This window comes from Ptychodera flava, unplaced genomic scaffold, assembly GCF_041260155.1.
Source record: "Ptychodera flava strain L36383 unplaced genomic scaffold, AS_Pfla_20210202 Scaffold_67__1_contigs__length_642179_pilon, whole genome shotgun sequence".
Lineage (NCBI taxonomy): Eukaryota > Metazoa > Hemichordata > Enteropneusta > Ptychoderidae > Ptychodera > Ptychodera flava.
This window is the reverse complement of record NW_027248389.1, coordinates 511301-642355: the sequence shown is the minus strand read 5'-3', so window position 1 is coordinate 642355 and position 131055 is coordinate 511301. Positions and strand designations below refer to the sequence as shown.

Sequence of the window (131055 nt, the reverse complement as noted above, 5' to 3'; positions counted from 1 at the left end):
GGGTATATACATATTATCACTCATAATAACAGTAATTAACAGTATTAACAGCTATGAACAGTAGATACAGTGAGTAACAGTAATTCACGGGTATATACATATTATCACTCATAATAACAGTAATTAACAGTATTAACAGCTATGAACAGTAGATACAGTAGTAACAGTATTCACGGGTATATACATATTATCACTCATAATAACAGTAATTAACAGTATTAACAGCTATGAACAGTAGATACAGTGAGTAACAGTAATTCACGGGTATATACATATTATCACTCATAATAACAGTAATTAACAGTATTAACAGCTATGAACAGTAGATACAGAGTAACAGTAATTCACGGGTATATACATATTATCACTCATAATAACAGTAATTAAGTATTAACAGCTATGAACAGTAGATACAGTGAGTAACAGTAATTCACGGGTATATACATATTATCACTCATAATAACAGTAATTAACAGTATTAACAGCTATGAACAGTAGATACAGTAGGTAACAGTAATTCACGGGTATATACATATTATCACTCATAATAACAGTATTAACAGTATTAACAGCTATGAACAGTAGATACAGTGAGTAACAGTAATTCACGGGTATATACATATTATCACTCATAATAACAGTAATTAACAGTATTAACAGCTATGAACAGTAGATACAGTGAGTAACAGTAATTCACGGGTATATACATATTATCACTCATAATAACAGTAATTAACAGTATTAACAGCTATGAACAGTAGATACAGTGAGTAACAGTAATTCACGGGTATATACATATTATCACTCATAATAACAGTAATTAACAGTATTAACAGCTATGAACAGTAGATACAGTGAGTAACAGTAATTCACGGGTATATACATATTATCACTCATAATAACAGTAATTAACAGTATTAACAGCTATGAACAGTAGATACAGTGAGTAACAGTAATTCACGGGTATATACATATTATCACTCATAATAACAGTAATTAACAGTATTAACAGCTATGAACAGTAGATACAGTGAGTAACAGTAATTCACGGTATATACATATTATCACTCATAATAACAGTAATTAACAGTATTAACAGCTATGAACAGTAGATACAGTGAGTAACAGTAATTCACGGGTATATACATATTATCACTCATAATAACAGTAATTAACAGTATTAACAGCTATGAACAGTAGATACAGTGAGTAACAGTAATTCACGGGTATATACATATTATCACTCATAATAAAAGTAATTAACAGTATTAACAGCTATGAACAGTAATACAGTGAGTAACAGTAATTCACGGGTATATACATATTATCACTCATAATAACAGTAATTAACAGTATTAACAGCTATGAACAGTAGATACAGTGAGTAACAGTAATTCACGGGTATATACATATTATCACTCATAATAACAGTAATTAACAGTATTAACAGCTATGAACAGTAGATACAGTGAGTAACAGTAATTCACGGGTATATACATATTATCACTCATAATAACAGTAATTAACAGTATTAACAGCTATGAACAGTAGATACAGTGGTAACAGTAATTCACGGGTATATACATATTATCACTCATAATAACAGTAATTAACAGTATTAACAGCTATGAACAGTAGATACAGTGAGTAACAGTAATTCACGGGTATATACATATTATCACTCATAATAACAGTAATTAACAGTATTAACAGCTATGAACAGTAGATACAGTGAGTAACAGTAATTCACGGGTATATACATATTATCACTCATAATAACAGTAATTAACAGTATTAACAGCTATGAACAGTAGATACAGTGAGTAACAGTAATTCACGGGTATATACATATTATCACTCATAATAACAGTAATTAACAGTATTAACAGCTATGAACAGTAGATACAGTGAGTAACAGTAATTCACGGGTATATACATATTATCACTCATAATAACAGTAATTAACAGTATTAACAGCTATGAACAGTAGATACAGTGAGTAACAGTAATTCACGGGTATATACATATTATCACTCATAATAACAGTAATTAACAGTATTAACAGCTATGAACAGTAGATACAGTGGTAACAGTAATTCACGGGTATATACATATTATCACTCATAATAACAGTAATTAACAGTATTAACAGCTATGAACAGTAGATACAGTGAGTAACAGTAATTCACGGGTATATACATATTATCACTCATAATAACAGTAATTAACAGTATTAACAGCTATGAACAGTAGATACAGTGAGTAACAGTAATTCACGGGTATATACATATTATCACTCATAATACAGTAATTAACAGTATTAACAGCTATGAACAGTAGATACAGTGAGTAACAGTAATTCACGGGTATATACATATTATCACTCATAATAACAGTAATTAACAGTATTAACAGCTATGAACAGTAGATACAGTGAGTAACAGTAATTCACGGGTATATACATATTATCACTCATAATAACAGTAATTAACAGTATTAACAGCTATGAACAGTAGATACAGTGAGTACAGTAATTCACGGGTATATACATATTATCACTCATAATAACAGTAATTAACAGTATTAACAGCTATGAACAGTAGATACAGTGAGTAACAGTAATTCACGGGTATATACATATTATCACTCATAATAACAGTAATTAACAGTATTAACAGCTATGAACAGTAGATACAGTGAGTAACAGTAATTCACGGGTATATACATATTATCACTCATAATAACAGTAATTAACAGTATTAACAGCTATGAACAGTAGATACAGTGAGTAACAGTAATTCACGGGTATATACATATTATCACTCATAATAACAGTAATTAACAGTATTAACAGCTATGAACAGTAGATACAGTGAGTAACAGTAATTCACGGGTATATACATATTATCACTCATAATAACAGTTATTAACAGTATGAACAGTAGATACAGTGAGTAACAGTAATTCACGGGTATATACATATTATCACTCATAATAACAGTAATTAACAGTATTAACAGCTATGAACAGTAGATACAGTAGTAACAGTAATTCACGGGTATATACATATTATCACTCATAATAACAGTAATTAACAGTATTAACAGCTATGAACAGTAGATACAGTGAGTAACAGTAATTCACGGGTATATACATATTATCACTCATAATAACAGTAATTAACAGTATTAACAGCTATGAACAGTAGATACAGTGAGTAACAGTAATTCACGGGTATATACATATTATCACTCATATAACAGTAATTAACAGTATTAACAGCTATGAACAGTAGATACAGTGAGTAACAGTAATTCACGGGTATATACATATTATCACTCATAATACAGTAATTAACAGTATAACAGCTATGAACAGTAGATACAGTGGTAACAGTAATTCACGGGTATATACATATTATCACTCATAATAACAGTAATTAACAGTATTAACAGCTATGAACAGTAGATACAGTAGGTAACAGTAATTCACGGGTATATACATATTATCACTCATAATAACAGTAATTAACAGTATTAACAGCTATGAACAGTAGATACAGTGAGTAACATAATTCACGGGTATATACATATTATCACTCATAATAACAGTAATTAACAGTATTAACAGCTATGAACAGTAGATACAGTGAGTAACAGTAATTCACGGGTATATACATATTATCACTCATAATAACAGTAATTAACAGTATTAACAGCTATGAACAGTAGATACAGTGAGTAACAGTAATTCACGGGTATATACATATTATCACTCATATAACAGTAATTAACAGTATTAACAGCTATGAACAGTAGATACAGTGAGTAACAGTAATTCACGGGTATATACATATTATCACTCATAATAACAGTAATTAACAGTATTAACAGCTATGAACAGTAAGATACAGTGAGTAACAGTAATTCACGGTATATACATATTATCACTCATAATAACAGTAATTAACAGTATTAACAGCTATGAACAGTAAATACAGTGAGTAACAGTAATTCACGGGTATATACATATTATCACTCATAATAACAGTAATTAACAGTATTAACAGCTATGAACAGTAGATACAGTGAGTAACAGTAATTCACGGGTATATACATATTATCACTCATAATAACAGTAATTAACAGTATTAACAGCTATGAACAGTAGATACAGTAGGTAACAGTAATTCACGGGTATATACATATTATCACTCATAATAACAGTAATTAACAGTATTAACAGCTATGAACAGTAGATACAGTGAGTAACAGTAATTCACGGGTATATACATATTATCACTCATAATAACAGTAATTAACAGTATTAACAGCTATGAACAGTAGATACAGTGAGTAACAGTAATTCACGGGTATATACATATTATCACTCATAATAACAGTAATTAACAGTATTAACAGCTATGAACAGTAGATACAGTGAGTAACAGTAATTCACGGGTATATACATATTATCACTCATAATAACAGTAATTAACAGTATTAACAGCTATGAACAGTAGATACAGTGAGTAACAGTAATTCACGGGTATATACATATTATCACTCATAATAACAGTAATTAACAGTATTAACAGCTATGAACAGTAGATACAGTGAGTAACAGTAATTCACGGGTATATACATATTATCACTCATAATAACAGTAATTAACAGTATTAACAGCTATGAACAGTAGATACAGTGAGTAACAGTAATTCACGGGTATATACATATTATCACTCATAATAACAGTAATAACAGTATTAACAGCTATGAACAGTAGATACAGTAGGTAACAGTAATTCACGGGTATATACATATTATCACTCATAATAACAGTAATTAACAGTATTAACAGCTATGAACAGTAGATACAGTGAGTAACAGTAATTCACGGGTATATACATATTATCACTCATAATAACAGTAATTAACAGTATTAACAGCTATGAACAGTAGATACAGTGAGTAACAGTAATTCACGGGTATATACATATTATCACTCATAATAACAGTAATTAACAGTATTAACAGCTATGAACAGTAGATACAGTAGGTAACAGTAATTCACGGGTATATACATATTATCACTCATAATAACAGTAATTAACAGTATTAACAGCTATGAACAGTAGATACAGTGAGTAACAGTAATTCACGGGTATATACATATTATCACTCATAATAACAGTAATTAACAGTATTAACAGCTATGAACAGTAGATACAGTGAGTAACAGTAATTCACGGGTATATACATATTATCACTCATAATAACAGTAATTAACAGTATTAACAGCTATGAACAGTAGATACAGTGAGTAACAGTAATTCACGGGTATATACATATTATCACTCATAATAACAGTAATTAACAGTATTAACAGCTATGAACAGTAGATACAGTAGGTAACAGTAATTCACGGGTATATACATATTATCACTCATAATAACAGTAATTAACAGTATTAACAGCTATGAACAGTAGATACAGTGAGTAACAGTAATTCACGGGTATATACATATTATCACTCATAATAACAGTAATTAACAGTATTAACAGCTATGAACAGTAGATACAGTGAGTAACAGTAATTCACGGGTATATACATATTATCACTCATAATAACAGTAATTAACAGTATTAACAGCTATGAACAGTAGATACAGTGAGTAACAGTAATTCACGGGTATATACATATTATCACTCATAATAACAGTAATTAACAGTATTAACAGCTATGAACAGTAGATACAGTAGGTAACAGTAATTCACGGGTATATACATATTATCACTCATAATAACAGTAATTAACAGTATTAACAGCTATGAACAGTAGATACAGTGAGTAACAGTAATTCACGGGTATATACATATTATCACTCATAATAACAGTAATTAACAGTATTAACAGCTATGAACAGTAATACAGTGAGTAACAGTAATTCACGGGTATATACATATTATCACTCATAATAACAGTAATTAACAGTATTAACAGCTATGAACAGTAGATACAGTGAGTAACAGTAATTCACGGTATATACATATTATCACTCATAATAACAGTAATTAACAGTATTAACAGCTATGAACAGTAGATACAGTGAGTAACAGTAATTCACGGGTATATACATATTATCACTCATAATAACAGTAATTAACAGTATTAACAGCTATGAACAGTAGATACAGTGAGTAACAGTAATTCACGGGTATATACATATTATCACTCATAATAACAGTAATTAACAGTATTAACAGCTATGAACAGTAGATACAGTGAGTAACAGTAATTCACGGGTATATACATATTATCATCATAATAACAGTAATTAACAGTATTAACAGCTATGAACAGTAGATACAGTGAGTAACAGTAATTCACGGGTATATACATATTATCACTCATAATAACAGTAATTAACAGTATTAACAGCTATGAACAGTAGATACAGTGAGTAACAGTAATTCACGGGTATATACATATTATCACTCATAATAACAGTAATTAACAGTATTAACAGCTATGAACAGTAGATACAGTGAGTAACAGTAATTCACGGGTATATACATATTATCACTCATAATAACAGTAATTAACAGTATTAACAGCTATGAACAGTAGATACAGTGAGTAACAGTAATTCACGGGTATATACATATTATCACTCATAATAACAGTAATTAACAGTATTAACAGCTATGAACAGTAGATACAGTGAGTAACAGTAATTCACGGGTATATACATATTATCACTCATAATAACAGTAATTAACAGTATTAACAGCTATGAACAGTAGATACAGTGAGTAACAGTAATTCACGGGTATATACATATTATCACTCATAATAACAGTAATTAACAGTATTAACAGCTATGAACAGTAGATACAGTGAGTAACAGTAATTCACGGGTATATACATATATCACTCATAATAACAGTAATTAACAGTATTAACAGCTATGAACAGTAGATACAGTGAGTAACAGTAATTCACGGTATATACATATTATCACTCATATAACAGTAATTAACAGTATTAACAGCTATGAACAGTAGATACAGTAGGTAACAGTAATTCACGGGTATATACATATTATCACTCATAATAACAGTAATTAACAGTATTAACAGCTATGAACAGTAGATACAGTGAGTAACAGTAATTCACGGGTATATACATATTATCACTCATAATAACAGTAATTAACAGTATTAACAGCTATGAACAGTAGATACAGTGAGTAACAGTAATTCACGGGTATATACATATTATCACTCATAATAACAGTATTAACAGCTATGAACAGTAGATACAGTGAGTAACAGTAATTCACGGGTATATACATATTATCACTCATAATAACAGTAATTAACAGTATTAACAGCTATGAACAGTAGATACAGTGAGTAACAGTAATTCACGGGTATATACATATTATCACTCATAATAACAGTAATTAACAGTATTAACAGCTATGAACAGTAGATACAGTGAGTAACAGTAATTCACGGGTATATACATATTATCACTCATAATAACAGTAATTAACAGTATTAACAGCTATGAACAGTAGATACAGTGAGTAACAGTAATTCACGGGTATATACATATTATCACTCATAATAACAGTAATTAACAGTATTAACAGCTATGAACAGTAGATACAGTGAGTAACAGTAATTCACGGGTATATACATATTATCACTCATAATAACAGTAATTAACAGTATTAACAGCTATGAACAGTAGATACAGTGGTAACAGTAATTCACGGGTATATACATATTATCACTCATAATAACGTAATTAACAGTATTAACAGCTATGAACAGTAGATACAGTGAGTAACAGTAATTCACGGGTATATACATATTATCACTCATAATAACAGTAATTAACAGTATTAACAGCTATGAACAGTAGATACAGTGAGTAACAGTAATTCACGGGTATATACATATTATCACTCATAATAACAGTAATTAACAGTATTAACAGCTATGAACAGTAGATACAGTAGTAACAGTAATTCACGGGTATATACATATTATCACTCATAATAACAGTAATTAACAGTATTAACAGCTATGAACAGTAGATACAGTGAGTAACAGTAATTCACGGGTATATACATATTATCACTCATAATAACAGTAATTAACAGTATTAACAGCTATGAACAGTAGATACAGTGAGTAACAGTAATTCACGGGTATATACATATTATCACTCATAATAACAGTAATTAACAGTATTAACAGCTATGAACAGTAGAATACAGTGAGTAACAGTAATTCACGGGTATATACATATTATCACTCATAATAACAGTAATTAACAGTATTAACAGCTATGAACAGTAGATACAGTGAGTAACAGTAATTCACGGGTATATACATATTATCACTCATAATAACAGTAATTAACAGTATTAACAGCTATGAACAGTAGATACAGTGAGTAACAGTAATTCACGGGTATATACATATTATCACTCATAATAACAGTAATTAACAGTATTAACAGCTATGAACAGTAGATACAGTGAGTAACAGTAATTCACGGGTATATACATATTATCACTCATAATAACAGTAATTAACAGTATTAACAGCTATGAACAGTAGATACAGTGAGTAACAGTAATTCACGGGTATATACATATTATCACTCATAATAACAGTAATTAACAGTATTAACAGCTATGAACAGTAGATACAGTGAGTAACAGTAATTCACGGGTATATACATATTATCACTCATAATAACAGTATTAACAGTATTAACAGCTATGAACAGTAGATACAGTGAGTAACAGTAATTCACGGGTATATACATATTATCACTCATAATAACAGTAATTAACAGTATTAACAGCTATGAACAGTAGATACAGTGAGTAACAGTAATTCACGGGTATATACATATTATCACTCATAATAACAGTTATTAACAGTATTAACAGCTATGAACAGTAGATACAGTGAGTAACAGTAATTCACGGGTATATACATATTATCACTCATAATAACAGTTATTAACAGTATTAACAGCTATGAACAGTAGATACAGTGAGTAACAGTAATTCACGGGTATATACATATTATCACTCATAATAACAGTAATTAACAGTATTAACAGCTATGAACAGTAGATACAGTGAGTAACAGTAATTCACGGGTATATACATATTATCACTCATAATAACAGTAATTAACAGTATTAACAGCTATGAACAGTAGATACAGTGAGTAACAGTAATTCACGGGTATATACATATTATCACTCATAATAACAGTAATTAACAGTATTAACAGCTATGAACAGTAGATACAGTGAGTAACAGTAATTCACGGGTATATACATATTATCACTCATAATAACAGTAATTAACAGTATTAACAGCTATGAACAGTAGATACAGTGAGTAACAGTAATTCACGGGTATATACATATTATCACTCATAATAACAGTAACAGTATTAACAGCTATGAACAGTAGATACAGTGAGTAACAGTAATTCACGGGTATATACATATTATCACTCATAATAACAGTAATTAACAGTATTAACAGCTATGACAGTAGATACAGTGAGTAACAGTAATTCACGGGTATATACATATTATCACTCATAATAACAGTAATTAACAGTATTAACAGCTATGAACAGTAGATACAGAGTAACAGTAATTCACGGGTATATACATATTATCACTCATAATAACAGTAATTAACAGTATTAACAGCTATGAACAGTAGATACAGTGAGTAACAGTAATTCACGGGTATATACATATTATCACTCATAATAACAGTAATTAACAGTATTAACAGCTATGAACAGTAGATACAGTAGGTAACAGTAATTCACGGGTATATACATATTATCACTCATAATAACAGTAATTAACAGTATTAACAGCTATGAACAGTAGATACAGTGAGTAACAGTAATTCACGGGTATATACATATTATCACTCATAATAACAGTAATTAACAGTATTAACAGCTATGAACAGTAGATACAGTGAGTAACAGTAATTCACGGGTATATACATATTATCACTCATAATAACAGTAATTAACAGTATTAACAGCTATGAACAGTAGATACAGTAGAGTAACAGTAATTCACGGGTATATACATATTATCACTCATAATAACAGTAATTAACAGTATTAACAGCTATGAACAGTAGATACAGTGAGTAACAGTAATTCACGGGTATATACATATTATCACTCATAATAACAGTAATTAACAGTATTAACAGCTATGAACAGTAGATACAGTGAGTAACAGTAATTCACGGGTATATACATATTATCACTCATAATAACAGTAATTAACAGTATTAACAGCTATGAACAGTAGATACAGTGAGGTAACAGTAATTCACGGTATATACATATTATCACTCATAATAACAGTAATTAACAGTATTAACAGCTATGAACAGTAGATACAGTGAGTAACAGTAATTCACGGGTATATACATATTATCACTCATAATAACAGTAATTAACAGTATTAACAGCTATGAACAGTAGATACAGTGAGTAACAGTAATTCACGGGTATATACATATTATCACTCATAATAACAGTAATTAACCAGTAATAACAGTATAACAGTATATAACACTAGAAAACAGTAATACATGAGTAACATAATTCCGGGTATATACATATTATCACTCATAATAACAGTAATTAACAGTATTAACAGCTATGAACAGTAGATACAGTGAGTAACAGTAATTCACGGGTATATACATATTATCACTCATAATAACAGTAATTAACAGTATTAACAGCTATGAACAGTAGATACAGTGAGTAACAGTAATTCACGGGTATATACATATTATCACTCATAATAACAGTAATTAACAGTATTAACAGCTATGAACAGTAGATACAGTAGGTAACAGTAATTCACGGTATATACATATTATCACTCATAATAACAGTAATTAACAGTATTAACAGCTATGAACAGTAGATACAGTGAGTAACAGTAATTCACGGGTATATACATATTATCACTCATAATAACAGTAATTAACAGTATTAACAGCTATGAACAGTAGATACAGTGAGTAACAGTAATTCACGGGTATATACATATTATCACTCATAATAACAGTAATTAACAGTATTAACAGCTATGAACAGTAGATACAGTGGTAACAGTAATTCACGGTATATACATATTATCACTCATAATAACAGTAATTAACAGTATTAACAGCTATGAACAGTAGATACAGTGAGTAACAGTAATTCACGGGTATATACATATTATCACTCATAATAACAGTAATTAACAGTATTAACAGCTATGAACAGTAGATACAGTGAGTAACAGTAATTCACGGGTATATACATATTATCACTCATAATAACAGTAATTAACAGTATTAACAGCTATGAACAGTAGATACAGTGAGTAACAGTAATTCACGGGTATATACATATTATCACTCATAATAACAGTAATTAACAGTATTAACAGCTATGAACAGTAGATACAGTGAGTAACAGTAATTCACGGGTATATACATATTATCACTCATAATAACAGTAATTAACAGTATTAACAGCTATGAACAGTAGATACAGTGAGTAACAGTAATTCACGGGTATATACATATTATCACTCATAATAACAGTAATTAACAGTATTAACAGCTATGAACAGTAGATACAGTAGGTAACAGTAATTCACGGTATATACATATTATCACTCATAATAACAGTAATTAACAGTATTAACAGCTATGAACAGTAGATACAGTGAGTAACAGTAATTCACGGGTATATACATATTATCACTCATAATACAGTATTAACAGTATTAACAGCTATGAACAGTAGATACAGTGGTAACAGTAATTCACGGGTATATACATATTATCACTCATAATAACAGTAATTAACAGTATTAACAGCTATGAACAGTAGATACAGTGAGTAACAGTAATTCACGGGTATATACATATTATCACTCATAATAACAGTAATTAACAGTATTAACAGCTATGACAGTAGATACAGTGAGTAACAGTAATTCACGGGTATATACATATTATCACTCATAATAACAGTAATTAACAGTATTAACAGCTATGAACAGTAGATACAGTGAGTAACAGTAATTCACGGGTATATACATATTATCACTCATAATAACAGTAATTAACAGTATTAACAGCTATGAACAGTAGATACAGTGAGTAACAGTAATTCACGGGTATATACATATTATCACTCATAATAACAGTAATTAACAGTATTAACAGCTATGAACAGTAGATACAGTGGGTAACAGTAATTCACGGGTATATACATATTATCACTCATAATAACAGTAATTAACAGTATTAACAGCTATGAACAGTAGATACAGTGAGTAACAGTAATTCACGGGTATATACATATTATCACTCATAATAACAGTAATTTACAGTATTAACAGCTATGAACAGTAGATACAGTGAGTAACAGTAATTCACGGGTATATACATATTATCACTCATAATAACAGTAATTAACAGTATTAACAGCTATGAACAGTAGATACAGTGAGTAACAGTAATTCACGGGTATATACATATTATCACTCATAATAACAGTAATTAACAGTATTAACAGCTATGAACAGTAGATACAGTAGGTAACAGTAATTCACGGTATATACATATTATCACTCATAATAACAGTAATTAACAGTATTAACAGCTATGAACAGTAGATACAGTAGGTAACAGTAATTCACGGGTATATACATATTATCACTGATAATAACAGTAATTAACAGTATTAACAGCTATGAACAGTAGATACAGTGAGTAACAGTAATTCACGGGTATATACATATTATCACTCATAATAACAGTATTAACAGTATTAACAGCTATGAACAGTAGATACAGTGGTAACAGTAATTCACGGGTATATACATATTATCACTCATAATAACAGTAATTAACAGTATTAACAGCTATGAACAGTAGATACAGTGAGTAACAGTAATTCACGGGTATATACATATTATCACTCATAATAACAGTAATTAACAGTATTAACAGCTATGAACAGTAGATACAGTGAGTAACAGTAATTCACGGGTATATACATATTATCACTCATAATAACAGTAATTAACAGTATTAACAGCTATGAACAGTAGATACAGTGAGTAACAGTAATTCACGGGTATATACATATTATCACTCATAATAACAGTAATTAACAGTATTAACAGCTATGAACAGTAGATACAGTGAGTAACAGTAATTCACGGGTATATACATATTATCACTCATAATAACAGTAATTAACAGTATTAACAGCTATGAACAGTAGATACAGTGAGTAACAGTAATTCACGGGTATATACAATTTATCACTCATAATAACAGTAATTAACAGTATTAACAGCTATGAACAGTAGATACAGTGAGTAACAGTAATTCACGGGTATATACATATTATCACTCATAATAACAGTAATTAAAGTATTAACAGCTATGAACAGTAGATACAGTGAGTAACAGTAATTCACGGGTATATACATATTATCACTCATAATAACAGTAATTAACAGTATTAACAGCTATGAACAGTAGATACAGTGAGTAACAGTAATTCACGGGTATATACATATTATCACTCATAATAACAGTAATTAACAGTATTAACAGCTATGAACAGTAGATACAGTGAGTAACAGTAATTCACGGGTATATACATATTATCACTCATAATAACAGTAATTAACAGTATTAACAGCTATGAACAGTAGATACAGTGAGTAACAGTAATTCACGGGTATATACATATTATCACTCATAATAACAGTAATTAACAGTATTAACAGCTATGAACAGTAGATACAGTGAGTAACAGTAATTCACGGGTATATACATATTATCACTCATAATAACAGTAATTAACAGTATTAACAGCTATGAACAGTAGATACAGTGAGTAACAGTAATTCACGGGTATATACATATTATCACTCATAATAACAGTAATTAACAGTATTAACAGCTATGAACAGTAGATACAGTGAGTAACAGTAATTCACGGGTATATACATATTATCACTCATAATAACAGTAATTAACAGTATTAACAGCTATGAACAGTAGATACAGTAGGTAACAGTAATTCACGGGTATATACATATTATCACTCATAATAACAGTAATTAACAGTATTAACAGCTATGAACAGTAGATACAGTGAGTAACAGTAATTCACGGGTATATACATATTATCACTCATAATAACAGTAATTAACAGTATTAACAGCTATGAACAGTAGATACAGTGAGTAACAGTAATTCACGGGTATATACATATTATCACTCATAATAACAGTAATTAACAGTATTAACAGCTATGAACAGTAGATACAGTGAGTAACAGTAATTCACGGGTATATACATATTATCACTCATAATAACAGTAATTAACAGTATTAACAGCTATGAACAGTAGATACAGTGAGTAACAGTAATTCACGGGTATATACATATTATCACTCATAATAACAGTAATTAACAGTATTAACAGCTATGAACAGTAGATACAGTGAGTAACAGTAATTCACGGGTATATACATATTATCACTCATAATAACAGTAATTAACAGTATTAACAGCTATGAACAGTAGATACAGTAGGTAACAGTAATTCACGGGTATATACATATTATCACTGATAATAACAGTAATTAACAGTATTAACAGCTATGAACAGTAGATACAGTGAGTAACAGTAATTCACGGGTATATACATATTATCACTCATAATAACAGTAATTAACAGTATTAACAGCTATGAACAGTAGATACAGTAGGTAACAGTAATTCACGGGTATATACATATTATCACTCATAATAACAGTAATTAACAGTATTAACAGCTATGAACAGTAGATACAGTGAGTAACAGTAATTCACGGGTATATACATATTATCACTCATAATAACAGTAATTAACAGTATTAACAGCTATGAACAGTAGATACAGTAGGTAACAGTAATTCACGGGTATATACATATTATCACTCATAATAACAGTAATTAACAGTATTAACAGCTATGAACAGTAGATACAGTGAGTAACAGTAATTCACGGGTATATACATATTATCACTCATAATAACAGTAATTAACAGTATTAACAGCTATGAACAGTAGATACAGTGAGTAACAGTAATTCACGGGTATATACATATTATCACTCATAATAACAGTAATTAACAGTATTAACAGCTATGAACAGTAGATACAGTGAGTAACAGTAATTCACGGGTATATACATATTATCACTCATAATAACAGTAATTAACAGTATTAACAGCTATGAACAGTAGATACAGTGAGTAACAGTAATTCACGGGTATATACATATTATCACTCATAATAACAGTAATTAACAGTATTAACAGCTATGAACAGTAGATACAGTGAGTAACAGTAATTCACGGGTATATACATATTATCACTCATAATAACAGTAATTAACAGTATTAACAGCTATGAACAGTAGATACAGTGAGTAACAGTAATTCACGGGTATATACATATTATCACTCATAATAACAGTAATTAACAGTATTAACAGCTATGAACAGTAGATACAGTGAGTAACAGTAATTCACGGGTATATACATATTTATCACTCATAATAACAGTAATTAACAGTATTAACAGCTATGAACAGTAGATACAGTGAGTAACAGTAATTCACGGGTATATACATATTATCACTCATAATAACAGTAATTAACAGTATTAACAGCTATGAACAGTAGATACAGTGAGTAACAGTAATTCACGGGTATATACATATTATCACTCATAATAACAGTAATTAACAGTATTAACAGCTATGAACAGTAGATACAGTGAGTAACAGTAATTCACGGGTATATACATATTATCACTCATAATAACAGTAATTAACAGTATTAACAGCTATGAACAGTAGATACAGTGAGTAACAGTAATTCACGGGTATATACATATTATCACTCATAATAACAGTAATTAACAGTATTAACAGCTATGAACAGTAGATACAGTGAGTAACAGTAATTCACGGGTATATACATATTATCACTCATAATAACAGTAATTAACAGTATTAACAGCTATGAACAGTAGATACAGTGAGTAACAGTAATTCACGGTATATACATATTATCACTCATAATAACAGTAATTAACAGTATTAACAGCTATGAACAGTAAGATACAGTGAGTAACAGTAATTCACGGTATATACATATTATCACTCATATAACAGTAATTAACAGTATTAACAGCTATGAACAGTAGATACAGTAGGTAACAGTAATTCACGGGTATATACATATTATCACTCATAATAACAGTAATAACAGTATTAACAGCTATGAACAGTAGATACAGTGAGTAACAGTAATTCACGGGTATATACATATTATCACTCATAATAACAGTAATTAACAGTATTAACAGCTATGAACAGTAGATACAGTGAGTAACAGTAATTCACGGGTATATACATATTATCACTCATAATAACAGTAATTAACAGTATTAACAGCTATGAACAGTAGATACAGTAGTAACAGTAATTCACGGGTATATACATATTATCACTCATAATAACAGTAATTAACAGTATTAACAGCTATGAACAGTAGATACAGTGAGTAACAGTAATTCACGGGTATATACATATTATCACTCATAATAACAGTAATTAACAGTATTAACAGCTATGAACAGTAGATACAGTGAGTAACAGTAATTCACGGGTATATACATATTATCACTCATAATAACAGTAATTAACAGTATTAACAGCTATGAACAGTAGATACAGTAGGTAACAGTAATTCACGGGTATATACATATTATCACTCATAATAACAGTAATTAACAGTATTAACAGCTATGAACAGTAGATACAGTAGTAACAGTAATTCACGGGTATATACATATTATCACTCATAATAACAGTAATTAACAGTATTAACAGCTATGAACAGTAGATACAGTGAGTAACAGTAATTCACGGGTATATACATATTATCACTCATAATAACAGTAATTAACAGTATTAACAGCTATGAACAGTAGATACAGTAGGTAACAGTAATTCACGGGTATATACATATTATCACTCATAATAACAGTAATTAACAGTATTAACAGCTATGAACAGTAGATACAGTGAGTAACAGTAATTCACGGGTATATACATATTATCACTCATAATAACAGTAATTAACAGTATTAACAGCTATGAACAGTAGATACAGTGAGTAACAGTAATTCACGGGTATATACATATTATCACTCATAATAACAGTAATTAACAGTATTAACAGCTATGAACAGTAGATACAGTGAGTAACAGTAATTCACGGGTATATACATATTATCACTCATAATAACAGTAATTAACAGTATTAACAGCTATGAACAGTAGATACAGTGAGTAACAGTAATTCACGGGTATATACATATTATCACTCATAATAACAGTAATTAACAGTATTAACAGCTATGAACAGTAGATACAGTGAGTAACAGTAATTCACGGGTATATACATATTATCACTGATAATAACAGTAATTAACAGTATTAACAGCTATGAACAGTAGATACAGTGAGTAACAGTAATTCACGGGTATATACATATTATCACTCATAAAAACAGTAATTAACAGTATTAACAGCTATGAACAGTAGATACAGTGAGTAACAGTAATTCACGGTATATACATATTATCACTCATAATAACAGTAATTAACAGTATTAACAGCTATGAACAGTAGATACAGTGAGTAACAGTAATTCACGGGTATATACATATTATCACTCATAATAACAGTAATTAACAGTATTAACAGCTATGAACAGTAGATACAGTGAGTAACAGTAATTCACGGGTATATACATATTATCACTCATAATAACAGTAATTAACAGTATTAACAGCTATGAACAGTAGATACAGTGAGTAACAGTAATTCACGGGTATATACATATTATCACTCATAATAACAGTAATTAACAGTAATAAACAGTAAACAGATTAACAGCTATGAACAGTAGATACAGTGAGGTAACAGTAATTCACGGGTATATACATATTATCACTCATAATAACAGTAATTAACAGTATTAACAGCTATGAACAGTAGATACAGTGAGTAACAGTAATTCACGGGTATATACATATTATCACTCATAATAACAGTAATTAACAGTATTAACAGCTATGAACAGTAGATACAGGAGTAACAGTAATTCACGGGTATATACATATTATCACTCATAATAACAGTAATTAACAGTATTAACAGCTATGAACAGTAGATACAGTGAGTAACAGTATTTCACGGGTATATACATATTATCACTCATAATAACAGTATTAACAGTATTAACAGCTATGAACAGTAGATAAGTGAGTAACAGTAATTCACGGGTATATACATATTATCACTCATAATAACAGTAATTAACAGTATTAACAGCTATGAACAGTAGATACAGTGAGTAACAGTAATTCACGGGTATATACATATTATCACTCATAATAACAGTTATTAACAGTATTAACAGCTATGAACAGTAGATACAGTGAGTAACAGTAATTCACGGGTATATACATATTATCACTCATAATAACAGTAATTAACAGTATTAACAGCTATGAACAGTAGATACAGTAGGTAACAGTAATTCACGGTATATACATATTATCACTGATAATAACAGTAATAACAGTATTAACAGCTATGAACAGTAGATACAGTAGGTAACAGTAATTCACGGGTATATACATATATCACTCATAATAACAGTAATTAACAGTATTAACAGCTATGAACAGTAGATACAGTGAGTAACAGTAATTCACGGGTATATCATATTATCACTCATAATAACAGTAATTACAGTATTAACAGCTATGAACAGTAAATACAGTGGTAACAGTAATTCACGGGTATATACATATTATCACTCATAATAACAGTAATTAACAGTATTAACAGCTATGAACAGTAGATACAGTGAGTAACAGTAATTCACGGGTATATACATATTATCACTCATAATAACAGTAATTAACAGTATTAACAGCTATGAACAGTAGATACAGTGAGTAACAGTAATTCACGGGTATATACATATTATCACTCATAATAACAGTAATTAACAGTATTAACAGCTATGAACAGTAGATACAGTAGGTAACAGTAATTCACGGGTATATACATATTATCACTCATAATAACAGTAATTAACAGTATTAACAGCTATGAACAGTAGATACAGTGAGTAACAGTAATTCACGGGTATATACATATTATCACTCATAATAACAGTAATTAACAGTATTAACAGCTATGAACAGTAGATACAGTGAGTAACAGTAATTCACGGGTATATAATATTATCACTCATAATAACAGTAATTAACAGTATTAACAGCTATGAACAGTAGATACAGTGAGTAACAGTAATTCACGGGTATATACATATTATCACTCATAATAACAGTAATTAACAGTATTAACAGCTATGAACAGTAAATACAGTGAGTAACAGTAATTCACGGGTATATACATATTATCACTCATAATAACAGTAATTAACAGTATTAACAGCTATGAACAGTAGATACAGTAGGTAACAGTAATTCACAGGTATATACATATTATCACTCATAATAACAGTAATTAACAGTATTAACAGCTATGAACAGTAGATACAGTGAGTAACAGTAATTCACGGGTATATACATATTATCACTCATAATAACAGTAATTAACAGTATTAACAGCTATGAACAGTAGATACAGTAGTAACAGTAATTCACGGGTATATACATATTATCACTCATAATAACAGTAATTAACAGTATTAACAGCTATGAACAGTAGATACAGTGAGTAACAGTAATTCACGGGTATATACATATTATCACTCATAATAACAGTAATTAACAGTATTAACAGCTATGAACAGTAGATACAGTGAGTAACAGTAATTCACGGGTATATACATATTATCACTCATAATAACAGTAATTAACAGTATTAACAGCTATGAACAGTAGATACAGTGAGTAACAGTAATTCACGGGTATATACATATTATCACTCATAATAACAGTAATTAACAGTATTAACAGCTATGAACAGTAGATACAGTAGGTAACAGTAATTCACGGGTATATACATATTATCACTCATAATAACAGTAATTAACAGTATTAACAGCTATGAACAGTAGATACAGTGAGTAACAGTAATTCACGGGTATATACATATTATCACTCATAATAACAGTTATTAACAGTATTAACAGCTATGAACAGTAGATACAGTGAGTAACAGTAATTCACGGGTATATACATATTATCACTCATAATAACAGTAATTAACAGTATTAACAGCTAGAACAGTAATACGTGAGTAACAGTAATTCACGGGTATATACATATTATCACTCATAATAACAGTAATTTACAGTATTAACAGCTATGAACAGTAGATACAGTGAGTACAGTAATTCACGGGTATATACATATTATCACTCATAATAACAGTTATTAACAGTATTAACAGCTATGAACAGTAGATACAGTGAGTAACAGTAATTCACGGGTATATACATATTATCACTCATAATAACAGTAATTAACAGTATTAACAGCTATGAACAGTAGATACAGTAGGTAACAGTAATTCCAGGTATATACATATTATCACTCATAATAACAGTAATTAACAGTATTAACAGCTATGAACAGTAGATACAGTAGGTAACAGTAATTCACGGGTATATACATATTATCACTCATAATAACAGTAATTAACAGTATTAACAGCTATGAACAGTAGATACAGTGAGTAACAGTAATTCACGGGTATATACATATTATCACTCATAATAACAGTAATTAACAGTATTAACAGCTATGAACAGTAGATACAGTAGGTAACAGTAATTCACGGGTATATACATATTATCACTCATAATAACAGTAATTAACAGTATTAACAGCTATGAACAGTAGATACAGTAGTAACAGTAATTCACGGGTATATACATATTATCACTCATAATAACAGTTATTAACAGTATTAACAGCTATGAACAGTAGATACAGTGAGTAACAGTAATTCACGGGTATATACATATTATCACTCATAATAACAGTAATTAACAGTATTAACAGCTATGAACAGTAGATACAGTGAGTAACAGTAATTCACGGGTATATACATATTATCACTCATAATAACAGTAATTAACAGTATTAACAGCTATGAACAGTAGATACAGTGAGTAACAGTAATTCACGGGTATATACATATTATCACTCATAATAACAGTTATTAACAGTATTAACAGCTATGAACAGTAGATACAGTGAGTAACAGTAATTCACGGGTATATACATATTATCACTCATAATAACAGTAATTAACAGTATTAACAGCTATGAACAGTAGATACAGTGAGTAACAGTAATTCACGGTATATACATATTATCACTCATAATAACAGTAATTAACAGTATTAACAGCTATGAACAGTAGATACAGTGAGTAACAGTAATTCACGGGTATATACATATTATCACTCATAATAACAGTAATTAACAGTATTAACAGCTATGAACAGTAGATACAGTGAGTAACAGTAATTCACGGGTATATACATATTATCACTCATAATAACAGTAATTAACAGTATTAACAGCTATGAACAGTAGATACAGTGAGTAACAGTAATTCACGGGTATATACATATTATCACTCATAATAACAGTAATTAACAGTATTAACAGCTATGAACAGTAGATACAGTGAGTAACAGTAATTCACGGGTATATACATATTATCACTCATAATAACAGTAATTAACAGTATTAACAGCTATGAACAGTAGATACAGTGAGTAACAGTAATTCACGGGTATATACATATTATCACTCATAATAACAGTAATTAACAGTATTAACAGCTATGAACAGTAGATAACAGTATTAACAGCTATGAACAGTAGATACAGTGAGTAACAGTAATTCACGGGTATATACATATTATCACTCATAATAACAGTAATTAACAGTATTAACAGCTATGAACAGTAGATACAGTAGTAACAGTAATTCACGGGTATATACATATTATCACTCATAATAACAGTAATTAACAGTATTAACAGCTATGAACAGTAGATACAGTGAGTAACAGTAATTCACGGGTATATACATATTATCACTCATAATAACAGTAATTAACAGTATTAACAGCTATGAACAGTAGATACAGTGAGTAACAGTAATTCACGGGTATATACATATTATCACTCATAATAACAGTAATTAACAGTATTAACAGCTATGAACAGTAAATACAGTAGGTAACAGTAATTCACGGGTATATACATATTATCACTCATAATAACAGTAATTAACAGTATTAACAGCTATGAACAGTAGATACAGTGAGTAACAGTAATTCACGGGTATATACATATTATCACTCATAATAACAGTAATTAACAGTATTAACAGCTATGAACAGTAGATACAGTGAGTAACAGTAATTCACGGGTATATACATATTATCACTCATAATAACAGTAATTAACAGTATTACAGCTATGAACAGTAGATACAGTAGTAACAGTAATTCACGGGTATATACATATTATCACTCATAATAACAGTAATTAACAGTATTAACAGCTATGAACAGTAGATACAGTGAGTAACAGTAATTCACGGGTATATACATATTATCACTCATAATAACAGTAATTAACAGTATTAACAGCTATGAACAGTAGATACAGTGAGTAACAGTAATTCACGGGTATATACATATTATCACTCATAATACAGTAATTAACAGTATTAACAGCTATGAACAGTAAATACAGTGAGTAACAGTAATTCACGGGTATATACATATTATCACTCATAATAACAGTAATTAACAGTATTAACAGCTATGAACAGTAGATACAGTAGGTAACAGTAATTCACGGTATATACATATTATCACTCATAATAACTAATTAACAGTATTAACAGCTATGAACAGTAGATACAGTGAGTAACAGTAATTCACGGGTATATACATATTATCACTCATAATAACAGTTATTAACAGTATTAACAGCTATGAACAGTAGATACAGTAGGTAACAGTAATTCACGGTATATACATATTATCACTCATAATAACAGTAATTAACAGTATTAACAGCTATGAACAGTAATACAGTGAGTAACAGTAATTCACGGGTATATACATATTATCACTCATAATAACAGTAATTAACAGTATTAACAGCTATGAACAGTAGATACAGTGAGTAACAGTAATTCACGGGTATATACATATTATCACTCATAATAACAGTAATTAACAGTATTAACAGCTATGAACAGTAGATACAGTGAGTAACAGTAATTCACGGGTATATACATATTATCACTCATAATAACAGTAATTAACAGTATTAACAGCTATGAACAGTAGATACAGTGAGTAACAGTAATTCACGGGTATATACATATTATCACTCATAATAACAGTAATTAACAGTATTAACAGCTATGAACAGTAGATACAGTGAGTAACAGTAATTCACGGGTATATACATATTATCACTCATAATAACAGTAATTAACAGTATTAACAGCTAGATACAGTGAGTAACAGTAATTCACGGGTATATACATATTATCACTCATAATAACAGTAATTAACAGTATTAACAGCTATGAACAGTAGATACAGTAGGTAACAGTAATTCACGGGTATATACATATTATCACTCATAATAACAGTAATTAACAGTATTAACAGCTATGAACAGTAGATACAGTGAGTAACAGTAATTCACGGGTATATACATATTATCACTCATAATAACAGTAATTAACAGTATTAACAGCTATGAACAGTAGATACAGTAGGTAACAGTAATTCACGGGTATATACATATTATCACTCATAATAACAGTAATTAACAGTATTAACAGCTATGAACAGTAGATACAGTAAGTAACAGTAATTCACGGGTATATACATATTATCACTCATAATAACAGTAATTAACAGTATTAACAGCTATGAACAGTAGATACAGTGAGTAACAGTAATTCACGGGTATATACATATTATCACTGATAATAACAGTAATTAACAGTATTAACACTATGAACAGTAAATACAGTAGGTAACAGTAATTCACGGGTATATACATATTATCACTCATAATAACAGTAATTAACAGTATTAACAGCTATGAACAGTAGATACAGGAGGTAACAGTAATTCACGGGTATATACATATTATCACTCATAATAACAGTAATTAACAGTATTAACAGCTATGAACAGTAGATACAGTGAGTAACAGTAATTCACGGGTATATACATATTATCACTCATAATAACAGTAATTAACAGTATTAACAGCTATGAACAGTAGATACAGTAGGTTACAGTAATTCACGGGTATATACATATTATCACTCATAATAACAGTAATTAACAGTATTAACAGCTATGAACAGTAGATACAGTGAGTAACAGTAATTCACGGGTATATACATATTATCACTCATAATAACAGTAATTAACAGTATTAACAGCTATGAACAGTAGATACAGTGAGTAACAGTAATTCACGGGTATATACATATTATCACTCATAATAACAGTAATTAACAGTATTAACAGCATGAACAGTAAATACAGTGAGTAACAGTAATTCACGGGTATATACATATTATCACTGATAATAACAGTAATTACAGTATTAACAGCTATGAACAGTAAATACAGTGAGTAACAGTAATTCACGGGTATATACATATTATCACTCATAATAACAGTAATTAACAGTATTAACAGCTATGAACAGTAGATACAGTAGTAACAGTAATTCACGGGTATATACATATTATCACTCATAATAACATAAATAACAGTATTAACAGCTATGAACAGTAGATACAGTGAGTAACAGTAATTCACGGGTATATACATATTATCACTCATAATAACAGTAATTAACAGTATTAACAGCTATGAACAGTAGATACAGTAGGTAACAGTAATTCACGGGTATATACATATTATCACTCATATAACAGTAATTAACAGTATTAACAGCTATGAACAGTAGATACAGTGAGTAACAGTATTCACGGGTATATACATATTATCACTCATAATAACAGTAATTAACAGTATTAACAGCTATGAACAGTAGATACAGTGAGTAACAGTAATTCACGGGTATATACATATTATCACTCATAATAACAGTAATTAACAGTATTAACAGCTATGAACAGTAGATACAGTGAGTAACAGTAATTCACGGGTATATACATATTATCACTCATAATAACAGTAATTAACAGTATTAACAGCTATGAACAGTAGATACAGTAGGTAACAGTAATTCACGGGTATATACATATTATCACTCATAATAACAGTAATTAACAGTATTAACAGCTATGAACAGTAGATACAGTGAGTACAGTATTCACGGGTATATACATATTATCACTCATAATAACAGTTATTAACAGTATTAACAGCTATGAACAGTAGATACAGTGAGTAACAGTATTCACGGGTATATACATATTATCACTCATAATAACAGTAATTAACAGTATTAACAGTTAACATATAGTGAGTAACAGTAATTCACGGGTATATACATATTATCACTCATAATAACAGTAATTTACAGTATTAACAGCTATGAACAGTAGATACAGTAGGTAACAGTAATTCACGGGTATATACATATTATCACTCATAATAACAGTAATTAACAGTATTAACAGCTATGAACAGTAGATACAGTGAGTAACAGTAATTCACGGGTATATACATATTATCACTCATAATAACAGTAATTAACAGTATTAACAGCTATGAACAGTAGATACAGTAGGTAACAGTAATTCACGGGTATATACATATTATCACTCATAATAACAGTAAATAACAGTATTAACAGCTATGAACAGTAGATACAGTAGGTAACAGTAATTCACGGGTATATACATATTATCACTCATAATAACAGTAATTAACAGTATTAACAGCTATGAACAGTAGATACAGTGAGTAACAGTAATTCACGGGTATATACATATTATCACTCATAATAACAGTAATTAACAGTATTAACAGCTATGAACAGTAGATACAGTAGTAACAGTAATTCACGGGTATATACATATTATCACTCATAATAACAGTAATTAACAGTATTAACAGCTATGAACAGTAGATACAGTGAGTAACAGTAATTCACGGGTATATACATATTATCACTCATAATAACAGTAATTAACAGTATTAACAGCTATGAACAGTAGATACAGTGAGTAACAGTAATTCACGGGTATATACATATTATCACTCATAATAACAGTAATTAACAGTATTAACAGCTATGAACAGTAGATACAGTAGGTAACAGTAATTCACGGTTATATACATATTATCACTCATAATAACAGTAATTAACAGTATTAACAGCTATGAACAGTAGATACAGTGAGTAACAGTAATTCACGGGTATATACATATTATCACTCATAATAACAGTAATTAACAGTATTAACAGCTATGAACAGTAAATACAGTGAGTAACAGTAATTCACGGGTATATACATATTATCACTCATAATAACAGTAATTAACAGTATTAACAGCTATGAACAGTAAATACAATGAGTAACAGTAATTCACGGGTATATACATATTATCACTCATAATAACAGTAATTAACAGTATTAACAGCTATGAACAGTAGATACAGTGGTAACAGTAATTCACGGTATATACATATTATCACTGATAATAACAGTAATAACAGTATTAACAGCTATGAACAGTAGATACAGTGAGTAACAGTAATTCACGGTATATACATATTATCACTCATAATAACAGTAATTAACAGTATTAACAGCTATGAACAGTAGATACAGTAGGTAACAGTAATTCACGGGTATATACATATTATCACTCATAATAACAGTAATTAACAGTATTAACAGCTATGAACAGTAGATACAGTGAGTAACAGTAATTCACGGGTATATACATATTATCACTCATAATAACAGTAATTAACAGTATTAACAGCTATGAACAGTAGATACAGTAGGTAACAGTAATTCACGGGTATATACATATTATCACTCATAATAACAGTAATTAACAGTATTAACAGCTATGAACAGTAGATACAGTGAGTAACAGTATTCACGGGTATATACATATTATCACTCATAATAACAGTAATTAACAGTATTAACAGCTATGAACAGTAGATACAGTGAGTAACAGTAATTCACGGGTATATACATATTATCACTCATAATAACAGTAATATAACAGTATTAACAGTAAATACAGTGAGTAACAGTAATTCACGGGTATATACATATTATCACTCATAATAACAGTAATTACAGTATTAACAGCTATGAACAGTAGATACAGTAGGTAACAGTAATTCACGGGTATATACATATTATCACTCATAATAACAGTTATTAACAGTATTAACAGCTATGAACAGTAGATACAGTGAGTAACAGTAATTCACGGGTATATACATATTATCACTCATAATAACAGTAATTAACAGTATTAACAGCTATGAACAGTAGATACAGTAGGTAACAGTAATTCACGGTATATACATATTATCACTCATAATAACAGTAAATAACAGTATTAACAGCTATGAACAGTAGATACAGTAGGTAACAGTAATTCACGGGTATATACATATTATCACTCATAATAACAGTAATTAACAGTATTAACAGCTATGAACAGTAGATACAGTGAGTAACAGTAATTCACGGGTATATACATATTATCACTCATAATAACAGTAATTAACAGTATTAACAGCTATGAACAGTAAATACAGTAGGTAACAGTAATTCACGGGTATATACATATTATCACTCATAATAACAGTAATTAACAGTATTAACAGCTATGAACAGTAGATACAGTGAGTAACAGTAATTCACGGGTATATACATATTATCACTCATAATAACAGTAATTAACAGTATTAACAGCTATGAACAGTAGATACAGTGAGTAACAGTAATTCACGGGTATATACATATTATCACTCATAATAACAGTAATTAACAGTATTAACAGCTATGAACAGTAGATACAGTAGGTAACAGTAATTCACGGGTATATACATATTATCACTCATAATAACAGTAATTAACAGTATTAACAGCTATGAACAGTAGATACAGTGAGTAACAGTAATTCACGGGTATATACATATTATCACTCATAATAACAGTAATTAACAGTATTAACAGCTATGAACAGTAAATACAGTGAGTAACAGTAATTCACGGGTATATACATATTATCACTGATAATAACAGTAATTAACAGTATTAACAGCTATGAACAGTAGATACAGTGAGTAACAGTAATTCACGGGTATATACATATTATCACTCATAATAACAGTAATTAACAGTATTAACAGCTATGAACAGTAGATACAGTGAGTAACAGTAATTCACGGGTATATACATATTATCACTCATAATAACAGTAATTAACAGTATTAACAGCTATGAACAGTAAATACAGTGAGTAACAGTAATTCACGGGTATATTACGCATAATAAGAATGCAATAGCGATAGTACATCATTATGTACTGTACAATCATTAATATTAATGAGCATTAATGAGCTTATGAATATTAATGATGATCATTAATATTAATGAAGACGCCATCTTGTTACATGTTACATGGAGCCACTACCCGTAACGGAGGCTGCGCTGAACTTTGATGGATGGTGCGCGGATTGTACGTGCACAAGATGGTAGTCATGAGCATGCGCGTAAAATCCGAAATGTCGGCTTGTGCATAGGGCAGTTTAGTTGTCTGTCATAACTCGGTGTTATACCCTTGCTGGTGGGTTCGTGGTTGACTTTGTCAAAGTTAATCCGGCGATAATCTGGTGACAGCGTCCTTCAGATTAATTACTTACACCATAGACCCTCGAGAGAAACCGATTTTCTCGAGAGTCTATGCTCACTTCCTTGCTTGCTTTGGCGCATTAGGCAATCAAACGCAGGAGATAACTGAGCACAGGGAACTGACTGAATAACAGTAAACAAGACGTAAATGAAAAATTGGAAAAAAATAGAAAAGACGGTCAAAAAAGAAAAACAAGTGAGTAAAAACAAACAAGTAAACAAGGAAACAAACGATGAGGACATGCCAATAGCAAGGTGAATCTAGTCTGTTCCGTGGAAGTCTCACAGTTGATCCGTCAGTCGTTTGTGTATTGGCTTGTTTACTTATTTGTTTTTGTTTACTTATTTGTTTTTGTTTATTCTGCCTATTTTTTCTTGACCTTTTTAGTCTCACAATTGATCCGTCAGATTTGTAGTTTGCTTGTTTGTTTGGTTTTGTTTACTTTATTGTTTTTTTTTCTCTTTTTCTTTTTCATTTTATTTGTTTATACTGTTATTCAGTCAGAGTTTCCTGTGATAATAGACGCAACACAGTGATAAAACTTCGCATAAGTTTGTCAACAGACAATACACGACACACAGTGAGCTAAGGAGAAATGAATCTTTGCAAAACTAGTGCCAAATAACATAAGACCGAGACACCAAAAGATTGGTAGTGTACATCTTTATTGGCAAGAAATTACAAAGTCGATAGCAACAAAAACCCTTTGCAGAGATCAAGACACTCCTATCCCAATCCTCAACCATGGGGACAGGTAAACTGCCCCTATGGCTGATGTCCAATTATGTCAACTGAGGAACGTTATTAATACTGCAAACTGCTCACCTATTACAGAATATTTATATCATTGTTCTAAAAACAAATTATTTTCAGCCATTCGAAATTATTTTGAATTTCAAATATTTACCAAGTGTAAATATGTAAATATATATCTATAGTCCTTTAATTTATGGACTTATTTTTATTTAGCTTCACTCAAACAATTGTTTAGATTTCCTAACTCAAGTTTTCGTCCGCGTTTCAAATTCTTTGACCCCGTCTATGAGGATCTAAAAGTCCATTTATTCAGGACGGAACTCGTACGGCCCTTGCATGTGAAAATACGACCGACTATGACAGTGTCCCACACTGTCCTCATTGATATCTGTATGATTAATGAACTAAGGGACCGTTCAGTTTTTACGGCCTGGGGGCGGCAATCAGAGGGGTCACTTAAATTTCTGAATCGAAAGGGGGGGGGGACCTTAAGCTTATTTTTAGAAACATTTAGTGGGAGGGGTCACTGCATTTTTTAAAAAGTAAACAGTTGACCAAAAATGGTTATGTGATTCATGGCAAGCTCACGTTTCAGTATCAGACACGTGGCCACACTACTAACCAAGAATTATTTGCGCTGAATGTGTAAAGGCAATCTGAATCTTTAAATGTAGTGACAGACAGGTTTGCTTTAATGTGCATGTATTTCAAAGTCATGTTATGACTCGTCAAATAATAAATCAGACAGACAGTGTGTAAAAGGTAAACCTGTCCTATCAACCATTTCAATATATTCAGATTGTTTTTTTATTTGACATCACAACTACGTAAATTATTTCCTTTCGATGCAAGTTTATTTTATTGCACATACGAAAGAAGTGCGCATAGTAATGACTTCTACACAGCATTTAAAATACCAAAAAATAAATAAATAAATAGGGCCTTGCCCGTGATACATGTTTTAACAATAACAAGGTTTCTCTGTCATCCTTTTAAATAACTAGAATATTAAGTATAACTATAGAATTCTATGTAAATAAAACTCTGTGTAAAATGTTGATAATTGTAACAATACAATTAAATATTTACCTGAAAATGAAACATGCCTTTTGGTGATTTTTCTTGAGTTGTACTCATATGGGACAGATCAAACGGTGGCATACAGGTAAATGAGGCTACAAAGGTTTTCCATCGTCGTAAACCACGTGCCTCTTTACGGCAACAGCGATAGCGCTAAGCTGTTGCCGTAAAGAGGCTGTGTACTTTTAACCCGTTTTGTTGTGATAAAAAATGAAAGGAAAAATGTACACACTGAAACAAAACTAGAAAGTATAAACACTAGGGTATCAGACAAGTTTTCAAAAATAACCTTTAAGTATCTTTGCTTCTTTGTATCTAATACAGTTTCTTGACCAATCTGATTAGAATCAGATGTAGGGAACGGCAACGTGTATTCTGAGGTGTTGTCAGAATAGACGTCACCATTCCCTACATCAGATTGTTTCTTGACCTACCTATTTTGTTCATCAATACAGCCTATAGAAAGGCAATGACCATAGGTTACCAGATATGAACTGAAAATGAAAATGCTCACGAGTTTCGTTATATATTGCAGTTGTTTTGAACCTTTGCCACATGTTTGCAACTTGATTGAAAGTGTTATGATAAACATAATGAACAATATTCACCAAATATTAATTCTAAAGGTCATTAAGTATTCAAATAATTATCAGCTGAAATAAAATAATTTCTTTTACTGCTGTCATTGTATCACCACTTTATATAGCAAGTGTTATTCCCTTTGGTCAAGTCCTTCAAGCTATATATACCAAACTGTAAAAGCTCATTAGATATGCAAATTATAAATTAGCTGGCAGGAAAATGCGAAATGAGTTTAAATATTGTTACAACCTGGTATAATCATCAATGTACATAGCATGTTTTGCCAACTTCGATCAAGTAAATCCAAGTATATGTATCCCTAATTAGGAAAGTTCATGAAATATGCAAATTAGGAATTGGTTGGAGTAAAAATGTTAAATGACTTTCACTAATGTTGTATTATTATATCTTTAATGCACATAGCAAGTTTTGTCAACTTTGGTTTTGTCGATTCAGATAAATATCCCCAATTAGAAAAGTTCATTAAATGTGCAAACAAGGAATTGGCTGAAGTAAAAATGCTTAATGACTTTCAATAATGTTAAATCATAGTATCCTCAATATACGTACAAGTTTAGTCAATTTTGATCGAGTCAATTAAGATATATATATCCCTGATTAGAAAAATTCATTAAATATGCAAATTAGCAATTATCTTTCATGATACCCCTTAATATCTTTCCAAGGCGGATATATCTTGGTGTGATCAACATTTGTAGCAAATCTCATCCAATTGTGTGCAGTCGTCCTCAATGTATATCCGTTTTTTTCAAATCATTAATTATGCAAATGAGCAAAACGTAAGCACGCCACACCCACAATAAACTAACCAATTCTTGCCATTTACAAAGTGAATCTGTGTACCAGATTTGACTTTGATCTGATGAGCCGTTTTTGAGACATCGAGCAGACAGACAGACACACAGACATCGCTGCGACATTAGCCCATGTGTGTGAACACGTGAGCTAATAATGGATTTCTAGACTTAAAACTAAATTTTCAAGCATAAGGTAACAACAACAATGCTGAGTGTACCCATATAGGTTGTATTGATAGGTAAATAATCCCTCCATCTTATTCCTTGAAAACAGGAAATACACACACACACACACACACACACACACACACACACACACACACACACACACACATATATATATATATATATATATATATATATATATATATATATATATATATATATATATATATATATATATATATACGAAAATGGTATGCTTGTCAATGCAGGCAAAGTATAGTGCTCAATGCATTTCTGCAGGGCGGTAATACTGAGAATCTAGGAACTTGTAGTTGTCACTCTACAGGCTGTTTCATGCGCTAAGCAATCATCAGGAGTGAAGGTTTGGCGGCAATAGAACTGTTTATTAACAGTTCTATTGCCGCCAAACCTTCACTCCTGATGATTGCTTAGCGCATGAAACAGCCTGTAGAGTGACAACTACAAGTTCCTAGATTCTCAGTATTACCGCCCTGCAGAAATGCATTGAGCACTATACTTTGCCTGCATTGACAAGCAAACCATTTTCGTAAACTGCTCCCATTAGTGTCGAGCACTATAGTCAAGACTGGCATCCAACATGGAACGAGTAAACTTCGGATATTCAATGAAAAACATCCCTATACCATCTATGAAGGAATACAAGAAGTGGTTGATCGAGAAAACAGAGAGCGTCCTGAAGCGCATGAGATGGAACTACTACACTTTCTCAAAAAACAGAAGACACCGAAGACAGGAGGGAAACATTCGGTTTCAAAACCAGTAAGTACCCACCCCAAATCGACGAGATGAAGGCCTTTGAAGACGATGTCCAGAAAATGGTAGAAACTGTAGAATTCCGTGACGTCAAGTGTGATTTCCAAAAGCGACTCAAACAAGACCTGAAAATGATAAGAAATGTTGATAAACTTATCATCCCGGCCGACAAAACCACTAACTTCTACAAAACATCCAAGGAACATTACGATAAACTCCTACACGACAACATCACTAAATCATACAAAAAGTGAACGATGATAGCGCATCTACGAAATCAACAAGGAGGCCAAATCCATCACCGAAAAGCTACACATCGAAGACAGGGTTGAAACAATAGCAAAGAAAGAAGCCTTCATCACCCTAAAAGACCACAAGGACAATTTCATAAACAAGCCAACCTGCAGACTCATCAATCCATCCAAAACAGAAATCGGCAGCCATAAGCAAGACTATTCTTGACCGCATTAACCAGGATGTACTCTCCAAAACCAATCTAAATCAATGGAAAAACACGTCAAATGTCATAAACTGGTTCAAAAGAATTCAACGGAAAGCAAGCAAAAGTTTCATCGCCTTTGACATTATAGAATTCTACCCGTCAATCACAAAGAAATTGCCGACAGAAGCTATCCATCACGCACGGAAATACACCGACATCTCCGACGAAGAAGAAGAAATCCTAATGCACTCAAGAAAATCCGTACTGTTCAACACGATTCCGTATGGACCAAGAGAAACTCAGAAGCCATGTTTGAATAACCATGGGAAGTTTTGACGGAGCTGAGATATGTGAGCTCGTCGGATTGTACATCCTCTCCCACCTCAGCAAGAAACTCGGCAAAGAAAACACCGGTCTTTACCGAAACGACGGGCTCGCCATCACAAGCAGTAAATCAGCAAGGCAATGTGAAAAACTGAAAAAGGAACTCACTTCCATTTTCCACGCATTTGATCTCCGCATAACTATCCAAGCAATATCAAGACCACTAACTTCCTTGACGTAACATTCAATCTGGAAAATGCTGCTTACCAACCATACAGCAAACCAAACAACCAGCTTGTCTACGTCGATAGACAATCCAACCACCCCCCGCCAATCCTGGAACAAATACCTACCTCAGTCAACAGCAGAATATCAAACATCTCAGATTGTGAAACAACATTCAAGAAAGCAGCCCCCGACTTCGAAAAGGCGCTGAAACAAAGTGGATACACATACAAAATGAAGTACGAGCCCCCGTCACCAAGCAACGAAAACAAAAGAAAACGCAGCAGACGAATCATTTGGTACAATCCCCCCGTTCAACAAGGCAGTGAAAACCAACATCGGCAGAACATTCCTGAACTTGATTAAGACCCACTTTCCAGAAGGCCACCGTCTACACAAGCTCTTCAATAAAAACAACGTAAAAGTAAGCTACAGTTGCTCCAGAAACATGGGAAGTATAATCAAAGCCCACAACAACCAAATACTACATAAAGACAGGGAGCAATTGCAAGAGAAGTGGTGCAACTGCCGCAAAAAAGACGATTGTCCACTTTCAGGAAACTGCCTCACCTCTTCAGTAATATACAAAGCCACTGTCACCACAAGCAACGATCAGAAACACTACATTGGACTCACGGACTCAACCTTCAAACAAAGATACACGTATCACAAGTACACTTTCAAAACTCCCAAGCACAGAAATAGCACAGAGCTCTCAAATTCATATGGAAGCTCAAAGGCAACAACATAAACTACGACATCAAATGGTCAATCATCGACAGAGCTCCCCCCTATTCAAATAAAACCAAACGCTGCAACCTTTGCATAACAGAAAAACTCCATATAATTTATTCAGATAGCAAATCAACCCTCAACAAACGTGCTGAATTCCTCTCAAAATGCAGACACCGCAGCAAATTCCTCCTCTGTAATAACTGACTTGCCATTGGCCACAACCGCTTATTTGAATATGCATGCCCACCTATAAACAGTTCAATTGCCGCCAAACCTTCACTCCTGATGATTGCTTAGCGCATGAAACAGCCTGTAGAGTGACAACTACAAGTTCCTAGATTCTCAGTAATATATAATATATATATATATATATATATATATATATATATATATAATATATATATATATATATATATATATATATATAATATGATTGATTTATTGTCATACAAAATTGAATATGAGAAAACTTATTTTTAGCTTTGATGCTGAAATCATCAAGAAATCGTTTGGAAATACTACTTCGAATATGACCAAACAATTTCAATCACAGCAGAGAGGGAGTTACTAGGTCTGGAATACCCTGCTTTGCCTGTCACCAGCTGTGCATTGAGTCCTGCTTTACATGTAAGATTTAAGGTGATAGAACGCGTCTTTTATCTTTGTATTTGTTCTTATGCCCATACATGTTTACTAAACATATTGTACTTCGCAAGTTTCAAATTCTAGCTACAAGTGTACATTTGTTTGCAGCAAAAAATGGGAACAAGAAAACAAAAAATTCCATGAACAGCATCATCAAATTAAATAAGTAAAAGTCTCGTTCGTGTGACGAGGAGTCATAAGCGCCTTCTATCAGATACTATGGCTGTAACTGTTGTTTTATGAAAAGTTCGGCTCTGAGGCTCTCGGGCTGCCGCAGCGTCCGAGACGGCAAAGTCCCTTCAGTGTTAAAAATATAGTTGCTACACTCGGACATTAGTCGGCTGTTTTCCGAAATCATGCATTGTATGAGCGTTGGACACTTTGTATTTTATCTTTATTTATATGTAACTTTTTTCGAGTATTACATCGATAATTGCATATCCCTTCAAAGTAGGTAACTTTTGAAGGTCAGAGTAGCATTGCTGACATTCCGTGAAGTTATTCTCGAAAGAAGAAAATACAATTATGATGAGTATTTGTACCTTGTTAATAACAATTTACATGAATGTGCAACTTAAATACGATATTTGTCTTTTTTACGGGCTGTGAAATACTTGGAAATTTAAAACCTAAATTGCGCTTTCTATAGTCATAACACGAGCTTACTAATTTTAGACTCATCGGCGATCTTCAATTATTGAGGCTAGCGCTGTAAGCTTTCTTTCACACCCGTCATTGTTTTTAAATATACTTGCGTTTCGAGAAGGGTGTAGTTTTGAAAGCTAACAATTACTTTATATCGAAATATATGAAAGGGGCTCCTCACCATCCAAAAGTTTGTGTTGCATTGGTGTTTGTTTCGTTTCGGACGTGTGTGACATAGGATCCCAACATTATTATCCAATTGTTTGTGTCACAATAGTGTTTGTTTCGTTTCGGATTTGTGTCGGGACGATTATTATAACCAGTGTTAAAAATGCGGGTTTCTTGTTTAAGAGTTTATTACTTTTCATGTTGAGTTTTCAGACATTGTCCGCATACAATCTAATGTACCTTTGTTGTCATATCTTAACATTTACGTGTTACGAATAGTTTCAAATCATCACTTTCACCTTTCAAAGCCTTCTTTTTAACACGATCACCATTTTAAATCGAATACATTTCAATCGAATTTCATCTTCCGTCTACTCATGTCATACGACTACAGTTTTATCAGGGTTTAACTGACACGACTATCTTCTAAAATTTTTCTCCTGTCGATTTTTCCCATTCCTTTCGCATTCGCTGAAAATAAACGGAAGAGAACAAAGGTAGTCGGTAGCTTGTGCAGTGGAAAATAATAACGTAGGTAGAATTACAGAAATGCAGTCCAATGTTGATTCATATTTGAGTAAAGCGAACAAATACTTCAGAAAAAGTTTTGCTGAATTAAATTTACTCATCCTGAAATCGTTTATGAACGTATGCGTATCTAGGGATGCAAGTTGCAGGACGTACCCTCAAAAGCATAAATAATTTATTTAATAACAAAAAATATGTCATGAAAGGACAGGATACCACGAAACCTGTATATTCGAAATGTGCGTTGGTGAGCAAATGCAAAAAGCTTGAATGAGTGATCATCCTTTGCAGCTTTGCGAACACTCCAAGTTTGACTGCTCGGCACTATCATGCCAACGGCCTCAACTCTAAAGTAGCAGTCTTGTATGTTTGGATAAAGTTTGCTTTCGTTTTCACGCTTTTTTCCTCGACATCTTTCCGTGGTGTCAAAACTCATTCACTAACGGTGCAAGGTTTGAGGAGACTCTACAGCATGAAGATGGCATTAGACGAGGCGCAAATTAGGAGGCTGAAAATAAGCGGATATGCGCATAATATATGTTAGACGGCCGTGAAAAATGGGTTTCCTTTCCTATAAACTGGATTGACGATGGATACTTATTTGCTTATTTTCGTGATTGATGATCAGAGTAATGCGTAGATTTTAAATTGGAAGTTAATTATCTGTGCATAGAAATTTACGGCGACTCTGGTTTGTTCCATCATTGTGCACCAGAAACACTATATTCAACATACTCTTCACCTACAGGTACAAATGCACTCTTGGGTCATGCAAATTCGATCAACCATGAACACCGTAAAATGGATATCGTCGATCTAAATACTTCTAGAATACTTCTTTTTAATGGACACAATATGTTTTACAATATTAGTTTGGCTAATTTTTCAATTCAAGTACTTCATTGTACATCTCTGTGTACAGAACTTTGCCCTTAGATTCATCAAGTATTCACCAAAATCTTCTCACAATGTCGAGAGAAAATTTACAACAATTTGAAATTTAAATGAGTTTAATATGTAGACAATAATATTTAAACGCTCGAAAATGAACCGTCCAAGCGTCTTGGCGGTATAACGTCTCCCTTAAGTTATTGGAACATGTAAACATTGCAGTGAAGTAGATGAGTTCGATCAGCGACAATGGTCTATGTTTTTCTTTAATGCCTTTCTTTTTTCATTCAAAAAGCTATGACTATATGTATAACAACTATGCCAATTTATCATTATTGCTGTATCGTATCTCCTATGTCTCATTTGTTGTAAGCGGCCATAATTGTAGTCCTGAGGCCGCGAGCTGGCTTCTTTCCAGGCAGCGGGCTCAAATGTGGATCTTCGAGAAAGTCTAAGACCCCAAAAAGGGTATATTCTTCGAATCAGAATTCGGATTAATCGAACTCATGAGCAAATTTATAGTTTTAAAGCTAAACATTAGGCGAAATGAATGCTTGTAAATGCGTTCAAAAGCTTTGAATATCTAGAAATCAAATTGAACACAAAGTGACAGACACATCTTAAACACCTCTACGCGCCTTTATAACAGACGTGGATCAAACTTGTCAGTCAAATTAGAAAGCAGGTACTTGGTTGTGTATTTGCAAAATTACGATATCAAAGCTATGTGTGATAGTCAGTCATTATGACAGTCAATCACAAATGCAAGCAGAATTTCTCCTTGTCTGAATAAGTAATCATAATATTGTCGGATCATTACGTTAATTACAAACCCTATTCGACCGAAAGTTTTTAATGTAAAATTTGACTTATTAGCTCAGTAACGTGCTGATTTGAGAAACTATGAATAGAACAACAGACATCACATTTCAAATAGTGATTAGCGCGGAGATCACTTTCGAACAGTACACTTTTTTCCTTCCGCATTCTATTATTATGCTCCGCAATATACATATAACTACTGTTGCGGTAGTAATCAATTAATGATGATAAAGTGAGCCAAATCGTCTCGGCGCCGCCCCGGGGAACCGTTATGATAATAATATAGTACTGTTATACTTTATTGCTCAATAGCACACTGAGGGAGTGCAGTGACGTAATGAAAATTACGAAGCTCAAAGGTCTGTAGAAGTTGTATGTGCTGCTGTTAGACGGAGAAAGTAAAGTTAGAGTAAAGATGTGAATGAACTTCTCTATTTCAATCAAATCACCAAAACTAGAGTCACACGAACTTACGGAAGAAAGAAGAATTTCATGATGGGTGCTGTATGTTGGAATTCATCTTCATCTGAGAATTACAATACTTCAAACGTAAATCATTTGCAGGTTTTTCGGAATTGATGACCTTCTACCTAATTTTATTTTTAAGATGTGATTAGAAATTTAAGTTGTGTCAGCCATTTTAAATGAGTCAAAAAAGAGTTAAGAGTTTTGGTATCTAACAAATAATTTTCATATTCAAAATCAGTGTCAAATAGTCCATATGCTCTGAGCTTATGCCTCTGTATTTCACAAGACTGTTTATACACTGTTTATATTTCTTACATAGATTATCGCGAACAGAAGTAGCACTGCATTAGCTCAATATGCTATTTATTTAACCAGACCAATAAGAATTCAACCTTGTGATTACCTTAGTAAATTGTTATCAGTCAAACAGATCTTTGCCAATGCTGTAGCATGGGTTTTATAATGGGACATACTTAGAAACTCCAAGAATAATATATAAAAGGATATACTAACATCATTAAGAGGGTAACATTTGTTCATATTGTCTCTCCATATTTCACATCTATATGTGAAATTAAGCTATCAGCAGGGACTAAGCCCCCCCAAAAAAGCTGTTCAACGGGCGGGATGACTTCAAAGTTGGGTAGGTAGGTCGGATTTTTTTTTTTTTTTTGATTTTTTTTTTGGTTTTTCTTAACAGAACATATAATAAACACTTTTTGTGTGTTTCATGCTTTTCTTAGTCACATAACGTATACTTGATATGTTGTTCAGTACGTTCGTGATTTTTCAATTTTTGTTGACATGGGTTGGTTGTCTCACAACACCTTCTTTGCCTTCACTTCTACAGTCAACCTACAAGTGCCGCCAACTTGTAAATTTCATGAATTTCTCAAAATCATCACAAAACCTATTTTGAAGGCTGATATACCGATTTTTTTTATTTTTGACCTTGACCTAAAACTTGGAGGGGAAAGTGAGAGCTGTTCGTAACTGCCCTCCCACTGGTATACACTGAAATTGTGCATTCCCACTGAATTTTGATGCCCACTGTCCTCAGGTATCTACAATCTGCCCGCTCCACACTCCCCACAACATTCAAGCTCGCCGCTTTCCCCTCCCTCTACGTATTGTCATAGAGAAAGATAGATAGAGTGGCAACGGGTATTGTTTAAGGCGTGAAGCGGTTACGTAACCCCATCCATGTTCGCCTCGCCTCAGGTTGCTCTCGCCTCTCTTTTCCGAAGAGTGCCGACCATGAATCCTTCGGTAATTTTCGGATTTTCGCCAATTGTTAAGCGAAAGTATGTTCGGCAAAGTTTGTGTTGTTGTTGTCGTGTGGTGCTGAGCAGAATTGACGTGCTGGCGAAAACGGGAGTGTTTTGAGCTTCAGGAAAATGAGTTTTACCATTTTAAAAATTCCTCTCATATTTTTATGAATATATAATGAGTGCATTTGAACCTAATTTGAAAGTCTTTTATCGATACTGTCTGGTTTTACTCAATGTTTACGGTCAGTCATACCGTCTTTTACACGTGCGTCAAGGAAGGACATGTTTATGAAACTGCTGGCGTGTTATGTTTGATTGGCGTGAAGCAGTGTTTTCTGGCCTGAGAGCTCACAAAGTTACTATGGTTGCTACGCGACTGGCAGTACGATGCCATCTCGTCGTATTTTTCGCATAATCTCGTGCAATTATCAACCACAAACAAAGCCTCCAAAAGTTTAACACCTTTGAAGCTCATTTTAATATGAAAAGCAATAGTCTACCGAGACGACCATGGAACAAAAGGTATGCAAGTGTTGCCACTCTGTCTATATGTTTCTCTGTGGTATTGTCCGGTGCCCACTGTCAAAAATTTTCTCCCCGTCCGCTGAAAGTAATGAAATTTCTTCCCCCCCCCCCTAGTAAATATCGATATTTTCTCCCCGCCCGCTGATTAGTTTTGAAATCTGCCGCCCGTTGAAAAACTTCGCACGAACACCTTTTTGCACGAACAGATTCGTTGGTGGCACCTGAATCTAACGGTGCTAAATTTCATATGAGCACGGTGCATTCCAACCAAAACTCGCGACTCAGAAACTGACGGGTCAGCCCTGAGGATGTCCGGGGTGACGTCGTCGAGCGATGGAGCGAAATTAGACCATTCGTCCTGTGCCCAAGTCAAACAAATGTCACAAGGTTGACTCCTTGTGCATTCTCGACAATGGAAACACAAATAATGTCCGTCCTGCAGTGAGAACTGCTGTTTACAATCACACGTTCGATAGGAGAAAAGCCATGACGAAAATCGGAACGAGTGATGACTCAAAGAACAATAAAGAATTTTCAAGGAACACTGAAAATAGGAACCCTAGAAATATAGACTGTACAACCACTCAGACGTGAAATAAACGCCGGTGAAACAATACAGTACAGAGTGTCTAAGCTATACGGAACACGTTGCGTAATAGTTTATTTTCCACGGTGTATTAACCCTGCCCTTCACCTTGACCAAATGTTTGTGATGCGCTTCCACCTTTACTCTTCAAATCATAGCCTGTGTCAATCTCACTCAAGTCAATGTCATCGAAAATGTGAAGGTCATTCATCTTACAGACAGATATTCACTGAATAACATCTCCGCGTTTCTTCAGATTCGTAAGATTTTGGGGGAAAAAAAGAAAAATGTGGAGTCGTCCAAATATGGGTCGGTCGGGCCCGTTGAACAGATAATTTTTTTTTCTCGCCTAATGCTACTAAGGAGCTTTCATTGCCTTTAAGGTCACGAAAATTGCTTTGATTTTATCATTTGGAGTGATGAAAAACCCCAGGTAACTGTACTCTCTCACCAAATCAAATCAAGAACCACTCCATTTTAGGTACTAGTTGAGCATAACTCCTTCCATAAGATGGTTACTTTTATTAAACACAATAACTTTAGTTTTCTTTGTGTTAACAGATAATTTTCAATCAGAATAAAACCCACGCAGTTTATCAAGACAGCTTTGCTAGCCAGCTTTTGATTCAGAAATCAATCGAAGATTATCAGCATACATTGGGCAATTTATTTTTACTTGAACCAAAAATACATGGTGTGATCATTTTATTAACTCTTACTGACAGTGCTTCATGAAACCTTTAAAGTTTTGTTATTAGAATTTTAGCTTTGCTGTAAGTGCAGCAGATCTTAACATGTAGGTTGACTGGCATGTTGTGTCCTCTGTCAACTTCTCATTTCATTCTTAAAAGTGCAGCCCAGAAACTTTCAGATTTTACTGGAAGTCACTCTGAAAGGCATAACTTGGATTTGTTCAAAAAATAAGGAAATTACACATTATGCAAATTTTTGAAACTAGTCTTCTCAATTTTGTGAAACATCTGATTTGATAGTGCTGGTCTCACAGCTTTCAAAATTTACATGCAGCTACTTGGGTTTAATTTAATTAGAATAACATTTGCATAAGAAAATTTGATTAAAGTTCTTACCCATATTTTGCTCTTTGACTCATTCAGTAAATTCAAATGATAATGCAATTTGCATTGAAAAGTTTGGAACTACAATGCTCAATTGTGTCAAAACACAGTTTCCCCTAATTGGTCTTACATCTTGGTAAATGCGATATGTTAACTTATAAGGGATGACTTTATGAAGATAAGATAAGATAATTCACACAATATTTGCACAAGCAGAGTTTTTGAGAACTTATTTGGTTCATTTCCTTCAAAAATCTTCTCTCAAACTGTAAGTCTGATAGCAATCATATTTGGTTTGCACTGCCTTCGAGGAATAATCTCATTCAGTTTTGCTCACATGATGACTATTTTAAACAATGCATAATTTCTCAATTTTGGTCAGAAAATTCTTTTGTATGATGACTTTTGCATTTGATGTTACTACCCAGGGATACCCTTGATATTAAATGCAACAAATCAAAATCAGTAATTTTTTTGCTTATTTCTTCATTACTTACATTTCCCTTTAATCAACAATTATTAGTATTTTGGGCCACTTTTTGTCTATTGAGTCCTCACGATACCTTCAATTTGTTTGACTTCTATTATGAATGTTTGTCATGACATGATTCTTTTGAGGTGCTTTGCAGCAATCTATTTATTGCTATTTTCAGTGAAAGTTATGTGGGGGAGGGTATGACAGCTATTTATATCACTTGTTTAGAATAATTTCTTGCAATTGTTGATCTTATGAGCTTGTGCAGTGGGCCGCTAAGGGGCTCAATGATGACCCATTGCATCACTGCTGTATGGTAAGAATTAAATTCTTGACAGTAAAGTCACCACCATTGCAATCCACAATGCTTCTCACAGTCACAGCGTTAATAATTTTTACTTCCATCAAGGTTTGCAGTCGATAAATTTACTAAGTTACTAAGACAACTTTAAAATTTGAAATAGAAACCCATCAATATATTTCCGTTTAGGATGCAACCATCATGACTTGTGTGTCAAGTGTCACCAGGTTTGATAGTGTGAAGTATGCTGGTTTCCAGGCTCAGCAAGCTGCTGTATGAGCCTAAGCATGAGCCTAAACTATGAGTAAACTTGTTCCTTGCCCAATAATGGGGCGCTTCGCTTTGCTGTACAGTTGTCCCTACTGTACACTTAGCAAGCTTGGCCATCAATGCCTCCTGTGATGAAGAAGAGTATCCTAAAACAATTCTTTTTTATCAAATAAAAATACTATGAATGCATTGCCAATCTTACTCTGTGGGATCGAGCTATAGACTCAGCCCTTATGTGATATTATGGTAACCTATTTGTGTTCAGTGATAGAATGCTGAACTTAATAAACAATATGAGTTTTATGTCAATCACTTTGAATGTATATGGTAGCAGAGACAATATTTCATAAATCTGAGATAAACACGCATGGCATTCTTACCACCATCTTACAAGATTAAGGTCAAGGGATGGACACTCAGACAAAATAAGAGACACAAACAGATAAATTGATTGCCAGACAATTGTAATTGAACATACGTAACTAAAATCTTACATGTTGAAAACAGGAAGTATAGACTCATACACTAGGTTACATATACTGATAATCTTAAAGTTTCAATGGTAAAATTTCATGAAACCATTCACTTAAAGTTACGAAGATGACTTCACTTTGATTAAATCAAAGTACGCCAGGTAGCTTTTGGTTGTAATTTGTTCCATAAGATGGATACACACTCAAATGAAAGCAAAGCTGAAGAATTTATGTCAAAGTTTGTTTAGCTTAGTTAAAACTGCTCTCATTTACATAAAACTGGTTAAAAAAACTCTATTTAAATCATGTTTCTAGTTACATTGCAGAGAAAATGTTAGTTTCGTTATCACAAGGAAAAGAAATCATATCACAATATTGTAAACAACCACAAATAAGTGTATGTATGACCTAGTTGAAATATCTTACAATTTCACTCATTTACAGCTATATTGACACATGACTTCTCCTCTAATACACTTATGATTTTTCAGTCTGCTGTTGATTGTATACTTTCAGACCATTTGCCTGTATCATGTTTCGCCTCAAAAAGAGTTTCTTGCTCTACTGTTCTAATCATGTTAAGATGCTCACTGTGAAACTCTCAGTACAGCATATATGTATACAAGGTCTCACATTATCATTGACAAATGTTTATTGTACAACAATTCACTTGTCAACAATAACATTGTAGATTGTCATACACGACACATCAAATTTGCAAAGCTAATACTTTGTATTTTAATACAATTCACCAGAAAAATATATTTTCTAGGACAAAAAAATGAAAATATTACCAAAAGTTCCATTTATTGTTCCAATGCACGCTAATTAGGGCAATCTTAAATCATAACAATTGGTTGTTTTGTGCATGCATATAGCGTAACTTAAGTATTATTTACATAATCATATTTAAAGTGTTTTACATCGGTAAAAGACCCAATCTAATCTGACCCTGAAGGAACTTTTGAATTAGACTTCTAACAGCAAAATTTTTTATACACAACTGAAAGTTTCAAATAAAAGACAGATATACAGATCTGACAATTACATTGCTCCTTACAGAGATTCATGAAGTACCTGGGTGCCAAAAAATAAAAGATATTTATAAATACTGTAAATCCTTCACCAAAAGCAAAAAAAATTTGTCTAAATTCCTCTACTTCTGAAAACATACTTTTCAAACTTCATAAAAGTCACATTATCTACTTTTCTGAACTAAAAAAAGAAAATACAATTTTATTGTAGAAGCAAGATCCCCCCAAAATGACATTCCAAAGATGTATTATCATGAAATTTATGTGTTCATTTAACAATGGTAATAGAGCAATTATACAATTTCAAAAGCAAGGTAATATTCCAGCAAGCTCTCACCCTGATTTTGCCTTTGGTGTATTTGGTGGCCCTTTCTGTCAATAAAGACTCTAAGAACACATTTCTATGGCCAATACAGTGCTGCATTACAGTGTTAGCACAGACCTGTGCTTTACCTCACATCAGTCATAGCATTGCATTTATAGCAGAAATAAGTCACATTTCTACACTAAGATTGCTTGTTTTTGACTTGATTTCCCACATTTGACCGCAAGGCAAGAAATGTATTGGATAAAAAGGTACTTGTCAGTGTCAATTGGGTTAATACCTCAGTCATTTACATACAATGGCCAACACGTTGGCTGAAGTCAATTCTATACATGTAGGGACAGATGAGTGCATGGTTCCCAAATTTCTAAAGGAAAGTACATGCTCCATCTATATAGCATGGGTGCATATATACACAGATAAATGTGATAAGAAATGTATAAACAAATTTCAATCTTAGTTACTATAAAACCATTGTCACAAGGGAGAGCTTTTTGTTTCCACTTTACAGTGGATGTAAAGAGGAGTTACTATTTTTCCTGTAGAGGTGCTAGTGATTTTGTAACAAGATCTATGGCATTACTTTTCCTCAGTGACCTTTGATACTTTTACTAGTATTTGTAATTTAATGAAAACTCATGGCCACCAAGCATCATAATTTGAAATGATATAACTTGATAACATGCACATCAAAAGAATGAATGCATTTATTAAGTGTCACATCACAGTGCTGTGGTAATTCTTTCTTTTTCTGGCCCTCATGTCAGTTGATGTGAAACTAATTACAAATACCTTTACGTTTAGTGCTGGAAACACTGAGATATTGTGAAGAAAGCACAGCATTGCAACCATGGTGATGACTGTACAAAACAAATTGATACATGTATGTTCAATGGGTACAATTGTGTGTTGTCCTTGAACAAACACTGATTGAAAGAACTCTGAATATAGGAGCTCAAGCAAACAATGTTTGATCACATCTGACCTTACTACATGCCTCATATTGATCGCTGCGCACCTCAAAGGATTCAATGCTAACTTGTTGATGATGTAGCATGCTGCTTAGTCATTATCTGATTGAAAGTGACCAATAACCATGTTCAATTTGACAACTTTGGGATTTCAAAATGATTAAATAATACGTTTTACATTGGACAGCCAGATCTTTGAAAATCATGCACCAAAAATAGATAGATTGCATAACAGCTATTTCAATGTATTCATCCAATTCAATGAAGAAAATCATTCTACTTTTTAGTGATTTTCGTTTATCCTGGGAATAAAGTATATGATTGCCATTTGCATGTAAACACAAACATTTTGAGTGAAAATTACATAGGAGAGGCATGTAATAAAAACATTATAGCCCAAACAAGGGACTATATGTACCCTTGAGGTAGGAGACCATTTGCCCTTCTCACGTTGGACAAATGGTCACCGGCTCTCAGGGTTTTAGTCTCTTGTTTGGACTACCATACAAGTAATGATTCAAGATATGAAAATATTTCCTGACGAAACTGTTATGTTAAATTGTTTTGAAAAGAAACAGTCATGCTCACATAAGTAATTTTGTATCTGAGTACTCGAATCTAAAGAACTGATTGAGGGTCTAGTCTGAATGGCTCCGGAAAATATTCATTGGCAATCTTGCAGTCAAATGATCATGTTTAAACACAAATCTCCAGATGATTGTATAGTTTCAAATTTATTCATGTGCTCTTACTTAATTTGTCTCAAGGAGACATTTAAAGTCTGCATCGAAAATTATTGGATTCCTAAAAAGAGTATTTTCTAGTATTAAAGTATAGCTAAATAACTCTCGACAATTCAGTAATTCAATTTGTTCACAAACATTTAATCACAAACAACATAGGCCATTTGTTCTTACAAGCATAGGATGTTAAATTGTATAGTCAAACATACCACAGTAGGCAAGTTGGCTGTAAGTCATTATGAAAGTTATTTTATACTTCAAATCACACTTTTTGCCTCCATCCAAAGAAGACTGGGTATAAAACGGGATAAAGGCAACTGATTGACTTTAAATGTCTCTATCATTTCACACCTTTAGCAGCAAGCTCTTCTTTGACTCTTTTGAGATAATCAGGGTCAGGATAACCAAACCTGTAATCAAAAATTTATAAAAAATCAAAAAAACCAATTTAATTGGTAGAAACAAAGTTCTATTTGTGCCCAATAATTCTGTCTCTCCAGTAAATGGGGCCCAAAAGCAGTTGAACTGGTGGCTTGAACAAGAGGCTTGTAATGCAAAAAGTTGACAGACAACCACCAATGTGATAAGCTTCCCTTCACTGACAGCAAAGCTAAACATTGAGGAACAAATCTGAGTTTCCTACTAACTAATCTCATCTACAGAAGTGCATTTAGTCTAAAATTAGATTTTCAAAAAGTTAAAATGGCTCCCAATCATGGAAGAAGGCCTGAGATTAAAGGGTACAAAAGGAATGCCATATCCTGCTAAATGGTAAGTCGACTCTAGATCTTTTTCTGGATGCAGCGTAATAAGCAATGATGGGTAAAGGTCATCCTAAACTTCTGTGACATATATTGTTCTGTCACTTACCAACATACATTAGCTAAGAAAAATTGAACTTTGAATACGGTTTGGCTGCATACAAGTAGATATGAAAATACCAATAATTACTATGAAGAAGGCCCTGACTTGAGGTGCCTTAAAAAGAGAGAAATAAAGAATGGAGAAACAGCTAAAGTGCACGTATTTTGTAACATAAAGAGTATCCTCTGACCTTAGAAAAATATTAATTGCCCACAAGTAGCACTCTAGCAATGAAATTTGTCCAAAAATCTATATACCGTAGATATACACAAAATAATGCAATGCAATGCATGAATGTGTTGAGTTACATTATGTCTGAAACATATTGATAAGAGGCCTCATGCAGCATTGTTTACCTTGTCTGCACTTTATTGAAGTTAAAAGTTAATTGTTGCAGCTTAAACTAACCTGAAATGCTGGGGACAATTCTGATCAAACCAGATGGACACGAGTCTAATGACAATGACACATATTCAAGATGCTTACATGCATTTAATTTGACTTTAGTTTTCAATGCCAAGTTTGGGAGTCGATTAACTGTGTGATGCAGGTCTGACAATCGGTTGACCTTACCCTGTAGGTCCACCATACATGTTTGTCTTGTGATGGATATCATTCCAAGTCACCATATCTGTTAAACCACTTGTAACTGATCTACCGATTGTGAAAGTGAGTCGGCGGTCAAAGGCAATCTTCAACAGTTTCAAGACTTCCTGACCTTCAGCATTGTTAGGTAGATATGCAGTTCGAGTTGTACCAGTGTACCACTTTCCAGGGTTTGGATGCTCTTCCTGAAATAGTGTGTGAAAATGTTTGATTTGTAGTAACCTGCTGTTTTGTTTCTCATTCGATAATTTTCTGAATTTTTTGCATAGAGGAGTGATTCATTTTTTATAACACCAGACAATTTACTCGACATCAATATCGAAAATTGGGGAATATATTGCTACCATCATCATGTTTAGTTTAAAGCAATAGTCCTACCCCACACATACAAACAAACAAAAACCTACATGGGCTGTATGATTGTGCTGTGCCATATTGTGCCATATACAAAGAGATATATATATATATATATATATATATATATATATATATATATATATATATATATATATATATATATATATATATATATATATATATATATATATATATATATTATATATATATATATATATATATGATCGCTACAGAGAGCACATGTAGCGTGAAACTCTGAGTAACGCCAAGTCCTCCCTTACAAAAAAGTCCTATTGGACTCCAATAGGAATCAGTCTGATAGGATTGTCCAATAGTATTTTGAGACAATGTCCTATGAGACAGTCCCATAGTAGTCCAATAGGAATGCGACACCTGTCCTATGAGACAGTCCCATAGTAGTCCAATAGGAATGCGACACCTGTCCTATGAGACAGTCCCATAGTAGTCCAATAGGAATGCGACACCTGTCCTATGAGACTGTCCCATAGTAGTCCAATAGGAACATTAGACATGTCCTATTAGACAGTCCTATGGTAGTCTAATAATAATATGTCCTATTAGACAGTCCTATGGTAAACCAATTGGAACATTATAACGTTCCATTGAACTCAGCTTGTACATGTGTAGACATTGTTATTGTTGAGAAATGAATTCTGGTCTGGACTAGAATTAAAATGTAAACAATAACAATTTGCATTTTACACATACAGACGCTAAGAAGACAAGCTATATAGCGGGTATTTCAACGTTCATTAGGGAGCAAAGAAGAACTTGCAATGGATATACTTTTGAACAAAGAAACTTTATTTCTATAATCAGAAAGAATGACAGGAAATTGAAGAGAAGTATAAAATATTATACAAAGCTGTATGTAACAATTATCTAATTGGACTATTATAGCTGAGACTACAGAAGCATATTACATATTTCTGCCTTCATGAAATTTTTGAGTTGCAGTTTTATATGGCTCTTGTTTTAGGTGATAAGTTCATTTGATGCTGCTATGTAATGTATCCAAAAGTTATGACACAAAACATTCAATTTTCAGTATCATAATTTTAATAATTCAATAGCCAAATGAGCTCTATCAGCATAGAAAGAATTCAGGTTTCATGATGGCAATACATGAGCAGCAATCATTGAGATATCAACTTCCTGTTTGTTATGTAACAGGGGGTCCAACCCCATTGTTCCATTGCTCCTTTGTCTCACATAAATATCAATGCATTTTGGACCATATGTATCCAATCATTAACTACATTACTACCTTGGCTTTAAACTTCACTCCTGTTTATATTCTTTGTGTGGACTGAAATGCCATAGTCAACAAGCTAGAAGTCACACAATGGGCATACACTGATCATGAGCAGGCAAGTAGACAAAGGACTATTGTAAACCTGGCTATTTCCGTAACTATTCAGTCTTCAAAAGGAAAACACTGACATATAATAATCTGTCCTACCTAACTTTGCTGTACTACAGTGATATAAAAGCTGTACAACACCCGGTTATGCTGCCACACAGTCATTTTTCAGAGCTACAACTGCCTTTTGTCTGTTCTGCAGCGGCCATCTTGTTTTGATGATGCTAGCCCATAATGCACTGCAGCCGCCCAAATGCATTCTGGGCTTAGGTTTTCCAATAGGACAGTCTAATAGGACTTTAGAAAGGTGTACAAAATATGTGTTGATCAGACATAGATAAGATAATGAGGTGATATTGATTCTCATTTATGAATTTGAAGTGCTGGTAGTTGTAATAGTCCTCAGTCTGTGGAAACTCAATGATATTGTAACTGTGTGTTACTTATATGTATGCATGAGCCAGCATGTAAACTTAATTGCTGGGCCTATTTATTGATTTATTTTATTGATTTAAGTGTTTATTTATTTATGTATTTTGCTTGCTTGTATATTTTTTTTCATTTAATTTTAGAAATAGCAAAATGTGACATTTTTACAAACCATGTTTCCTTTAGTACCAGTCCAAAGATTAATTGCAAATTAATTTGCAAAATATTTTGCTCTCAGAGAACGGTAAGAATAATTTTGTCAGAACAACGGCAAAAGCTAATGATTCTGAAAGAATTGAATAAATCCTATTTGAATGTCATTTACAAAAGGATTGTCCTGTAGGACATTCAGAAATTGTACCCATAGGACAAGCATCGTCCCACAAAGTTCCTATTGGAATTTCATTTACAATGGGATTGTCCAATAGGACTTACAATCATCATTCCTATAGGACAAGCCTGGTCCTACACCATTCCTGTGGTACGCCTATTGGACCACTGTCAATCCCATTTGGGTCCTATAGGACTTTTTCGTAAGGAGCTGTGTTCTACTTGTTATCATTTTTTACCGTATAATATATATATATATATATATATATATATATATATATATATATATATTGGCATTAACGCAAAGAAACGACACGGAGGCAAGTGTTTGGCCGAAATCCGGGGTTATGTATGTACCGTCACGGCGGGGGCGTCAAGGCGTCATGGCGGCCTGGACGGCGGTACCAGACTCCTGGCACCGTGCGTCAGGCAACATGCTACCGCGCGCCCACTACAGGCCCATGACAGTACCCCCCTGGAACTTTATTGTGAAAAAGCCATCAAATTAGTGGAATACAATATTCTTTTATTGTGAGCTGCTACCCTGCAGCGAGGCACTTTTTTTTTTTTTTTTTTTTTTTTTGCGGAGGGTGGGTGGGAATTTTGCGATGTGAACTTGAGCGTGGCAGAGATTGAAATGAACGAAATATAGCTTTGAACACACTGATGTGCGCATGGATAATGACGTGGAAAGGGTGATGTAATTTGTTGAGATAACGGTAATCGGGGCGGTTGGTAGATTAGGTTACGTCTCAAATGCATCTAGAAGTGTAAGGTAGGTGACGCATGGTGACCCATACAATAGTCTAAACCCTTCCCCCCGTGTCCCTCCAGACATTAACAATGATTATAGCTATTAAGCCATAATCACCCATTAACGCAAAGAAACGACACGGAGGCAAGTGTTTGGCCGAAATCCGGGGTTATGTATGTACCGTCACGGCGGGGCGTCAAGGCGTCATGGCGGCCTGGACGGCGGTACCAGACTCCTGGCACTGTGCGTCAGGCAACGTGCTACCGGGCGCCCACTACAGGCCCATGACAGTACCCCCCAAATTACGGCAAAGTTGCAGACATGCATGGCCGCAGTGCGGCCGCAATGCAGTCCCCCCCCCCCCCCCCGTGGTGACCATGTGCCACTGGGAAACGTCTCCTTATACATGTTCATTGTTCCTACATTTCGTGTCTCTACAGTTTGTATAGTGATATTACAACGTTGGCATTGTCCACCGCGAACTGAGTCCTATATCGAATTGCTGGCGTGTCGCGAGTGCCTTCGGCACTACGTCGCGTACATTTTAGCATCGGAAATCCCTGCCTGGGTAAGCAGTTCCCGCAGGCATAGGTTCAGTCTTTGTCGCGTAAGCCATGTGCCGTCCGCGAATTGGAACGCCGGTTCTTCAGGGCACATGTATCCGCGGTTCCCGGTATATTTCCAATAGGAGCGGACCGCACACACAGAGGTCCCGGTCGGAGCAATACGGATGGTGTGCCCACGCGCGTACGGGTCAGTCTTTGATGACTTTATCCTGATTTCGATCACGTCCGTTAACACAATGTCCCGGGCGAGTAATGTGGCGTTTACGTCGAATTCCGTAGGTGATCGAGCGGTGAACTCGCTTACCCTCAGAAAGCCGTAGAATGCCAGCGTGAAGCTTGCCCATACCATGAGCTTGTCGTTGCTGCACATGTCGGCATGCTGACGCAGGCATTCCTTGAGGCGACGGAGCAGGTCAATGGTGATTGGTAGTCGTGGCCGGCGCACTTCTCCATGCTTCTCCTGATCCCTTGCAGTGTTCGTTGCAGGAGAGCGTGCGTTGTTACGTTGTCGGCATACCCGCGCTCAACGTGGTGATGCATCACCCCGGCTAGGTACACCTTAATGGTTCGATATGCTAGTCCTCGATTTGCCAGGTTCGTAACGAAGAGTATGGCTGTCCTGATCGTGACAGGTAAGGTTGCTAGTCCGTGTGACGAGCAGAAATCCATGTAACACTTTTGTCCTACCTGGTATGTGCGTCGCGTGTTCCCGGCCACACTGTTATGGATGTAGGCAGTTGCTAGTTCCGTCAGTTGTTGTGTAGCAAGCGGGATGGACATAGTCGCGTTGGTACAGGTGTGTGGCCGGCATCCGCTTCGGGCACCAATGCTCGGAACCTCTCCATCTGTAAACGAGAAAGTGCCCCCCTGGAACTTTATTGTGAAAAAGCCATCAAATTAGTGGAATACAATAGTCTTTTATTGTGAGCTGCTACCCTGCAGCGAGGCACTTTTTTTTTTTTTTTTTTTTTTTTTTTTTTGGCGGAGGGTGGGTGGGAATTTTGCGATGTGAACTTGAGCGTGGCAGAGATTGAAATGGACGAAATATAGCTTTGAACACACTGATGTGCGCATGGATAATGACGTGGAAAGGGTGATGTAATTTGTTGAGATAACGGTAATCGGGGCGGTTGGTAGATTAGGTTACGTCTCAAATGCATCTAGAAGTGTAAGGTAGGTGACGCATGGTGACCCATACAATAGTCTAAACCCTTCCCCCCGTGTCCCTCCAGACATTAACAATGATTATAGCTATTAAGCCATAATCACCCATTAACGCAAAGAAAACGACACGGAGGCAAGTGTTTGGCCGAAATCCGGGGTTATGTATGTACCGTCACGGCGGGGGCGTCAAGGCGTCATGGCGGCCTGGACGGCGGTACCAGACTCCTGGCACTGTGCGTCAGGCAACGTGCTACCGGGCGCCCACTACAGGCCCATGACAGTACCCCCCAAATTACGGCAAAGTTGCAGACATGCATGGCCGCAGTGCGGCCGCAATGCAGTCCCCCCCCCCCCCCCCGTGGTGACCATGTGCCACTGGGAAACGTCTCCTTATACATGTTCATTGTTCCTACATTTCGTGTCTCTACAGTTTGTATAGTGATATTACAACGTTGGCATTGTCCACCGCGAACTGAGTCCTATATCGAATTGCTGGCGTGTCGCGAGTGCCTTCGGCACTACGTCGCGTACATTTTAGCATCGGAAATCCCTGCCTGGGTAAGCAGTTCCCGCAGGCATAGGTTCAGTCTTTGTCGCGTAAGCAATGTGCCGTCCGCGAATTGGAACGCCGGTTCTTCAGGGCACATGTATCCGCGGTTCCCGGTATATTTCCAATAGGAGCGGACCGCACACACAGAGGTCCCGGTCGGAGCAATACGGATGGTGTGCCCACGCGCGTACGGGTCAGTCTTTGATGACTTTATCCTGATTTCGATCACGTCCGTTAACACAATGTCCCGGGCGAGTAATGTGGCGTTTACGTCGAATTCCGTAGGTGATCGAGCGGTGAACTCGCTTACCCTCAGAAAGCCGTAGAATGCCAGCGTGAAGCTTGCCCATACCATGAGCTTGTCGTTGCTGCACATGTCGGCACGCTGACGCAGGCATTCCTTGAGGCGACGGAGCAGGTCAATGGTGATTGGTAGTCGTGGCCGGCGCACTTCTCCAATGCTTCTCCTGATCCCTTGCAGTGTTCGTTGCAGGAGAGCGTGCGTTGTTACGTTGTCGGCATACCCGCGCTCAACGTGGTGATGCATCACCCCGGCTAGGTACACCTTAATGGTTCGATATGCTAGTCCTCTATTTGCCAGGTCGTAACGAAGAGTATGGCTGTCCTGATCGTGACAGGTAAGGTTGCTAGTCCGTGTGACGAGCAGAAATCCATGTAACACTTTTGTCCTACCTGGTATGTGCGTCGCGTGTTCCCGGCCACACTGTTATGGATGTAGGCAGTTGCTAGTTCCGTCAGTTGTTGTGTAGCAAGCGGGATGGACATAGTCGCGTTGGTACAGGTGTGTGGCCGGCATCCGCTTCGGGCACCAATGCTCGGAACCTCTCCATCTGTAAACGAGAAAGTGCCCCCCTGGAACTTTATTGTGAAAAAGCCATCAAATTAGTGGAATACAATAGTCTTTTATTGTGAGCTGCTCCCCTGCAGCGAGGCACTTTTTTTTTTTTTTTTTTTTTTTTTTTTGCGGAGGGTGGGTGGGAATTTTGCGATGTGAACTTGAGCGTGGCAGAGGTTGAAATGGACGAAATATAGCTTTGAACACACTGATGTGCGCATGGATAATGACGTGGAAAGGGTGATGTAATTTGTTGAGATAACGGTAATCGGGGCGGTTGGTAGATTAGGTTACGTCTCAAATGCATCTAGAAGTGTAAGGTAGGTGACGCATGGTGACCCATACAATAGTCTAAACCCTTCCCCCCGTGTCCCTCCAGACATTAACAATGATTATAGCTATTAAGCCATAATCACCCATTAACGCAAAGAAACGACACGGAGGCAAGTGTTTGGCCGAAATCCGGGGTTATGTATGTACCGTCACGGCGGGGGCGTCAAGGCGTCATGGCGGCCTGGACGGCGGTACCAGACTCCTGGCACTGTGCGTCAGGCAACGTGCTACCGGGCGCCCACTACAGGCCCATGACAGTACCCCCCAAATTACGGCAAAGTTGCAGACATGCATGGCCGCAGTGCGGCCGCAATGCAGTCCCCCCCCCCCCCCCCCCCCCGTGGTGACCATGTGCCACTGGGAAACGTCTCCTTATACATGTTCATTGTTCCTACATTTCGTGTCTCTACAGTTTGTATAGTGATATTACAACGTTGGCATTGTCCACCGCGAACTGAGTCCTATATCGAATTGCTGGCGTGTCGCGAGTGCCTTCGGCACTACGTCAAGGTCTCCCGTGGCGTCTTGATGTAGATCTGGTAGGCGTCACTCCGCCATCTGCCCAGTGTCTTTATGAGCCAGTCAGGCAAGCCGGCTTCGGCAGCAGTTGTGGCACTGCACCACTGCGGAAACTATGTGTCGCGTACATTTTAGCATCGGAAATCCCTGCCTGGGTAAGCAGTTCCCGCAGGCATAGGTTCAGTCTTTGTCGCGTAAGCCATGTGCCGTCCGCGAATTGGAACGCCGGTTCTTCAGGGCACATGTATCCGCGGTTCCCGGTATATTTCCAATAGGAGCGGACCGCACACACAGAGGTCCCGGTCGGAGCAATACGGATGGTGTGCCCACGCGCGTACGGGTCAGTCTTTGATGACTTTATCCTGATTTCGATCACGTCCGTTAACACAATGTCCCGGGCGAGTAATGTGGCGTTTACGTCGAATTCCGTAGGTGATCGAGCGGTGAACTCGCTTACCCTCAGAAAGCCGTAGAATGCCAGCGTGAAGCTTGCCCATACCATGAGCTTGTCGTTGCTGCACATGTCGGCACGCTGACGCAGGCATTCCTTGAGGCGACGGAGCAGGTCAATGGTGATTGGTAGTCGTGGCCGGCGCACTTCTCCAATGCTTCTCCTGATCCCTTGCAGTGTTCGTTGCAGGAGAGCGTGCGTTGTTACGTTGTCGGCATACCCGCGCTCAACGTGGTGATGCATCACCCCGGCTAGGTACACCTTAATGGTTCGATATGCTAGTCCTCGATTTGCCAGGTTCGTAACGAAGAGTATGGCTGTCCTGATCGTGACAGGTAAGGTTGCTAGTCCGTGTGACGAGCAGAAATCCATGTAACACTTTTGTCCTACCTGGTATGTGCGTCGCGTGTTCCCGGCCACACTGTTATGGATGTAGGCAGTTGCTAGTTCCGTCAGTTGTTGTGTAGCAAGCGGGATGGACATAGTCGCGTTGGTACAGGTGTGTGGCCGGCATCCGCTTCGGGCACCAATGCTCGGAACCTCTCCATCTGTAAACGAGAAAGTGCCCCCCTGGAACTTTATTGTGAAAAAAGCCATCAAATTAGTGGAATACAATATTCTTTTATTGTGAGCTGCTACCCTGCAGCGAGGCACTTTTTTTTTTTTTTTTTTTTCTTTTTTGCGGAGGGTGGGCGGGAATTTTGCGATGTGAACTTGAGCGTGGCAGAGGTTGAAATGGACGAAATATAGCTTTGAACACACTGATGTGCGCATGGATAATGACGTGGAAAGGGTGATGTAATTTGTTGAGATAACGGTAATCGGGGCGGTTGGTAGATTAGGTTACGTCTCAAATGCATCTAGAAGTGTAAGGTAGGTGACGCATGGTGACCCATACAATAGTCTAAACCCTTCCCCCCGTGTCCCTCCAGACATTAACAATGATTATAGCTATTAGCCATAATCACCCATTAACGCAAAGAAACGACACGGAGGCAAGTGTTTGGCCGAAATCCGGGGTTATGTATGTACCGTCACGGCGGGGGCGTCAAGGCGTCATGGCGGCCTGGACGGCGGTACCAGACTCCTGGCACTGTGCGTCAGGCAACGTGCTACCGGGCGCCCACTACAGGCCCATGACAGTACCCCCCAAATTACGGCAAAGTTGCAGACATGCATGGCCGCAGTGCGGCCGCAATGCAGTCCCCCCCCCCCCCCCCCCCCCCCCCGTGGTGACCATGTGCCACTGGGAAACGTCTCCTTATACATGTTCATTGTTCCTACATTTCGTGTCTCTACAGTTTGTATAGTGATATTACAACGTTGGCATTGTCCACCGCGAACTGAGTCCTATATCGAATTGCTGGCGTGTCGCGAGTGCCTTCGGCACTACGTCAAGGGTCTCCCGTGGCGTCTTGATGTAGATCTGGTAGGCGTCACTCCGCCATCTGCCCAGTGTCTTTATGAGCCAGTCAGGCAAGCCGGCTTCGGCAGCAGTTGTGGCACTGCACCACTGCGGAAACTATGTGTCGCGTACATTTTAGCATCGAAATCCCTGCCTGGGTAAGCAGTTCCCGCAGGCATAGGTTCAGTCTTTGTCGCGTAAGCAATGTGCCGTCCGCGAATTGGAACGCCGGTTCTTCAGGGCACATGTATCCGCGGTTCCCGGTATATTTCCAATAGGAGCGGACCGCACACACAGAGGTCCCGGTCGGAGCAATACGGATGGTGTGCCCACGCGCGTACGGGTCAGTCTTTGATGACTTTATCCTGATTTCGATCACGTCCGTTAACACAATGTCCCGGGCGAGTAATGTGGCGTTTACGTCGAATTCCGTAGGTGATCGAGCGGTGAACTCGCTTACCCTCAGAAAGCCGTAGAATGCCAGCGTGAAGCTTGCCCATACCATGAGCTTGTCGTTGCTGCACATGTCGGCATGCTGACGCAGGCATTCCTTGAGGCGACGGAGCAGGTCAATGGTGATTGGTAGTCGTGGCCGGCGCACTTCTCCAATGCTTCTCCTGATCCCTTGCAGTGTTCGTTGCAGGGAGAGCGTGCGTTGTTACGTTGTCGGCATACCCGCGCTCAACGTGGTGATGCATCACCCCGGCTAGGTACACCTTAATGGTTCGATATGCTAGTCCTCGATTTGCCAGGTTCGTAACGAAGAGTATGGCTGTCCTGATCGTGACAGGTAAGGTTGCTAGTCCGTGTGACGAGCAGAAATCCATGTAACACTTTTGTCCTACCTGGTATGTGCGTCGCGTGTTCCCGGCCACACTGTTATGGATGTAGGCAGTTGCTAGTTCCGTCAGTTGTTGTGTAGCAAGCGGGATGGACATAGTCGCGTTGGTACAGGTGTGTGGCCGGCATCCGCTTCGGGCACCAATGCTCGGAACCTCTCCATCTGTAAACGAGAAAGTGCATCAGCAATTGAGTTATCAATTCCACTGACGTGGGCGATCATGACATGGAAATTTCCTTTGGCTGCCTCATAAAGATGCTCCTTACTAGTTGCATGATGTCAGGGCATCTTGTAGTGCCTTTTTTCCAGATGTGCACGACGGTTTGATTGACGCAATGAAACAGCACTCGGCGGCCATGCCAACGATGCCCCCAAATTGAACAAACGACTAGTATTGGGTACATCTCCTTCCATTCGATTGAGGCTTGGAGAGAGTCAGGCCATGCAACGGTGAACCAATGCCCAGCGTGGTAGCCACCGGAGCCTACAGTGCCCGAGGCGTCGGTGTAGAGGTCAAGGTCGCGAGAGAGGGTCCACTTTGTATCGAGGAATGAGGCCGTGCCGTTCCATGTCGGTAGGAAGTCGCACCACCATTTCGCGTCAAGGCGGAAAGCGTCAGATAGTGTGATCGTGTCGCGCAACTTGCGTACGGTTGTGCTTAAGTCAATCATGCGGCGGAGGAAGATGCGACCGGCGGGAATGCACTTGCATGCAAAACTGAGGTGCCGATGAGGGATAGCAACTCCCGTTTAGTGCATGAGTGTCGGTGGAGCCAAGTGGGAAGTGTTTGAAGCAGGTCCTGTAGCTTGTCGTCGGGTAAGCATAGTGTCATTGTAAGTGTGTCCAACGTGATGCCAAGGAACGTCATGGTGGGTGATGGGCCTTTGACTTTTTCTGGGGCGATGGGTATCGCGAGGTCGCGGCATGTGTTGAGCATGGTGTCGAGGAGGTACTGGCATCGCGGAGAGTTGGGGGGCCAGCGCCAAAGTAGTAGTCCAGGTAGTGCAGTAAGTCCTGAGTGTTTGCTCTGTTTTTGACGATCCAGAGGAGTGTTTCGGCAAGGCGGTTGAATAAGAACGGTGCAGAGCGAAGGCCAAAGGGGAGCACAAGATCGAAGAAGAACAGTCCTTGTCATTTAAAGCCGAGGAGGTGCCAGTCCGCTTTCCGTACCGGGCACAGTCGGAACGCGTGCTTAATGTCCACTTTTGTGATGAGTTCACATTGGCCAAGTCTCTGTAATATGCGACGGCATTGTCAACGCGGGAGTAGGTGAGGGTGTAGTCTTCCTTGTTGATGTAGTGGTTGACACTATCATTTCGTGGTTGGGATATGTCCATTATTATGCGGTGGCCGCCTGATTTTTTAGGCCGAGGTCCAAGCGAGTTTACAACGAAGTTTGGCAGAGGTGGCACGGCAAATGGGCCAACTGTGTGGCTGAGATGCAGTTCTTTTGTTATGGCAGAGATGACGGCATCAGGATCGATCATTGCTGACTGGGCGTTGCGAGTGTAGCGTGGTGCGCGGCTTCCACTGAAGCCGATGTCGGCAACATAAGTGAGGTCGTGGATGAGACTGGTTGTGAATTGTTTGTGCGGTTGGTCGTACAGGGCAGCTGAGAGCTTAGTGAGGTTGATTGGCGTTGTCGGCTGTACGGGAGCGTTGCGATTGTCGCTGTGTGGACGGTCGCTCCCTCGAAAGGGCTGGGGGTCTCTGATTTGATGCGTTGGTGGTGTTGCTGAGCACCGTGGTCAGTCGCGTTACACACGGAGCACTTGTGTAGTCTGCCATAGTTACAGGGTGTCTTGCATGTGCCTCGGTTGAAAGAACGACAAACCGGAGGTTGGTCAGACTGTTTCTTGTTCGCTGGGCTCTCCCAGTAGAACGGGTTGGTGGTGCTGCTGCGTCGGTTTGGGCAATCAGTCTTCACATGACCATGTTGGCCACAGCCGAAGCAGGAAGGACGCAGGAGGTGTGGCTGGTTTTGGAAGTACTGGAAGTTGAGGTCTTGGTTTGGCTGGCTCCAGTTGGCCCTATCTGGGTAGCGGGAAGCGTTGAGGCGGAAGTGTTTGTCATAGGCTAGCCAGGCCTCCGGCTTGTAGGCAGCAGCTTTGGAGGCGAGGAAACGAAGGTAGTTGGCCATGGGATCGCCAAATGTGAGTAGTAGAATGTACGATAGGAGGAAAGACGAGGAAGCACTGTAACCAGGTGTCAAAGTTGTCGATGGCTTTCCGCTTCACCTCGGTTGTGAACGTGGCGACGCCACAGTTGTCTGGGTCAAAAGCTACTTGTGTCTTGGTAGCCTGGGATGAGTTGGGGGCTAGGGCATCAGGGTGCAAGTCACCAAATTCGATGAACTTACCGAGGTTAGCCAAGGCGTTGAGTGTTGACTGGTCGACGTACGGCAGGAGCAGGTCGGCTGGGGGTATTGCTGCTGAAGTATTGCCCGTTGGTCCGGCTCTAGGCGGTGGGCGCCATGGCGTTGCGTTGTGACCAGCTGGCTGGGCGAGTTGACTGTAGGGCGCGGCCATATTGCTCGTGTTGTTGTTATGAGGTGCGCCGCTAGCGGGGGAGTTATCCCGGATGTGTGCAGCGCCACCGCTGGTGGTCAAGGCGGGTGGGGTAGCTGTGATGGTGGGTGGGTATTCATTAACGTGATTAGCGGAATGATTACTTGGGTTGCCTTGGGTAGGTAGCGAGCTGGACGGAGCGGTGAGCGTCGCCGGCCCAGCGACGACGACTGAGGCAGGTGATAGTGCACCAACGGCTGTATCAGTTGGCTGGACTTGCAAGTTGGACGTCGGGATGGGCGCCGTTGCTGTGTCGTTGCTGGTATCTGGCTGCCGTAGTTCACGTCGGATTGAGTCAATGGCGCTTGCAATGCCGGTTTCTATCAGTTTGGCGATGTGGTCTGATATACTTGGGTCGGCTGTCGCTGCGGCTGTTGTCGGCATGTCGACGGCAGGGTTGGTTGGTGTGGTTTCCGTCGGTACTGGCTGGAGTAGGAATTTGTCGAGGTGTGCTGGGCGTCGCGCTTTGTCCTCGTCGATGTACGGGTGGCCGCCCGGCGCAGGCGCGGCCCTTGGTTTTCTTCGATTTTGGCATGGCGAATTTTGCGATGTGAACTTGAGCGTGGCAGAGATTGAAATGGACGAAATATAGCTTTGAACACACTGATGTGCGCATGGATAATGACGTGGAAAGGGTGATGTAATTTGTTGAGATAACGGTAATCGGGGCGGTTGGTAGATTAGGTTACGTCTCAAATGCATCTAGAAGTGTAAGGTAGGTGACGCATGGTGACCCATACAATAGTCTAAACCCTTCCCCCGTGTCCTCCAGACGTTAACAATGATTATAGCAAGCCATAATCACCCACTAACAAGTCATGTGGATCCGATTGTCAGTGACAACATGACAACATTTTTCTCTATGTTACCAATATCAGTCATTGCAAGTTACCAATTCATTAGAAAACACTGTTGTTGTGATATCAGTATATACTGTGGAAATGTCTCAACAAAAGTCCAAACTTACCTTTTGATATCCTGATGGAAAGTAGTATGTGATTATGATGCTGCCACATTTTGAAAACCCTGGAAGACTTAGAATTTTTTCCACTCTATGAGTCATTTTTCCTTCAGGCATGTCTCCTATTAGCACACCGAATATCTGTTTGCAGACTGGACAGGTTTGACCTCTGATCTTCTCCGATTGATCAATGCAAGCTTTACAGAATGTATGCTTGCATGCTAATTCCTTTGGGTCTTCAATATCATCAACGCAGATAGAACATATGTTTTCTGTTAGATCCTTACTTCTGTCAGTTTTATCATCAGTGCCAGATGTCCTTGGACTTGACTTGGGGATGGCCCCATGACTGTTACAGCTGCCTTTGGAAGATGAATCAAACAGTCCACCGGTAGCTTCAGAGTTAAGTTTTTCTGTATGCATAGCCTGTCCTTTACTAAACTGTTTTATGTCAGGTTTATTCAAACCTGCACCTTTTTCCTTTTTCCGTCCCCCATGACAAGCTTGGGAAATGTTTACACAAGGTGATTGCAGAATGTCTCTGTGGCAAACTTCACCTCACTTGCCTCACCTAATATTTTGACTTGCTCATTGCTATCAATTATATGAATTTTGTCATTGGTGGCTTGGGTTGCTTTGATAGCTTGACTGATTCTTGTAGGAAATAGGTCTTTTCCCTTTAAGTCTATCTCCTTGGATATCATCTTGGTATGAAGGCTTTGCACAAATGAAACAAACACTTCATATGCATCTTCTACGTTTTGCTCAGTGCATTGGCCATTACCCTTTGTTGGTTTTATGACAACATCATGACCCTCCTTCCATTCAAATTTTACATGATTTTTCTTTTCAATACTTCTCAGACTTTCTCTATGGACATGGAAAATAAAAGTTAACATATCTTCCCCTACTGTAGCTTTTTTGGTTGCTTTATCAATTTCACATTTTGGACTATTAGATACATCATTATGTTTCTCATAGTCCAAATTTTTGTCCCGATCCCATAATTCAGGGGCATTATTCTGATGAAATTGAACCATAGCTTCATTTGAATTTACAGGTTTCATATTTTTGGATGAAACATCAATATTTCTATTATTACCACTCACATTGCTGCTGCTGTCCTTCATGATTTTAAGTTTAGCTTCACCTGAGCCAAAGACCTCCTTTTTCTGAAACCTCTTATCAGTGGTTTCCAAAGTGTGCATGCCATCTCTTTCACTCTCATTTTGAGAAAGATTTACAACTGTAGCAACATTTTCCTGACACTCTTTTGCAGGCTCTGTGGAGTGTAAATGACATAGTGACTCTCTACTGCCAACATTTTTAGACACATTCTGAGATCTACCTTGGTGTAAATCTGACAGATTACTTTCGCTATCTGCAAGGCTGCTCTGAGTAGCCTTACCTTGGTATTCAATTTTTTTGTTACCACTGTGATCACTTAAATTCGCTGCAATAGCACTACCTACCGGTACTTGATATCTACCTAACATAGCAACCAAATTATCATTGACTTGAATAAGTTGGTTTAAATATCCTTTCACCATCAACAGCATTTTGTCCTTGTGCTTTTTCATTCCCCATTTGCAACTGCTGCTATTAAGGCTGGTTATCACAGCACTCATTGGTAGTGGCAGATGATCAAGTCTTATGTTGCCTATCAATTCCATGAATTCCTGTAAAATGAAGAATAAATTGTTACACATCAATAACACTTCAGCAATAAACCCAACTTTAGGCAGGTGTAATAGAGATTGGGTATAATCCATAATGTACTGGTATAGCTGATTGGTAAGTGCTATGTGGAGTGAACTTGACTATTAATCTTAGGTGCAGCGAACTTGTAAATTTCGTTATTTTACAAAACCATCACACTACATTTTTCGAAGGCTGGTATACCGATTTTTCATGTATTTGACCTTGACCTAAAATTTGTAGGGGAAAGAAGAGCTGTTCGTAATTGCCCTCCCACAGGCATACACGGAAAGTGTGCCATCCCACTGAATTTTGATGCCCACTACCGGCTCTAGTATATATGATCAGTGGCGCCTATCGACATGATCATCGTGTGAATAGAAATAAAAAATGCTTACTGACACGATGATCGTGTGAATAGACAAAAAAAATGCAGATACGCAGTTTTTCTTACGTATTTGCACAATGATTGTGTCTATAAGGAGCATTTTCCGCTTATTTGCATGATCATCGTGCAAATAAGTGACAAAATCTTATAATCGACACAATCTTGAGGCTTTGTTTTTTTATGATCATCAAACACAGCAAATATACCGTAATGTTAATGCCTCATCGGGCCAGCAAATGTATTTTGTGATGTGTATCGGCGCAATTGTTGTCCTTACAGCCTAAGGCACGGTGATTTGTAATTTTAAAGTTGTGAATCTCCATCAAAGGCCATCATTGGTTTACTAGCTTACTAATTTAGGTATGAAGATTGAGTATATGAAATGTCATGGGTTTGCGTCATTAAAATGAAATAAATATGTTGCCCTGTTAATGTATTCCTTATGGCTGTTGATATATGATTGAAGTTGCAACTAAGTAAGTCTTTGCAATTGCCTAACAAGTTATTTAAGTTTCATTTTATTTACACACTATCTAAGAAGGGTAATTTGATTAATAAACTAACTTTCATCAGAGTCCTAAAAGTATGCATCATCAATAGCAAATCGTCTGAGCAAAATGTCCAGAACTTACCAGAAGAAGGCAAAAAACACCGTTGACCTAGGTATAGACGTGATGTCCCAAAATGTATTCAAAGCGAAGACAATTCCTAACCGTTCAAATTGTTTCGTGAGTTTTGTTTAAATAAAATTGCAGGGCACATTTCAAGGGGGAGGCAGCCGCGCCCAAACATCAGCTTACAAATCAGTAAGTACTGCAGTTCTCAAGATATTTGAGTGGACGGATGCCTCACAAACGGACATACATACATACATACATACATACATACATACATACATACATACATACATACTGACAGTGTACGCCGGACAGATACCCATCCCAATAGCTTCTATAGACTATATTAGTCTATAGTAGCTAATAAACGAGAGTTAATTACATTCTAATTAAAGTAAACAAGACTTGCTTAAATCAAGATTTTCATCATAAAAAACAGCATATCTGTCAGGTTATAAAAAATCTTAAGCTGGTTATCTTTTTATCAGTATTTTCATCCTATTAACCAAGCACATTTTAACTTTCAAATTAACATTGTAAGTAAGTTCTGTTGAATAAGTTGAGACTGTACATACTCAGAGAAAGCACACTGAAGAGACAAATGTTTGAAACTTAAGAAGTTCAAGGTTATCAAAAGCATCATGTAACACTTTCATTGCACTGTTTACACAGATTGCATAATTGCTATAAATAGCACATGAGGAATCTTACAGCCCAGCTTTACCATAAAAACCCTATCACTTTGACCACTCTTTTAATTGACCACTCTATTTTTTTCCTCAAAAGGTAATTTTATTTTATCCTTACCAAGTCAACCACAATGGAAGTTAGAACTTTCTCTGTCTCTATTTATTTGACCACCCTATCATGACAAACTATTTTGAGCAATTTCTTTTAGATAACATACAGGGCACAATAAATGATGGTTCAGAATATGTCAAAGTTGGGATTCAGAAAGTTGCTTTTACATGTTTTAATCCTCCAAGATGGTAAGCATTTCACTATGAACTGTCAAAAAAAGTTGAACTTTCTGATAATTCTACACTAAAATTATTTTGGCTTTGATGATTTCCTAATTAATTCAATTATTTAAAATCATATTAATTATTTTTTTCTGGGTGAATTGATAGGGTTTATACAGTACAAGAATTACATACAATGTAAGTCAAATTTTGATCAAAATGACAAAAAAAATTCCTTGAAAATACAGATTTTCATATTTCATCACAATTTGAACAAATCTAAGTTGGGTTGTCCTTAGGGACCTGTATACCAAAAAACAAGTTGTCTGACCAGCGTTATGAAGAAGAAGATTTTTTACAAAGGATGCCTTTCTTGGCATTAATTTGCCTATTTTCAACAATATCAAAAAGAATTTAAAAAATAGTTTCTCAAATCATATTTTCATCTACACAACAAATATCAAATAAGTAAGTACTGCGGTTCTCAAAATATTTGAGTGGACGGACGCCTCACAAACGGACATACATACATACATACATACATACATACATACAGACTGACGCCGGACGGATACCCATCCCAATAGCTTCTATAGACTATAGTCTATAGTAAATAAAAATAGACAAAGAAGGCTCGATAAAAAGAAAACTGAGGTGGGTGTAAAAAATGTACAAGGGATCTGGTAAAAATGTAATGCTAACTCAACAATCTTCTAGACCCTACCCCTCCTGAATATCAATGTTCCACCCCTTGGTATTACATAACACCAGATGACAGGAAATATATTTACAACCTTGGGGAGTTTTTAATTACAATGGATGAGCCTTATCATTCTAATGTAAACAGCACTTAAGTTAGTTACAGATAGTGAAATTCCTTCTGCTGTGGGTGGTGATTACAACATCTGGAATTATCCCGGATCCAAATTTCTCATCAGTTCTTGTATGTCTTACATAGAAAAGTTGCAAAAATTGGTCCGCAATGAAAAAATTTACCTCAGCTTTGTTTTCTCAATCAAATTTTCCTACAAATTGATACCAAATATGACAAAATTATGTTCACAGCCTTCAAAACTGTCTCATAATATATCCTGGGTTGGTGTAGGTCATTTAAGGTCACAAACTGAGAAAATTACCTAAACTACAGTGTATAAAAATATGGGGGTTCCCATCACTTTGAGCAGAAAATTTATCTAATAACATCCCTCGGGACTTTATACCAAATTACAAAGCTATCAAACAAGTTATTTTGAGAACAAGTTTTCTTGACCAAAAATGACAATATTGTCTTAAAAAATTTGTATATTTCAGGACAATTTCCACATATCTAACTAAATTGTCATATACATCTGTGTACCAAATATAAAAGCTACCTGTCCAGGGTTTTTAAAAAGAAAATACTGTTAAAGATTTTTTGACCAAAAATGACAAAATTGCTCCAAAATAGTAATTTTCCAAATTTTTGTCATAATTTCAACAAATTAGAAGAGTAACACCTGCGCAAAGATCGAACCCAAATTTGAAAGCGATTGGGCTGGCAGTTTCAGAGAAGAATTTGTACTGAAAATGAGAAAAATCACCAAAAAATTCAGCAAAAATACAAAATTAAAGATATCTTCACAATATTCATAAAACTGTATAAGGTTCACCTAAGGTACTTGCACACAAATTTTCAAAGCAATCAAAACAGCGGTTCTAGAGTTATTAATTCTTGACCATTTTCACATTTTGTAAGCTCATTTGCATAATTTTGGCAATGCCAACTTCATTTGAACAAAATCCCATCTATAGCCCAGGATGCATCCACACACCAAATACCAAGCTGAAACGTGCAGCGGTTTGCGTGTTTTTGATGTTGACGGACATACTGTACGTACGTACATACATACATACACACATACATACTGTCTCGGGACCTCCAGTGTCCTATTGTTTTGTAATATATAACAAGTGTGCCATGAGCTTCGTTGAATACACTGATATCAAACAGCCAGGTAGCTGTAAACTGGCGCAAAATGGTTTGATCCATGCAGAAGCTTGCATAGGGAGATCGAATGGAGATAGCACAGCAGGCACAGTGTATGGTTTTCTGACCAAAGTACCTCGGAGTTTTCCAAGGGATATTGGAAGATTGGAGGAAAGTGATAGGGGCTTATCAAAGTTGTGCTGCGGTTCATTTGTGTGCTGTTGTAAGAGTCCTTTGTTCTCTCACTGAACGGATTGATCACACCATACAAGTTTTTTATCCAAATGCACACACGAAACAAAGTCCCGAAGCAGCGAATTCCAGCCATTTTCAAACCACACTGTTGTCAGTGGGGTAAACAATATTCACAAAAATCACATTTCCAGGCTAATAGACTATGTTTTACAAAATCACACGTCCTTATCACAAAAAAATAGCGTCAAGGACACTGAAGCTCCTCAAGTGTGAGGCCAGTTGAAGTAGTTGGTTTTGGTAAGCAGTAATTGACTTGGAGGCATGGGTTGGGATACGGGATACACAAGATTTGTGTTAGATACATTTAATTGTATATACGGCATGATTTGGCGCATTAATATAAAAAGTTGCATACATTAACACCAATCTAACCTGATGGAGTATGTGGCGGTTTATCATTAGGCCACTAGTAAAGTGAGTAAGCGCCATTTACTGCATTGGAATGCAGGAGAGCCACCGTAATTTCTCTGTCAGCATTCTAGTGAAAATTACTTCTTGGTGTTTTTCAACATTTAAATTTGTAGTATACAAGTGAATTGCATTTTCACATTGATCAGCTTGACTAGAAAATTCATCAGCCTTTTGCTGAAGTAGGTTTATATCCTCTTGTGTATGTATATTGGCCAACTCTGAGATGATTATAATTCTGCAAAATGTTTACCATCTTTCTGTCTGCACAGGCGCAATAGAGAAATAAATATGCAAAAAAGATGAAAGGCTTCAGTATATTTGTGAAATCGAGCTCAAAGGTCATTGAAGTCATGTGACTTTTGTCAAAAAAATTGTATCCCATAGTTATCCCTATATACCAACCAGATATGAACTGTAAATGCTCACGTGTTTCATTGTATATTGCAGTTATGTGTAAATTTGATCCTTTGACACATGTTTGCAACTTCATTGAAAGTATTATGATCAACATAATGAACAATATTCACCACAGATTAAACTCTATAGGTCATTAAGTATTCAAATACGCAATTAGCTGAAATAGAAATAATTAATTTCTTTGACTGCTGTCATTGTATCACCACTTTATATAGCAAGTGTAATTGCCTTTGGTCAAGTCCTTCAAACTATATATTCCAAACTTTGAAAGCTCATTACATATGCAAACTATTAATTAGCTGACATGAAAACTTAAGTGCGAAATGACTTTCAATATTGGTATAACCTGGTATAATCATCAATATACATAGCATGTTATGCCAACTTTGATCAAATAAATCCAAGTATATATCCCTAATTAGGAAAGTTCATTAAATACACAAATTAGGAATTGGCTGAAGCAAAAATGCTTAATGCCTTTCAATAATGTTAGCCTACATAATAGTATCTTTAATGTATATAGAAAGTTCCATCAATTTTGGTCATGTAAATTCAAATATATATCCCTAATTTCAAAAATTCATTAAATATTCAAATTAGGAGCTGGATGAAGTAAAATGCTTATGACTTTCAGTAACGTCGTATCATAGTATCTTTAATGTACATAGCAAGTTTCGTCAACTTTGGTCTAGTCAATACAGATAAATATCTCTGACTATGAAAGCTCATTAAATATGCAAATAAGGAATTGGCTAAAGTTCAAATGCTTAATGACTTTCAATAATGTTCTATCATAGTATCTTTAATGTACATAGCCAGTTTTCGTCAACTTTGGTCTCGTCAATTCAGATAAATACTCCTAATTAGGAAAGTTCATAAAATATGCAAATTAGGCATTGGCTGAAGTAAACATAGGGCCAAAGTCCCTGAAGCTACTATAGACATGGATACAAATTAAGTATTTCCTGACTGTATGAAATTATCTCACTAAGGTCATCCTAGGGACATGTAAACCAAATATTAAAGCTGTCTGCCCAGCGGTTTTGAAAAAACAAGTGACTCAACAGTTGACAGAGCTCTGCTGTGTTTATGTAGAGAATAACCTTTTGTGACACATGTATTGATGAAGAAGGTGGATATCTTTGATAGCTCATGTCAGGATGGCCTGACCAAAAATGGAGAAAAATTCTGTAAAAATACAGATTTGCATATTTCATCAGACTATATTAGTCTATAATAGCAAATAACGAGAGTTAATTACATTCTAATTAAAGTAAACAAGACTTGCTTAAATCAAGATTTTCATCATAAAAAAACAGCATATCTGTCAGGTTATAAAGAATCTTAAGCTGGTTATCTTTTTATCAGTATTTTCATCCTATTAACCAAGCACATTTTAACTTTCAAGTTAACATTATAAGTAAGTTCTGTTGAATAAGTTGAGACTGTACATACTCAGAGAAAGCACACTGAAGAGACAAATGTTTGAAACTTAAGAAGTTCAAGGTCATCAAAAGCATTATAAGGAATCATGTTACACTTTCATTGCACTGTTTACACAGATTGCATAATTGCTATAAATAGCACATGAGGAATCTTACAGCCCAGCTTTACCATAAAAACCCTATCACTTTGACCACTCTTTTACTGACCACTCTATTTTTTTCCTCAAAAAGTAATCTTATTTTATCCTTACCAAGTCAACCATAAATGGAAATTAGAACTTTCTCTATCTCTATTTATTTGACCACCCTATCATGACAAACCTTTATGAGCAATTTCTTTTATATAACATAAATGGTGGTTCAGAGTATGTCAAAGTTGGGATTCAGGAAAGTTGCCTTTACATGTTTTAATCCTTCAAGATGGTAAGCATTTCACTATGAATTGTCAAAAAAGTTGAACTTTTTGATAATTCTACACTAAAATTATTTTGGCTTTGATGATTTCCTAATTAATTCAATTATTTAAAATCATATTAATTATTTTTTTCTGGGTGAATTGATAGGGTTTATACAGTACAAGAATTACATACAATGTAAGTCAAATTTTGACCAAAAATGACAAAAGAATTCCTTAAAAATACACATTTGCATATTTCATCACAATTTGAACAAATCTAGTTGGGTTATCCCTAGGGACCTGTATACCAAATAACAAAGCTGTCTGATCAGCGGTTATGAAGAAGAAGATTTTTTACCAAAACACCTTTTTTGGCATTAATTTGCCCAATTTCAACAATATCAAAAAATTAAAAAAAATGGTTTCTCAAAATCATATTTTTCATCTACACAACAAATATCAAGTAAGTAAGTACTGCGGTTCTCAAGATATTTGAGTGGACGGACGCCTCACAAACGGACATACATACATACATACATACATACATACATATTACATACATAAATACATACAGACTGACGCCGGACGCCGGACGGATACCCATCCCAATAGCTTCTATAGACTATAGTCTATAGTAGCTAAAAATGCTTAATGACATTTAATAATGTTATAGTATCTTTAATGTACATAACAAGTTTCATCAATTTTGGTCTTGTAAATTCAAATATATATCCTTACTTTCAAAAGGTCATTAAATATGCAAATTAGGATTTGGATGAAGTAAAAATTCTTAATGACTTTCAATAATGTTTAATCATAGTATCCTCAATATGCATACCAAGTTTCGTCAATTTTGATCAAGTAAATTCAGATATATACGCCTAATTAGGAAATTTCATTAAATATGCAAATTAGTAATTATCTTTCACATCAGCCCTTTAATAACTTTCATAGCTGATATATCTTGATGTGATCAACATTTGTAGCAAATCTCATCAAATTGCGTGCAATCGTTCTCAATGTATATCCGTTTTTTCTAAAATCATTAATTATGCAAATGAGCAAAAAGTAAGCAAGCCACACCCACCAAAAACTAATCAGTTCTTACCATTTGCAAACTGAATCTATGTACCAGATTTGATTCTGATCTGATGAGCCGTTTTTGAGATATTGAGCCCACAGACAGACAGACCCACAGACAGACAGACAGACAGACACACACACACACAGACAGACATCGCTGCGACATATGCTCACGTGTCTCAACAAGTGAGCAAACAAACCCAAGCTGCTGAGTTTTGACAGTTTGAAACGGAAAAACTACCTTGGATGTGTGAGAATGTACCCACATGTGTGGGTGTAACAGTATAGTGAGCATGCTCGTGGACTCAGAGGTTATTATAAATGACACCACTGACAATGGGGGCTTTGAAGTTGAGAATACATTGAAAGTATTAAACTATGTGAATTTACATGTCACATATACAGACCTGAATGACTTATGTTATTCAATGTTTACATTAGTGAATCACTTCTCTTACACATGGCTGAAACATTTATATACAAAGGTCAGACTAAATGAGAATTCTTGTGGTGATCAAGACCTACAGATTCAAACCAAACCTGACAAACATGTTGTACGTTATGAAAGGGATTCCATTTTTGTGAGTCTTATATATTAATATGGTACAGCTGACCACACTTATTGTTACAAACCAGAGTGTATGTAATGTGCCTGCACTGATAGAGCATGTTCAGAATTCTTGCCACAATGTAATGTAGTTGAATTTGGTATTGTTTTGAAAAACTAATCTAACTACAGTATTGTAACGACATCCTGAATTCGCCTTATTGAAGAATATGTATGCAACTGACTACCAGTAGTAAAGAAATTCTGGTAACATTGCATGTTTTGAAATACATCGACAGATTAAGTTTTAAGGTGATTTTAAAAAGACAATGGATGACGGGGGTAACAATTAACCTTCATGCATCTGGTTAATACAACAAAGCAGAGTACAGCAACTTCAAGACTTTGACCCATCTATAATTTAGGACATGAACTACTGGTAACCCTACGAATTATTGTCAATGATTATATGGTAGGGAGTTATTCCTTAAGTACCTTGGTTGTATGTACTCCGTGTCAATTTTGTATCTGTCAATCTTAGACTTCTTTGGAAAACTACACTGAGTACAGTGTGCTTCAACCTGAATGCTGGTTCTTCTGACTGAGCCAATTTGAGTTTTTTGAACTGTCTTCATATGATTATAACAAGCACTATACATAGACACTGCTGTTATTAAATGAGAATCTGTCTCACCTGAAGTTCAAAAATTAAAATGAGTAATTAGATTACTGGAATGCCCAGGACATGCAGGAGTGATAACTGTACCGGGACAGTGCACTCATTTCGATATGCTCCTTAAATTCCATTGGCTTGTACAAGGCTATTTATACCGGTAGGTTGTACCAAGCATGTCAACTTCCATAAATTTTCAAAGGTCATCAAATGTCAACTATAGAGGGAGCTACATATGCAGGACAAACATAGTTCAAGATTCATGTTAATCATTACCAGAAATCTAGTGATATATATTTCAGTGGATCAGGAAGAGTTGTAGACTCTCTCACAGCCCCTCGCCGGCTACGCCTTCGACCATACTGGCGCCCTCAGCAGTTGAGCCGGGCAAAGCTCGTCTCAGCGAGCCGGCGCTACGCTACAGCACGGCTGGCTCGGTTAGTGTCACTTGTTAGAAAGACCGTTGAGGGCGCATAACTGCGTAGCGAACGAAGGGGCTGTGAGAGAGTTCCGCTACACTACAGCACGGCTGGCTCGGTTAGCATCGCTTGTTAGAAAGACCGTTGAGGGTGCATAACTGCGTAGCGAGCGAAGGGGCTGTGAGAGAGTCTAGAAGAGTTGCTGAAGCCATATCATGTATATAATCTGATAATGCTTATCTTTGTTGTCAGATACAGGTGTAGCAGGTAAATTAAGCCAGTGGTCAGGTCAACTTGTGAGTCCTGATCAGGCCCACAAAAGTAAGTTGCATATTACCAAGAATACAGGTATTAATATTATTATGTATTATAATCTAGAGTAATGAAAGTATTACCAAAGTTAGCAAACATATTATCTTTACATTGTACTCCGTGTCCTATTGTCAAAGGTGAAAAATAATTTTCATCCATAAAGTATTCTCTTGTCAAGTTTGAAGACTTTTAAAAATCAAATCATACTGTGACTTTCCAGTATACATGTATATGTTTCTCATCAGTGTTTTTATATGGATTTAGATGCCACATAAATAACTGAATAAATAATATCATATTATTAGTAGTACATGATCTCTTCTCCTGAGTTAAGGCCGAGTTACACGAGGCAACTCGTTGAGCAACGCGACGAGCAACACGACAGGCAACGCGTCAGGCGACGCGACTGGAACAGTTACACGGGGCAACTCGTTCGGCAACTCGTCGCCAGTTGCCTCACGCAAACAGCTACAGCGCATGCGCGAAGAGTAGAATATGTTTTCGGTCAAAGGTCATCCAACTTTCTGATCGGCCCCAACGTAAGTACACAATCTAAATTATTTTGCTGTTTTTTAAAATTTTTTGCGGTATATTGTATTTTCTCTAACTGTTTTACTTTTCGTAAGCGGTTACTCCGGTAAACATACATTACAAATGGCGTTACGATCGATTTTGACCGGGTGTTATTGGTTTAATGCTACGCCCACTACGAACAAAAGACGTGCGGACAGCGATATGGGGGTGGGTGGGTGTCATTTGATCAGCGCCACTGTTGACATGACAGTTGTGCTATCAGCAGTGCAGACACCCCTTGTACAATTTGACATTTTTACTCTTCCTTTCATAAAAAACTGTATCTGCAGTGTTTCAATCTCAGCGATGAACAATTGAGGCCCCATAGTCCTCTTTACAATTAATGTAATAACAGAGGGGCAGTTAAAGATGGCATTGGAGCTTATATTAAAATTTTTACATTGTCAAAACTCTTACTATTCAGTGTTTCATAATTACTCAGAAACATGGATGAAGTTGATGAAGCACTCGCTGTGATGATGACAACAGCAGTAGCTTACTATGTTACAGAAAAAAGAAGGAAAAAGAACAGGAAGAGGTAATGATTAGTGTTTTCTCTATCTGAAAGTTGTTTTTTTAACTCAAGCAAGCTAGTAACAATCACTGTTCTAGCTGAAAACCTTTATCAAAACATTTCTTTCTTCATCAGAAATATTTGGAATTAGTCAATTGATTCTTACAACTAATATTAAATGTTTACAGAAGACTGTGGTGTAAGCCTTGGTTGCTGAGACGGCAACAACAAGGTTGGTACCAAAATCTCATTCAAGAATTAAGAGATGAAGACCCAAAGTGCTACAGAAATTTCTTAAGGGTCAATCACAGTGGTTTTATGGATTTGCTATCTCTGATTGAGGGCAAAATAGCGAAGATGGACACCACGATGAGACCTGCTGTGTCACCGGGAGAACGTTTGGCAGTGACTCTGAGATACTTAGCCACAGGTATAAACATTTCAGTTAAATAATAACTGTGTATGTAAAAAGTCAAACTATATATTCCCCACTTTCCCTTCATAAAGTAATTGCATAGTTCTTGTTTTTGCCCAGTAAAATTCATATAAACAGACAAAATTAGTAACGTTGAAGACAACTTCAGAGATTTTAAAATGTTATTCTTTAAATGATTTATAATTAAATTAAATATTTTTTTCTTTTTTTTCTTGTTTTGTTCTAGAGATAGATAGTTTCAATGTTCATGAAAACTGAATCTTATAAAGGTATATGAGTGTATGTGACTGTCTGCCTTCTCTATGGAGTAAAGTGCTCAATTCATAATTGTTAGAAATGATAAACAGATATAAGAACAATGAATTCACATGATATCCATTATTTCATTTTTTCACTATTTTTGATTTGAAAGTCAACCACGACTCCTTGTGTTACTCCTCAAAGCATGTTGATATACACACTGTTCAGCTTGTCAATTTAGCTCTTACGTGTGTAAACTGCATTGTTATTGATCACTGAAAAATGACTTCTTGTCCGGACTAGTATTCAAAAGTTAAACAAGAACAATGCATTTTACACATAAATATGCTAAGTTGACAAGTTAAATACTCGGTATTACAACATACCCGGGGAAGCAGAATAAGAAGTTTCAATTGATGTAGAAAATAAATTTAATGAAAAATCATCAAAAGTTTGCTTTGCTGGTCTTTATCTCTTCCTTTTCTTCTTCTTCTAAAATCATGCTGAAACATTTAAATCGAGAAAAAACCTGTACATGTGACACAGATCACAATAACTGTACACACACACACACATGTGAATATATATATATATATATATATATATATATATATATATATATATATATATATATATATATATATATATATATATATATATATATATATGTGTGTGTGTGTGTGTGTGTGTAATATAGGAACTTGTATTTGATACTATACAGGCTGTTTCATGTGCTAGGCAATCATCAGGCGTGATGATTGCTTACAGCATAAAACACCCTTTGGAGTGAAAAATTCATGTTCTTAGATTTCCAGTATCACCGTCCTGCAGAAATGCATTGAGCACTATACTTTGTCTGTATTGACAAATAAAACTTTTTGTTTTACATATATATATATATATATATATATATATATATATATATATATATATATATATATATATATATATATATATATATATATATATTTACATACATAAAGCAATTTGCTTGTTAATGCAGACAAAGTATTGAGCCCTATGCATTTCTCAGTGAAGGGTTGTAATACTGGAAACCTGAGAACTTTCAAGTTGTTTTGTCACTTAACAGATTGTTTCATAAACTAAGCAATCATCATGCATTATGATTGTCTGGTGCATGAAACAGCCTTTACAGTGGCAAATACAAGTTCCAAGATTTCATATATATATATATATATATATATATATATATATATATATATATATGAAATCTTTCTCTCTTTCAAGAGAGAGAGAGAGAGAGATTCTCAGAACTAGTAGTTACTTTACAGCATGGAGCAGCCTGTATAGTAACTACAAATTCATAGATTCTCTCCCTCTCTCTATATATATAATGATAATAAAAATACTTCAAATACTAAGTAATGAAATCTGTTACTTAAGTTTCATGTATCCTGCAATACAGATGATTGCAGGATGCATGAAACTTAAATAAGAGATTTCATTCCTTTTGACTTGAAGTATTTGTGTTAATATTTATAACACTTTGCTCAGCATCGAGTATTGTGATTTCCCACGAGGACATCTGTATATTTGGATAAATATGCATAGACACTCTTTCTTTGTGTTGTTTCTTTACATAGGCCAATCATACCAATGCCTTCAGTATGGTTTCAGAATATCAGTTTCAACCATAAGGCAAATAATTCCTGAAACATGCGAAGCAATTTACCAGGCTTTGAAAGAGGATTACCTCACGGTGAGTTTTTTTATTTGCTTGAAATAACAACATCACAAATATTCAGCAAAAGATATTATTGGGAAAATGACATGGGTGATATGTCATTATCTACAATGAAATGTAAATTATCAGAAAACTCATCAATGAAACACACTTTTTAGTTCACTTCAAAAATAGCGAATGTTTAATATGTGACAATGTGACATAAAAATTATTTGACAATAAGGGTCAATTTACTTTATGAGTGAATGTTTTAGTATTACAATATAACAACTCCCAACAGTAATAATTTTCAAAAGCTAATTGAGGGGAATGAATGTCTGTGATTTGAGTGAAATAGTACTGTATGTTAATTTTAATAGTTTTCATAATCTGATTGCTGACATTCATGCAACACCTGTGAGATTGGTGTTTGTGGATAAATATAACTGTTTAATTGTGGTCCAGGGGTTAATGGATGTGAATATATACCACTCTGATCAGTTTGAGGATATCCAGACTGTCCTGGTGGACAGCCATATGGTGGACTCAGACCCCCACAACTCATTTGCATAAGTGTCTCAGTTATTTTCATTCTTGCAACTGCTTTCGCTCTGGTGTCATTACATAAACTCAGTTCTTGGGCAACATATTGTCCAAATGACTGGTCAGCCAATGAAGTTTGAGATGTTCTGTCAGCGATCTTCTGACATGCTGTCACCATGTCTTTCAGCACCATCACACCTTCATCTTTCTTAGTACTTCTTCTTCTTTTACTGGGAACTGGTGTTACATCAGCAGTATCGCTAGTATTCTCTGGCAGCATCTCCTCATTTTCTGCTTCTGATTCTGCATCGGAATCATGTACCTGTAAAAATGAAACATATATTAGATCCAAATCAACTGGTAAAATCATTTTTACTAGCTAGATTCAGTCTCTTTTAATAAACAGATGTTAAAAACCACATCTTTCATCCATGGGACTTCAAAATTATAATGTTATTTAAAATATGGGAAATAGCCATATGATATTGTGAGAACTTTTAAAGAAAACACGCAAGAACAAAAAAGTGGCAGGTAAAAATCGCATTTTATGGCTGTGTGCACCTAAAGGAAATAAATTTGACACAATTAGCTTTAGTATATTTTACAATTAAAGCGACAAAGTCGGCAATTTTTCATGAATTTTGTTTGATGTGAGATACTTGTTTGACATGTTGAGAGATACTAAATGAATGGGTGACCATGCATATATTAAACCCTAGTTGTAGACACGATCATTGAAACATCACAAAAATGAATTAATAATTCATTTCTGTGATGTTTCAATGAGCGTGTCTAAAATTAGGGTCAAATATATGCATGGTCACCCATTCATTCAGTATCTTTCAACATGTCAAACAAGTATCTCACATCAGACAAAATTCATGAAAAATTGCCGACTTTGTCGCTTTAAGGAATCAGTTTCATGTGTGCATATGGCTAATAAAACTTTACGTTTTACAGACTTCAAATACTACTGAAGATTGGTTGAATGTTGCCAGAGAATTCGAACAACGATGGAACTTTCCTCACTGCATTGGTGCCCTGGATGGAAAGCATGTTGTTATCAGACAACCATCAAACAGCGGCAGTACTTACTATAATTATAAGCACACCTTCAGCATTGTTTTAATGGCTCTTGTTGATGCAAATTATAAATTTAGTTATGTAGATGTAGGATGCCAGGGTCGCATCAGTGATGGTGGCGTGTACAGGGCATGCTCACTATCATCTGCTTTGGAATCAAATGATTTAAATTTACCAGAGCCAACATATCTTTCAGGTACAAGTGTGAAGTTGCCGTACATGATTGTGGCTGATGATGCCTTTCCAATAAAAGAGTATCTCATGAAACCATATCCTCATAGAAATCTTCCCTTAGAAAGACGTGTGTTTAACTACAGGCTATCTAGGGCAAGGAGAGTTGTAGAGAATGCTTTTGGTATCCTTGCAAGCAGATTTAGAGTTTTCCTTGCTCCAATAAACCTACCCCCAGAAACTGTGGAGGTGGTAGTGTTAGCGTGTTGTGCTTTGCACAACTATCTAATGTCCCATTCAACTGCTAACTCTGTGTACACACCACCAGGGTCAACAGATATAGTTGATCCTGTCACTCATGACATACTTGATGGAAGTTGGCGCAATGAAAGTGGCCGTATGATGAGTCTACAAAGGCATCCACCATCAAGGGGAACAGAGGGGGCAAATCATGTAAGAAATACTCTGTGTGAATATTTCAATAATGAAGGTGCTGTAGGGTGGCAATAGTAAACCTCAGAAGTAAATGAATGGCATCGTATTGCAGTATTTCATGTTACGGGTGAAAAAATAAAACCCATATTTTTACATGTTGATATGCAAATCAGCAAAACAGAAAAGCAATATTGAAATAATTAGGGTTTGATAGGAACTATGTTGTTTCTTAATAATAATAATAATAATATTAATAATAATATTCTATTGCTTGCTTGTAAATATAGGATTTAGATCACATTTGTGGCAATAAAGGTGTGATACAATAGTGAGTTCAAATTTTTCTTCAATACAGATAAAGTATTACAATATAATAATAGTATTTTATAATAAATATAACTAGGTATTTCTTTGTTTATATGAAGTTAAACTGTAGTCTGCAAGTTGTTCATTAAAAGATAACTCTTGTTTTGTAAGTAGTGAAATAAGCTGATTTACAGTTGTATCGTTTGGGAAATTGAATTTACTGGAAACGTTCTTTCTCAGGACTTTGTATTTCTGACAGACTAATAAAAAGTGTATTTTGTCTTCAATACTGTTGGTGTTACACTGATTGCAGTATCTTTCAGTAATTGGGCTTTTTGGAACAAGGTGTCTCCCTTTCTCAATTGCTAAATCATGTATGCTAATGCGAAGTTTGGTGAGTAATTTTCTGTTAATGTATTTCTGAATATAAAACACTCATGACGTTATTTTGTTTATTCTGACGATTTTGACTGAAATTGCTGTTTTCAATATTTTTACAGTTCTAGTTATGTACTAAAATCAATTTGGAACTATGTTGTGTTCTAGTTTTGTTGGAAATTAATCTATTGTACTTTAACAATAGATTTTCTTGTGAAATAAAAGTCCAAATTTGTAATGTGAATACTCTACTTGTGTGTTTCAGAACATGCACAACCGCATGCAGATGGTGATCTCTAAAGAAAATTTACATAAGAATATCGGTATGCTATCTCAGCCATTCATAGACCTCATATATATGTCATGGATGCGGATCACTGGAATTTTATTATTCCATATTCATGGACTTTGCGACACTTTTTGCTAAATTCAAGGAACACAGTGACATGTAATAATTACAGAGTGCCATGGCCTCATACAGCATTTTGAGGGACAATGGATTTATTTTTAACAAATAATATGGCATATTCTACTGTACGTTCCACTTGCTTTAAGCTTAGCTTGTAAAAAATGTTGCTACAAGATATGCCGCATCACTCATTAAAATAAATCTAGTATTCCTGAAAATGCTGTGTGAGGCCATTGGGTTCTATCATAGTAGGTGGTCATATTAAAATAAAATTCTTACCTGAAGTGCATCAAATGTTGACCTTGTACTTTTAGGGATGATGAATTTATCGCAGAAACTCAGTTTGTCGAGGATCCATTGACGTTTCTCCAACTGCATAGCACTGCTCCCGCTTTTCGGACCTCGGCGATGTCTAGCATACACCGTCCTCAGGTTTTTTATTTTCTTAAATACGCTGGTTACTTTAATGAAAAACAGACACAAAAATATTTAGATACACATTCTTGAAATCTGTTCTCTATTGTAATCAACCAAACTTAATACAGCTAAAGTAGCATGGGATGTGACAAAATCCATAAATCTGATATCTTTCGAAAGAGCAAGCTCTCATTTGAAAATTTTTTTGAAATGACACAAATGAAATAAAATCAATTTGGTTTCGAAGTTCTCTCTTGACTAGCTGTGATTGGTTTCAATGAGAGGAAACATTCTACCCCATGCCAAACACCCTCATATTTTCCAATTAAACTTACTGTCTGCATGATTTGAAATTTCATGATGACTTTTCACCAAATATTAGCATATCAGCACTATTTACCATGCTTTTCAACAGACTGTGGAACAGTGGACATTACATACCTGGCTTATCAAGGCTGACGGCGATTTCTTGCATCAAAGTCTCCCTCAACACCTTGTCCTTGTATTGTTTCATTGAAACATCCCATAGCGCCTGTCGTTCTCTGTACTCTAAAACTAACTTGTCTACTTCATCATCTGACCAGGTATCCATTTTGGCAACTGTTTTGTAAGTTAAAATAAAATACGAGTACTTTAAACACGGTCCCTCCGATAACGCTATGTAGCAGTTGAATAGCTGCCTTTTTCCTATCATTCCAAAAGCTCCCATAATTGATTTCTTTACAAACCTACAAAGTTCTATTTCAATTTCCTTAAAAAAACATGTTACCATAATTTTAATCAACATGTCAACTATAAATAACAGTAGCTCCTACAAAATGGAAGAGCCCCCGACTCGATTGATCTTGTCGTCTGCCCGAACATTCTTGGTGAAAACTTAAATTATTTTGTGATTTTACGATTGTTACGTTACGTAGTATCAAAATGTTTACTCATGAGTGGGGAAAATTAACATGAAGATAAATATAATTACGAGTGGGCGCGGGATTGAACTTACCTTCGCTTGTGAAAGTGCTCTGTCAAATACTACAATGTTTTGAAATTAAGGCTATTTATAACTTCGGGTTGGATTATACCAAGTGTGGATTGATTAAGTTTTACCCTAAAAGAAAACAATTCTTGCAACAATTTATCCAATTTCTTCAGTTCGAGCGGCGATTGACAGAATGAGTTATATGAGGTCAAAGGCTACATAAAATTAGCATAATCTTGAAACGCATAATGTAAACATACCTACCGCGGGCTGCTGGTGCTGTCGCAAAACAAAAGTTCCATCGCGAAATCATCACATGTGGCCACGGATGACAACAACATGGTGCCGATGACAGAATCACTGTTCTGCGCATGAGTAGAGGTCAAAGGTTTCTTCAGGCGACGCGACGCAGTGTGTACACGGGGCAACTCGTCCAAGCGACGGGCGACGCGTCGCCTGAAAAACCGACATGTCGGTTTTCCGGGCGACGTCGCCTGACCCCCTCGGGCGACGCGACGATATCATACAAACGGAGCAACACGGCGGGCAACTCGCGTTGCCTGTCGTGTTGCTCGTCGCGTTGCTCAACGAGTTGCCTCGTGTAACTCGGCCTTTAAATAGCATAAGAATAGATCAAAGTCCTTGTCTACATGTATAAATACCATGTGCATAAGAGAAGTTTGTGACTCATGTTTCAAGTCAGTGTAATTAGGGGTTGACCATTTTATGTCTGGGGGAGGGGATGTTGAAAAATTGACTCTGGAACATAATTTTTTTTTTCTCTGCTTCACCTGGAATTATTTCCTTAAACTGTATGAATTCTGACATCTTTTTTTACTTCCCTTCTCTGAGGAATCTTGTTTTCCAGGTGCCAACATGCTGCAATGCCAATGTTCGCTTTCCTTTTAGTTAAGATGCGTAAATCTTCATATGACATGACAACAACTCATAAAGGAAAGAACTGCAGAGCAACACTTAAGTTTACATAGAACTATAGGCAAACAGTATCTGCTTCTGGAAGCTTGAAAGTTTGAAAGATAAATTGAGGCATCTTTTACTGTAAATTACTGGTGGAGATAAATAATATGGCATTGAGGTCTCAGTGTAAGAAAACCGCCACCACTGTGATTAAATTTGTTCCAGGCAGGAGGCTAAAAGGATGTGGCACAAACTGACAAAGGTTTTGAAAGACTGCAAGTACATGGGGGTAGTGGTATACTGAAATGACACAATTAATCCAATTCCTTGAGGGTAGTATTAAAGCAGGGTTCGTACCCTTCTGATTCATGAAATTTTAAATTTTAGATAATTAAAATGGGGTCATTTGGTGGCCATTTTGAGCGATTTAAACAGAGTTTTCATTAAGACTCAAACTATATAAAACACAAAAAGAATTTATTGCCTTGTCAACAGATGCAAGTGAATATCCTAACAGGAAAATTGTCTTTTTTTCACCACTTGATGAAAAGAAATGCAAAGAAATCAAAATGCAGCTTATATGCTACAGAAGTGCTTTGGATTTGTAATGTTTTGAAAGATTATATGACATATTGTTCAGATGCAGGGTATGGCTGTTCATTTTGGAATGCAGCCATTATTTGGATATTAACAGGTGTATACTGTAACATGCTTTGAAATGAAAATAAATCATACATTTAGCATATCATTAAAACATTTTATAAGATCTGTTTTGTGGCAAATTCTTGCATCCTTGTGCAACCCTGGTCACATTGTATTGCAAATGTTGTGCTGAAAATTGTTGGAAATTAAACAAGAGATGGTTCTAGAAACATTCAATATCGGAGTCAGTGTGGGAACCACTTTATATACAACAAATACTTTTTGCTGATGTCAGTCATGATAAACCAGCACATCACCGTAATCATATCAAACATGTAAAATTCTGACTCACAGTAATGGAGATTTCACAAAGTTTACACTTTTGCTGCTCAGTAGCATACTTTTGGTAAATGATAACTTCATTGAAACAAATTCCCATTTACATTTAGCATAATCTACACACAAAATACAAAGTTGAAATGTGTAGTGGTTTTTGAGTTTTGCAATTGGACCAGAGAATTCAAGAATGAGATATTTAGCATTTTTTTTACTAAAATAGCAATAATTGTCCAAAAATAATATATTGCAGGTTTCATTACAATTTGAATAAGGTGATAAATTCATCCCTATGAACCTATGGCAATTTCAGAGAAGATTTTCTTGATAAAAAAAAGGGAAAAAGTGACCAAAACTACAAATTTGCAGAGTTCACCACAGTTTGAACAAACTCAAATAATTTTGCCCCTAGAGACATGCAGACAAAGTTTCATATGCTAGATCATGTATACCCAGTTTCAAAGCAATCCGACAAGCAGTTCAAGAAATGATTTTTTGACCAAAAAGGTAAAAATTGCTCCAAAAATACTAATACAACATTTCACCACAATTTGAAAATTTCATTTAAGAACACCCCTAGGAAGAAGTAGTTACAGAGAAAAATATTTTTTGACCAAAAATGGGAAAAATTGACTCAAAATACAAATATGAAAATTTCACAAAAATTTAATCAAATCTAACATAAGTAACCTTAAGAAACCTGCATACTAAGAATAAATCAATTCTGGCCTGTGTTTACAGAACTTTAGCTATTTTGGAGGGTTTGAAGCTCATTTGTATATTTTTGACACTAACACATTCACTTGAACAAATTCTTATCTCCACCCCTGGGTGCATCTGTATACCAAATATAAGATGGTAGATGCTGCGGTTTTTGAGTTTTTGATGTAGACGGACATACAGGCCTATATACATACAAATGAAATGCAAATAGAACTGACGTATACCATATAAGCTCTCTCTTGGTATATATACATACACCTAGCTGCAATAATTGTAGCCCTTGGTTGGTGGGATTGGGCTTCTGTCGTGCGGCTCGCGCCTTGCCCCAACCAGGGCTACAATTTCTCCCAATACCTGCTCGTGTAAAAGCTGCAGTGCGGATCTACACTGCATGGTCCAGGCACACACGGGGCCGCATTATCAGAGAATCTCCCCTTACCGTGTGCAAATTTCACCATAATCCTGCTCCCAGATAATGTTAGAGCCCTTGTAACTCCTATCGATGGTCAACTTTACTCCTTGCGGCTGAAAAATGACAGTTTAATGACTCAGGCGCGAAGTCAATTCGAACCTGACCGCCGTCGTTGAACTCTGTACCCAGCCGACTTGTACCATTACATTTTAGGGGTGGCCGACAGGTGTGAGGGACTAATGAAAACGGTGGCACTAGCAGTAGCGCGCTAGTGGCAGTAGTTGTTATTTTAACGTTATCTTTTCGAAGGATTGTAAAAAGGTCATAGGACCGTTTGCTCCTTTTCATTACTGCAAGAATACAACTATCGCTGAAAGCAAAGAGAGACCAGTGACCATTGAAGAACTTGCCATCTTTATTTCTGAAGATGTGAAAGAATATTCACGCCATGCAAAGTCTGTCGTCTGGTCTTTGTCATTTTATACAGATGCTCTGACAACAAGAGGACACCGCAATATAATTATAAGATATCCAATCGATATTTACGGCTACTATACTATACGATATAGATCTCTAGGCTATAAAATCTTCGATATATATCGGATATTTACCCGCCTAATTAACAAACTCTAGTATCATCTAGTAGCGAAGTTCGAACCAGACTAGCGCTTGGCCAGAGCTGTAAAGTGGTGAAATGTCTGACATATATTCGCGACTCTTTTTAATCTTGAAGCTTATAGTTGTACAATTTCCGACTGTTTCAAATGTGCTGAAATAGTTCCGATTCATAAGGGAGGCTCTAAGAGTGATGTCAACAACTATAGGCCTATCTCCCTCCTACCAGTTCTTCTACCTAAAATACTAGAAAAACATGTTTATATTAGTTTTTACAGTTTTATGCATTTAATCTTTTTGTCACAACTCACAATCATCAGACAACGTTAACATCACTCTTGTCACATTGCTTTAGTCAAGTTAACTGACCAGGGTCTATACTTTTACAGAATATGGATGAAGATTTACGTGAAGATTTTTTTCATCGTTGATCATAACATTTTGCTGAGCGAACTTTCTGTGTACAGGTTTTCTGATTTGTCACTGAAGTGGTTTCGATCATACCTTACAGGAAGAAGTCAATGTTAGTTTTAGGTGTACACGCTCATGTTTTGTCGATTGGTGTGGTGTATCTCAGGAGTCCATTTTTGGTCCACTTCTGTTTTTTGATCATGTTATGTATGTCATTTTACCCCACACTCATCATGACATGACTGTAATAAGTCTGGAACATTCTCAACTTTGTGTAAAAATGGGAAGCTTAGATACTACTACTACTGTGACTACTACTACTACTACTACTACTACTACTACTACTACTACTACTAATAATAATAATAATAATAATAATAATAAGGGACAAGTCTTCGTTGCGGTGCTTCAAATCTTATTAGATTTATTCAAAAACTGTTGAGCTCAATATCAAAGCAGGTATGTAAAACATGCTGATTACAAGGAATTTGTTACAAAGAGAAAGATGTATCCATGAAAAAGCACAGACGTGAAAATGATGTAAAGAAATCCTCATACAACCCGGCCTACTACGTCATAAAGATGTATGTTGACAGACAAGAAAATGCCGAAATTTTAAACTGATAAACACTGCATTATTGAAGTAGTCATGAACAAACGGATGGAGGAATTCCATCTGATTAAAATCAAAGGTAGAGTACGGCAACGTCTTCTTATGCGTACGCGGTACTCTCTCGCTGTCGCCTCTCACTACGCGACAGCGAGAGAATACCGCGTACGCATAAGAAGACGTCGCTGTACTCTACATCTGATTTTAATCAGATTGGAGGAAGTCGTTCCTATATTGACCCTATTTCCATACTGAATTCATCATGCACACTGTAAAGTTCACTATGGTTCGAAGCGAGACTACATAAATGTCCTGTGAGAAAATTAACCTGGAATGTAATCCGCGTTTGTGTAATGAGTTTATTAAGATAAAAAATGTTACGACCGTACAAAAACAGTAAAATACCTACGTGTAGTATACAAATAGCAAAGTATTTGGCAAAGTATAAGTATAGTTAAACTATAAATAAATATCGGCAATTTCACAGACCCGGCCCTCACAGACCGCGTGCCGTGGCACAAGGCTAGTCATTGTAGTATCATCTAGAGTCCGGAAATCGCCGATAAATATTCGGTAAGTATAGGCGATTTCACAGACGCAGCGTGCTGAGGCACAAGGCAAGTCATTCTCGTCCAGTGTCGATCGGCGATTTCACAGTAATCCCGAAATCGTCGATATGTCAAACTTTGATACTAGATGGTAAGTAGTAAGTTTTATTGGGGTTTGGGATAAACAAGAATTTTTACACCCATTTTATTCATTTATCTACATGGAGCGAAGGAAAAATTAACCATCCATGTAACTAAAGTATAACCCTGACCTATATACGAACTCACTCACGCGCAGCAGCTTGCGCAGTAGTGCATTGACCTGTACTCAGCAGGGAAATTCCCTGCTGAGTCATTCACATTCCAAATGAGACTTGCGCAATACAGTAGCTATGACTCACTATCAGTACATCTGTCGGATCATTTGTTAGATAGATTCCGACTGTGCTGCAGCTCTGTACAGCTCCTTAAGGGTTCCAGTGCTGATTTTTGTCTTCTGGATGTAAGTATATACTCGTTTTCTAGTTGTGTGAATTTACTATGTTTTTCCTACACCTATCGGAACGAGATTTTCACCTATTTTATTCCCTCCAATACAGTAACCGTTCCGATCTTGAACACTGTTGCCTTAATACCTTTTCAGGCAGGGACTTTCCAGGACTTTCGCAATACCCTTCCAGTTGCTTAGCAACTTGTCATGTGATTTCAGAGGTCTGAGTCTCTACAGTTTTCAGAAACATTTTCTGTGGAATTTTTTCTGAACGACTCTAGTTAACTTGTTCACCCGATAGATAAAATTTTAGTAATTTCCTCTGAACTTAAAATATGACGAAAGACCATTACTTCAAACAAAATGAGTCGTTTCAGATGAATGGTACTGATATCTAAAGTGTTCACTCTTTTATCTTTACGTACAAATGTAGTTCCTAAGTCGTTCTCTATTCTATTCCCGCCAACAAAACATTCAATACTCATTTCATTGCGATCTTTATCAATACTTATGATAATATCACAAGTTGTTCTGTTATCTGTTTCATAGCATAATATCCAACCAAATCGTCAAATTCATCTCCAGTAGCTAACTTTACACATCTAATGAGAACTGTACCATGTTGAAGTATTTTCATATTATCTGTCATCTGTTGATTTACTGTCTGTAAAGTGAGAACAGCTGCCTCATCACCGACACTTTTAAGACCCAGTTTCTTTAAAGTTGTGTCCCAAAATAATCTTACTGGAACTCCGCTAGCTGTATACGAGCAATAATTCTCCCCTCGTTTATCCACCTTCTTAGTGTATTATCTGCCTTCATTATTGTATTAAGAGGACTAATTTTAAGGTGAATCGGTATACCAAGAAGTGCAATGTATGGATTCGTAGGAGTAAGCCAACTACGAAAATCTAGCAACTTGTATTTGTTTACATTGCTATCAAAAAAATCACATTCGGAGTTCCTGGTGGTTCAGCAACACCTCCTGCAATTTCACTATCCAATATATCTAAGATGTTACGCGGCACATTATAAGGCATGAATTTCTGACTAGCCGAATCCATGTCAGAGCAAAAGGAGTAGAATCATTCGAAGCCTTTGTGGCGTCAATTACAGTTTCATCAATGTCTTTAAGTTCGGAAAATTCTACAGCATGCTCGTGGGGTGGCGCCGCGGCATTGGCTAAAACGAAATATTTTTCGCGGTCTTTATAACGAAGGACGTAATCCTTATTATGATTAGCAGCCATCTTAGTATTATTGTTAACTTTAACATCACTCAGATCTTCAAGCTCAAGATTTTGCATACGAATTGTACCTAGACCGGAGTTACTTGGACCAGACATAATTAACCTATATACAGTGAAAAATAAATAATACCTTGTAATAATATACAACATACAACGATGATCATTAAGATTGTAAGCAAAACAGGCAAACCGGTTACTATGTATTTTAACCCTTGCATTGACATATCACAGTTTACGAAGATAAGGCTGCTAGAGTGTGGACTGTACAATTCATGGCATAACATAACATCGACGAATAATGTACTAAAATACCAAGAAGGTGACCAAAACCGAAGAAGACTAAATCAATACGTCCAGGTAACTACAATATCGATACGTTAAACAAAGCAATCGGGTTGAAGCAAAAATTAATTTTGAAAAACATCTGCCGACAGGCCACGTTCTTCTAACTTTGGCTAAAGATATTAAAGTCTATTTCAATGCCACAGGTAGCTTCGCCAACATCGTCGGCTTTTCAGATAAACCTGAGAACAACCCTGTGATAAAAAGTACTATGAGTCCAAAGCGAGCGGATTTCTTAACAGTCACTGAATATATAGTTCATTCAGATGTTGTTGATTTTACTGGAAGTTATGTTGGCTTGGGCTCTGACGAATACATACAGGGAGTAGTATCAGACTCTTTAAAAACACTTCCCATTCAGGATACAAAAGAAATAGGTGAAAAGGTCACCTATAATTTTAAAAACGGCTCAATTTCCATGCCATTGAGAAAAGGGGGAGACCATATGAGTTCAATGCGTATTTGGATAACAGATCAGGATGGAAACATGATCGATTTCAATAACTGGCCAACTAGCTTTTGTATTGAATTATTGTAGTCGTTCCGCCTACCGGTGTAACCCTATCGGAAGATAAACCATCCCACGACCAATCCTCCAGCAATATAGATCATCTCATATTTTTTTTGCTCTTGACTTGGCTGATAATAATCTGAGAATTGAACTGCCCCTTCCGTTCCGATAGGGGAACGGCTTTGCACCGCTTCTGCTTCTTCTAGGATTTCTGCATCTGTATCTCTTAACTCTGCCGCAGCATGAGCGTCCTTTGCTTGATTTTCTCTTTCCCAGTCAGCCTGTAATAATCTTTTTTCTGACCAGACGTTGCGATCATGTTCAAATTTTTCTAATGCTTTATCATGTCGGACCTTTTCTTCAATAAGAGCGTCACCATTACCAGAAAGCTTTTGTCCGATAATATTTCCTCCTGTGAATGCCGTTGCATTTAATACAGCACCGAGAACTGTCATTCCTATAGCTGAAGCCATAGCTAACTGTATGTTGATATATATTACAAAGTATAAGGTTCTGCAGGAATAATATTTTTCTGTTCAAGTAGATCTTTGGTTGCAACCGCGGCAGCAGTCGCACCACCTAATTTTGCCAATCGAGTTAAATTTGGTCGACTTGGATCGCCAACCTCTATTTTCAGAAATTTGCTGGAGATCATAAGATATCCCATCGCAAGTCCTGCGATTACAATACCATCGTACATTGTGTTTACAACTGTTTTAGTATCCATGATTGCTGACTAGTATATAAAATAAAAAATAAAATAATTACGGAGTTAATCCATCTCATACAATGTAGAGGAGCTGGGTCCCCCCTCCCCTCCCCTCGGAACTGTTCCGGAGGGAGCCGCTACGGGCTCTGTTTTTTTCGCTTTCTGATTTGGTTCATCTTTCCGGAGGGGACAAATATGCCGAGCACGCCCCCAATATAGCCCTAATGCAGTCAATGAAACTCCCACAATTCCTAAAACAAGATAACATTTATTATACCAGCTATCGCGTGAGCTATCACACTGTTCTTTCATTATAGGCGGTAGGTCTGCTACCGCATCACTATCATTCCCCTCCATTGCTTTTAGTTTCTTCTCCTTGTTTTTCCTGTTCCATTCCGCTAATTTCTTGCCCGCAGCAACTCTCCCTGGATGCTTCGGCGGTAACGACACTTTCTCTATGTTGCGCTGTGCGTCGGAAGTCGTCGCGGTGCCTCGTTTGCGGTTGGGGCCCCGTCGGCGGGGCTTCTGACGAAGTCGTTTGCTGAGTCGGTGCTTGCGAAGTTGAATCCATTTATTTCAGGTACTATATTAAGCCCGATTTTTTTAAAATTTAAATGTTTACCCGTAATTAAACCGGTGGAAATTAGAGCAATCAGGGGCCCCCATGTGTACCCTATCCATCCTGATAATCGTTTTATTTCACTGTTTAGAATAAAATCCTTTTAAGATCAGTGGCATAGTTATCTCGATCATCGATTGGAACTACCTGACTGATTGCACGGGCTCCTAGATCTATGAAACTTTGAGTGATGGTATCACTTATAAGAGAACTGTATTTCGCTTCGTACATTTTGAAGGCTTTATTCACCGTTTCATCTTTCCATTTTCTACATCCACAACTGTAATCTCCTACCAAAAAATAACTTACTTTGACCACTTGCGATGACACAGAGTATTTTTCACGTTTCGTCTCTATTATGGATCGATTATTGTCCGACGCTGCGGTTGGTAGTGCCACAGTTGTATTTGCCGATGACTTTATTAAATTCTCCATTGTTTGCAGTATGTTATCTATTCTTAGTAAAAAATAAAAAATTCGTTTAAACCTGAATCCGAAATATAATATTAACATGGTCTGGAATGTTAGTACGATTCCGAAGTATGGAAAATTCTCCTCCATTAAAATCTATCTGTATATAGAAACACAAATAATGAGTACAGACCTATTCCCAGTTGCTTTTCAATTGAATAAGACGAGCGTACCGACAGTACAGCATTCTGATATTCCTACCAAACCGAATGGAGGAATAAAACCTATTCTCATGGACTTAGAAATATATGTAACACCGACCGAAAAATTTACTTTTCATCCTCGGGATGTGTTCAAAGATAACGTAATCACTCATCGATCAGCGAAAGAAAGTAATGTCTGGCTGGGCAGCCCGCATATGAAATATTGGGACCAGCAACTGAATTTCGCTGTATGGTGTAGCACTACTGGTTGTGGTATATCATTCGCCCATCTCTTTGATAAGAAATTTCCTCCGCAAATACGATCATTCTGCCGTTTCCATGTATATTTTACAATACGTCGTATCCTTCACGAAATGGGCGTTGCACTTCCAGACGATACCCCCACCTTCAAAGCGGGCGACAATCCGTACAATCTCGTCCAATATGAACTTCTCTGTACAGAATTTGGAAATATAAGCCCAACGAAGTCCGACTTTCGTTATCGAAAAGGTCAAAATAAAGGTCTTGGTTATGGATATGAATATTACACTAATCGTGGGCCTGTTCGACAGCCAAAAGCGATATACAACGGTCGGGACTTTTTCCTCTCCGCCGACGGAGGCGTTTTCTATACACATACCATTTTTGGAAAGAAAAAACATGTACTGTCCGACAAAGAACGACCGCACTACTATTTCTTTCGAAATGATGGATCGGAGGGACAATATAATAGTTTCATTCCTCTGAAGGGAGACTCGGGACTAACAAAGGCTGGCCTAGCCCGCCTCAACGAAAGTCTTGAAGCCTACGTATATTGTATACTCGGCGCACAAGCAAATATTCGTAGTACCATTGTGGGCGATACTGGCAGTGCAGAGCAAGTCCGAAAAGAATTCGGCGTTCTCCTCGAAGATGAAATTCGTAATACCGACAAAGTAATCAGTTATAGGCGATACCAAGACACAATAATGAATACTGGTGTCAAACTTGATATGGCAGTTTCGCCCAATTTACTTCTCTTACCGTCTGAGATGGTCATTCTTTCAGGCCCGGCAATCTCGGGTTATAATAATGAATTGCAATACGCAACAGAATCTATGTCCTTCGGGGTGAATGGTGATATAAACACGGAAGTTCGAGAAAGTGCTGTACATGAGATGGAAGGAGGGGGGGAGGGGGATCCTGTGAAGTGGCAGGACGAGCCCTCCGGAGGGGTCGGAGGAGCGACTGATACGAGTCGGGGAGATCCTCCTCCCCTCCCCCCGGAACGGGCAGCATCTAGAGACCCTATTCACGAATTCGGCAAAATTGGTTTGTTATCTTTAGCAATATTTATTACTATTGTGTACAATATATAGATCCGGAGGAAATGTCAATATACGCTACCCCACCATTCAACATGATTATAACTGGACCGATAGGTTCTGGCAAAACAGAATTTGTAATGGACCTCCTCACCGGTCCGTACTTAAGGAAATTCGAATATATAGTTTTCATTTGTCCGACATTCATGATTAATAAAACGTATAATAAAAGATTCATTTTCGCCGATGACCAAGTGTTTGTGTTTCCGGTCGACATCGATGCTGTGGATGATACACTAGCCTACGTACGGAACGAATGGGCCGGTACAAACACTTTAATAGTAACTCGACGACTGCGCCTCGTCCAAAGATATGAAGAAGCGCAGTGACAATTTAGTCAAAATTGCTTTCACCGCAAGACACGAAGAATTATCTGTCTGGGTTCTGACTCAACAATTTACTAGTATTAGTAAACCATTCAGGGAAAACATACAGATGTTAGTACTATTTTTCACACCGAGCGATATAGACATCAACTCTATTATAAAACAATATGGAATGAGGATGTCAAAACAGAAGGCAGATTCACTAATCAATCAATTGCAAAATACACATTCAGTAAACTAGTATTTCGTTTACGGTATCCGTACGGCATAAATTTTTTCGTATAATATAGCAATTATGGAAGCTGAAGCCGAAGACTCTTAGAGAATTATATTACAACCCGAAAACTGGTTTTGGAGGTGTACAAAAATTGTATGACGCAGCACGCGCCAGCGGACTGAAAGTGACCAAGAAAGAGGTGCAGGAGTGGTTAAAAACTCAGCTAACTTATAATCTACATAAACCGGTACCTCGTACTCGTGGCGCGTCGACGGCGGGCGTTTTTGTAACATCGATAGACGAGTTTTGGCAGGCTGACCTCGTGGAATTCCCTCCCCGTTCGCAAAAGAGAATCGTAACATTCGATACATGCTAACAGTAATCGATGTGCTAAGCAAATATGCATGGGCCAGGCCGATACAGTCAAAAACGGCTGATGATACGTTACAGGCGCTACAAGACGTGATTAAGAAATCCGGAGAAGGCCCGACAAACTTCAGACAGATGAGGGGCGGGAATTTACTAATCGAAAAATGCAGGGGTGGTTGGAGGAGGTGGGAATTCACTGGTTTCACACCTACAGTGACAAAAAAGCTAGCGTCGTTGAACGTTTTAATCGGACTCTTAAGACGATGATGTGGAAATACTTTACATATAAACAGACACGTTCCTGGCTTTCTATTCTACCAGAACTTCTTGAGAATTACAATAACACCGTTCACGGAAGTATCAAAATGAAACCCAGGGACGTAACAGAGGAGAACGATTGGCAGGCATTTTATACACTATTCGGTCCTGAGTTGGCAGCCGGGGGAGTTAACCCTGAATTCAAGCCGGGAGAACGGGTTCGAATTACAAAATACAAGACCACTTTTAAGAAAGGATATTTACCAAATTGGACAGAGGAGATTTTCGTGGTTTCAAAAGTTGTGTATGCAGCTGGACTATGAACACCACCAGTTTACAAAATAAAAGATCTGAATGGAGAGGAAATACTCGGCACTTTCTATTCTGATGAACTTCAGAGCGCACCTTCAGAACGCGACGAGCTGTACAGAGTAGAACGAATTTTGAAGACGAAAAAAATTAGAGGAAAGAAATATTATCTGATAAAATGGAAGGTTATCCGAAAGTTTCAATAGTTGGGAGCCAGAGGAAAATGTTATTAGAACTACGTAAGTTCCTGTGCATGGTACTTGTCAAGTACTACGTAAGTACTACGTAAGTACTAACGTAAGTATTTACGAAAGTTATTCAATAAGTACCATGGAAAAGTCTTAATTTCTTGAAAGCCGAAGTGTCAGTTTACCACCCCGCTTCCAACCACCTGGCCAAGTATTTATCATGTACTGTCGTAAGTAATGTTCACTTACTGCATCTTTTTCGGCAGTATGTGGATGAGGTGGTATCTCAGTTCCTGAACATATTAAGTTTGCAAGATCTTCAAAACGACTTCTCATGTTATTATGAGCTGTTCTTTCAAGTCCTCCTTGTTCAGCTTTATCTATAAGTTCTGGTTGAAGTATAATGTACACAACTGACATGAGCCATAGACAAGTAACTTCAAAGTCCCCCCTTTTCATAATGTCAAGTGCTCGTAGGTCAAACGGAGCATTATAAGCACACACAGATTCACAAGCGTTAAGAAGTTTGTGTAGGTTCTTTAGTGAGACTCGAGGTTGTTCTAGTTGTTCTTGACCAGGTGGGAAGTACGCTTTTTCAAGTTCCTCCTTGCTGAAACCGTCTATTAAAAATCCTTGGCTGCCGCCGCTCCATGCAATTCCAAAGTCAAAAGCTTGTGCAAAATCTACTGGACCAACTGTCTCTGTATCAATCGTTGGATTAAGTATATTATTGAGAACGAGGGGCGTAAGAGCGTTCCGAATTACCAAACATGGAAGCCTGTAGTCGTGGCAAATTTCTAAGAAAGTCTGTTTGAACTTGTTGTGAATCTCTTCTAGTTCTTCTAAGGCGGTTATTTCATATTGTCTTGCTCGAGTCAACACATTCCGCCTGCAATAATCCCAAGGCATATCTTTGAATATGATAATGAAACTGGGTAAATGGTCAAATGCTCTAGAAACAATCTTTTTTTCTTCCGCTGCCACGCCCCGGATTCGAGAAAAAGTTAGATGTTGAATTATGGAAGAGTCACAAATAATGTAGCGTTCCGAAGGGAGCCCAGCCTGACATTGTAAACTAAGCGTATGTTCTATAAACTGGTTCTGAAAATCGGCAATCGAAACGTGGCGCCCATTATAAAAGTCAGCAATGTTGCTAGAAAAACTAGTGTCAATTCTGGTACGTGAGTCGCAGCCAAATTTACTGCATCGTAGCTCTTACCACTTCCAGTTGGTCCATTTATGAATATGTATGACATTTTTGGGGTACTATATCATAGAAATTTTTAAAAAAAATTTTTTTTTATTAAGATATATACGATAAGACAATGACAATCCTTTCTATTTCAACTGCAATAAAATACTTGAAACCGGAGAAGAGAATATTCAAATCAGTGACGGCAAACTCATATTTGGTGAATCTTTGGTAGATCCTTTCATATACGTAGACAGTGAGCTAGAAGTGGTTTTCCCCATCGGACCTAAGTACGGTTCTAGAGATCCTGCTACATGCGATGGGGTGTGTGTCCGTTGGCAACCGAGTCTTCAAAAGTTTACCGATTTAATAATATTCCGTACCCTAGGTGAAAGTTTCGATGCAAGCACTGCTAAAAGTTATGCTGCAAGCCTGACCGCTCACTCCAAGAATACTACTGGATTTTACAATCCATCTAAAGTGTATCAGAAGCGCGGGGCGCAGCCAGTTGCGTATTTTAAATTTCAGTTTAAAAGAGGGGCTTCTGATTTCGCTACATGTATTGATATGGTTAAAGAAATTGACTGTGCTTTTAAAACAGTGAGCCCATTGCCAGTCCGAGAAAATCCTGCTATTGTACCTCGTAATATCAGGAAAGGTAGTAAGATAGAATTCTTAGCATTTAAACCGCGCTTAAGTAAGCGTGCCCTTTCTTTCACTGTTGAGAGGTTATTTTGTGCTGCGCCTAATAAACCAGAAATTCAAGATGCGGAAGAAGGACTAGTCGACTTAGAAAGATTAGGTGAGATATATAAACAATAAATGCTGCCAAAAATATTATAGTGGATTTTGATGACCTATCATAGAATAATTATTTTTCATTTTTAAAAATTTTAGGATAGTATATATCATAAAAATTATTATGGCCAGTCAATTACATACAGCATTCAATGGAGCAGTTTTACAAAAAAGAATTTCCTGAAGTCAAGCGAGTCGAGGATATCGGGGAGCTGGTGGATATTGAAGGTATGGCCAAAGAAAGAAAGATGTACTCTGTTTATACTGAAATGGAAGTCAATTATCGGATCCGAAAACTGGTAATACACAAATCGTACATTGCCTGTTAAATTAAAAAATACATACACAAAAGATGTAGGTGGGTCGGGTGTGAAAGAACAATTAGTAAAACGCTACGACGATATGCTTGATACAATTCAAGCTGTTGAGGGTTCTGGCCTCGTTCTCGAGGAGATACTTAATTTTAAAGTAATTCTAGTAGAAGTTTTACTCGGTGCCGGGGCTGGCGCAGTCCAGCTTCCCGGATGGTTAAAAAATAAGCATTGTGTTAGCGAAATTATTCTACCGGTGGGGTCTGAGAATTGTTTCAGTATGCTGTCGTAGCAAGTATAAAGTTGAGCGATCCCGAGTTTCGCAAAAAGAAATGTGGTCAGGTAAGGAGAAAATGGAATACGTTTTACAAATTTATTGCTGACTACTGTTGGGATGGGGTACCATTTCCTACGCCCGCTGATCTGACCGTGTTCAGGCGCTTCGAGCAGCAAAATCCAGGCACGAAACTTCAAGTGTTTCAGATCTATGAGTCCGATCCCGACCCGTCAGACATAACTATGTTATATAGCGGAGTCCCTGACGGCGGAGCGGATCGGGTAGCAAATATATTACTGATAGTTGGAGGGGAGGGCGGGGGTCACTTCGTGCCAATTACTTCATTAAATCGTCTTCTTAATTCATATACTAATCGCAAGAATGAGCACAGAAGGAAGTGTATTTGCTCGGTTTGTAAAAGAGGTTTTAAGTCAACAGAAGAATTAGAAGACATCAGGTATACTGTGGAACAGACACTGCCCAGCCAGTTTTTCCTAAGGAAGTATGTCAATTCGAAGGACATCGGAAGAAGGTCCCCGCCCCCTACGTCGTCTATGCAGATACTGAGGCAATTATTGAGAAGGGGACCGGCCGACACATTCCAATTTGTCTTTCGTATGTTATGGTGGAACGGGGCCCTTCGGAACGGCGGCCCACCGTTTATGGTAAAAGAACATTCACAGGTCTCTCCTGTGTTACAGAATTTCTAAAAGATATGAAGGGGAGGGCTGAGAATTATTCGAAATCGTATTATTGGAAAATAAAACCGATGGGGGATCCTTCTAATTACGGTAATCCAGTCTGTATTGCATGTGGAGAGCCGGCAGGATACCGAGTAGTGAAGGAGGAGGCGACTTTTTATTGCGAAGGATGCCGGCCGTCGAGAACCATTCCTATCTACTTTCACAACCTCAAGGGATACGATGGTTCTTTTATTTTGAAAGAATTACATGAAATAGATGATGGTCCCGGACAAGAGCCAAATATCATAGCTAAGACGAGCAATGGAGGAATTATGGGTCTCTCGAAAACATTTATCTTTAGCGCCTCAGTTGTTGTCGGTGGAGAGTGGCCGAACCGGAAGAGGGAGATAAAGAAACGTTTCTTTTCTATAAAGTTTATGGATAGTGCTCAGTTGATGATGGGGTCATTGGCAAAGTTGGCAAAAACTGTGCCGGACCACGGATGGACGGTACCACTTACGTACCCGGACATTCAAAGGGCGAAAGGTTTCTTCCCCTACGAATATTTAGACTCGGTTGACAGACTGGGAGAGGAGGAGCTCCCGGAGAGGGGGGAATTTTATAGCGAATTGACGGAAGAGGGGATTTCAGAATCTGATTATGAGCATGCATTGAAGGTGTGGGATGAAGTGGGATGTAAGACGATTAAAGATTATATGGAATTCTATTGTGAGACGGACGTTCTCCTTCTTGCAAATATATTCGAAAATTTCCGCGACACATGTTTAGAAGCTTACAAGTTAGATCCAGCCCACTATATGTCGGCGCCCGGTCTAACATGGGATGCTATGTTACTTTATACAGGTAATAAGTTTGGGCTCATTCAAGATGCTGAGCAGATGAATTTCGTACAGAGGGGGATTCGAGGCGGTATCAGCCAGTGTAATATTCATTACTTACAGACAAATCATCCTGCTTACGGGAATTACGACCCAGAGAAACCGTTAACCGAAATAAAATATCTCGATGCAAACAATCTCTACGGCTGGGCAATGAGTCAGGCAATGCCTACGGGCGGACTTCATTGGATGACGATGGAAGAGTGGGAGGAATGGGCAGCCGGCGCGGAGCAGGCTTGGGAGGGTGGGGACCCGGTTCCACCTTTCCACCAAGTTTTCTAGAAGTAGACTTAGAATATCCGGTCGAATTACATGAAGAACACAGCGATTTGCCATTAGCGCCACATCACTATGAATTTCCGAGGCAGGGCACTCGATTGATTACAAGTGTGTTGGACAGAGAGAGATACGTCTTACACTACAAGTTGCTGGAATTCTATCTTCGGATGGGAATGAGATTGAAAAAGATTTATCGGGTGCTTGCTTTCGATGAGGCGCCATGTCTTGCAGAATATATTGACTTTAACACTAAAATGAGGGCAAAGGGAAAGACAGATTTCGAAAAGAATTTCTATAAGCTGATGAATAATGCAATGTTCGGTAAGACAATAGAGGATGTTCGAAAGTACAGAGACTTTAATTTGTTTCGGACTGGAACGGTACGGATAGCGGCCGTAAAAAGATTCAGAAGTATAATCCAAAGACGAAACTATAACTCTCATAACTTCCGAAGAGGATGGTGATTCCTGCGACAGTGCCCTACTGGAACTGAAAACGGATGAGCATAGATATGTAAAACCAGTTTTCATCGGCGCTGCAGTACTCGAACTTTCTAAGCTGCTTATGTATGAGACGCATTACAATTACTTTCGAAAGCGGTTCCCTGGAATACGATTAGCCTACATGGATACTGATAGTTTTGTTTACAGTGTGCCACTTCCCTCCCCGGACGTAACTTTCAATGATATAGTTCGGGAAGATGTGGAAAAGAATGGTAAGAAGTCGATCTACGATACTAGTGGCCTTCGGGATGAGATGGGGTTCCGAAGATTAATAAAAAAGTGATAGGTAAATTTAAAGATGAGTTGAATGGTGTACCTATTCTTGATTTTGTCGGCATACGCTCGAAAGTGTATGCTTTTCGAACTCCAACTTCGGAGACGAAAAAAATAAAGGGGTGAAAGATGTTTGTGTTAGAAAACATTTGAACTTTGAAGACTATAAGGTTCTGTTTAAAACTAGGAAGGAGCCCGAGCAGGCACAATTTGTACAGTTTGTACGGAAAAAGGCTGGTGAAATTCGTAGTGAAAGGCGCAGTAAAATCATGATGGCACCAAATGATTCAAACGTGTGCAGTTATACGATCTGGACACGGGCGAATGGCTGGCAGAAACACGCCCGATAGGAATGACGGGTCATGGTTAAAATTGAAAAGACTTTAATCTACTATTTTCAACAGTGACCTGGGCATCGCTAATAACATAAACGTAGGCAAATATATTGTCATCGCGAGCGTCGTCGACACCCTTAACTGAGGTGTCTTTCTTCAGAATTTCAAGTTGAATTCCGTCCTTTGTGTTCATTACTTTAAGACCATTTCCATGAAACTCAATATCTTTAAAACTACGCAGATCGATAAACAGACAGAATTTATTCTTCAAATAATCGACCTCATCTATATCAATTTCACACCAATCTTTATCTTCAGCAAAATACCGTCGTGTTCTTTCCAAAATTGTCTTGGTATCATCTTCTGAGCGTACACTTTATTTGCAATGCCTTCGATTGATACAGACACAGATTCAATGGAGGGGTTAAAGAAAAGTTCACTGTTCAGTTCTGACTGATCTGATTTTTAGTGAAGAGTATAAGATACCTCTAATGCTACGTCGTGGTACATTTACATTTTCATTGATAACCGTGTCCGATTCTTTGAATGGATTGTTCTAAAATAATGTATATGCTCGTAGAGAAAACTTTTCCCATGTTGTAATAACCAGCAGTATCTCTCGCGAGTACGGGTCAGAAATTGTTTCGTATTCCATTTGAATGTTTTTTAATTATAATTGGCTGTAACAACCTGATTACTGACAAGTAATTGGGAGGCGGGTGCAACGTAATTTCCCATTCGATATGACTCCCTAACGCTGATGGATATGCAACTCCATGGCCTGTTATGAGGGGATGAGTGAGACGAATAGCATATTTTGTTTTATATGTGTCGAAAAGTAAAAGATCGTCCCATTAAACCTGTCTGATCTGCATCGTTCGCGCCACTTCTAATTTTCTTAGATTTTCGTTCTGAATTCCGTACAGTGTCATGTTCGTCGTCGTGTCTGTCGTCTCTCCTTTTTATGTTTGAAGAGATCGCGATAACATTCAATAAGGTTATATTTATTCAAATTGAAAAGTGGCTGACCCTCAAATTTGAGAACCATACGCTCCACCAAATTTTTTGCAACATTTTGAACTACTCGGTTATCTTCATCTCCCGTTACTTCGAGATCAAAAACTAGGTCGAAAGTATCTGGAACTAGTACTACTCCGCTTTCTAACTTTGGACATCGTATGTTAAGTGTCTGGCCTGGATCTGCCACAGTTGGATTATGAGCAATCACATGATGAGTTCTTTCTGACTTCGTTCCCTTCGGTATTCGGTTGCTGAAAGTCGGTAATAATGTTCTATCGTACCCCATTTTTCGTGTAATGTATATAGTAGAAAAAAAAAGAAAATTAATCACATCTTTACGTAAATATTTCCGTCTGCCTGAAAGATAAATCGATTGCCTGTGTCGCGAATCAATCGAAGAACCCAATATTCTTGGAGATGATGAGCCTCTTGGTCATCCTCAGTATCCTGGAATACAGCTATGAATTCTAGTCGCTTAAAGAAGTTAGTCTTTTGACATTCCTTCACGAAAGCTAAAATGTTATGATATAGATTATCATCTTTGAGTCGGACACCTGGATTTGCTCGAAGGATATGGCGATTTACCCGCCGAAGTTTGCACCATTCCAATTCGACAGAGAAACCAAACAGGTCTTTATTTTTAGAAAGAAACTTTGCAATATTCTTTTCACCAAACATGCGATTCCGTAGGGGGTGATATATTAATACATAATTTTATTTATAATGACTAATGTTAATCCAGTTAAAAATATCCATAGCTGTTCTCCAACAATCCGACCACCGATCCTGCTGTTTTTAATAGAAAACTGACAAGGGAGCCGATTAAACCTGGTATTGCAGCAGCACTTTTTGCGGCCAATGTTTTTAACCATTCACCAATTGCTTTACAATTTCTTTCGCTTTTGTATATACTTTGGGTGGACCTGAACCTCCTGCGTTTGCTCCAGTTCCTGCTCCCCTGCTCCCCTCCTCCTCTAGTTACAGCCAGGGCAATTGTTGATATTGTCATTCCAAGGGCAGTCAGTATTGCAGCGATTGTAATACCATTTCGTTTAAATAATTCTGTCAGCTTCAGCCTGAGTGACAATTCGGATCAGAAATTACATCACGAAGAGACCTAGTCGAGCCAGTCTTTCACGTGCCCCACTGATCATATCATGTTGTACTTCAATTCGATTATTAATTTTAGCTAGTCTTGTTCTGAGTTCGGGTGTAAGTTCTGTCTGCTCTGACAGATTTCTCTTTCACTGTAAAGCTCATCAAGACGCATATTTGCCATCTTTAATTCATCAACAAAAGCTCTATATTCAGGGTTTAGATTGTTCCATTGTTCGATTTTATTTTCAAAAGCTTGTATTTTGTGTGCATTACCAGAAGCATCTTGCCGTAACTCTGTCAGTTTATCTTTGTATATACCCATGTCTTTTGGTGTCTCATCTTCTCAGCCGGTATTTTATCTTTTTTCACATCTTCAGAATGCAATGTACGTCTCACATATTCGGGCTCTGCGCTAGAGCGACCTCCTAATCTTCTCTAATAAATGCATGTCCTCCTTCTTTACCCATTAATGTGGAGAGCTTATAAAATCCACCTCCTCTATCTTTAGACAGCTTGAGGTCTTTATAATACAGCTTTCCATCCCTAATCTCAGATTCCGTAGCAATACATTTAGTGCATCCGGATCAGTAATTTTATTATAGTCTAAGAATTGATTAATCATACTTAATTTTTTATCTACTCTAAGTTTAGTCAAAAGATCCGCCTTCGGGCTCCGCGCGCTTGAGCTAGCAAGGAAAGGATCGGCTTCTGCAAGGAGCATTATCTTCTATAAAGAATGTTTCAGCAGTAGCATCATCATCATCATTAAAATTTGCATCATCGAAATCCTGGAGTGGTATATCTTCTCCTCCTTCTGCCATATTGTATTTCTATATTACTACAATTATTTTTTATCATCCCTTACATATACAGTAAAAATGCACATCTCAGTTGTTGAAAGCGTTGAACAATGGCCGACTATATAGAAAGAACTAGCGCTGCATATCGCGCAGTTATAAATTAATGGGTCGAATTGATATGGCTCTTAATATTACTAAGGGAATTCTTGTAAGTTCTGCTGTAATAGCAGCAATTCCAACAGTTCCGGTACTGTTAGCCTTAACTCCTATACCTGGCGTCGTTATTGATGTAATACAAGGAAAAACGGGAGTATCAAAGAGACGAGAGAAGTATAAACATTATTATGTTCAATATAAACAGCTGCTTACACAAATACAAGAAAAAGGTGCAACAACAGAGGTTCCGGGTCAGAACTTATTCAGAACATTTTCAAGCAGGCATTAGAAATACAAAAACAAGAAGGATTTAGTCCGCCGCTGGAGCGATATCTACGATATTATGGATTGAATGGATATGAAAGTTAGATTCAGAAAAAATTCCACAGAAAATTTTTCTGAAAACTGTAGAGTTTCAGACCTCTGAAACCACGTGACAAGTTGCTAAGCAACTTAAGTCCGGTATTGCGAAAGCGATATTGCGAAATTCCCTACTGGAAAGTTCCTGCTGAAAACGTCCCGATAGGGGTATTGCGCAACAGTGTTCAAGATCGAACGGTTACTGTATTGGAGGGAATAAAATAGGTGAAAATCTCGCTCCGATAGGTCGTAGTAAATTCACACAACTAGAAAACGAGTATATACTTACATCCAGAAGACAAAAATCAGCACTGGAATCCTTAAGGAGCTGTACAGAGCTGCAGCACAGTCGGAATCTATCTAACAAATGATCCGACAGATGTACTGATAGTGAGTCATAGCTAGTGTATTGCGCAAGTTCCATTTGGAATGTGAATGACTCAGCAGGGAATTCCCTGCTGAGTACAGGTCAATGCACTACTGCGCAAGCTGCTGCGCGTGAGTGAGTTCGTATATAGGTCAGGGTTATACTTTAGTTACATGGATGGTTAATTTTTTCCTTCGCTCCATGTAGATAAATGAATAAAATGGGTGTAAAAAGTCTTGTTTATCCCAAACCCCAATAAAAACTTACTACTTGGTAAATATCCGATTAAAAAAAATTGTGCAAAGTCACGCCGTCATGGACAAGAATGCCGTTTTGGCACCCCACTTCACACATTGTGACCTTTTTAGTCGAACAGATTTTGCTTGGAACCACTCTTTCCACATTGAACAACAGCGGCATCTTGTTCATGTAGTTGTACCATGAAGGTGGATGGTTGAACTTAGTTGTGAAAGTTGAACTAGTTATGGAGTTTAACTTAGGCACGCTCTGAACAATGTGCATGGGCACTAAGCTCTCACTGCTTTAAATGACCCGTTCCCGTGTAGGATTTATTGAACTAGTACGTAACTTTAATATTTGAGAAAGTTGGAAGATACAGCAGAGGATTTATTGAACTAATTAAAATGCGTAGTTGAACTTTGGCAAAAGTATCTCTCTTTATTCACTAAGAGTTACATATTGTCATGAAAATTACCCATCCTTTCACTCCATAAGCTAGTCCTACGAGTATGGCAAGAGTGTCCGGCTTTGGCTCCGGAGGCAGTGTAGGGCTCGTAGGGCTACCCGTAAGCATGCTCATTCAGCTCCCTCACACCTGTCGGCCACCCCTAAAATGTAATGGTACAAGTCGGCTGGGTACAGAGTTCAACGACGGCGGTCAGGTTCGAATTGACTTCGCGCCTGAGTCATTAAACTGTCATTTTTCAGCCGCAAGGAGTAAAGTTGACCATCGATAGGAGTTACAAGGGCTCTAACATTATCTGGGAGCAGGATTATGGTGAAATTTGCACATGGTAAGGGGAGATTCTCTGATAATGCGGCCCCGTGTGTGCCTGGACCATGCAGTGTAGATCCGCACTGCAGCTTTTACACAGCAGGTATTGGAGAAATTGTAGGCCTGGTTGGGGCAAGGCGCGAGCCGCACGACAGAAGCCCAATCCCCACCAACCAAGGGCTACAATTATTGCAGCTAACATACACCTAATGTGAGCTAAAAAATACACTGAAGCAAACCCTTGCTTTGTCATTCAGCTTCAATAAGATAAAATAAAAAAATCCTAAAGAAGGCAACAAAGAATTAGTCTCAATCAATTTTGACAGTTTCTAATTTTTTTTCACAAAGGGACAAAGATATTCAAAAATTGTGACATTTCTAGACAAAAAAGTGTCAAAAATGAAGATAGCACTCATAGTAGTAAGATGGAAACAATATTGTCTATTTCTTAACACGATGGGATCATACAACCTTCATGTGATCCTGAAAACTTGCATGTGGCATATCTGAGATCTAGTTATTTCATCTGAGTTCAAGTGTTAGTTTGAGAGTGTTGCCAACTTTATCAGACACTGCCTTAATGTAAATGGTGCAAGTGTGTACTGGTATATCAAACCTTGACAAACATGTGTTACTAATATTCCCTTTTCTTCCATCGGCATGTTTCTGAATGCTTAAATTTACACTAGAAACATTCCTACCAAATAAAATCAAAATGCTGAATCAAACTAGCTTGTTTATTTCATTCCATGTGTACTACATACAACTATTATTTGACAATATGGATATTGCTGTCAAAATATGAAATCATGTCTTTGATAAATACATATATCCGTACATAAAAGTACATTAACATCACTTTCACTGTGAAGGAACAGTTTCAAATGCTTCTTACCGTTTCTGAAGAGTACACTAGCAGCACACAACTGCTAAACTTGCAGAATTCAAAGCAGAGAGAGGAACAAAGACAAGGTTCCAACGATGTACCATGTACAGTAAGGAGTATTACAGGGCAGCCTACTGAGACAGGAATGTTTCTCACTGGAATTGATTAGGAGATATCCGATAGCCTGACCCAAAGTAACTTGCTGGATTGATGGCAGTATATGGTACTGAGGGGTATACCATTTGATATTAGTGGTAGGGGGAGCTGAAGGACTTCCAAAATTAAGTTGATTCTGGCCAAATGTGAAAAAAAAAGTCCTAACAGTAGAATAGCAAATGTGCTTTCAGATGAGTAAACAAATCAATCATCTGTGTTTGATACCGTAGAGTATGCATGGCTTCAGTGGGCTCTGCAACTGCCACCTAGTGGCAGCATTTGTAAGCACTGAGCAGGTACATCTTTCATCCTAGCTTTCAAGCAGTTTATGCCTTGAAGGAACCATGGCAACAAAACATGGCTCTCATCTTTTAATTCCCCCATCATCAGCAACAATATCCCATAGTTCCAGGATGTCTTTGTATCCTTGCAAGATTTTACTGATGGTTGAAAAGATTTTGAAGCAGAGTTACAGCTGTACATATGATAATTACTAGATTTGGTTTTAGTAGTTTGTTTCAAAATTTACATTAAGGCTTCCAGTTTTAAACATTATAACTTTGCAGCAACATCTGACAGATCAAAACGACATTAGACTTCAGTGAGCTGTGTGCTTGAAACTGCTTTATTTGCTGTAATCTTATCGGCAGCTATCAGTTTCGCTGCAACACCATACACACAAGCAGAGCTTAAATCTCAGGAAGGGCAACATGGAAATCCATCGAAATGTGACAAAAGAACAGGTAGCATAACTGCAAGTTCAGAAGTCTTTGTAACTGAATGTTAATGAAGGTCATGACCATTATGATCTCAGAATTTGAAAAATGGTAAATTTTGAAACAAAGTACCAAATGTAATCTAAACTAGTGATTTACAAATATACAGAACATTTGCAGTCCTAAATTTAGGTACACATACCTTGAGCCTTTGCTGTAGCAAACTTAAATACTAAGATGTTGTTGTTTTTGTACTTGAATATATATTTTATTGATAACAGTAAAGAACAGTTACAGTGTAGGTGTAACTGTACAGTTCTTAACTATCATTTGTCATTGGTAGTATTTTAATCCATGCTTCTTTGTCCATTCCTTGAACAATTTCATACTCTAGGTGTTATTGTGTTTAGCTTTTAGCAAATACAAGCAAATGATGGTTTACTATTATTCATTTTCATTGCACAAGTAAATAGTTTCCTGTTGTTCATTTTATTGCATAAATAAATAGTTTCCTATTGTTCATTTTCATTGCATAAGTAAATAGTTTTGCCATGAGTACAAGATGATAAATACATGTATAACTGGAAGGATTTGTGTCTCACAAAAGTACACAATGAGATCTCAAAACAACACCAGATATGAACTGAAATGCTCACGTGCTTCATACAGTTATGTGTAAATTTGAACCTTTCCACATGTTTGCAACTTCATTGAAAGTATTATGATCAACATAATGAACAATAATCACCGCCGATTAATTCTCAAAGGTCATGAAGTATACAAATATGTAATTAGCTGAAATAAAAATATTAAAGTTCTTTGACTGCTGTCATTGTATCACCATTTCATATAGCAAGTGTAATTACCGTTTGCCAAGTCCTTCAAGCCATATATGCCGAGCTGTGAAAGCTCATTAGATATGTAAATTAGCTGACATGAAAATGTGAAATGACTTTCGATATTGTTTTAACCAGGTATAATCATCAATGTTGTCATGTTTTGCCAACTTTGATCAAGTAAATCCCAGTATATATCCCTAATAAGCAAGTTCATTAAATATGTAATTAGGAATTGACTTAAGTAAAAATGCTTAATGATTGTCAATAATGTTGTATCATGGTATCTGCAATATATGTAGCAAGTTTTGTCAACTTTGGTCAAGTCAATTCAGATGTATATCTCTAATTAGGAAAGTTCATTAAACATGCAAATTAGGAATTGGCTGAAGAGAAAGTGCTTAATGACTTTCAATATATTGTATTAAAGTGTCTGAAATGTACATAGCAAGTTACATCAATTTTGATCAAGTCAATTCAGATGAATATCCCTAAGTATGAAAATTCATTTAATATGCAAATTAGGAATTGGCTGAAGTAAAATGTCTTTTGACTTTCAATAATGTTATATCACAGTATCTTTGATGTATATAGCAAGTCTCAATGACTAAAATCAAGTTAAATTGTGTTGCTAAGTTATCCTATATACCAAAAATCAGACCTCTAGCTCTATTGGCTGGCTCAGAATTAGATATGCACATAATTAATTAGGTACAGGATGTGATGTCATAAGGTCTCCCATCATACCAAATATGGTTACTTAGTTATGGCCATATATGTATATTTGAGGTCAAAGGTCATCAAGGTCACATGACATTTTGTCAAAAAAATTGTATTGCTAAGTTATCCCTATATACCAAAAATCAGACCTCTAGCTCTATTGGCTTGTTCAAAATTAGATATGCACATAATGAATGAGGTACAATATGTGGCATAAGCTCAGGGTTCTCCCTAGGATTTTTTTATAGAGTAGCGGCTAATTTGCATAATATTTGCATAATTAGTTTTTCAAATATTTGCATAAAATTTGCATATAGTTTGTGTTCACCAAAAATTGACAAAACAGGGTACTTATGGAGTAGAGCCCCTCGACTGACTTTTTTTCAAAATTTAGTACATCCTTACTAAGTTGCATAAGCTCCTACCCTTGTTTAACTCAAATAAAGAAAGGTTAGGAGAGTAAAATATACTGTTACAGTTGGTAAACATCTCAGATCAAAGAAACTATTAAAAGATGTAAAACAATGAGGCATAGAAGTTCCCGTGACAGCATCGCCAGGAAAATACTACGTTTTTTCAGTACGTTTATCAGGGTTCTCTGATCCTGCGCACCCCCGTACCAAAATAGAAGAGTCCCACTCTGATGTCACATCCGCCATTGTTTACAGTATTTTCACTCATGCACGCGATGTGGTTTTCATTCTCTTCATATGCATTTTCATTTGTTTAAAGCAATTAACACTCCATCTGTTAAGAGTTTTTACCACTGACTATAACAATTTTCATTGCTATGTTGCTGTTTTCACAAGATACTGACCGTTTGATCTTGGAAAGTTGAGTTGCTTGTACGTGCAGCCAACCCATGCCGGTGCGGTGACAGACAGTTCACTATGCTAGGCTATGCTGTTGATCGGCAGCATACATGATCAGATGATGTCTTCGTTCCAGTTTACTTTTTATTTCAAGATGTGAGACAAACAGAAATTTCACCAAATCGCCACTTCTGTAGCTAGGGATTGTGTAATCAGTTTGATTTTGATTTGAAAATATTTCGTCAATTAAGAGCGGAAATCGTCGCTGACTTTTGCTGTCAATTTTTTCTGTCCTTTAGCTTTACAATTTCTTTGGATGGGTCGGTGCCGGTACCGTCAAGGGTGGGACGTGTGAACTTGTTCTGTTGTTAACACTATTCATACAAATTGAAAGGAGTAATAACTAGTGACATTGTAAAACAAAGAAGCTACAAATAATCTGTCTTCCTTTGTGTGATTGTACGGACGTCGACCAGTAGGTGCCATTGTGAACATTTCGCCGCTGAACCTCATAGCATTGCAGGTAACAATGATAGCGTCGCGGGTGAGACGAAAGCGTCGCGGCCTTAACGATAGCGTCGCGGTCCGCGACGCTATTTTGGGCTGGGGATACCTCCATCATACCAAATATGAAGGGTGTAGCACTTGGGGTTACTTAGTTATGGCCCTATATGTATGTTTGAGGTCAAAGGTCATCGGGGTCACATGACATTTTGTCAAAAAAATTGTATTGCTAAGTTATACCTATATACCAAAAATCAGACCTCTAGCTCTATTGGCTGGCTCAGAATTAGATATGCGCATAATTAATAAGGTACAGGATGTGATGTCATAAGGTCTCCCATCATACCAAATATGAAGGGTGTAGCACTTGTGATTACTTAGTTATGGCCATATATGTATATTTGAGGTCAAAGGTCATCGGGGTCACATGACATTTTGTCAAAAAAATTGTATTGCTAAGTTATCCCTATATACCAAAAATCAGACCTCTAGCTCTATTGGCTGGCTCAGAATTAGATATGCGCATAATTAATGAGGTACAGGATGTGATGTCATAAGGTCTCCCATCATACCAAATATGAAGGGTGTAGCACTTTTGGTTACTGAGTTATGGACATATACTCATATTTAAGGTCAAAGGTCATCGAGGTCACATGACATTTTGTCAAAAAAATTGTATTGCTAAGTTATCCCTATATACCAAAAATCAGACCTCTAGCTCTATTGGCTAGCTCAGAATTAGAAATGCGCATAATAAATGAGTTGCAGGAAGATGCCAAGGTCATAGGTCAAGTGGAATCCCCAAAATTGTGGAGAGCAATTTGGTCCCCTACTGGCCATTGTCCAATAGACGCTGGCTGTCTTGGACTTTAACATACGCCAGAATAAGCCATTGCCATAGCTTAGCTGCATAGGTATAGGGGAGGTCAAAGGTCATAGAAAAATCAGAAAAATAATACTTTAAAAATCTTCTTCTCAAAATTGGCAAGACCTGTGATTTTGATATTTGGCATGAAGGAGCAAGGCTATAAGGTCTAACCAGGGTTAGGTTGGTAGCGGGTCGAGTTGACTGGGGTCGAGTTGGTTAGGGGTCGAGATGTCCAGAAACCATGGTCATCATGCTTCCCATAGACTACCATGTATCACAAAATTAAACCTGTGATAACTTCATTAATATGCAAGCCACGCCCACCAAAACCTTTTCAGTTCTAGCCATTTGAATTCTGAAGATGTCTACCAAATTTGACTGAAATACGTTCAGCCGTTTTTGAGATAATGGGGATACAGACACACAGACACACGGACAACACACACACACACACCACCAGACATGGCTAAACCATATGCTCACGTGTGTGAACACACGTGAGCAAAAAATCAGACCTCTAGCTCTATTTGCTTGCTCAAAATTAGATATGTGCATAAGGTACAGGATATGGCACCATACGGTCTCCCATCATACCAAATGTGAAGGGTTGTAGCACTTGTGGTTACTGAGTTATGGCCATATATGTATATTTGGGTTCAAAGGTCAGCCAGGTCACATAATATTTTGTCAAAAAAAATGTATCTCATACATGTAGTTATCCCTATATACCGAAAATCAGACTTCCAGCTCTATTGACTGGCCCAAAATTAGATACATGCATAATTAATGAGGTACAGGATGCGTCATCATTAGGTGTCCCATCAACACAGGGCTCCCGCTACCCGATCGCCAATTAGCCAAATGCGAAAGAAAGTTAAAAATGGCTACAAAAATTCCAGTTTGGCGAACATAGTGGCTAATGAATTTTTACTGCCCGGCCCTGGTGCCAAAAAACTACAGCTAACAATAAAAAAGTTGTAAGATGTTGAAACAGTTTACCCTCCTTCATACAAAGTTGCAATGTATTGAAACAGTTTACTCTCATTTCTACAAAGTTACAAATTCCCTGGTACGTAAAACAAACATTGTTGCTTTTCCGTGTGTACACAGAGGCTTTGCTTTGTCTCTGTGAATCCCGTTCGTCCTTCAGTCTATCAGAATTTTACCTACTTTGCTAGAATCAATATTGGCCTGCAACTACTCAGTTTGATAGTAAAACCATAATTTCAAAGGAAACTTTCACAAACGGAGTAATAATACAAAGGAAGAGGAGAAAAACTGAGGTTTTCTGAAAGGTCAAGTCTAGGTCATCTCATCATGTGATGTCATGCATGAAGACCCTTTAGGTGTATAATTATGGTTTGAAAGAGCCACCTAGGGTGGTCCAATAGTAACAGGTAATTTTGGTGCCTTCAAATTTAAATGGCATTCAGCTTGACTGTCAGTTTTAAATTAAATTTTATTAAGAGTCATCGCAAAGGGACATTGTCAACAGTAATTGCAGTAAGCATATCCATTGTCAAATCGTCACGTTTGTGAATTGCAATTTTGCATGTAAACATTAAAGCAACAAACTATTAATTCGGTCTATTTCAAACTGCTATACTTATACAAGAAATTATGTGATTCTGAATTATTTTAATATTTTCGCAGATTCCACCAGTTTAATGATGTAGAAGTGAACATCACCAGACATTTCTTGATGATATCAAAATATCAAATGAAAATATATCTGTGCTAAAATGTTATCATAGTCATTAAAACAATGTACACTCTCAAGCAGTGAGAAATTTAAATGAACATATATATCATTGTGTCTTGTTTTACAAGAGTTATGTTTGGCCAAACCCTTTGGTCTCAAGAAAAAATACTCATACTCAAAATGCTATTAATAAACTATTAATTCGGTCTATTTCAAACTGCTATAACTTATACAAGAAATAATGTGATTCTGAATTATTTTAATATTTTTGCAGATTCCACCAGTTTAATGATGTAGAAGTGAATATCACCAGACATTTCTTGATGATATCAAAATATCAAATGAAAATATATCTGTGCTAAAATGTTATCATAGTCATTAAAACAATGTACACTCTCAAGCAGTGAGAAATTTAAATGAACATATATCATTGTGTCTTGTTTTACAAGAGTTATGTTTGGCCAAACCCTTTGGTCTCAAGAAAAATACTCATACTCAAAATGCTTCTCAGCCTGCTTGATCAGAACTATGACATACTAGTAACACTGGAGCCAATCATATCTACACTGCCAGTCTGCTTGCACATTTTGGTTATGGAAGACTGCATAAATTTGCCGCATGAGAGGCTTGTAGCTTATGACAAGCTATCATACTGTGAACACTAAATGAATGCCGCAGAAATGTTCTGTACCTGTTGTAATATACACTTCACTTTGCTACCAGATTTTTATAATTCAATTGATACCTTATTTTATTTCTGGTGATAAAAGTTTAACATCTGAAATGAAAAAGTATTTCTATCCTGGAAATGTCATAAAAACCCACATTATTCAATAAAAACTGAACAAATATTTCTTTAATGTAAAAAACTATCAGGAACAGCATACAAAACATCTTGATTTGTAATATTAGAAGCACCTGAATGCCGAGAAAGCTGTAATTGCTATGCTTGAGATCATAAACTGGCTAAAAGTTGCTCAAAGTGGCTACAAAATTTTTGATTTGGCTAATCATTTGGCTAATCATTTGGGTGACTTAGGGGGAGCCCTGCCCATCATACCAAATAACGAAGAGTGTAGCCCTTGTGATTACTGAGTTATGAAGAAATATCTATATTTGATTTCAAAGGTAATTGAGGTCACGTGACATTTTGTCAAAAAAATGTATCCCATAGTTATCCCTATATACCAAAAATCAGACCTCCAGCTCTATTAGCTTGCCCAAATTAGATATGTAAATAATTAATGAGGTACAGGTTGTGGCGTCATAAGGTTTCCCATCATACAAAATATGAAGGGTGTAGCCCTTGTGGTTACTGAGTTATGGACATATATGTATATTTGGGGTCAAAGTTCATCAAGGTCATGTGATATTTTGTCAAAAAAACTGTATCCCATAGTTATCCCTACATACCAAAAATCAGAACTATAGCTTTATATTAAGCCCAGAATTAGGTTTGTGCATAATTAAAACAGGAAGTGGCTGTTCATGTGACATTTGTGGAAAAAACATTGCTCCCCATAGTTTTCTCTATGTACCATAAAACACATTGAAGTTGATAGCCAGTTAGAGTGAAATCCGATCAAGCTGCAAAACTTAATTAGCCAAGGTATTGTGTATCAGCGATTTTTACGACATTAACAGCTGGGCTTGATGTGGTCTTGTTTATATCGTTAAACAGCTACACCTCTCAGTTACACATCACACCAGGGCCACTCCACTGTACCCAGACAGAGAAACATAAACATGGGGCCCGGGGGCACCGACGTCCTTTGTACCTCCTTACTGTTTATTAATTGCCATAAATGTGAAATTTGGCAAAAAGTCAAATTGTTTTGACATAAATGAAAGTTATTTGAACTGGTTGGTTACCGCTCCAGCATAAGTTCAAGTGTGGATTCTAAGTATCAACAACCTTGATATGAACCATTGACTAAAAAACATTTGCTTGTTACACTCACCACACTTGTACTTAGTATTTGGAGTGTACACCTATCTACAATACAATGATAAAAAGTTTGGACTCTGTAGGTCAACAGTGCATCTTTAATGTATGAGACTAAATAAGCTTACCCCTCAAGTATGTATAGGCCAAAAACAATATTTAATTTTGAATTATGTAGTGCAGGGAAGGACATACAATATGGTGAAAAGCAAACTAAATATAAAACTGAATATACAATTATATGGAAATGTTGTTTTACAGTCATGAGTATCTGGTGTGTGCCGAGAGACAAATATTAAAATTGGACAGTATCATCCTGACCACAGTTTGTCTGACTGGTTGTTTCCTTCTGATTTTCTGACACGGTGATAGGTACAAAATATTATGCTATTCACGATAGTTACACAACATAGCTTGCATTTTGTTCACAGTAGAACTGAGTTTTACATGTAAGAATAAACTTTCTCGTAAACTGTAAATTCTGGCTTCTGGCAGCTCAAACGTCGCAATACTACATTTTTTGATATGATATGGAGTGATTTGCACACATGCAGTGACAGTCGATATATTCATAGTATGAGAGTCTACTGTACATTAAAGCATAGTGATGTTGACAACTACATGCATGCCAGTGCACGATTTCAAAGTAGCCAGGAGGAAATTCTAATGGTCTTTTAGTGGAAATATAGGTATTAAACGACAGTGAAACAAACAACATTAGTTATCGTGACCTTGCTAAACTGCAATCTCGGATCATGTATGATCTGATGATCATGCCAAATTACCTGTCGGATTTAGCCCTGCGTACGATGCTGTGTGTTGGCTTACACTAATCGAAGAAACGGAACGGAACGGAGGGCCATACAAAAAAGGAAATTTGTTTCTATTTTTTTTTTTTTTGCGATGCGTGTGTGACAGTATGGCGTACATTCAAGTTTGCATGCGCATACTTTGCTTTAATGAAATAAAATTCTAAAACATCGTCAACCTACTGCCCATCGACTACGTCAGTTTAATATAAAGGAAAATGAGGGCAACCACACATCGGCTCTACCAAGTTTGTTTAACATTACGATATGGTGAATAAAAGGATCATTGCATTTATTTTGTGTGGAATACATGGCGAGGCACCGCGTGAATCGATAGTGCTTTGACCAGTGTGCGAAATTAACGTCGGTCCGACGGTCCGAGACCGACAGATTTCTCGTTGGGCCGAAAGTTTTTAGCAACATGTCGGTCCTTATGACCGACTGAAATTTGGAATAAATAATGAAAATTTCTCCGTCAAGACCTGTAACAGATGCAGATGATGACTGACTCTGAATCATGTGATTCAGACTTGAATGTCATGCACCTATCAATGTTTTCCACCGTGGGAGTGCGTGAACTAAACAGGGCATATTGATCTCACTTCGTGTCCTGGTAGTGGGGAATTCAATCTCTATGGTACGCCAGACCGGGGGGGGGGGGGGGGTTGACAATATAATGTCGCAACATAGTAATTTTTGTCTCGCGACTTTTTACATTTACGAAGAGTCTAATCCCTCATAGCACAGTGCAGCTGATTACATTCAGATCAGTGTCAATTACGTCCATGCATGCAGATTCTAGCAATGGCATGAATTGATTTTGGTGCAACAATGCGATACAATATTATAATAATACTTGTCCATGAGTGTAACCCTGGTAATGTTAGCATTAACTGATCGTGGTTTTGAGCAGAATCGAGTGTCTATCAAACTTTTCAGAGTCATTCAATAACTTTACGCTTTCAAAGGGCGATGAGACCCAACCATCGCTCAGGCAAAACTTTTCGATCAGAAAATATGCATTCATTTCCGCGAGTGGCGACGTGTGCCATTCATGTTGTCTGCAATTTCTATAATCGAGAAAAAGTTACGATACTTGTCCTTTTATTTAAAAGTATAACGTCATCTGTTTCTTCATGAATGCAACAGAGGCCATATTTAAGCATATTTATTTTTTGAAAAATTTTGAAAGTAATCCATACGTCATATCAAAATACATACCAAGTATTTTCTCCCTATGTTTTACATAACAATAAAACGAACAATGTTTGCATAAAAAATATTCATACACTCCCCTTACTCATGACTGTTTTCAGGGTACTAAGCTATTCACTCACTCTTCTACCACTCGCGTTGGCTAATTTCAGAAGTGATTTTCAGCTCTCCAACATTTTCAAATCACAATATAACATGCCCAGGTGTAGTGTTCAATTATACACAACAATTTAGAGACACCATCCCAATAGAAAGTCATGAGAGATAAACTTTATTGCTTTCATCAGCCACATGTAGCCAGTGCGGTATCTGCTAAAGTGCGGGCTGCGGGTTGCGGGTTGCGGGCTGCGGGTTTTTAGAATTATGGCTAGATTTCTAATATATGTAATAAGGCATTTAGTATATAAGAAATAAAACCTTTAGAAGGTGTCTATTATCAATAATCATGATCAGGTCTATCGTACAGTATCCCTTTTCCTGCCAAGTCCATATTTCACCATCAGGTCAAGATGGTTAAAATTAATGAAACACAACTATATGGTGTATTTTAACGTAATACTGTACATTTGAAGGCTGTTGAAAACATAAATGCTGTAAACTTGATTTTTTGGACTAAAGATGCTATAACAGACCAAACCAAATGGGTGAAAATACGTCATATTTCTGAAAAAAAATCAAAATCTGCTAAACTAAAAGCCGCGATTCAAGGACAAATTTATTTATTCCGAGCTGCCTGGCCATTACAAATAATTAGGGATCTGAAATCACTTTTCTTTCTTGCTATGGATGTGAGTGAGAAATAATACCAGACTGACAAAAAAATTCGCGCCTCGGAAATGTCGCCACTTATCGCGGAATGAAAATTGTTACATTTCTAGTATCAGGCCATAGGAAGTAAATTCTTTGTAATGCATCCATTCACAATTCGGTTCTAGGGCAACACATACAGAAAATTAAACAATGCCTACTTAAATGCAATGTGTAAGGAAAGATTTGACTTAAAAAGCGTAGAAGTGATGTGTATTTAAATGCCGTGTATTTTTCATGAAATCTTTAAAAAGAAAAAGACGTACAACAAAGGACTTAGTTTACTTTGCCGTTTCGGTTCAACCGAGGTCGCGACCGCACAGAGAACGACATTCTGCTAACATTTTACGCGAGAATTTCAGCGGGAAAAACACGCCGGTGCGTTGACTTATTTTCAGGAATCGATCTAATAGGAATATTTTTGGATGAGTTTGTGTTCTGCAGCTCTCAATAATTGTGTAGCTTATCTCCTAATATCATGAACATATTCTATGACTTGAAGTTGCACCTGCAGTATGATAGTCGCTCCATGCATTTGATCCAGCGTGACTATGAAAAGTTTCCTAGGACTATAATCGTGTTCACCACAATAAAATAATTTTAAACGGCATTGGAAACGATTTTGAAAGTTGTGCTTTTATCGGCGGTTGAACTAATCTGAAGTGTGAGAAGGGCATGGCATTCTATGAAAAAATAACAAATTATTAGGCGTGTCGAGTTTCAACAAATTGAAGTTCATCTCCCAGTTCATCTGTGCTGGCCGAAACTTACTTTTAAACATATCCATCCTGATCATAACATAAAAAGTTAATATAGCGAGTTGTTGTGAAATCTGTCTTGTGTTCATATTATTACTCATCCGTGTTCAGTCATATCATTTCTAAAGCTTCGATCAGCAATGCGCTGTGCAACTGCGAATGTTGGATGGGAAGTGGACTACTCTGACGTTGGTGGCGCTTTACCAGAGTAAGGTAAAATAATGGCATTATTCAAGAAGTTCACTGGCATTTTATTCCATAAACAAATATATCTAGATACTATTTAGCATTTATTCTAACTACCAGCGAAAATAACACCAAAAAACACACATTTTTTCATGCCCGCAACCGCAGCCTGCAACCCGCAAAATAGCGCATCCGGCCATTGCATGAGCCTGTATTCGCCGGCCTCGGGGTGTTGAAGTAATTTTTACAGTCCGAGGTGGGGGAATGTTGCAACATGGCTAGAAAAAATTTCAAATTCTCCTTAGCCTGTTAGTCCCCCGTGGTGGAAAACATTGATAAATGTGTGTGCATGACAGTGAGGAAGATGATGGCTGTGATCTTTTTCAGATTCCAGATCATGTAGCTGAATGATTCATTCACTTACATTATTCTGCAATCTATCTCCTTTTCAGAGAATACTTACTGACTCTGTTGATAAAAGGACATGTAAAATTAAATATTACACAATTCAAAAGCATAATATTGGTGGAGAAGTTGAATTAATTGTCGTTTACAGCTTCATGTATTGAGGACCGGCAGTTTTCTGTAAGGACCTGAAGCTTTGGCTTGGTGCAGGCCCTTATGACCTGAAGCTATTTTCTCTTAATTTCGCACACTGGCTTTGACCCTATTCATGTGATCTGGGTCCCCGGTAAACCGGTTTGTTGATTGAGTGATTCGTCTTAATGGTGTTTCGGAACTAAAAATGGGGTTCCTTCATCAGTCGCTCTCTTGTTTTGAATCCCCTCTGCTTGGTTGTGTGATAAAGTTATCTTCGTCCACGAAGAGGAGAAGCCAGATTCGTTATTGAGAGAGTTAGCCACTATTGACTGTCTCTATAGTGAGCGATCCGTGTGTGGTGTCATATTATAATTAACGTAACCCAGCATCGACCAGAGTTTCTGGACGCTTATACGGATATTTGTTTTAGGGCATATTTTGAGCGTTGCTAGTGCTTGTTATGTTATTTAACATTAAATGTTTTACTAATCTGACAACGATTAGTTTGTTTTAGGCATTTAAATCGATTATCCGAACTTTTGGTTTTGTGTCAATTTTTCATGGACTTTTTAATAGATTTCGGGTCGATATTGGTGCCTGCTTTCCGGTGTTTGAAAAGCATATTGTCAAGGGCTGTTTCGAGAAATGAATATATAAATCTTATTTCTCTGTGTTTAGCCATTCCCAGGTTTCATGGTTTCGTTAACAATATTTGTTGTAAACGGCCTTTGAAATCGGTTTGGTCTGAGGAGAGTATTGGTTTATATAATTCATGCCGCCGACTTTGATTAGTTATATGGCAGCTTTCTCAGTTTTTGATTTTCTTTGCCAGATGATGTTTTTTGTATTGCTCAGCAATCTTTTTAGTTTGGTTGATTGTAGTACCAATTCGATGACAGATTGTATCTTGGTTTTATACGATAAGTTGTGGCGTAGATGGAGACAAATTAAGCAAAAAAAAAAAAAAAAAAAAAAAAAAAAAAAGAGTCCCGTTGTTAAAACCGCTATCATGAAACCTTTTAACTGTTTGAGCGATGTGGGCAAATTGTGTTTGAATTAACTCGCTGGACTTTTCGGTTGTCGTTCCGGATATCGACAGAATGCTTACTCCTTCACATCTCGGTCAAAGTTACATAACGAGCTATGATTTTGTAAGAAGGATTTGTTTTAGATGCTCGTTTTAGTTAGACCATGAGGAGTGTCGTTAGAAAACGACTCGAGGGTTGATCCCAGGAGTAAGCTCAGCTGCAGTGATTTTTGTTCACTCTCCTGTCTTGATAGAGTCCTCCTTTATGTGCTCAGTTTAAGCGAGCAGACCGTGTATACGGAAACATCGCTATCTGTGCTCGTCTCAGACTGGTTTGACGAGACTTTGAGCTTGTTCTATTTGTAGCAAGGCAGGATGTGATTACAGGTTTGAGTATATTTACATTACGTCAACGTCAAAATAGACTATTATTTAATAGGTTAATTGGTTTCAGGCACTAAACTTTGATGAAGTTTATTTTGTCCCAATGGTTTCCGTGTAAGAGCCATGGTTAAAATATGTATATATTTTGTACACAAAGATAATGGTTGAAATGATCCATGTTTTTGCTGGTTTTTTACATATGAGGTAGTCGATGGATACCCCGGAGGGTATTCTCGTGTTTGCTAGCCCTCGACTTAGATCACACACGGTCTTTTCATAAAATGGAGTGTCCGTGCTTGTAACGTGACCTAAGAAAGCAATCAATACGCAAGCAAACTTGAATGTACGCCATACTGTCACACACGCATCGCAAAAAAAAAAAAAACAAAAAAAAATAGAAACAAATTTTCATTTTGTATGGCCTTCCGTTCCGTTCCGTTCCGTTCCGTTTCTTCGATTAGTGTAAGCCCTGTGTGTTTCCCGCTACAGCTATTTCGCCCCGCTCACCACAGCCCTGCAAAGACCCTACGTAGGGTCGGTGACTTCAAATCCATTTTGGGACTTGACGTAAAAAGCCAAATTACTGCCGAAATTCAGCGTTCTTGGGCCCAAGTCGTATCCCTGCCCGCCTCAGCTACTCGATCGCTTCCAAAAATGCCAGTCTTTTATTCACTTTTCGTAAATAACCGTCGATGTCGGCAACTCTCTCGCTAGCCCTGCGTACGTACGCAGTGTATGTGTACGCAGTGCATTCCCTGTGTGCGTTCCTAACACACAGCATCGTACGCAGGGCTAGCGAGAGAGTTGCCGACATCGACGGTTATTAAGTAAAAGATGATGTCAAAATCAATGCACAACTGTCGAAATTACCCAAAATAAGCAACAGAAAACTAAAAGTTATCGCTGTGTCGAAAGGACAGTATATCAACATAAAAAGACGCTAGTTTGTTATGACATGGAGGCCGGAGGTAGAAGGACAGAGCATTCCCTCGCTCTCACCCAGCTATTAGTACGGGCCGCCGGTGGGATTGCCTCGCTATTAAAAGCAATGGATTCGCCGGTACTGGGGAGTACGGAGGCCATCATTCTTCAGTCTATCGAAGGAGCGGTTCGTGCCAAAAAATACATGACAGCAATCAAATATACGCTAAAACCTTTAAAACGTCAAAATTCGCAACTGACCGAGAAACATAACTTGTTATGTGCGCATGCGCATATTAAGGAGAGACCCATTTGATTTCGGGGGGGGGGGTATGCAGGAAGTGGGTATGGGAACTTTTTGTTAGAGAGACAGCATTTTTTTATTTCTACAGTCAGACCTGCATCAATTTTTTTTTTCAAATGGAGTAGCAGTGCAATTTTTCAAATTTAAGCCAGTGTTTCACATATCACAGGATGTTTTTATTTATTCATTTTACATTCCAACAAATGACAAACAAAATGGAAAGTCTATTATATATACAACTTTAAATTATAGAACACTTTTTTGGCAAATCAACTGTGATCAGTACTATACCTGCTTTTCTTTAAAACAGTCAATTCCTTTTAAGTTCTCAGGGGAGATGTTATCTTTTGTGGTCAGAGAAACAAGGCTCACACATTGTATTTAATTATATTTGTTGTTCCTCAATTTTCATTGTCAACTTGTAATCTTTCTAACATATTTATATTGAGAGAATAATGTATTGGTTTTAACACTAGTTTATTGACTCCTATCTTGTGTTTTAAATTTTCACGATTTAGAGAAGTCAAATAGTCCCATCTAGATATTGCCTACACCATTGAGATATTGCAACAGAAATCCTGAAACATGATTTCTTGGGTCAGAAAAGGGAAGGAAAACATCAAGTGCACCGAGGTGTACAGTAGTGAATGCTTATATCATAAGTGCTGGAAAAAAAACACATAAGAATTACTTGTGGTAAAAACATTTGCGTGCCTTTGGCAGCATGCCAGCAAAGAATACATGAGAATGAAGTTTCCAAAATTTTGCTCATTTCAACAGCATTGTGACAATTCCTTTTTTATTTCTGTCTGTTATGAGAATATTTTTTCTCAAGCCATTACAGGCTTAATTTTTGTCTTTTATTTACCTGGTGACAATTTTTTTCCTCGAAATCCTCCATACCCCCCCCCAGAAATCAAGTGGTTCTCCCCTAAGTGAGCCCCTGACCTATACGGGCCAGTGGATTACTTCCTCAGTAGAACTGATATGCCTGCCAGTACCGTGTTTATCGCCTGCGGAGGCCATCATTCTTCAGTCGATCAAAGGCGCCTTTCGTACAAAAAAATACATGACAGCTGCAAAAGTGCATCACTGTCAACTTCATACTATAGAACATGTTGAAATACACAGTGAAACGTTCACAATGTAAAAAATGTGCCCATACCGAGAAACAAGATGGCGTCCGTTTCGATTCTTCAACTCAGATTTTGTCCTACAGTTGTGCGCATGCGCAGACGGTAGCTTTAGCGAAAGTGAGGCAAAATCAAGTAAATATAAAATAAAATGGATAAAAATATTGTTTAAAAATAATGTAAGGCATGTATCACCAAATTTTGAACATTTCTGACGGTATTTCAACTATACGAACACCCATGCCAAACATCACAATAATCAAATAAGTGGTTTTGAGGAAAAAGTGAAAATAGTGGTTTTCAGAAAAAAGCTAAAAAAGTGACTTTAAAATGATTAAATCAAAAAAGAAAAAAGACCGTTTGAGATACATGCCCAAGTGACCACCAGACCAAATTTCAGAAAAAGTTACTGAAGCGTTTCTGAGATACCTGCATCCACAGCATACGGCCCACTATATTGGCCGTATTGGGCCGCGCCATCACATTAGTACCTTGTGCCCACAGGGCACAAAGTACTAACAAATCACTACACTTGCAGTGTCATGTATCTTTCTTTTTTATTCGTGATGAACAAATGAGCTTGAAAGTTCAGGAAGGTTTGGAAATTTTTGCTTGTCCAGTCTCAGTGAATCTACATATTAAACAATTTTGGGAATTCCTGACAATGGGACACAATGATAAGTTATCTGTTGCTTACAATGGTCTAATCATTGCAATCCTAGTTCTTACAGATGAATCGAATCATGAAATACTGTAAGGGAACATTCTCATCACAGTATACCCCAAAAACAGAACGAAAGAGAAAGTACTAGAGCTGTTACAACTTTAAAAATACCTTAAAGCTAAAAATAGATCTGAAATAATAGTGAAAATTTGTCTGAATGGTATAAAAGAAATGATCTACAGTAGTAGAACACATCATAATCATGTTTGCAAGTGTTTCAGTGAAAAGGATGCCTTGTCACAAACTGTCTTTTTTAAGTTTTACTAGAATCGTTATGTTGAAAAGGTTCTTGCAGTGCACCATTGAGTCCAATCAGGAACTCCACGAATACATTTACAAATGTATTTTGAACATGTAAGTTTATATGATGCTGGTCTAGCCGGTCAATTCCCAAAGCTACCTGAACTTTCACGCTCACTTGTTTATCACAAATAAAAATGAAAGATACATGACATTGCAAAGTGTGGTGATTTGTTTATGTTTCTCTGTCTGACATTCATGGAGTGGCCCTGGTGTGTTGTGTAACTGAGAGCATGTAGCTGATTAAAGATGTAAACAAGACCACATCAAGCCCTGCTGTGTTAATGTTGTAAAAATCGCAGATACACATGTATGGAAGTTAGTTGGCCAAATCTTGACAGAAGGAAGTCTTGACAGAAGGAAGTAAAAGTTGACGCCGCCATTTCTAGTTTTTCAATTCTAATAGCTCCTCAGTATGTAAAACTGAGGAGCTAATAAAAACTATCTTTGTCTTTAAATCAATGCGCCAGGTAAACAGGGTCCAGCAGCTAGTTATGTCATCAAGTCTGTAATGTTAAGGGGTCTAACAAATGTGAGAAATCTAAAACATTAAATATGTTGTTTTTTATCAATTTTATTACCAAAAGCGCAATAAAAATCTCTGATACTTTGAATCAGCCATCCTGCATATTTCTAACATTCATCTAAACCTCATTTTTGTTCCACAACTCATTAAATATTCCACAATGCAGGATTGGTGTACATTCCAAAACTATATATATGAAAGACCCCTAAAATCAATTAGTTAAAAGGGGGGGGTTAGAAATGTTCCTAAAACTATCTAACCGCTGCTCCGTTTGGCTCCATTTTCGGAATTGGAACCTTGGAACCAGTCTGAATATCAGTACCAATATCAATGCAGTCTGTTCAGCGGTTTTTGACTTTTTGTCGTTTACGGAAAATGGACGACGTCTGACACCGGTTGAACTAACCCTATATCACAACTTCCAGTTGTGATAAAAATGGGAATGAACGACGTCTGACACCGGTTGAAACTAACCCTATATCACAACTCCAGTTGTGATAAAAATGGGAAAGGAGAGTTAAAAGAGAGAGAAGGGAAAAATTACAAAGTAACGACAGAAAATAAAAAGGGAAAGAAAGACCAGGCTCCGACCGGGATTCAAACGTGCGTCCTTACACAACGTGCCACCGGATATTGATGCTAATGTATGGGAAAATAAGCAATATGTATAAAACAAGTATTGTTGCCTCTTTCAAGTTGCGATTTTGTTTGTTATGTTCTCTAATTCAATTTTTGGGCAGTTTAAGCCTCGAAAATGTGAATTTTGAGATCGCGATCAAGATGATTTCCTTGGTGGTTTATTATAAAACGGGCGGTTAAGCAATGTCAGCATGCAATTGAACACATGGGCCTAAGCGATGTCAGCAATTCAATTGAACACGTGGGCCAAAGGCTAAATTATGGAAACACACCTTTTGTCACACGAGGAAACCTTAATTCAACTTGAAAGCCGTACATTTGAGACCACTTGATAACGCAAAATGGTGACATAAGTGTACAATTTGCATTTAATCGCCAGTTATCATGATCGTGTCGCTTTGTTTTATTCTTGCTTACCGCACGATCATCGTGTCGATAGCCAAAACGCATATGATTTGCCTGTTCCCCATACCCACCCAACAACTATTTAAGCTCTCAACACCCTCTCCCCACCATCGTAAAACTGTTCAAGAAAAATGTTATCGTTTCCACCTTGGACATTGTTGCCCTCGAAATTAGCTGTTTAATGTCCATAAAGTTCTGTCAACCACAGCATTCTACCCACTGCCAGAAATTTTCTCCCATTCCCACTGTAAAAACTGAAATTTCTTCCCCATGACCCACTGTAAATGTAATTGACTTTTTCTCCCGCTTGTTATTTAGCTTTTAAATATGTCTGCCCACTGAAAAACTGCTTACGAACACCTTTTCGCATGAACAGCTTCGGTAGCGGCACCTGAAATCTAGTGTACATCTGCCATTTACCAACTGAACATTGAAATGTTAGATTTGAAAGGAAAAGTTTAAAAATCTCTGGATAGATAGTAAACCTATTATACAATATTTGTGTAAGGATGAATGATGATAAATTCAATGTCAATTGTCATCTTTATTGTCAATTTAAGAAAGATGGGCAAGAGAATATAAATTTTTCCTTTCATAATGAAAGAACAACATTGATTTTGTTTCCAAGTACAAATATAAGGTATACTATGAGATGGTATAAAGTCAATTTTTAAGCTACATGTATGGTGGATATTTCATCAGGTGCTACAGGTAGAACTCAGAAGGACACAGATTTCAAAGTTCACATTATAATCAAAGATTTCACATACAAAACTAATATTCATTGCATATCTTCATCCTCATATGTCATGTAAATTTTACTTTTTTGTTTCAATATTCAGAGTTATAGCTTCATTTACTCAAAAAGTTATAATTGTATTCAAAAACAGTGTCGAGGTCAGATATCTTAGGAACTTACAGGTTTGCAACATTTTTCAAGCTATAAATTACAAGCTTCCCGATTCAGAAAAAATCAAGTATAACTAGCTTGTGCTTTTAATTATCTTCAGTGTTCAGCTGACATGACATGCTCTGATGGAAACAATTACTTGGCCGAGCAGTTTGGTCTGTGGCTTCTCTGCTTGGCGACTGGTGCCATACGTTGTGAGTTTGAATCCCTTCGAAACCATAATTGTGTTATTTATCATTGATTTTTTTACATGGTATAATTATTTTTTTCAAAAATTCATTTAAGCATTTATTCATGTACTCTTGAGATACCCTATAAAATGTATTGAAACTTTGCTCTTGACAGCAACAGAAAAGTTTATTGTGATTTTATTTGAAAATAACAGACAGACTGACATACACAGACTGGCACAGAGTGATGACATTGACCCCAAGTGTGCCTTGGCCCATGGAGAGTAGCAAAGATATAACAAACAGCTGAAAGTAATGATAAAATAGTTAAGTATAGGCCTACACAGGCACTGAGAGTGAATATGTTACAGCAATTTGATTAGTTTCTTTTCCTTTTCTACTGCAAGGCAGTTATGTATTGACAAGTATGTTGTCTTTTACAAGCACACAGCAAACTGTTCTTGATTTTTTCATTTACAATATTTGACATAGACTGAAATACATAACATGCAACCAATGTTTACACTTTGCCCATACACCAGATACATGGAGAAATTTCAACATACAATCATCAACTCAGAAACCCTACATGGAAAAGTAAACATTGTTTTCTTCCAGAACAGCTGGTGCATCCACATCTGGAACAACTTACAAACTTAACCAATTACACAAGGATGATGACACAAGAGATAAAGTTAAACTGTGGTGAACTTGACTATTCCTTTCAATCCTTACCTAACTTGACATCTTAAACTAAAATACACTGCATGGTTAATTGCGCACAAAAATACATCGGGGGACCATTTGATAAGGGACGGTGTCTGGAAGATCGATGAAGTACATCATCTTTTTTATCCGATCCATTGTACATTCTTTTTTCCCCACTCTCCCACCTTTTCTTTTTGTCAAACCTTCTCTGGCTGAATTTTTTATTGGCATTTGTTTGGAATTTTTTCAAAATCTGCCAGGATTTTTTTACTGCATTTCAACACCAAATACAGTTTAACCATATCAAATGCTTACTAAATCAACACATTATATACTCTTAATTTCAGTAGGTATAAAATTACCCAAAAAAATCTTAAAATACAAAATGAAAGATATCCCAGTAAAACTGACAGTTTCGCAAAGTTGCCCCAAAATTCAAAATTCCGGATTTCAACTTAATTTCAATATATCTTATTAAAAATACCGTCAATGACCTGTACCTTCTCTAATGTGTGGCCAGGTCAGGTAATTGGTTGTTGGCATGGAGTTGTTGGTAAATAGTTGATGATGTAGGGGCATGAGGTGGGATATGGACCCAAAGAACCCAAAAGATGATTAAATACATCAATCAAAAAAATTCTAAGCTACAGTATAAACTGCCTAAAGATAGTTCAATGTGGAAAAAGTTAATAATTCAGAAATAAGAATTACAGTCCAAAATAGTAATGACGCACTTCCTTACTGACCTGAGTGCATGTGAAATACACAACCTGGCATCTGTAAATTAAATGTATACCAAGTGATATTTCCAGTCACTTTTAACTGTTTTTAATGGATTTTCCAAAGAGTCCTGTGGAAATGATGAAAAACGCTTATCTGGTCTTGTGTTTTGTATAACCTCATGGCTGATAATTGTCATAGTATTGAAAAAAAATTGAAAGTGAAGAAATTACTGTTTTTAATAGGCATATTTTCCTTGAAATACATGACCTGTAAAGAATATATGCTAAAAGTGTTTAAGAGTAAATTTCTTTTCAAAAAATAATTTAATCTGTGACCAAAGGATTTTTATTCTTTGAGTTTACAAATTCACACATTGCAATTTGTTCAATCATCTTGTGCAGTGCAAATTTATAAAATGACTGAAAAACAAAAAAAATTGGCAGAATTACAGTCTTTGTGATGTAAATTATGGGTGACATCACGATAACTGTTAATCTGTTTGAAGTACTACTATACTATAATTAAAAAAGAAAAGTTCATGCAGAAACGGTAACATATATTGTCAGCAATGTGTGTTATTTTGACTTTACATCAAAATATGCCTTTGCTGGATACCAAATATATAGGGCGAAATATTAAAATCAGCCATGTTCAGCAAAATCCACACAACAGCATTTAGCTTTTTCTAATTTGATTTGATTTGCTTATGTTATCCTTGTATGACAGTCAGTACAATATGGAACTTGAACACAACACTGTGAATAAGTATGCTGTATATGAAATGGTGTGGCTGTATCCACATGCAGCAATAGAAGTGCCTTTGTCTCTCACCCCTCATTTCCAACCTGTCCCATCCCTGAAAAAATAGTTTGGTCTTATATTTATAATGTTAATAATTTCTGTATTTGTTAAAATGTGCGCATCTCAAAAACTTTTGATCATAAACATTTTCATTGTTTTTTATAGCTGACCAGTCAGTTAACCTGTTTATTTTGAATATTTGCAGCATTTTTCCTCAGTATTTGACATTTTCAGAATACCTTCAATCTGTCATTTTCTAAATGTTTAATGCTCCTTTGTGTGGTCAAGCTTTCCACAAGCATCAAATGTGGTACTTCATATAGGAAGGTCTGCCTCTAGAGGGCGGGCATCATGAATATGTTTGTTGGTTAATTCCTCCACGTAAACTTCTGATTGTACTGTAAACATGAACATGGCCGACATCCGATTTTCCTGTCTAAAACTTTCACTCATTTTCGTTCATATGACTCTGAAACTCCAGAAACGATTGGGAAAGAAAGGTTATCTTGAAATATTGAGGTACTCGCCGATATTTTGCAAAATTAAATGAGAAAAAATGCAAGGAAAATGCCGACAGGCTTACACAATGACCGTTTTCAGACTCGGAGGCATATGATCACTCTGCAGATTATGCAACAGGCCCAGATCACGTGAGGCCATGAGGGGATATCCACGCAACTCAGTACCAAACACTAGCGCACACAGAGTGAGCAAACACAAAGTGAGTACCCCTAACGTCAGCTCAGTAGTCTGTAATAGATCGTAGTCAACTAAGAAACCTTGGAGAAATGCTTAACACTGTGGCTATGCCGCTAAGTCCCTTTTGATTTTTGTCACAGCTCAAAATCGTTCTCCCACACCTCAACCTGAGCCATAAACACCCCCACCAGTTTATGATATGACCCATCACAATGGCATGACGTCAACGGATCTTGACAGACGGAAGTCTTGACAGACGGAAGAAGTTGACACCAGCATACTGGTTTTCAACTCTAATACCTTCTCTGTCTATAAATAGACACGAGAAGGTAACAAAAACCCTAAGAACTGGTTTACTAAATATCAAAGCAATCAGACTGGTAAATTTTGAGAAACAAATTTTTTTACCAAAAATGAGAAAACTTGGCCCCCAAAATACAAAATTGCAGATTTCATCCTAATTTTAAATGTATCTCATTAACATAAACCCTAGGAACCTGTACACTAGATATCAAAGCTACCAGATCAGAAGTTTTAGGAGAAAATTTTTTTGACCAAAAAAGGCAAAAATTGCCCCAAAATAAAATAAAAATTGCCAGTTTCAACATAACTGCAATACATTATATTGAGATTAATCTTAGATACCTGTATACCAATATCAAAGCTATCAAATCAGTAGGCTTTGGATAAAAAAATTTTTTATCAAAAATTGGGAAAATTGCCCCAAAATTACAAATATGACAATATCAATGCAATTTGCACAAGCATGACTGAGGTCATTCTGAGGAACATGAATATGAAGTTTCATTGCAATCAGACGAGCGATTTCAGAGAACAAGATTTTTTGACTAAAAAACTGAAAAAATACCCTAAAAATACAAACATGAAAATTTCATCCCAATTTTTTGCACACATATTTAGAATACCTAAAGAAATCTGCATACCAAGTTTCAACCAAATCTGACCACTGCTTACTGAGTTTTAGCCATTTGCAGGATTTTTCTGTTTTTTTCCCCCTCATTTGCATATTTTTGGCACTGACATGTTCATTTGAACAAATTCACATCTCCACCCCTAGGTGCACCTGTACACCAAATACTAAGACAGTAGGTGCTACGGTTTAGGAGTTTTTGATGTGGACGGACATACATACATACATACATACATACATACATACATACATACGTACATACATACATACATACATACAGACGACATTTTTCCACCTTATAAGAATACCTCCCATTTGCATATATACATATGCATATATGGGAGCTAAAAACAAGCAATTTAATCTCTCCGGATTTTCACAGTAATATGGCTATCAGTGTTACATATAGAGAATGCGGTGTTGTAGTATGCTGAGTTATAATAAAATTTTGTATAGGAATGCAGTTTCAGACTGAAACAGAGTGCACGAAAAAGGTAATAAAATTATTCAGTTCATTGTCGTGGAACTAGACGTGGTCTAGCCATAAATTTTCGTTATTTGACCAATGGGGATTTACACTAGACAATATGACCTTGGACTAGTAGAAATTTTAACCCTTGTAATATCTACTCTGGTCCTAGACAGATTATCCAAACTGCTTCCTACTTTTGCGTGAGGAATAAGTGAAGCAATTCACTTATTATAGAACCATAAATTCATAAATATATCTCATAAGGTACAAAATTTTGACTTACATTAGACACATCTACCTTTGTTTGGTATTGCATCATTGACATCAGTTTGTTGTTAATTACTTCAAATTGAGCCAAGTCTCCCTTAATAATGAATTCATCATCTTTGAAATTATATTGAACATTAGTCTCATTGAGTAACATCTGAAATGAATTCTGCATCTCCTTTGGAATTTGTAGTGAGTCTGTCATAACTTCTTCATATACACAGTAATACTAGCCTAAAAAACCAAGAAGTGTGAGATATATGGTCAAGGAAATTGCTTCAAGTCATTTGATATTCTTTGTGCTGTATAACTTGGAGATCAAAGAAATACATTACCTTATAGGATATTTGGAATGAAACAGTCATGGTACCAGTAAATTTACAATGTATGTTTTTTGCATTTATTCATATCCCCATGC

At 36.5% G+C, this 131055-nt stretch overlaps 4 protein-coding genes across 7 annotated transcripts; 1 reads left to right on the top strand and 3 right to left on the bottom strand.

Moving 5' to 3' along the window:
• Positions 1-46847: 46847 nt before the first annotated feature.
• LOC139128760 (E3 ubiquitin-protein ligase DTX3L-like) lies at positions 46848-63059 on the bottom strand. Its single transcript, XM_070694487.1, has 3 exons — positions 62242-63059; positions 48736-48953; positions 46848-47708 (listed from the first exon to the last, which is right to left on the bottom strand). Exons 1-3 carry the CDS (start codon positions 62656-62658, stop codon positions 47639-47641), a joined length of 705 nt encoding a protein of 234 aa, XP_070550588.1. The 5' UTR covers positions 62659-63059; the 3' UTR covers positions 46848-47638.
• LOC139128757 (mucin-7-like) lies at positions 58436-61658 on the bottom strand. Its single transcript, XM_070694483.1, has 2 exons — positions 61067-61658; positions 58436-58869 (listed from the first exon to the last, which is right to left on the bottom strand). The coding sequence occupies exons 1-2, from the start codon at positions 61656-61658 to the stop codon at positions 58436-58438; spliced, it is 1026 nt and encodes a 341-aa protein (XP_070550584.1).
• Positions 63060-74159: 11100 nt separating the features above from the next.
• LOC139128747 (uncharacterized) lies at positions 74160-79805 on the top strand. Its single transcript, XM_070694474.1, has 5 exons — positions 74160-74364; positions 74841-74936; positions 75101-75342; positions 77193-77308; positions 78776-79805. Exons 2-5 carry the CDS (start codon positions 74845-74847, stop codon positions 79577-79579), a joined length of 1254 nt encoding a protein of 417 aa, XP_070550575.1. The 5' UTR covers positions 74160-74364; positions 74841-74844; the 3' UTR covers positions 79580-79805.
• Positions 77285-83386, bottom strand: LOC139128748 (uncharacterized). 4 transcript variants are annotated; one of them, XM_070694477.1, is made up of 4 exons: positions 82248-83382; positions 81456-81614; positions 80877-81058; positions 77285-78137 (listed from the first exon to the last, which is right to left on the bottom strand). In XM_070694477.1, the coding sequence occupies exons 2-4, from the start codon at positions 81604-81606 to the stop codon at positions 77646-77648; spliced, it is 825 nt and encodes a 274-aa protein (XP_070550578.1). In that variant the 5' UTR covers positions 81607-81614; positions 82248-83382; the 3' UTR covers positions 77285-77645. The 4 variants fall into 4 exon arrangements, with proteins under 4 accessions (XP_070550578.1, XP_070550577.1, XP_070550579.1 ...); XM_070694476.1 differs by having other exon boundaries at positions 77295-78137; positions 82252-83386; XM_070694478.1 differs by having other exon boundaries at positions 77301-78137; positions 82012-83383.
• Positions 83387-131055: the final 47669 nt, after the last annotated feature.

Excerpts from the sequence above, each read along its gene's own strand:
- LOC139128748 (XM_070694475.1), bottom strand. The coding sequence starts at position 81,801 with ATGTTGATTAAAATTATGGTAACATGTTTTTTTAAGGAAATTGAAATA. Across the intron at positions 81,059-81,455 it reads CGTCAGCCTTGATAAGCCAG|TAACCAGCGTATTTAAGAAA; the intron begins GTATGTAATGTC and ends TTTTCATTAAAG. Across the intron at positions 78,138-80,876 it reads CAACATTTGATGCACTTCAG|GTACATGATTCCGATGCAGA; the intron begins GTAAGAATTTTA and ends TCATTTTTACAG.
- LOC139128757 (XM_070694483.1), bottom strand. The coding sequence starts at position 61,658 with ATGCCGACAACAGCCGCAGCGACAGCCGACCCAAGTATATCAGACCAC. Across the intron at positions 58,870-61,066 it reads CAACGCCTTGGCTAACCTCG|ATGGAGAGGTTCCGAGCATT; the intron begins GTAAGTTCATCG and ends TCTCGTTTACAG.
- LOC139128760 (XM_070694487.1), bottom strand. The coding sequence starts at position 62,658 with ATGCATACAGAAAAACTTAACTCTGAAGCTACCGGTGGACTGTTTGAT. Across the intron at positions 48,954-62,241 it reads TTCCATCAGGATATCAAAAG|GAAGAGCATCCAAACCCTGG; the intron begins GTAAGTTTGGAC and ends ACACTATTTCAG. Across the intron at positions 47,709-48,735 it reads ATGTATGGTGGACCTACAGG|GTTTGGTTATCCTGACCCTG; the intron begins GTAAGGTCAACC and ends TTTTGATTACAG.
- LOC139128747 (XM_070694474.1), top strand. The coding sequence starts at position 74,845 with ATGGATGAAGTTGATGAAGCACTCGCTGTGATGATGACAACAGCAGTA. Across the intron at positions 74,937-75,100 it reads AGGAAAAAGAACAGGAAGAG|AAGACTGTGGTGTAAGCCTT; the intron begins GTAATGATTAGT and ends AAATGTTTACAG. Across the intron at positions 75,343-77,192 it reads TCTGAGATACTTAGCCACAG|GCCAATCATACCAATGCCTT; the intron begins GTATAAACATTT and ends TTCTTTACATAG.